The sequence below is a fragment of the Cucurbita pepo genome, chromosome LG12 (genome assembly GCF_002806865.2).
Source record: "Cucurbita pepo subsp. pepo cultivar mu-cu-16 chromosome LG12, ASM280686v2, whole genome shotgun sequence".
Lineage (NCBI taxonomy): Eukaryota > Viridiplantae > Streptophyta > Magnoliopsida > Cucurbitales > Cucurbitaceae > Cucurbita > Cucurbita pepo.
Window position 1 is genome coordinate 8,594,303 of NC_036649.1, and position 111,670 is coordinate 8,705,972.

The following is a 111,670-nucleotide window of genomic DNA, read 5'->3' on the forward strand; positions in this document are numbered from 1 at the left end:
TTCAAACTTCCCCATACGGATATAAATTCGAACACCAAAAGACTGAAGATCATATGGAAAATCGAGTTCGCTCAAGTAGCAAGGAGAAGTTAAAGTATTATTCATGGATGTTACATGAATGTGCATCAAAACGATCATTGAGTGTTGCAAAAGCCATTCATGGACTTATCGTGAAAGATGTAATTAATCCAGATTCCCATTTGTGGGTTTCGTTAGTGAACGTATATGCAAAGTGTAGATACTCCGCATACGCTCGGTTAGTACTTGCTAAAATGCCTAATCGTGACGTCGTTTCTTGGACGGCGTTAATTCAAGGTCTTGTAGCAGAAGGATTTGCTAATGATAGTATTTATTTATTTCAGGAGATGCAAAATGAAGGAATCATGCCTAATGAGTTCACTCTAGCTACTGGATTAAAAGCATGTTCTTTGTGTATGGCCTTAGATCTTGGAAAGCAAATGCATGCTCAAGCTTTTAAACTTGGATTATTACTAGATTTGTTTGTTGGATCTGCACTTGTTGACCTTTATGCTAAATGTGGAGATATAGAACTTGCATCTAGAATGTTCATTGGCATGCCCGAGCAAAACGACGTGACATGGAACGTGCTACTCAATGGTTACGCTCAAAGGGGCGACGGGATAGGAGTCTTGAAATTGTTTTGTGGTATGATGAAAATAGATATGAACTGTAGTAAGTTCACTTTAACTACTGTTCTTAAGGGTTGTGCAAACTCCAAGAACTTAAGACATGGGCAGGTAATCCATTCGTTGATTATCAAATTTGGATATGAAGGCGATGAATTCTTAGGCTGTGGTTTGGTTGATATGTACTCAAAGTGTGGGCTTGCCATTGATGCATTAGAAGTGTTTAAGAACATCAAAAAGCCTGATATGGTGGCTTGGAGTGCCATGATTACATGCCTTGATCAGCAAGGACAAAGCGAGGAATCGATTAAGTTGTTTCGGTTAATGAGATCGAGCGGTATTATCCCGAATCAGTACACGATTTGCAGCCTTATAAGCGCTGCTACGAACACGGGAGACTTGCAATATGGCCGAAGCATCCATGCTTGTGCTTGGAAATATGGATTTGAAACTGATGTCTCTGTTAGCAATGCATTGATCACAATGTACATGAAAAATGGATGTGTTCATGAGGGTGTTAGCCTGTTCGAATCTATGGTCGACCGAGATTTGGTTTCGTGGAATATGTATTTATCTGGGTTTCATGAGTTCGGAATGTACGATCGTTCGGTTACCATCTTTCGTGACATGTTAGAGGAAGGTTTTATCCCGAACATGTATACTTTCATTAGTGTTTTAAGATCATGTTCTTGTGTTTTAGATGCACACTTTGGGAGGCAAGTGCATACTCATATAATCAAAACTCGTCTGGTTGATAACGATTTTGTTCAAACGGCTTTGATCGATATGTATGCAAAGTGTATGCGTCTGGAAGACGCTGATATAGCTTTCAACAGGTTAGACGGTAGGGATCTTTTTACTTGGACGGTTATCATTACGAGTCATGCACAAGCGAACGAGGGAGAGAAGGCTCTTAATTACTTTAGACAAATGCAACGAGAAGGTGTAAAGCCGAACGAGTTCACGCTCGCTGGCTGTTTGAGCGGTTGCTCGTCTTTGGCGTCTTTAGAAGGTGGACAACAGCTTCATTCCATGGCTTTTAAGAGTGGACATTCAAGTGATATGTTTGTTGGCAGTGCCCTTGTTGATATGTACACAAAAGGTGGCTGTATGGAAGAAGCTGAGGCGCTATTTGAAGGTTTGGTTTGGCGAGACACAGTGTCATGGAACACCATTATATGTGGCTATGCACAAAATGGGCAAGGCTATAAAGCTCTCGAGGCCTTTAAGGTTATGTTAGATGAAGGCATATGGCCTGATGAGGTGACCTTCATAGGCATTCTTTCAGCTTGTAGTCACCAAGGATTAGTTCAAGAAGGGAAAGAACATTTTAACTCGATGTCCCGAGATTTCGGTATTTCTCCTACGGTCGACCATTGTGCTTGTATGGTCGATATTCTCGGGCGGGTCGGAAAATTCGACGAGCTTGAAGAGTTCATTCGAGAAATGAAACTATCACAACATGCACTTATTTGGGAGACTGTTCTTGGAGCTAGCAAAATGCACGGCCATTTAGAACTCGGTGAGAAAGCTGCTAACGAACTCTTTAAGCTTCAACCCGAGAAGGAGACGAATTATATATTACTCTCGAATATTTTTGCGATGAAAGGAAGGTGGGACGATGTCGAAAGAGTTCGAACTTTGATGGCTCGTAAAGGTATTAAAAAGGAGCCAGGGTGTAGCTGGGTTGAGGCTAATGGTCAAGCTCATACATTTGTGGCTCATGATTGTTCACATCCACAAATTCAGGAAATACATGTAAAGCTAGAGGAGCTTGATAGAGAATTGACCTCTATAGGTTATGTGCCCGAAACTCGATACGTGCTTCATAACGTTGGAGAAACCGAAAAAAGGGAAAATCTTCGATATCATAGCGAAAGATTGGCCGTTGCTTTTGCACTTATAAGTACCAGCACGATGAAAAAAATTCGTATATTGAAAAATCTACGTATTTGTGGAGATTGTCATGATGTCATGAAGCTTATATCGAGTATCACGAATCGGGAAATAGTTGTTCGTGATGTTCATAGATTTCACCATTTTAAGAATGGCGCTTGCTCGTGTAACGATTTTTGGTGATGTGACTTCCCCATGGACATTATTGTTGAATCGGTTTATTGTTTTGTGACAGACAAATCTGCTACTGAACAACTGTGAAGACAGTGTTGTCATGTCACTTACAGACACATAAAATTGTGCGGTCAACGCAACGACACGATAGGCTATTCGAGAGATGACTGCAAAATGTCGACATTGACTGTCGTAAAAGGTAAAATGAAGCATGTCTAATTGGGATGAGAAATGACCTTGTTCTTGAATCTCGGATGGACTTGAGTTCTCGTTATGACGAGGTCGCAAATTTTTCGGGCTATATGGGACTTCACTGCAGCATAACTGCCATCAGGCACGGACTCAACCTCTGCAGTTTAGTATGATGGTACTTGTTTCCCGTTGCTAGCCTCGGGAATCTTGTCGAACCACGAAGACTAATGGCCGATCCAAACGTCTAATCCTCGCAATCAATATACCTCGTGTAATGATCATCTTGTATTTTATAGCTATCTATGGTAGTTTCAAAAAAACTGTCTGCAACTAAACATAGTTGTTATTTGTTTATGTTCTTTTGAAAAAATTATTACGTATTAAAGTCTGGGATATCGCATATCAATGATGTCTGTCTGGAATATGGGTGCGTACTACTTGGATTAGTCTGTAAAGTCTCAGAACAGGTAGCTATTAGACTTCTATGTAACATTAGATGTAAGATTCCACATCGGTTGGAGAGGAGAACGAAATATTTTTTTTTTTTTGTAAGGGTGTAGAAACCGTGAGGCTAACGGCGATACATAACGGGTCAAAGCGGATATTTACTAATAGTGGGCTTGAGCTATTACATTAGACATAATTCTTGGATTCAAACTTTTGAACTTTTTGGTCTTTTCGAACGTTAAATCTTTTAGTTGAGAGTATGCCTTTTAATCAGTTAAGTTATGCTCTTTAGGACTTATACCCAGGATTCGAAATCCGGATTCGGCCTATGGTGGCCCCGACATTCTCCCTCTGTGACATGATCATGTTATTTACTCCTCGCTTCTGAGAGTAAAGACTGTCCCCACAAACCAACACGAGGCATTCCAACATGTTTTGTCTTCACTCACATGCATTCTAAGAAAAATTCCAGGATGTCATTCAATCTATAATTACTCCAAGCAAATCACGCTTAGCAATGGAGAGTTTCTATGATTGAGCCGTCATCGAAAATTTTTCACAAATATCTACAACGAATTATTATTAATATCTTTATTACTAAATATTCAAGTAAATGAGAATTATTTTAATGAATTGAAACCACAATTAGAAAAATCTCGACGATATCATGACTAAAAAATGCTTACAAAAATTAATAATTACTAAAATCCTAAACTATCAGATATTGTCGTCTCAAGCTTTCACTTTCAGGTCTGTAACAACTCAAGCTCACCACTAGCAGATATTATCCACTTTAGTCTGTTACATATCGCCATAAGCCTCACAATTTTTAAAACGCGTCTACTGATGAGAGGTTTCCACACTCTTATAAGGAATGCTTCATTCCTCTCTTTAACCGACGTAGGAACATGGCTTGAGGAGAGTCGAATAGCCTTATAAATAGAGTGGCCGGATGATTCAATACCATAAATTATGAAAAAAATTGCTCAAATATTTAAAACCCATCATTATTTTATAATTTTGACTTTTATAGTTTCCTTCTTTAATATATAATAACTTTTAAGATTTAGAGAATCTTTATTCCATTATTTGAAAAAAAGAAAATCTAATAATTTCAAACCATTATTCAAATAGTGTTTAATAAATATTAAATATATTAATTAATTAATTAATAATACATAATAAAAATACATAGACTTAAAATATTATTAATTTACATCAATTTGAACATAGCTCAACTATAATTTTAATAAAAAAATAATATTTTCATGAATAACCAGTCATATAATTATGGACTTTTTTTTATTATATTAAAAGTTTAGACTTTACCCTAAAAATTAATATCCATATAGAATGGTTTAGCCTTCTTTGAAAATTTGGGTCTTTTCATTAAATTGAAATAAATAAATTTTGAACTCTTCGATGTGAAGCTACATGCATATCCCACCTTAAGATTATTATTAAACTTTTAGTTCAAATTTCAAATCTTTTTTAACTTAAACCACAAGTAAAAGAAAAGTATGAGTAAAGAGCAACATATTGATCATATATTAAAAATAAAATATGTTCTTTTCTTTAATTTGATTGATGCAATTCCTATATTAGATCATTAATTACGAATGAAATATAACTACCCTAACGACTTTTTATTACCAAATATTTGGACGCCGATGTAAATATCAAACTCTAATTTTTATAAAAATATTTATAAAAAATATGTGAATTTTTTTTAGTTCAATAATTACAGTAAATTTTTTAAATGATAATAAATATTTGATTAATTGAGCCGTACAAATATATATTAAATGTTTGGTTTTTTTTAATACAAAATTGGGTTTAGAGAGAGAGATCCTTGATGAAGACAGAACACCAAAAATTATGCATGTTTTTCTTGCAAGAATGCATGTCATTGTCAGAAATAATTAGAAAGAAAAATAATATTTAGAGTACAAAATTGCAAGGGGTATTTTGGTAAAAGACTTCTTTATGCATCGTGTTGACTCGAACGTGAAACTCTAATGCTATTTTTACTAATTTTTTGATACCTAAAAGAGACGTTAGATTTTTGTTATAGGAACGTTTTTTTGGTAATATGTTTCGATTTCACGACCATTTTGTTTTAAGGTCATTTTCGTAATTTTATTTATTGAAGAAAAGTAACGAGAATATATGTTAATTATTATATATATATTTTATATTATTTCCTCTCTTGTTACTAAAGAAATGAGCTGGAATTGTTAATTCTCAAGATTTTTAAATAAATAAATAATTAAAGAGTCAAAGTTATATTTTTAGAAATAAAACATTCAAGATTGTCATGTCATATACTTTAATATTTTGATATATGATAATAAGATAAGAGTAGGCAAATTTTTACTGATGTTCTAGAAGATTAAGGAAACCATAAATTTTTTGGTCGCGAAATTTTTTTATTTATTTTTGTAGGAATTGAGGTGAAAATTACAAAATATATATAAATTATTAATTTGTGTTATTGAAAATTAGGCAAAAACAGGGAATCTCCATCTTTACGGGAGCACGGCCCCACGAATTAAATGGACATCTCTACTTGAAACAATTGTGTTACTAAAAAATTTAATTTCCTAAACCTTATTTATTTATTTTTATTTCAATTTAATATTACAAAAAAAAAAAAAAAAACTTATGACACATGTTAAATATAAAAATTCTTGACGTAGACACGCACCACCGTTCCAACTAGATCATGAATCTTACCACCAATATTAACTTTATAAACAATTTATGTAAGATAATTATTTTAATTAATATATACCATTTTAGTTGTTATAATTGCAATAATACACCATACACATTTAATATATGACCTAAATTATTGGTTCCATCCTCTCCCACTTCTTTCATGACGTGGTTGATTTTCCTACAACCATAAGAATCAATTTATAATATCGCTTATACAAAATGTTTTCAGAATTTAATTTATTATTTTTAATAGAATATTTATATACATTGATCTACTCGTGTCATAATTTATTCAATAATTTACATATTTGAGTAAAATTCAATTGTTTTTTTTCCTAATCCGTAAAATAGACCCATAAATAAAAAATAAAAATAAAAACTTATAATAAAATTTTAATTTTATTCAATATTTTAAAAAATATTCATAAATTTAATTTTTTTTGAATATGTTAAAAACCTGTTAAAGATTTATTAGAAATTTCAGAATAAAATATACTATAATTAACTCTATATATACACACACGTGAGTGTATATATATATATATATATATATATATATATATATATATATTATAATATTTTTTTACATTGATTTAAAATGTCACCATATTCAATTGAATAATCAAACTCGTGTGTATATATATATATATATATATATATATATATGTTTGATAAGAAGCAAACAAATTAAAGTTTTTAAGCCTCTCTAGCTTTTTCCTTCTTACCTTCTTCACCAACTAAGAACCAAACATTGGGAGGTTGATGATTTCACGGCCACTGTGGCATTAATAATTGCGCCAAATCTTGTTCGTTCAAATGGGATGGTTCAGATCGCTCCTCGTTTCGCCATTGAAGAAGCTCTGGGTTCGTCTGCACTCCCCTCATAGAAACCGTAACCATTCCATTCCATCATCATCATCATCTCTCTTTTGTTTGGTCGGAATTATCACCGGCCGACCGCCGTCTAACTCCGATGAAGTTTTGCTGTTTTTGGATGTAGGGAAAGGGATCTACATTTTGTATAAAGATGTCAAGTCTTGCCCTTGTGAAGATGTCCAGATGCTTTGGTCCATTCTCGTCGAGGCCGGTAGCTCCTCCTCTCACCCGCCATCGCCGCCGTGATCCCAGCTTTCCTCCGCTGTAAGGGATGGCGGTTCTTGTACAGCACCACCACCACGCCACCAGTTCGGCGCATTTTGTAAAATCCCCCTGGTTTAATTTTGTGGGAATATACTTAATTTTGTGATTTACAATAAAAACTATAATGGGTTTTTCTATAAACCAATAATTTTGACTCTAAAAAAATATTTAGTTATTTATTAAAATCAAACCCAAATTTTAAAAACAATGTATTTAATAAAATAAACAAATTCAAATGGTTATTTAATAATGTATTTTTTTTTCAATTTCAATTTTTTAAAAAAAAATAGTATAATAATAATAATAATAACGACAAGAACCCAAACAAAAAATTTTAAAATTAAAAATTAATAAAGTGAAGCGGTTGCGAAATGGATTGAAGTTAGTACTTGTAATGGGCGAAAGGCTGACGTAGTGCCACGTGAAGGTAAAAACTACGGGTTATGAACTTCTTTTTGTGAAGACAAAGCAACGACAATATCCGAGATCTAAAAATATATTGATTTTACTTGCTTTATTTTGACTTTATACGTTAAAAATTATTCACGCTTTTAGGGTATAGCCCTAATATTCCCACTTATCTACGAGCGGTTGAAAAACATAGTCCTAAAAACCCTTTATCAAAATATTCAAACCTTTAGCCTTATCGTAATTATGACTCTATACGATTAATATTCAATGGTAACATATACATCTTCGAGCTAGTTTTATACCACACTTTCGCAAATATAAAATCTCAATAATTATATATTTATTTTTATTAAAAAAAAAAGACACGAGCTAACGTTAAAAGGAACTAATAACCTTCGTTCATAATTTTATACTCTAAAAATAAATAAATAAATTTATTATATTGGTTGTTTAAGGTTGAAGGTTAATTTTTAAAAAAATGTTAAATCTTTTTTAAATTTATTTAAATTAATTTTGAAGTATATTTGTTGGTAGAAAAATACTATAAATTAAAATTAGAAGACATTAGCTAACATAAATTAAAAAATTAAAAAATTAAAAAATTAAAAAACCCTAATTGGATTCTCTTCCCCCAATTTGTTGGGTATACGTATAATTTTTAATATTGGAAATACTTTGTGGAGGGAAAATTAGAAATCGTAAATGGCAAAATGACGATTCTAGCCCTCTTTAGCTCAAGTAATTACGTACGAACCTACCCTCTATGAACTGATTTTAGTAGAAAGCCACCCAACGACTCTACCCTTCTTCTGTAGATTAAACCCGTCGTCTTTCTTTCTACTTTTAAACCAAAAATAACAAAATCAATTTTTTTCATTCCCAAATATGCAGAGTTTTGTCACCGAATCACGCTGCTGTTGACCTCAATAGCGTTGTTCAACTCCCACGATGCTGTAATTTCTCGGAATTTGCTGCATTGGAAGGATGTTCTTCGGTGTTGCCATGGCCGGGGTTTGATCTGGTTTTTTCTTTCTCAGCAATTTTTGTGTTTTTTCTTGTTTTTATGTGCTTCTTTGATTCAGCGTTGGATTATTTTGCTTTCTGCGGTTTTGGTTGCGGTGGGAGGAGGAGTGGAATTTGTGTTGTTCTTCGTTGTTTTGTTATGAGTGTCGTGTGGCGGGAATTTTGGTTAGGTTCCGGTTGTTCTGTTTGAGCATTTTGGAAATTTTGGGTGTTCGTGGGGATATGGAGGAGGACTTGAGTGCTGAGAAATTGGTGAGGAAGGCGAAGGAGGAAGATTTTGATTTTGATCTTGATCGAGTTCTGGATGGGGAGGGGAACGAAGTGTTGCAGAATCTTCATATAGATGGTGCGGAAAATCTGCATTCGGTTTCAATCAGCTGTGATTGTGAGAGAGAGTTGTTGGAGTTGGAAATCCAGAAGGGATATGAGGCGAGAGTGGAGGAAGTCATGGTGGATGTGTTTAAGGGTAGTGGGGAAAATGCTGAAGTGGAAATAAGGAGTAGCAAAAGGAGGAAGGTGGATGATGACCACATTGAAGGTGAAGATATAAAGGTAGTGGAGAAAGTGAAAATAAAACTTATGGCTGATAAACTGCGGGGTAGTGATCGAGTTTTGCGGTCGAGTTTTGCAGCAAAGATAGAGTGTGATAGTGTAGCTGATAGTGACGGGAATAATAGGACTATGGTGGTGCAGAATTGTAGGAGCAGTAGGTATGGCAAGAAATTAGAGAAGTTGGAGAAGGGAAGTGAAGATCAATTGCTCTCTGGAAATCAGGAGGTAAAAAGAAAGCGTGGGAGACCGCCGAAGGTGGAAAAGGAAGCTGAGGAAGTAGTTGTTAGCCCTATGATGACGTTGAAACGTAAGCCTGGAAGACCACCCAAGTTGGAGAGTGAAAACAACCATCGAGTTGTCTGCGAGTCGAGGAAGTTAAAAAAGAAGCGTGGAAGGCCACCCAAGACTGAAAAGGAAAATGACAATCCGTTGCTTCCACCAAAGTTGGAGAGTGAAAATAACCATCAACTTGTCTATGAGTCGAAGAAGTTAAAAAAGAAGCGTGGAAGACCACCCAAGATCGAAAAGGAAAATGAAAATCCATTGTTTCCACCCAATTTGGAGTGTAAAAACAACCATCAATTTGTCTGTGAGTCGAAGAAGTTAAAAAAGAAGCGGGGAAGGCCACCCAAGACTGAAAAGGAAACTGACCATCCATTGTTTGGTGAATTGAATAACTTAAAACCCAGGCGTGGAAGACCACCAAAGTTGCAACAAAGCAATGGAGCTCTGAAGGATGAACACACTAAGGGAAGAAAAGATAGGCTGGCAAGAAAATTAAGTATGAAGTTGAGATACGGAGTAAAGACTAATATTCCAACTTATTGTTTATCCTCATATAAGAGGCATATTAGGAAAGAAATACACATGAGAAAATCTATACCGGTTGGAAATGATTTATCTCAGGAAAATTTGATACCAGAAGTAGCACTGACAGCGAGTTCAAAGGTAAATGTAGATGAATACAAGAGGTCAGTAGCAAAGAATTTATTGAGAGAGAGGATTACTGAAATATTAAAAACTGCTGGTTGGACAGTTCAGTATAGGCCCCGATGCAAACGGGAGTACAAGGATGCAGTTTATGTAAGTCCAGAGGGACGAACTCACTGGTCAATCACCTTGGCTTATAATGTGCTTAAAAGGCACTATGAAATAGGTGACGGTGATTCCAAAGTTTATAGGACTGGTTTTACATTTACTCCAATACCGGAGGAAGAAATCATGACACTAACAAGGTTTACAAGAGCTAGGAAGATTGGAGAATTGAAGAATCGAAGGAGAAATGAAAAATTAAAAAAGCTCATTGAAAGGACGAAGTGTAAAGAGAAAGCAAAATCTTCAAGAAGTCCAGTTTCCAAGTCAATTAAGAAGAGGAAAAAAGATATGTCGCATCATGACCTTGATAATTCTGGCCATAACCTAGAAAAGGGGTTTCCTCGGACACAAAATAGTAAGCGATGTGCTTTATTGGTTCGAAATACAGAGGAAACTGCCAATTCTTGCAATGATGGGTATTTTCTATATAAAGGGAAGCGGACACTACTTGCGTGGATGATAGATTTGGGGGTTTTGTCACTTGATGAGAAGGTAAAGTACATGAACCAAAGAAAGACACGGGTGAAGCTTGAGGGTAGGCTTACAAGAGATGGAATTCTTTGCAACTGCTGTGATGAAGTTTTTACAATTTCAAAATTTGAAATGCATGCCGGAGGCAGAGTTGGTCAGCCACTTGAAAATATATATGTACATACTGGTTCTTCCCTCCTCCAATGCCTGTTGGAATCATGGAATAAACAAAATGAACCACAGTGTAAAGGGTACAATTTTGTTGATGTTGATGTCGAAGATCCTAATGATGATACTTGTGGAATTTGTGGAGATGGTGGAGACTTGATTTGTTGTGATAGTTGTCCATCTACATTTCATCAAAGTTGCTTGGATATTAAGGTAAGTGTTCATCATAATATTGGTATGTGTGAGTTACATTCAAATGCAATCAAGTGATCTTTCGGATCATGCCCTTCCTCCGGGCTACCCTAACTCTGTTTAAGTTAAAACTTTCATTTTGGTTGTACAACTAAACTATACATTCATGTGTAAGCCGTTAATATGTTGAGGTACTCCTGTCTAGTCTTTTCTACATAAAGAATTTGGATGTCTGGATGAGTTTTCAGTCTTGCATATTGCATCAATTACGAGTGATTGTTTAATGAAAGTCTTTTAAACTATTTGGGACGATTTTTTTTAACACATGTTGTCGAGGCATTGAGTTTCTAACTGTTTTGTTTAACTTTCAGAAGTTTCCTTCTGGTCCCTGGCACTGTTTGTATTGTTCATGCAAATCATGTGGACAAGTCACGATGGGGTTATGTCCAAGGGATGATCATCATGAGGCAGCTGCAGCTGTGTTATGTAAATGCCATCTCTGTGAGGAAAAGTGTAATGAATATTACATCTCTTTTTCTTGTAGATTCTTCGCTTTTATTCTTTTGCAACATTTATGTTGTTATATTACTTTTTTTGAAGCTTCATTTCTAGTTGTCAAAACCATATTATCACTGCCATAATTGCCATAGGAAGATAACATCAGAGCATCATCATTTTAGTCATTCATTGCAAATGTTATTTTCAGATCATCCCATATGTGTTCAGACAAACGATGCTTCTGGTGATGACGTGAATAACCCATTGTTTTGCGGGAAGAAATGTCAAATGGTAATATTTCAATTATTTGTTATAATAATCAGACTTGGAAATATCTAACTTTCTTATGAGTTCATAGTTTGGAATTGATGTTTATCCCTGATAATATGATACTGAAAAACCTCTGGTAATCTTAATTTGGTTGAAGTGGCTATGCAATTCTTTCCTTTCAAATAAATAACCCCCCCTTTCGTTTCCCCTGAGAATGTTTTTTTTAACCTGATGGCACTTTCACTTAGTTGGACCATATGATGTTGTTGTTCCAGCTACATGAAAGGCTTCAAATGCTTCTTGGGGTCAAGCAGGATATGGAAGAAGGATTTTCATGGACTCTTATTCGTAGAAGTGATGTTGGCTCAGATGTTAGTCTCTGCAGTGAAGTAGCTCAGAAGATTAAATGGAATTCCGAGCTTGCAGTTGCCTTGTTTGTAATGGATGAGTGCTTTTTACCTATCATTGACCACAGAAGTGGCATTAATTTGCTTCATAACATTCTCTATAATTGTGGGTAAGCACCTTTCGACACTGACTAGCTACTTGATTTTTTTGTCTGCATACAAAATATATGGTGAAATGAGGCAAAATGTCTGGCTTCAAAAGCATTAATAATGGGCTGTAAAATTTCCATATGTAAAATAAATTTAAGTCCAATCACTCTTGTTTTTGGACATGTATTTTAGCCTTTGACTACCTACAATTTTCTTCAACTTCTGTGCTTGCTGTACTAATTACTAAAGCAACACGTGTACTTAAAAGTGCTAATTCCTTTTCCAGGTCAAATTTTACTCGTCTAAATTTTAGTGGCTTTTACACTGCAATTCTTGAGAAGGATGATGAGATAATATGTGCCGCATCCTTAAGGTACGTGTCTTGTTTTTCATGGTGCTTAAATCCCATTTGAATTCATTGCAAACACTATTGAATTTATCTTATACTGTTGGAATATTCATTTGATTTTGGTAAAGAATTGACTATATTCAACAAAAATGACAATCTAGTGACTTGGTAGATTATTTCCGCTAGACAATAAATTGTAATCCGAAGAACAACCAAAGTAAGCCGGCAAATAAGGTTAGAAAATTGCTAACTTCTGAAAGAATGTTGTACTAAAAGTTTCCATTTACATCTGAACTTATTTATCATTAGTTACAATTGAGAAGATCATCACAAAAATTAAGAGAAATCGAGGCTTAGAAGGAAATATTAAAATGTGCAATGTTCAAATCTTTACTTCGTAGAACAATGCTTAAATGGCCTCTTATCTTGTTCCAAACTAATGCTTTAGTTCATATGTAGGGGGGGTTCCTTGCAGTTTAATGAACCTTTCTCCTGGTCCAAGCAAAAATTTAATAAGCATCTCCTCTAACAAATTCCCACTCTATTTGGCAGATAGCTAAGAACTCTGTAGGAAATGCTACGAAGATTGTTAGTGAACCAATATGTCGCGTCAGTCCATTGTGGCCTCCTTATAGAGGATGTATGTCTCATTGAGGATGAAGGCACTGGTAAATAAATAACCCTCTCTAATGCCACAAGCTAAATTATAAAAAATAAAAAATAAAACCATCTTACATTAAATTAAGACGTGATACGGTTTTATTAGCTGTTGCAGTATACCCCCCACAGATATCACCTATTGTCTTCCGTGTTTCTCTGTTCCTTAATTTTAATCCAGCCCTCATAAGAGGGCATTACCATGTCCCTTTTGGGCAGCTGTTGACTCCAAGGTGAACTTTAGATAGAAAAATCCATCCTTATGCCACACTTTGATTTTCTAGTCTATCCATTTCAGCTAGAACACCTTTCCTATATGTAGTTTTCTCAACCCAGATGGATTGTTTCTCCATCGAGACTCTTTGAAGTATTTCTGGTTTAATGGCACATGTTGAAGATCTGTTTGGTTTTGGGTGCTTTTCTACCCAAAGGCCTGGCTTTTTCCAGTGCCTTGGATAATCTGTATACAGAGCTTTCGCGGTCTAGAATTTTCTCAATCTGGTTTTATTATTTAATACATGCTACATTATCGGGTATTTTTTATTTACTCCCTTGAATTTATTAAACACTAACATTGAAATTCTTTCCTGATTGATGAAAATAGGATCCATGGAAATGAATTAGCAGAGATGCCATTCATTGGAACTCGTTATATGTTTAGGCGTCAGGGAATGTGCCGTCGCTTTCTTGGTGTGATTGAATCGGTAGGTCATAAATTGTGTCTTATTGTATCTTCCTGTTATTGTGTATTGTGTGTTGTCCAATAAATTACTACTGCTGATCAATCTTCTAGATTTCAGTTGGTTGTTCTGTGTTTTTCATATCATTGTGCTATTTGATTTACTGATACATGCCTGTTTTTCTTCTGTTACCCTATTCTCTGTCAGGCTTTGTCCTCTCTTAATGTGGAAAAGTTGGTCATTCCCGCAATATCTGAACTAAGAGATACATGGACTTCTGTCTTCGGTTTCAAGCCCCTTGAAGAGACTAGCAAGCGAAGGATGAGGAAAATGAGTTTGTTGGTCTTTCCTGGTGTAGAAATGCTGCAGAAACCGCTATTGAAGGATCATCTTCCAATGGAGTGTACACCTCTTGCAGAAGGTATCTATCTATTAGGGATTGTGCTCATTGTGCACTCATCACATTCATATGGATCAAATAATTTATTTTTCATTCATGTAGGTTCTAAGTCTCCTCAACTTGCAGAACCACAAACGCTGGAGGTCGTTGCAACCTGTCCTGAAGAGAGACATTTACCTGGTCCTTGTGTAAATTCATGCAGCGAGGGCACTGCAAGTGATGGATTTGGGATTTCTGGTGAACCTGCAGTTGTTGAATCCAGTGTTAAACAAAATGATAAAATTTTGAATGATGATATAGATGATACTTCTGAAGATGTCGAAGCCCATAATGCAGATGTTATCGACAGTACTTTGGGTGAAAGGAACCAAAAGTTTGAGAACTTAATGTGCTCTACATGCCTGACATGTGAGGAAGCTAAAGAGGCTGGCCAATACCAAACGTCTCTTGGTTCTACCATTTCAGACCCTGAAGACCGGACATCGGAACTAAATGGAGAATTGGATGGAAGCTCAGCAATTGATCCAAAGTCCTGCCTGGAATTTCCCAAAGGTACTGATAGTATTGATGGCCAGGCGACTGCAGAAATTTGTATTCCTAGTGACAAACTCGAGTCTACTCACGACGAGCATGTAAATCAGTCGGAGACAATCAGCTCTAGTAACCCGCAAAAGATTGCTTCAGTACATGATGGACAGACGGTTCTCTTTAACTCAGAAACTGCAAATGGTTGTGATGCCACTTTACATATGGACGAGAAAACTTGTTCTCCCTCTGATGGTGATAGGCTTAAAGTTTCTTCTAATTGCCATCCAATGGAGGACGTGATGTAGGCAGATGACCTGGGTCACTGGGATTTCAGTAATTACTTAGGAGAACAATTCTGAGCAGAAATAAGTGACGACCGGAGCTTAGTCTAATCTCCACCTCTGAAGCAGAATTAGTTCCTTAGAGAATTCAGATAAATAGTTTTCCGAATCAACAGGTGTTGGTGCACAGATTAACACATGCCACACTGTATAATAGATTACTAAAACTTTGCTTCTGCTTTGGCTTTTCTTCGCGCCATTGCACAGCTGAAGGTAGTTTTGTCGCGGTAACGCTCAGGTATGACTCTGTCGAACCAAGCTACTTATATCCTTTTAGTCTCAAACCGATGCATCTTCAGTGGCTATGGCTAGAGTGCTGCAGAACTCTTTTTTGTTGGTCTTACTAACCAATTGTGCCATTTTTTGGGATGGATGATGTCCCCCCCCCCCCCCCNTCATCTAACCTGGCGTAGAGGGGCCTGTACATCCCGTTTTTGTTTCTGGCATACAGTTCTGGAGAGCACTGTGAGTTCTCTTCTTACGTTACTAAAGTGTCCGAAAGGGCTGTGGATTTTGAAGCCTCCTTGTTTACTGTAATTAAAAGTTCAATTGGCTTACTATGAAAATGTTATTGCCTTTATACATACTTTCTTCTGTGTATTTATCTTTATGTCTTGTTGTGGCAAATAAGACATGGAATCTGTTTAAATTTACAAGATGGTTCTGGAAAATCTTATTTTGAAAAACTATTAATATCATTTTGTAGTCTTAAACAAACTGTTTTCTTAGTTATATATATTTGTAAGGTAGTGGCTGCAGCTTCAATCACCTCTTGCCAAAAGGGTTTTTCATGCAATTATCTAACTGCTTGACCAAGTTGTTCTTTGTATTACCTTCTCTTCAAGATTCCCATATTCAGGTGAGTAAGATTGAGCAGCATTCATCCCCAGACATCGTAGGACTCGAAAGGACAATACGGTAATTACCTCTATACAATCAATATATAAAATTAGATGAGCATATTGCTTTGGTAATCATACTAGTTTCACTCTCTGAACTATGAGCTCTCTATACTGACTTGCAGATTATAATTTTTAATGTCCTCGTTTGTTTCTCCAATCTTGCATCATATTTGTTGCTATTCTCTCTTTTGTTGTTTTTTTTTTTTCTTTTCCTATCAATAGTGTAACGAGCCAAGCCCACTAACTAGCAGATATTGTCCTGTTTGAGTTTTTCTTTCGAGCTTCTCTTCAAGGTTTTTAAAATGTATATGCTAGAAAGAGGTAATCACACCCTTATAAAAAATGTTTTGTTTTCCTCCCCAACTGATGTGGAATCTCACAATCCACCCCCTTCGGGGCCCAGCGTTCTCACTGGCACTCATTCCCTTCTCCAATCAATGTGGAACCCCTAATCCACCCTCTTCGGGGTCCAACGTCTTTGCTGGCACACTGCCACTTGTCCAATTCCCTTTTGGGACTTATCCTCTTCGCTAACACATCGTCCAGTGTCTAGCTCTGATACCATTTGTAATGGTTCAAGCTTACTGCTAGTAGATATTGTTTCTTTGGGTTTTTCCTTTTGAGCTTCCTCTCAAAGTTTTTAAAATGAGTTTGTTAGGGAAAAATTTTCACACACTTATAAAGAACGCTTCATTTTCCTCCCAATGGGATCTCACATACAAGCCTACTTTATAATAGCTTTGTTCCAAGTTTTATCTTTGCCTTGGATCAAATCTATTTGAATGATTAGGCTGCACATCATGGCATGAATATGCATGCCATATTCTACTTTGATTAATATACTCTCTTACACGAGTACTTAATTGAAATATCTTGATAACGCATACAATAAAATTTAAAATCTAGAAGAATAAGGCATACTTTATATGTAGCCTACAATTTAAAGCAATGACACTATAATATACCTAACCAGCTATGATTACAACTTCTATAAAAAACTAGGAATCCCAATAATTTCTAAAAAGACTATCTCAACAACTTCTACTTCAAATATATATCCACAACAACTGAACTACTGCAAAGTACAACAAATTAGATGAAATGGGTTCAACCAATTACAACTGAATTGCCCCTTGACATCATTTCCTTTCGGCAGAAGTCATTGAAATATCCCACTTGCTTAAAAAAAACCCCCAATTTTCACTATGATCAAGAAACCCACCACATGAAAAATGGTGGAAAATGGGTTTAAGAGCTGAAGTATCCCACTTGGTTACAACAAAATTCACTGAATCTTATGAGTGCATATGAATCCACACACCCTGTTTCTCCTCCCTTTCAAACCTAGAACAAAATAATCAAGATTCCCCAATTTGGCAGCATTAATCTATTAATTTTTTCCCATTTGGCCCAATGTAATGTTATTAGGACAGCCATCATTTGTCTCCACAGCATTGGACAGCCTATCTCTGAAAACCATTACTAAATTATTCTTGTTTTCTGTAATCTGTCCTTTAATGACTTGTTTGCTGTGTTTTTCATGGGGGTGAGAGGGACATTTGGAGGGGGACCCCACCCATTGAAATTAGGGTTCTTTCTTAGAAGATCAGCAGGCTATGGCTTTTCTGAGTACCCCCATGTGTACAAAATATATGGAAACTGGGTTTTGTTTGGTTGTGGTGGGAAAGTACAACTGTGAGAATTTGTGAGCAAAAAATAAGCCATCCTCTCTCTGTATTGCTTTATCTACTGTATGAAAGTGACGTTGAATATCGCTGGGAGAGGAGTCCTACGTCGGTTAATTAAGGGGTTGATCACGAGTTTATAAGTAAGGAATATTATCTCCACTGATATAAGACTTTTTTTTAGAAAACCAAAAGCTAAGTCGTAAGAGTTTATGCTCAAAGAGGACAATATAATACTATTGCTGAAGGTTCGAGATTCCTAACTAGTGAAGGTGCTTCTTTTCATGAGTTTTTTCCCCTCAATTCTTTTTGTTAGGTAGCTTTTCACCTATCTAAATAGTAATTCGATCAATATTTTAGTGTTCGTGTTCGTGTAGGTTCACACTTTCATATGCTAATTGGAATGAAGATAGGAAAGGTTGGATTAGATTAAATTTAGTCTCCTTTTAAATTATTTAACTCTACTCTTTCAACATTTTAATTTATTTTATTTACCTTTTACGGTATTTTTTTACGTAGTATTTAATTTAAGTTATACTTTTATATTTGTATTTATTTGGCCCCTAAACCGACTATATTTAATAAGTCTATAAACTTTCATATTTATTTATAGTGACAAAGGTACAATTTGTACAAATCTTTTTATTTCCAATTCGATTCGATCCATTCGTTCGTCGAGCTATTTACTCGATCCCTTATTTTTCTAAAACACTTCTAATAAAGGGAAAAATAGTCAATTTTAAAAGAAATTATCCAATTTTAAACTTTTGACGATTTTTAAAATTTACGAATCTATTAAACACGAATCAAAATTACTCTAAACCCCTCTTGGCATTGAACTATTTATTGTGGCAATAAAAATATACAAATGTAAATAAGAAGGGACAAAAATGTAAAAAAGAGAGAAAAAATTGTAAGATAAGGGTTTGATCTAATAATTAAGGTTACAAAAACCAATGTCTTGTGGGACCCACTTATTTTTTTCCCCCATATATTATATAAATATTTATAAACTCAAAATCATATCAAACTTATTTTCTAATCAATTTCTCATGCAACCCCACATTTAATAATTATATGCATCAATCTCTATCATTTTGTTGGACGGAGACCTCACACCCGCCGCCGCCGTCGGCAACTGACTCACCTTCCCGATCCCTGCTCCCGTCCGTCTCCGTCGCCTCCGGCGGCAATGGCGGTTTTGTTACCGTCGCAAGGTCGGCGAAGGCTTTAAGGATGTGTTTGTGAGTGGTTTTAGGATTAAGTGCGAGATAGCATAAAAGAAGCTCATGCAAGAATTCCCATCTTGACTTTTTCGTCGCCGTCGCGATTTCCTCACGCGCCTCCACCATCTCCTGCATTGACCGACGGAAGTCCACATACGGGTCCGGTGAGTACGTCGGGATTGCAAGGCTGTTATTGAAGATCATCAAGTCGTCGTCGCCTGCTGAGTCGTCGGAAGATAGTGAAGTGGTTGTGGATTCAGCGGCGGTGGTTGTGGTGGATTCTATGATGGAGTTGGAGCTGCCGGGGGAGGAGAAGAAGAAGCGGTGGGAGGTGAAGGCGGTGATGAAGTCGACAGCAACATAGGTTTCGGGATCGGCACCGTCGTTGGCGGGGGCAAAAAGGGGTTTGGAGGTGGAATTGGAGTCGGAGGTGGTGACTTCGTAGAGGGAGTTGTAGTTTGAGATGAAGGTGGCGGCTGTGGAGAATGAGCGGGGTTGACGGCGGTGGTCAGCCGTGTGGGTGGTGGCCGGAGAAGATTGAGGGGAGGGTTGGTTTTTGATCTTTGAAAAACATAGATTCAAATAGTTTCTTCCAAGTTTGGTCGGCATTTTTTTTGGTGTGAATTTGAAAAATGGGCAATGGGAAGATCTCCTCTCTTTATATGGAGAAGAGAACATATAAGAACGTATTCGTTAATTATTAAAAGCCTTAAAATATATTCGAGATGTATTAGATACAAAATTAAAAGTTGAAATTAGAGATCTTTGAAGTCTAATTATTAGTGATTATGATGATTGTTCGGTTCTCAATATGGGTAAGGAGAACTCACCTAACTTGCACGCACTTCAATGATGAATTTGTAATTTGGGAGAATGAGGTGACTAAAAAGTAGATGATCGATGACGACCGAAGTGAAAAGTTGCACATTGATGTTGTGCTTGACACATAGGCTCCAACGCTTAAAGATGGATAAGAATTTCAAGACTGTTTATAAGGGCGTGGAAACCTCTCTCTAATAGACGAATTATGAAAATTTATTGTGAGATCCCACATCGGTTGGAGAGGGAATGAAAACACGTTTTAAGATCTTTAGGGGAAGCCCCGAAGAGAAAAGCCAAAGATGATAATATCTACTAATAGCGAGCTTGTATTGTTACAAATGGTATTAGAGTCGGGCACTGGGTGGTGGGCCAACGAGGACACTGGGTTGGGGGTGGACTGTGAAATCTCACATCTATTGGAGTAGAGAATGAAACATTCCTTATAATGGTATGTAAGTCTCTCTCTAGTAAACACGTTTTAAAACTTTGAGGGAAAGTTGTCAAAATTGGACTTATCAAACTTATTTCAATTCATGGGTATAAAGTTTACACACATTCAACCAATAAAATGCACCGTGACCTAGTTGGTCATGGTTGAGGCGAGCGAGCCTACAAACTTTTCACCCGTGGCTCGCCTTATTCGAGCCTTGGGCTATGATTTGTAGCATGGGTCGAACCTTGGTCCAAATTATGTTAGCCATATGTATGCTCAAATTCACCTCTTAACAATATTAAAATTAGGGTTAACTTACATATGGAGTGAGTGAGTTCTTTTAAGTCCAAAATGTTGACCAAACAGCCTGTGCACGTCAAACCGGATCATTTAATGCCGTCCACAAACTTTGTCTCTTTAATTCCACGCGCACTCACAGCCACATCGCCACGTGCTTTCATTTCAATCTTCAAGCAATGAATGAAACAGTAATGCACTCGCTAATATGCGCGTGGGCTATAGTAAAGAGTTCAGTAACTCAGCTCTCTAGGTTTAGAATGGAAGCAAGGCGCACATGCAGAGACGGGTAGTTGGAGGCATTGTCTTTCTTTTCGGCCTCTCTCCACTCTAATTTATACAAAATATTTTAAATTCTAAATAAAAATTGAAACTTAAACATGGTCCAACGAGTCTCGATTACTGTTACACATCCTAACCGTCTTCTCTGTTCTACTGAGAGCCTAATCCGATCTTCCCTACAGCTTCAGTGGCTCGCTGTATTAGCTTACTTTTCGGGTAGTGCAGCTAAGCCAAAGTGGACTCTATAGTCGGCCTATATTTTCAGGCACACGCGTAAATGCATAATTAGTTCCACAAATTTCGCTGCATGGTAAACTCCTCGTTATATAAAAAATGGAGATCTGATTTAAACGACCCGGTACAACATCACACGAGGAAGTTTTAAATCTTATTTCTATTTGAAATTCTAAAAAGACACGTTATTTTCTATGCTCGAGATGAAAGTAGACAAACAATTTATATGTAGTTTTAAACGCATTAATCAAAATTTGTTTAGAGACACATAAATATCTTGTCTCGTATTTACTTAGTAATTAACATTATCTACTTTGGATCCAACACTTCATAAATTCCAAGGTATGGTCAACGGTGACCCTCAAAACAATCAATAATTTCTATATGGGTGAAAGAAAAGGGACCTTTAACATTGGCCATTCCTAGCACATGGGTGTGTGGAATGCTCGTATGAATACCCAGATTGTAGCATTTTAGTGTATACGGGTTGAGTTGGTGACTCGACTAGTCCGAACATAGTTCACAACCGAACCCAACTTAACCCTTTCTTTTCTAGGTTGAGTTGTTTTGTTGAATTATTTTAAAAAATTCTACGTATTCACAATACAAGTTCATTATAAGTTACAGCGCATCAATAATATCGGCTACAAACGTTAAATATTCTTAATTTTTTTAGGAGTAGAGTAAAGTTGGGTTGGGTTGTAACACTACATTCGGATTAGTCTTGTTGACCCGAACAAAAAATGTCAACTTGCAAATCAAACCGAATTTTTGACTTTACAAAAATTCAACCCAACCCAACCCAACCTTTATGACGTGCATTTTAGGTTGAATTTTTCGTGTTTTTTTTTTTTAATGAAATTTATCTGATTTTAAAATAATTGAATAATATTAAGACAAAAAATTGAAAAAGACAAAAACTATCATAAATAAATAAGAAATAAAAGAAAATGGAACAAATCTTATCTCTAAATTATACGAACTGATGCGTTTTTTTTTAATTAGAAAAAAAACCTTTACATTATCAAACAAAATCCACATATTATGAATTTCATATATATATATATATATATATATATATATATATTTATTTATTTATTTATTTATTTATTTATTTATTTATATTTATATTTATATATTAAAATCCAAATCTCTCATTTTATTTCCTTGAATAAATCATAACAATAATGAATTTCCTAGAAATCTCTTGAAATATAACTTCTCAATAAAAAAAGAATTGCAATCACATGTTCTAATTATAAAAAAGAAAATAAAAAAATTATTCATTTAAATATTCCATCTATTTAATTATAAATTTTTAAAACGTTTCAATTAAAATTAATTATTTGATGTCCAAAAAAAAGTATAAAATGGTTGTATATACTTTCGTGGGTGCATGCCGTTTATTTCTAAGTCCATTTCCTTATTCGGAATGACAAAATGCTAAGAATGTTGAACACGACTTATAAGCAATTTTATAGAGATACCGAGAGCCTCACATTTGACCGAAGTAAAGAGGATTTTCAGCTACATAAAGGGGACAGACAGAGTTGATCATGGATTGTTCTACTCTCCAAGTTGCAATCTTGTGTTGGCTGGTGCGAGGTCCGACATCGATTGGAGAGAGAAACAAAATATTTCTTATAAGACGTAGAACTTCCATAAGAGATATCTAAAAAGGACAATATCTATTAGCTGTGGGCTTGAACTGTTACAGTTGGTTTCAGCATAATGATCGGATCAGAATCTTCAAAAGAGTACAACTAGATTCGTATATTGGTTTGGGCGCTCGATGAAATCAAGTGGGGTAGGCTTAAAATCTCCATCCAACGTATAGCTTTAAAGCTCGGTCACTTCATACATCTTCACGCTCTCTCCCGTCTCTCCATAGAGATTCCTTTCGTTCGTCGAATCCTACTCGACTCACAATTATCCACATGTCACTATTAGAGGGTAAATAAACATGCAAATCTCATAATGTATTTGGGAAAATGAAATGATTAAGGTTTGATTAAGTCAGATTAATTAAATAATAATGGGATTATTATTTTTATTATTATTATTATTAGAGATCTAAGTTCTTAGCTGTACGCTTTTGTTGAATCTGAAAAAAAAAAACATATTTACACAAAGTTGTTTAAATATTATCTTAAACTAATCAAAATTATCAATAAATGAGTTTTAACCATTAATTAAAAAATGGGTAATATTTAACTAAAATTTTAAAAATGATATAATTTATATTTAAATTGGGTTGACTATCCAATATCCCCATTTGACCAAATTATGGGCCTCCAAAAATTAGGCCCACTGGACAACGGCCCATAATATATCCTCTAGCCACAATACCAACTATTTTTTATTCTATTAAAACTTGAAAAAAAAATACAAATTAACAATTTTGAAATAAATAAATAAACAAATATTTTTTCTAAATTAACTAATTTATTTATTTAACCAAACTCCAGAATCCAAGCTGATTATACAAAGACTCAAAACTTGATGACATGAGATGCGTAGAACAAGCAAAAACAAACTACGTGGATATGGTACACAGTACACACAAGAGCCAGATTTGGAAGCTAGCCCTGTTGTTGGTTGATCCTCGCCGCTGCCGCCACCGACGCCGCCACTCCTCCGGGCGTGGTGGTCATTGTCGGGTCGTTCCTTATCTCTGCGCTTATCACTCTCTCTGCATCTTCCTTCGTCACTGCCTTATCTTCCGGCAGCTTACGCGTGGCATCCTTTAAAAACCAACACGTGTCAATGGGTTAAGAGTTTTAAGAAAGAACCCAACTGAATTTTGATGCGAGAATTACGGTTAGAATGTCGCCCAGCGTTGTCTTGTCCTGGTCCCGCATGGCTCGTGTGTTGAGCGAGGCGGCAGACTGCGCCTCCGCCCCTATGCCACCGGGTGTTATCTCGTTGTTCCCTGTGGCTCTTACCTCGGCCGCTTGGATTGCGGCTGCGTCGCTTTGGTCGATGGGTTTGTCTCCTGCGCTTATTGCACTTGCTTCTAAGGCTTCCCCAATAGTTATTGAGTCCTTGTCGAGCGTTGCTCCGGGAGATCTCATTGGAACGTTAGGTTGAACGTATTTTCCCACCACCTAAGCCCCAAGCAAAATCACGAGAGTTTATGTTCAAAATATACAATGTCGTGGAGAGTCTGATTCTTAACATGATATCAAAGGCGTGTAGTCAAGAGTGACTCACGCGCGTGTAGTCAAGAGTGACTCACGCGCGTGTAGTCAAGAGTGAATTTTGTTCGAGGACTTAAAAAAGAAGTCAAACTTCGATTAAGGGGAAGGTTGTTCGAACGCTCTATAAACCTCATGGGAGGCTCTATGATGTACTTTGTTCGAGGGAAGATGATTGAGAGAGACCCACCTAGGTTAATTTATATAAGATAATTAAACCCTTTTCGAAAGAATGCAAAGCAAAATTATGAGAGCTTATATTCAAAGTGAGCGGAGACAGTTGTAATTCTCAAAGTTATTTCTCTCTGAATTAATGTGAGCGGAGGAGACAGTTGTAATTCTCAAAGTTATTTCTCTCTGAATTAATAAAAATATATTTTTAGCAAATTTTACCTGACCGCCAATGGACTCAAGGATGACTCGTTGGTCGTCAACGACAGTTTCAGTGACAGTGACGCCTTGGTCTCGAGCGACATCGGTCACGTCGGAGTGACCGACAAGGCCAGTGCGTTCGTTGATGTTGGCAGCGGACTGCATAACAGCAGCGGGGCCGCCGCGTGGAGTCTGGCCGAGGAGCATATTCTCGGCGGCCTGCATGGTGGCAGCATCACGAGGGGCAATGGGTTTGGAAGCCAAGTCGCCGGAGACGTCGAAAACGTCGCCATATTTGATGGGATCCTGATACTCCTCGGCGGGTCTTTGGGGCTGTGCTTGGCTCATGTTGACGGTCTTTGTGTTGTCTAGTTGGGTTGAAATTTGTTGTAATAAATGGGTAATGAATTTAAATACAAAAATTGGAGGGGCTTTACAGGTGTCGACAGGAGAATGAGGAGGTTTCAAAGAAAGGTTGGAAATACGTACACGTGGATATGAATGATGTAGGTATGGCAGCATGCCATATTGACGCTTGGAATTTATGAACAATAAACACGTGTATATCTTCTTTGACTCATTTCTTATCTTAAGTTGGACATGAAAACGAAGCATCTTTCATAAGAGTGAAAATCTCTCCCTAATAGATACATTTTAAAATTATGAGGCTAACGACGATATGTAACAGGCTAAAACGGACAATATCTGCTAACAGTGAGCTTGGACTATTACAAATGGTGTCAGAGCCCAGCACTGGGCTATGAAAGGGAAGAGGATTGTGAGGTCCCACATCAAGCTAGAGAGGGGAACAAAACATTCCGGTGTGCCAACGAGGACGTGGACCCTAAAGCGAGGTGGATTGTAACATCTTACCTCGATTAGAATGGAACAAAGCATTTCGGTATGCCAGCAAGGACACTGGCCTCGAAAGGAAGTGAATTGTGCGATCCCAAATAAAGCATTTTTCATAGAGTATGGAAATCTCTCTCTATTAGATACATTTTAAAATCGTGAGACTGACAACGATATGTAACAAGACAATATCATACTATTGTAGATGTCGGCGGTTCCTAAGAATAATCTCACCCAATTCATTAAAAATTATATTAATTTTTTTTAATTTTGTATTAATTTTTTTAAAAAGAGGAAAATTACAATATTGTCCTCAAATTTAAAGCTTCCTCACTTCTCATAATTTGATTTATGGTAATTTAATATTTATAGAATCATTTTGTGAATCCAAACAAAGTTGGAAATAAAATTATATTTAAAAAATAGTTTTAGAAATTAGGAAAAATAATTTTAAAAATATATTTTTTATTTTTAGAATTTAATTGAAAAAAAATAATTTATTTTAAAAAAAGATGCAATAAATCGCGCCTTTATTCTATAGTTGGATTCATTACAATATTTTTCCCTCTATTTCAAAGGACTTACCATTCAAATTTCAAATTTCCAACTGTAAATACAGAGGAAAAGACAAAGATACCCCTCAAATCCTGCCACCCACGATGAGGAAATTCAGTCAAACACAAGGACAAATACCGTAAACTTCATAAAAAGCCGAGCCCGGTCCTGCTTCTTAAAACCCGACTAGGATGGGAAAGATGAAGAACAAGCCGCCCGATTCATTCAAGTTCCGAGTTTAATCGCTCATAGAAAGAGCACTTGTTTTGATCTTCACTATCTTGCATTTGATCGTTCGCTGAGGATTTATTTCTTCTCCAAATTTCAGGTCAGTTCATGTTTCATCTCTTCCGTTTTCTTTTTTTCCGATTATAGCGAAGGATTTCTGTGTTCTGAATCGCATTTTGTCTCTTTCTTGTTTTTATTGTTTATTTAGATTGAGGATTCGCGTGTTCGTCGTTGAATTGATGTTCTTCGGTATTTTGTGGTTCTTTGAATCGATTTTACAATTGAATGTTGTTGGAATTTGATTCTGCGATGGAAACATTAGTGATTGTAGAACAGTACAGAGATGAGTTCTGCTATTTGGCCAAGACTCTAGAATCGGATCGATTAGGGAATTTGATGATTAAAGAAGGAAAACGGAAAAATCAATTTCGCCCTAATCCATTGAAGATTTCTTCGATTCCTGTTTATCTTTTTTCTTCCCCTAGAACACCGCCCCCCTCCGCCGATTATAACTGCACGCCGATTTCAACAATTTCGAGAAGTGCCCTAATTTCGATTAATAGGGAAATTTGTCGAAGAGAGAGCAATGAATTCGATGAACATTGCTGTTATGAGAGGTTATCCTTTCCTGAGCTTTGGGCTGGACCGACTTACTCAAATTCACCCCCGGCAAGTTCACTGCCGATGCCCAAATTTTCAATGCCAGGAAACAGAACTGTGTCACTCGATTTGCCCACCAATTCAGCTGCGGAATCAGTTGAAAAAATTCACCCAACTCGGGGCCGCTATACTCATCCTTCTACACGAGAGCCATTCCATGGTGCTGATTCTGCAACAAGAACACTTAGACGAATCCTTAACCTTGATATTGACTCCGAATGAATGAATGAATGAAGGAATGATGTTTGAGTGAGCATCAAGCTCACTAAATATAATGAAAGATCATGGGTAGGATATAGAAATTTGATTCTCTTTTAAGTGTTTGAGAAGTGGGATTTGTAGCTGATGGTAGATTTTCACAGCTTTATTCAATCTCAATCTTCTTGAACCTGCGAAGAGTTGCTTAGATATAGCTTGATTGAAGCACTGAACAGGGTAAAGCAGCAAGGAATCCAGCTACCTCAAACTTGTCAGAAAAGAAGATGTAAATTCTGAACTCTTATCTTCTTACTTAATCTTCTTGTTCATTATACACTTCGAGAGCTCAGATTTAGGCTTGTAAATGAAATCTAGCTTAGAGAAATTCGAGGTTTCTTTTCGATTCCTTCAAGATTCTCTATACACTACCCTGTTTGTTTATACTTTCTACTGATGGTTGATTCCATTGAGCCTTTTTTTTAAAGGTGAATTTCTTCTTGAATTCCAACTTTAGGGGCAATGCCAAATCCTTCCCTTTGAATTCTTGCATTTTTAAATGAACTTTCACACTATTGGATCGAAATAGTAAAGCTTTGAGTTAGATCTTTTTCAGTTTGGATAGGGTTGGATTTCAAGAGAATTGAAAATTTTGGATCGACCCAAATAGGCATTGGACTAGGTTCTTTGAGTTTAGAAATATGTGAATTGGAATGACTTAAATCTTTGGCCTCTGAATTAGAGACATATCTTGTAATAGTTTAGGCCCACCGTTAGTAGATATTGTCTTCTTTAGGCTTTTCTTATCGAGCTTTCCCTCCAAGTTTTAAAAACGCGTCTTCTAGGGAGAGGTTTTCAACCGATGAGAGATCTCACAATTGGACTTGGGTTCTTACAAATGGTATTAGAACCAAACACTAGGTGGTATGCCAGTGAAGATGCTAAGCCCCGAAGGGGAGTGGTTTGTGAGATCCCATAGATTGAAGAGAGGAACAAGTACAACGAGGATGCTGGCCCCAAAGGTAAAGAAACATCTCTCTAACAGACTCATTTTAAAAATCTTGAAACATCTCTCTAACAGACTCAATTTAAAAATCTTAAGGGATCTCGAAAAGCTAAATAGGACATTTAATATCAAACCCTCTAAATTTTAACTAAAACAAACAGTCATCTGATCATTTAATATGATCGCAAATATTGGACCGACCTAAATTTTTACTCTCTTTTCCTTCAATCTTCTTTTTAATGTATTACAACTCATCATATGAATAATTGAAGCATAATTGAAGGGTCCACCACACAAGTATACACATTCAAGCTTAATAAAATGCATTCAATTTGGAGTAAAATGCATTCAATTTAGATCAAGCTAGAATGAAGCAAAGTTGAGTAAGGGAAGCAGCTTGATCATTATAATTCTAAGAAACATACGTGACATTCATTCACTAGTTGAAGTCAATAATTTTCGAGACTACCACAATATGGGACGATTCATCTTCAATACTTAGTCGAGCTACTATTCAATGAAATTATACTGACCTCCCTACTTCGAGCTCTCTCACCTATTTCGTTCATTAAATTCAATGGATCATCTTCATTTACTCGGTTGAGCGAATTAGGTCAGAAATACTTAATATATCCGTATTACACCGAACAAGTTATACCTAAAAATGATAATTCTTACACAAAAAAAAAAAAAAAAAAAAAAAAAAAAAAAAAAAAAAAAAAAAAAAAAAAAAAANAAGAGACAAGAAATCGACAATTGATAGTGGGAGACTCCACAATCCCTCTTTTTCCCTTTTTACTCATTTCCAAACAGAATCCAAACCCATATTTCAATCATTTTTTTAATTTTTTTTTTTACTTTATTATAAATATATTAGATAATAATTGATTTTTTTAATCTATAAAAAGAAAAAAAAAATTAATATATAGGAATTAAATAGAAATTCTCGACTAAACTTATAATTTATTTACTTACTAATTTTAAATATAATTAAAAAAATATTAATATAGAGTTGATTCAAATCTCAAAACCTCACATTTATTGTAGCATGTGCACCAAAAATAAATATAGTAAAAATAAAACAAGTTAATGATTAATTAATATTTAACTTAATCAATTATTAATTTGTTTGTGATTTTAATTCATTTAAAATTAGTTAATACCATACAATAATAAATAGTTACATTTTCTATAAGATTTGTAAAGTTCATATTTATTTTTAAAAAAATTAAAAAATTTATTTTAAAAAAATAGTTTAATATTTATCATCTTATGAATAATTCATTAATTAGATATGGTTGATTTTAGCTAATTATAACGTAATAATTATATCAACCTAAATATTGATTTGTTATATTCATAGTAAATTTTATGCTAATTTTTATAATATTTTATCTCAATTTTTACTAGATATTATTTTTACAATATTTTCTTTTAACTATAGTAATTTCTAAAAAAAAAAATTAATAATAATAATTTAGAAACTATTTTATGATTTTAATATTTCCAATTGGTTGGTATATATTTTATAATTTAAATACATTCGAGTAAATGAAAAGTAAAAGAATTTACTAAACCCGGGAATAATCTCGATAATATAATAAATAAAATATACTTAAAAAAAAAGTTGACAATTGCTATCTGTCTCACTAAGATATGATCATGTTATAACAGATACAATAAAATGTCGGGATCATCAAATATCGAATTTATGCATAATTATTAAAGTGATACATACATACATATACATATATATGCATGCATGCATACATATATATATATATATATTATATTATAGTAAAAGCCAAAGCAGCAATGATATTAGTGAATATATATTTTTTTATGAAAATTTCTCTCTCTCTCTACAAACACTTCTCTCTCTTATCTCTATCTGCATGAGAGAAAAAAAAAAAAACAAAACAAAAAAAAGAGTAAAATTTTGCATGAATTTTATGAAAAACATGATGATCAACATGAATCCTCCTGTTGGATGTCCAACAGCATTTCTTGGTTGCGACAATCTTGGCTGCAAAAAGCTTTCTCTCCTCTGCAACCAACAATGGCGGATTATTATTTAAATTTAAAAAAAAAAAATGAAAAAAAACATATTTGCCTGTAATAAAAGGTCAAAGGTGAAATATATTACCTGTAAATATAGATATCATTGGTGAGGTGAAGAGGGTTGTTGCAAGTGAAACAAAAGCTAAGGAACTCGTTATTTTTCTTCTTCGGAGAATCATAATCAACGAAGCTTTTGACCACAAAGTTGTCAAAAATATGAGTGGTTTTTGCATTAGGCCCATGTCTTCTAACACATGTATACTCTTCACACACCTCCATCTCCTTCACCGTCATCAACCCAGAGCCGCCGCTTCCGCCGCCGTCCACGGTGGGAGGAGGGATTAGGACACGAAGTTTAGCGCTAAAAATGAGACTCTTAGTGGGTTTGGAGTCGTTTTTGTCCTCAATTAGAGCAAGCCCAATGGGGTTTGGGTGTGAAATTTTGTGTTTGGTTCCTGGGAAAATTGGTTTGGAATTTTGGAGAGAGAAAGATGGTTTGGAATCAAGAACAGAGGAGGGACTAATAAGAACAGAGGAGGGACTAATAAGAACAGAGGAGGGACTAATAAGAACAGAGTGATCAGCTGTTCTTGTTGAAAAAGCTCTGAATCTTGGGGAACCAAAGATGGGGTTTTTAAGTGGTTTTGTGAATGAAGAAGAAGAAGAAGAAGAAGGAGATTGAAAAGGGGGATCCGCCATTAAAGCTTGCTTCCCAGTTACAGCTCTGGATCTGTTCCTCAGCATGGTTTATGGGTTTGGATGGAAATTTGAGAAAAGGTTGTGAAAATGGAAGCTAAACTTCAGTGGCTTCCATGGCTGAGCTTAGAAGAAGAAGAAGAGGAAGAAGAGGAAGATGAAGAAGATGAGATCAGTGGGTTCCCAAAAATGGTTCCTTTTTTCACTCTAAAACTTGTCAAACAATTTGATAAACTTAGTGGAAATATATTATGACTAATTCAAATTACAACAAACCTTATCCCTTTATCCCTTCTTCCCAACTTCTTTTCACTTTCTCACCTGTATTTGATGCTATCCATCATTTTCAAAATCATGACCACTTCTCACAATCGTACTCTGGATGGTAGCGGACTTGTGATTATGCGGCACTCACTTTCCAACGATAAGTGAGTTAAGCCAATTCGTCCTTACGTCGCCTACAGCCAAGCGACGTATGCTCGAGCCTCTGGCCTCGGTTTAAGAAGAAGGTTTTAGAAAACGAGAATAGAGAGAGATTTTGTAAAGAGACGTTATATATGCAACAAGAGAATAATACGAGTAGAGGGTCTTTTATGAAAGACAAAAAGTAAGGACTACTAAAAATGAGAGGGTAAAACGGTAAATATTGAAATGTATATACCCAATCAAAACTAAACTCAAAATTCAAGAACAACTAAAGAAGTAAATAAATTTGAAAGAAAAAAAAAACTAAAACTAGGGGCCAACTCCACCTAGTCATATGGTAGGCGGGCCGTGGTTTAACATATAGAACTATATAGAAATGTGTGACGTGAATATATAACGAAGCTACATAAATTAACAATAATCATAATTGATTATGCATTACACGAAAATAGTATATTATTTTTTTTTATTTTTTTTGTTCGTCCCCTCACTCTTATCATAGTTAAGTATCTAACTCTTATCATAGTTAAGTATCTAACTCTTATCAGGGTTAAGTACCTAATTAATTAAATTATACTCGAGTAATGATATTTCTCAAATTTAATAGAATAACAAAAATATTTTCTCTTTTAATATTAGTTTTTTTTTTTTCCTTATCTTTTATGGTGGGGGTTTTTGTCGTGTAGTGTGTCAGTTCATTCTCATGCTTAGTTCACGTGAAGCCTTATCCTGACTCTCTCTCTCACTTTTGAATTAAATCTGATTGGGTTGGGACATATATACAAATTTAGTTAAATTACAAAAAGTACTTTTATTAACGTTTAGTTTACTTTTGTACTATAAATAATTTTTAATTTTTTTTTTATTTAAATTGAGATTTACAAACATTTATAAATACTAATTTAGATCGTAACTCACTACAACAATTAATAATTTAATAATCATTTATAAAAAATAAAAGAATATTGATGATTTTGTGTCGGTGGATTTTTATTTTTTATAATTTAGACTAAATTTATAATTAAAGTATGTTTATAAAAAATAAAATTAATTAAAGAAAATGAGAGGTTTTATTTTATAATAATAAAAATGAAAAATATTGGAATCTTTTGTGTTTTGTTCTGACACGGCTTGTGCAAAACACAGAGCCCTAGAAATGAACGAAAGGCACGCACTTATAGGTTTGGATGACTCAACTTTCTAATATTATATTTTTGGAATAAGATAACTCAACCAACCAATAACCCTCCTCCCTTAGTCTCGAACCTATAACAATCTACTAGATATTGTCCACTCTAGGCTGATGGTGCAATATACTAGTCAAAGTGAGACTAGACCTTCTTCACAACAGACAAGTTAATATACTAGTCAAAGTGGGACTAGACCTTCTTCACCGCAGACAAGTTAATATACTAGTCAAAGTGGGACTAGACCTTCACAGCAGACAAGTTAATATACTAGTCAAAGTGGGACTAGACCTTCTTCACAGCAGACAAGTTAATATACTAGTCAAGTGGGACTAGACCTTCACAGCAGACAAGTTTTAAACCTGTGAGACTAACGATAACACATAAAGTTAAAACGAATAATATCTGCTACCAATAAATTTGAACTGCTGGTATAGGATGAGATCAAATACTTGATTGAGTAGGGTAGTCGAGGTCTATGTGAAATTTCATTTCAAAACCAATCACTAAATAATACTTTTAAGAGTTCGCTAGCAAATATTGTCCTTTTTGAGCTCTCCGTGCCGAACTAGTAAGAGGTTTCCACACCCTTATAAAGAATGTTTTGTTCTCCTTCTCAACCGATGTGGGATCTCACAATGCTACTGTCAACAAACCCTTAACAACTATTCGACTCTAACTACATTCAGTTGTCTAGAAAATTTATAGGATATTAAAGGCTCGAAAACTTTTTCAAACACTTAAAATATCAGTCCAAACGAAGCTTACATTATCATGAATTAGACTCGTCTACTCTAGGTTCTCTGACTTTTGCTAATGGTCCAAATAATCCACCAAATCAAGTTAAAACATCAGTAATGTGGGGGAGCAGCAGAATTTAACAAGACTACGTAATTGTGGAGAGTAGTTTAGTTTCATGTGATGAAGCAAACGACGTGCTTGCTTATGACTCACTAGAAGGTATGGTATGAATGAATAAACAAATACAGGATGAAGATTGCTTGCTTGTCCTCTTCTCTTTCAACTGCACCCACCACCCTTCTATTTTAATATTCCCTCAATTATTGACATTTGATGCTGATGGATTTCAAATCCCACTAAATTCCAAGACAATTGCTCTAAATCATTACATAAATTTAAGCTAATTATTACATACCTGCCCCCCTTCAAATTGGTGTCCCTCCGGCTGCTGCTGAGCTTCAAGTGCACCTCCTGAAGACATATAACAAACAAATTTCAACTCATCTATCATCAAAATTCAATTTCCATTGATAAAAAAGGGAACCCTTAATCGATCCAGGGCCAGCTTTCTTCCATGAGAAAGAGAGGCCGACGACAATTGGGGCTATTTTGGCCATTGCCCATGTTCTTCGACAAAATAATTGAGGGGACCAACTTACCTTACCTTCCTAATTTCCTATTACTGATATGGCTTTGACCAAGAAAACTGCGGCTAATGCACGTCAAGTTTCTCTTGCAGAATAAACTAGAACATTATCACAATAATCTAAGAACTAAAAGCCTCTGTTAAACCAAAAAAGTTGAATAAAGAACTAATTTTACATGAAACGGGCTACTGTTGCTGCTGATGTGATACTCATCCTTGTTTAAGCTTCCTATCATTTCTTGTTCTCTTTCGGAAGTCCCGCTTCTCTGTTGAGTACTGTTTCTTAGTCAACAGATTGCTCATTGCAGTTTTAACAGCTTCGGAAGCTGCCAAGAACACTTTTTCGTCGAATGTTACTCCTCCCTGCAATTTTTCAAGCAGCTTCTCTCCCCCGGGTATTGCATCATCTTCCAGTATGGATAACTCGTTCTCAGTGGAATTCGGATTGTCCTTGTTGAAACCACTGATGACCTTGACACGGGCCAGAGAGGAGTGCCCCAAATTGTGCAAACCGGAGACACCGGTTACCATCCATAGGTATCGAGTCGAGCAACTGGATGATAGGCTAGTTGGGATGAATGTCTCCTCACTTATAGAAACCACCTGAAATATCAATAACAAATGAATTATAGCTTGAAACAAGGAAATAAATACACTCAGATTCTCACAAACAGAAGTTTATAAAGCATTAATCTGGAGAACCCAGTCACAATAACCATTGAGATTGCTCCAGTTGCCATGAGTCATTACCTTGACTACAGATAGAGTATGATTTGACAGGTCACAGTTTAGCAAAATTATTCCATGCAAGCTACAAAGAAAAATGATAACGTAAATTAGGTAAAAAATTCGATGGTAAGACTCCACCAAAGAAGAGAAAAGAGCATAGATGGGAAAATTGCCTCTGAATCGCCACTGCAACAAGGCCACCATCGGCAATCGTGCAGATACTTGTGACAGCTGAATGGCAGCCCTCTCTTTCTTTAGAGTCAAGGAGTTCTACCTTCAATAAGTTAGTGAGAGAAATCAAATTGTGAACAAGGAGATCAAGATCCATACCACAAAAGGGAAGGATGCACAGTTTACTTAACTATTCTAGTTACAGAAGAGAGAGACTTGAACAATCCAAAGATATTTTACATCAATCTTAATATGGGATACAATAAACTCTTGTCTAAGTTAACAAGTATCTTGTCCTAGCTTTAGTGTTCATTAATCAGGGTAATAATTCTGAGAGAGCTTAGTATTATTCAATGTAGAGTTCATCAGTTTCATTTTTTGAAAACTATCGACTGAAAGTTTTAGAGGTCCAAAATAAGCTCAGAACAGCGATAACACCTTATCTCCAATCTCGCAAGTGGCAAGGAGTGATCCAGATAGAATATCCCATAAACGTACCTGAAAAGGCCACAAAATATGATTGTGTTTCACATATTGCACCAAAAGCAAACTAGGAGTTCATATGAGACTGTCTTACAGTTGAATCGCCGCTTCCAGAGATGATAAATCCATGTGGGCATTCCAGCTTCGAAATGAAGGCTATGCAGGATACGAAACTAGAAAAGACACATGGAATAAATATATGAATCAAAATCGAAGGAAATATCGCTTAAAAATGCCACCACTACTGACCATCCACCTATATCTTGTCATATAATAGATTTAGATCATGGAAACTCACTCCGTATGGCCAAGACAAAAACTTTGAATCTCATGAGCTTCATTCACAGGTTTTGTGGGGAACGTAGTAACCTTCAACAAAAGCAACACCGTTTTAGAAAACATGAATTTCTATGAGTTACTCTCATAGCTAATGAGGAGAGCATGACTACCCGAATTTTAAAATCACGGTCTGCACTAACTAAGAACCGCCCATCCAATGAGAATTCCTGCGACCATAAAGATAATAGTTGTGTAATTAACTGCATGAAAACAGTAGAAACAGAAAAACAGCAGAAACATTTCCCACCATTATAAATATCTTATAGCATTATATGAATCAACCTCATCCAACATTAGTTCTTTTGGCTTTCGAATAGAAAAGAAAATTTCATGAGGAATATAAGTACAAAAATATCTGTTCCAAAACAAAATAGATAGGCAATCACGACAAACAAACTAAATGCATAAGCAAACCTCCGGATCCCCAAAACATCAATCATACAAAATCCTCCGGTTATGCTCAGACATATGTATCTTGCCTTGGTTCTCCACATAGAAGTCACTCGACGTTCAAATGTAAAATTTCAAAATAACTTCAAAACAATCCTCACCCCCATTGTTGGCCATGAATCTTTAAATACGGAAGCTAATTATATATCAAGAAAGGGTGATGTTCCTTTGAAGCCACTTTGCAGAAAACGCAATAATGTGAGAGAAAAGGATGGCTAAGAGAGAGTGCTTACTAAGCTAGTGATTATACTGCAATAATGTGAAAGCAATGACACTGCCTTCTTGTTGACCAGAGGTTGATTTCCATCAACCCCTCCATCAAGATCCACAACCCAGATAACCCCAAACTTGTCAGCAAAACAAACATGCATGCCATTAGGGCTAATGGCAGCTGCACTCACTCGTTTTTCAGAACCCCTGTCAGGAGAATTATGAAAACTTCAGTATACACAAAGAAAACCAATCAAGAAAGCATGCAGCTGGTTACAATTTTTCCTGATAATCCAGAAGCTACTATACGTATTATAACCACAAAAAGTAACCAAATTTGCGCAATATTTAAGCCACTGGTTTGCGTGTACCAACTCATAAAGCAAATATGCACGTGAAAACGCCTAAATACATCAATCAGTTCACAAATCCATGGCCAATGAACATCCTCGAAATAAATCACCTAGAAAAAAGGACAGGAGAGAAAGAAAAATAAAACTTACACATTATAAATACAGCGCCAAGACTCAGTCGACCAAATCTTAACAGTCTTATCATCACCAGCAGATACAAAGAGCTGCCCATTCGAACCGTAACAAATCGTTCTAATGGAGTCTTTATGATATGATCCCCCAGATTCATCAACCAAAGAAACCGGACAATTACCTCTGCAGTTAACTCAAAACAACTCATCAACATACGAGCAAGCAATTCAACAGGGCTACAAACGTGAGTACAGATGAGATTTTAATTTTAAACAAAATTAGTACAAAGAGAGTGAGTATAGTCGTATTGTAACATCAATCCAAGTTTATAAAAGATAAAAATTAATGGAGCCGAAAAAACTTACACGAGGTCGAATACACGTAGGTCGGACCCAACGGCGACGGCAACAGATTTCTCGGCTGGATGAACTGCAATTAAGGCCGGAGCAATCTCAACATCTTTGTTAGTATCTCCTTCTTCTACCGGCGTTTCTTCCATTCTTCCGGTGAACTGAAACTAAGAAGATTAGGGCGTTTAGGATAAATTTTAGGGTTCTCGTGAGAAAATTGGCGGAAAATTGCTGTATTTCAAACAACAAATTACGAAAATACCCTCCCATTATACCTCAAATTTATGCACGATCTTTCCTTCTCTCTCCAAAAATATATATATATATATATATATATATATATTTTTTTTTTTGTTTATTATTCAAATATTTGTCTCATATTTTCCTAATTGTTTATTTTTCAATTTTTATTTAGATTTCTTTTTGCGTGAGGAACCTAGTAAAAATAGTAATCAACTTCATATGTTTCAAAGGTATTCTCTAGTTAAAAAGTAGTGATCAACTCCCGAATAGTTCATATGTTCAAATTAGCATTTAAATCCTATATTCTCAACACCGTGCACCCAAGAACAGTCCCAGAGCATTGGCTCATAGGAGCAGCACAACACCAACTTGGCTTCTCATTCCTCACCTTAAGAACATGCACGTCAGATAGTTTTACAAGGTCACCATCGAAGCGTTCGGGGCGAACTACGCCTCCAATTACATACAATTCACCTCTAAACCCGACTATTGCCATACCGATCCTTTGGACAAACTGAGACGCGGAAACAACAGCCTGCACGTCTCGTTCCTCCTGCTTGAAGACAAGTCCTTGGCTCATGGTGTAGAGTGAACCTCCAACCACAGCCTTGTGGCCGGGAAGCCAGCCGTAATCCTCAACTCTCCATTTCAGCTCCAAACTGTCAAAAACTTGCACCGTGGAGACCCCCCCGTACATAATGTTCATTTTTCCTCCAATCATCAAGCCAATGCAGGTTGAATCATGGGTGTGAAGTAGATCGGGTAATGGAATCCAAACATCCTTCTCATTGTCATACATTTCTGCCTGAGAAGTTGATTTTGATATGCTGGTGAAGCCACCTGCTACTACAATTTTCCCATCCACAACACAGCAGGCAAACGTAGAACGTGGCACGAGCATTGGTGCTCGCAGGGACCACGTTCGAGTTACAGGGTCAAACGACCAGACCTCGTTGGTTGAAGAGTTGTCATCACGGTCACCGGTCACTGGATCAATAGCATCGCCACAGCCACCGAGCACAAACAGCTTTTGAGAAGTGGAGACCGCGCCAAAATTTGCAAGGTGCCTTATTTTAGAGGGAAGTTCAGGGATGGTCATCCAAAGGTTCTGAAGAGGGTCATAAAGCTGCCATGTATTATTTGGATCATAAGAACACACACATAGTAAATCCTCGGACGAACCAACTTCCTGTCGAGCTCTAAACAGTTCGGTGCTACGAATAGCTGCTTTCCAAGAGCGAGAAACGAGTTCCAACTTGGGGTGGAGATAATATGGAACAAAAGCAAGACATCTTATGGAAATTGCATCAGGTAGTCCTTCAATCAAACCAGACATGATCTTTCTTTCGTACTCGTTAGTCTTTACTCAGGAAGCAAGCTTGCTGAAACATCAAGAAATATATAAACTAAGATCATAGTTAAAAACATTAGATAGTTAACACTAAATCACAACCTTCCTCTAGTTTTAAAACATTGAAGAAGGAATGAAGGAGCTTAGATTACATACGATATTGATAAGAACTGAGGGGTCAGTCTGTGATTGTACAAAACTTAGAAAGAAACTAAATGGACTACGAGTACATCAAAGAGTACAAAACATTCTTTATAAGGGTGTAGAAACCTATTCCTAGAAGACGCGTTTTAAAAACTTTGAGGGGGAGCCCGAAAGGGAAAGCCCAAATAGGACAATATCTACTAGCGGTGGAGTTGAGCTGTTACAAATGGTATTAGAGCCAGTTACCGAACAGGTGTGCCCGCGAGGACGATGAGCCTCGAAGGGGGTGGATACAAGGCGGTGTGCCAGTAAGGACACTAGGTCCAAAGGGGTGGATTGAGGGTCCCACATCGATTAGAGAAGGGAACGAGTACCAACGAGGACGATGGGCCTAGAAGGGGGGTGGATTGTGAGATCACACATCGGTTGGGGAGGGGAACGAAACATTCTCTATAAGGGTGTGGAAACTTCTCCCTGGCATACGCGTTTTAAAAGCTTTGAGGGAGAGCTCGAAAGGGAAAACCCAAACAATACAATATTTGCTAGCGGTGAGCTTGGGCTATTACAAATAGTTATTCTGCGTGTCTCCAGGTGGTAGGAAACAAATTTCCCAAGTAGCAAAACTTAATTTGTATCTCAGAAAGAGAATCGAAGATTATATAAATGAAAGCCTCCGTTTCCCAAATCAACTCTGGGAACGTAGCCAACAAAACTATAAGCACAATCCCTTTCTTGAACCTGGGTATATGTTCATTATATGACAGTCAATTCAGGCAAATTCCAGTATATTTCAATATCAAACACAAGAACTAACGAAAGCCGCACAATCCATTCAAAGCTCAAATGAGTATTTCATACGAGATTAAAGGTAAACATGCATTACAAAATGGTTCAACAGCTCTAAATTAGGTCAAGAATAGAGAAGCAGAGCAATTTCGATTTCACCTGGGAACAAATCCAAGCAATATGAAACGACACTGGAGTCCAACGAGCTCGAGCTCGAGCTCTTTCAGAGAGATTGATACCTGAAATGGTGAGACTAGTTGCAGTATATTCACCCCCCGCGCGCGCCGAGAATGTGAGGCCATGGTTGTTCACTATAGATATTTATTAAGCTTAATATAATAATAATAAAAATTCTCCCTATTTTCTATTTACTTTTCTTACATTTTCCTCTCGTTGCAGAAGCAGTTTATTTTTTTATTTATTTGTTTTTTTTCTTTCTCTAAACCCTATTTAACTCACGGCTGGACCTCCACTCCCGCCCTAACGCCGTCTCCGACGGACGCTTCACTCTCAGCTATTGAACTATCATCCTTCCGGCGAAGTCGCTGCTGCTCCCTCCCTTTCACAGTCTCTCGCCTCTCCGAGCAAACGGAGATACTCAAGTTATTCATCTCTGTTTTTCTTTTTTCCTGAAAAGCACAGTGGTTCAGCCCCTGGCCTGTCCCGTTGGTGATATCGTACCGCCGCACATTTTCAGATTTTCAGGTTTTTATTTTTTTTATTATATATATATATATATATATATTTTTTGTATTTTGTTTGTTGGGTTAACATAAAACTAAGAGTGTATGCATCAAAGATTAGGAAAAAAATCCCGTAAATAAAAAGGATAAAAACATACTGTTCTTATCTTATATATAGAAGAGGAAGTTTAAGATGAACAAAGGAAAAAAGAAAACTCAGCTGCATTTTGATTGGCTATAAAAATTGTGAAATATTGTTTACGAAAATATTGAGATTATTATTGTGAGTTAAAAGAAAATAGCACAGTAACCAGTAAAGTGGAAACTAATATTGAGTTTGAATTTGATTGAATGGTGTTGAGTTTGCTTGAATTTAGAAGAAATATGTTGATGCAGATGAACTTTTGATTAGGCGTATGTTTGAATTTTGAATCCTGGCCTTTCTTTGTCTATTGCTTGTGATATTGCCTCATGTATTCTTCGGAAGAACATTTGTCTGAGTCATTCACTTGTGTTGACAGTGAAGGCCATTTGCACAAAGCCCTCGTCTTCTGAATCTTAAGGATGGTGAAGAGGAGCAAAAGTAAGTGGGTTCTATTTATAATTTTGGAACACACCCGGTTTTCTTCTCTAAAATGTGTTGTTTCTTGTAGAGAGTAAAAGCAAGAGGGTAACGTTAAAGAAGAAGTACAAGATCATTAGGAAGGTGAAGGAGCATCACAAGAAGAAGGCGAAGGAAGCGAAGAAGCTAAGCTTCAAGGGGAAGAGCAAAGTTGAGAAGGACCCAGGTATTCCCAATGATTGGCCCTTCAAGGAACAGGAGCTCAAAGCTCTTGAAGCTCGTCGTGCCCGTGCTCTTGATGAGATGGAACAAAAGAAAGCTGCTCGGAAGGAGAGGGTATTAAATTTATTACTTTCTATCATGGACGTTTTTAGATTTTGTATGCATATTTATATTTATGTGCCGGTGAATGCATGTATGCATGCATTTTGTTACTCCATTCATATTACATCGTTGTGTGGCAATTTACTTGTAATTTGACCGTTTAATCTTGTTCAGGCTCAAAAGAGGAAGTTGGGATTGCTAGATGATGATAATATGCCTTCTGCAGATCAAAGTTTAGTAGAGATAAAGGATGTAGACAAATCTGTAGGGTCTGCCCGGAATCGTGGTAGGCTGTTTTCTATGAAGATTTTTGGATAAAAAATGGAGTAAAAAAGTTGTGATACTCATGTCCATTGTCTTGCGTTGTGTTTCTGACTATAAATTTGCAGATAACTCAGACAGGGTTTTCTACAAGGAATTGGTCAAAGTTATTGAGGCATCAGATGTTATTTTAGAAGTTTTGGATGCACGTGATCCCCTTGGCACCCGTTGTATTGATATGGAGAAGATGGTGATGAAAGCGGGTCCTGATAAGCATCTTGTACTACTTCTGAACAAAATTGGTAAATTTTTCCCCTTGTGTAAAAATTCTACTGACTAATGAAGATGGATATAAACACAGAAAATAGATCTCATACGACACGGTTATCGCATACATTTTTTTTCAAAACTGATTTCAATGTTTTTCTTTAAAATTTCAATATTTGTTCCTAATATATGTGAATTTGCATTTCATGTTTGACTTGATGTGTCGAAAACCAGTGAAGGATGTAAGACTAAGTTTTGTGTAAAATGACTGCTTTTTTGTCACTTATAAGTTAAACTGGGTTAAGTGTTCGTGCATACTAGTTTTAACTTGCTCTTAATCAGATGAACTTAGTGACAAGCTATTAGATATCCTCTTAAAGCCGTGGATGGATTAGTCATGTGATGCTTAATAAGCTGTGTATTTATCTTCATCTGTCGCAATTATAATTTTAATGCGTATTTATATATATATTTTGTATCAGATCTTGTTCCTCGAGAGGCGGTGGAGAAGTGGCTTAATTATCTGAGAGAAGAATTGCCTGCCGTTGCTTTCAAGTGTAGCACGCAAGAACAAAGGTCCAACTTAGGTTGGAAATCTTCGAAGACATCCAAAACGAAAACGAGCAATTTGTTGCAGAGAAGTGACTGTCTTGGAGCTGAAACACTAATTAAATTGTTGAAGAATTATTCAAGAAGTTATGAGGTATTTCTACAGTTTCAACTTTCAAGAATTGAACATTCTGTTTTGTTTTATTTGGCGTTGCTTTTTGTGGATTTGAAAGCTTGATATGTTTGATCATCCCACTCTGATTTTGATGATTATTTTTTGATGTATTTGCACTGATTTGTTATATATCCTTGCTCCATGGGATTAGTTTTCTAGCATATATATTTGTTGTTCTTAAAGTCTCTCTGATCAATTACTGGAAATTTCCTTTTCAATTTTGGTTAATCGATGTGGTCCATTGTGTATTTGAATTTCGCAGATTAAAAAATCAATTACTGTGGGTGTTATTGGCTTGCCAAATGTTGGCAAAAGCAGTCTTATCAATAGTCTGAAGAGATCCCATGTTGTCAACGTTGGTGCTACGCCAGGATTAACTAGATCGATGCAAGAGGTCCATTTGGACAAGAATGTCAAATTGTTGGATTGCCCTGGTGTTGTGATGGTAAGGTCTAAGGAAAATGAGCCATCTATAGCTTTGCGGAATTGCAAAAGAATAGAGAAGTTGGAAGATCCCGTTGCTCCTGGTAAATTGATTTGCCATGTTTTTAACTCTTTTTTTTGTGGTCCTCGAGTTTTGTATTCCAAAGCTTATTTGCTACTTTTGGATATCTTAGTTAAGGAGATCTTGAAGCTTTGCCCATCCAAAACCTTGGTAACTCTGTATAAGCTTTCAAGCTTCGATACCGTCGACGATTTTCTGCAGAAGATAGCAGTTATTCGAGGCAAACTTAAGAAGGGGGGAATTGTGGATGTTGAAGCTGCTGCTAGAATTGTTCTACATGACTGGAACGAAGGTATTTCTGTTTTAAGAAAAAAAAGTCTAAACTTTCTATTGATAAATGAAAAGTGCAAAACTAGTTGCCTGCTTGCATTATTGAATGGAAGTCGTCATCAAACAAAACAAAAGAAAATGTTCCTTTTCTCTCTGTGATAAGAAATTAGCTTTGTTGCTTAGTTTAGGACAGAAGAAAATGGGTGCTTCCATACAAAGCATAAATAAGTTTTCCCGATGTTGGGCTCTTAGTATGCTGCTTGCTTGATGTCATAGGCAAAATTCCATATTACACAATGCCCCCAGTTAGGAGTCAGGTAGAACCTTCAGAGGCAAGGATTGTCTCAGAGCTTGGGAAAGAGTTCAACATTGACGAGGTTTATGGTGGCGAATCTTCATTCATTGGAAGCCTCAAATCCGTTGATGATTTCAGTTCTGTTGAAGTTCCCCCAAGTTGTCCACTGAATTTTGATGAGAATATTATGCAAGAGCCAAAGGTTCGAGATTTGCATCTTGTTCAAAGATCTGTCTTCTTATAGCCTGATCATTTTCTGTTATTTACATGTGGGGTTTAGGATTAGGACTTTATATGTTATCATTTTGCAATGTAGAATGGAAATGATCAACCATCTACACAAGACGACGAAGTCCTGGAGAATGCATCGGACAATAGCGACGACGAGTCAATGGAGCAGGAAGAAGACGATGACGAGGGCAAAACGAAAGGACAAGATGCAACTAGCAGGCAAAACGAGAAGCTGTATTCAGCAGAAGGTATTCTGAACACAAAAATGAGGAGAGCAGAGAAGAAGAGGAGAAAAAAAGCAAACAATAATAGTAAATCATCAATGTCTACAGACGCTATGGAAGATGATGATTATGACTTTAAAGTGGATTTCAAAAAGAATTAATCAATCTCCTAACAGAAAAACAACAATCATCGGTTGCCATGGAAATCAAAGCTATGAACACGGGGTGTAAATTCATAGTTTTGTGTTATGATCTTGATTTGAAGTTAAGTTTTTCATAGATTTTTCGCCCACTTAGATTTATCTTAGGAAATTTTGGCCTTTTATTCACCTGTACGTGATATAGAACCTTGGAATCAAATTATAGAATCTCATTTTTTGGCTTTGGCTGGCTCTTCCCTTCCTATTTCTTGTGTTGATTTGAAATTATAGTGAAAGGGCATGAAAAACCAAATATTATTAGAAACTTGGTGAGGACAAACGTGGAGAGTTGTGCAGATGCCACAAGGTGATGGAATCCAAATGAATCGTCCCCAGGTTTGAGTTATCCTTTTATGAATATCATGTTAGAATCACTGAAATGAAAATTAATATGAAGTTGAGCTACCTGTCTCCTCCATCCAAATCTCATTACCAAGCTTCAAGTTCCTCCATTAATGGACACGTAAACAGGACACCAGTCCTCATGCATGAGGCCACAACACCCTTCTTATAATCCCCAAACCCCCCTCCACTTTCCTTCACTTCTCAGCAACAATGGCTTCCAAAATCTACCTCCTCCTCCTACTGCTATCTGTCACCGTCGGCTGCCTCGCTTTCAAAGACCCTGAGCTGGAGCAGTGTAAGCACCAGTGCAGGGTCCAGCAGAAGTTCGGCGAGAAGCAGAAGCGCGATTGCGAGAAAATGTGCGATGAGTACCATAAGATGAAGAAGGAAAGGGAGAGAGAAGAAGGAAGGTATTACGAAAGCGAAGAAGAAAGAGAAGAAGAGTATGGAGAGAGTAATCCGTATGTGTTTGATGATGAGCATTTCGGAGAGAGGGTTGAAACAGGGGAGGGTAGAATTAGGGTTCTTCAGAGATTCACTCAGCGATCGGAGCTTCTTCGTGGGATCGATAATTATAGGGTTTCGTTGGTGGAGGCCAATCCTTCCACGTTCGTGAGTCCCTCCCATTTCGATGCTGAAATCATTCTGTTCGTCGCTGAGGGTACGCCAGTTTCTTATTTCCTTTCCTCACCACACTTTTTCATTGCTTAAACTTTTGAACCTTTTTTTTTTTATGGAGTTTGTGTTGGTTGGTTGCAGGACGAGGTACGATCACAGTGATCAAGGAAAAGAGACAAAGCTTTGATGTTGAATGTGGAGATGTTTTCAGAGTTCCATCTGGAGCTCCCTTTTACTTCATAAACAAGGACGAACATCAGAAGCTCAAGATTGTTAAGCTTCTTCAATCCACCTCTGTTCCTGGAAGTTTTGAGGTAATCCCCGAAGTCCTTTCTTTTTTCAACTCGTTTCATAAAAGAAGATAGATATCTTGATAGTTGATATAAGGAAAGTTTTGGAACGAATTATCTCAATGATCTTGACTAAGAGTATTGAACAACTCTTAGCATGCAAGTTATGAACACTATAAACACAAGAATTGCAAGCTAAAAGTCAAGATCATTGAACAACTCTTAGCATGCAAGTTATGAACACTATAAACACAAGAATTGCAAGCTAAAAGTTTAGCTTTCAACAAAGCTAAAATAGATCTAAATCATTATGGCATGATTTAGATACCTTATTTCGTATCAGGGGTCTTTTTATTTTGTTGAATTCGTCTGAGAATGAATATTTGGAGCAGATTTTCCAGCCAGGCGGTGAAAACCCAGAATCATTCTACACAGCTTTCAGCTGGGACTTGCTTGAAGCAGCCTTCAAGGTTATAAGCTGCCTAAACAGTGTGTTAGGTTTATATATACTTGTATTCCTTCTAACTTTCTTGGCTGCCAAACAGATTCCAAAAGATAAGTTGAAGAGATTTTTCGAGCAACAAAAAGAGGGGACCATAATCAAGGCTTCTAGAGAACAGATCCGATCTCTTAGCCGACCTGAAGAATTCATCCCAAGGATTTGGCCCTTCTCAGAAGGTGACACTGAGCGTCCATTCAATCTGCTCAAGCAAGATCCATGGCAGTCGAATAAGTTCGGTCGTCTCTTTGAAGCCGATCCTGGTGAGTTCCGCCAGCTTCGAGACCTCAATGTTGCTGTCGCCTTCGCCAACATGACCAAAGTATGATTTACTTCTACTTCGTAGGTTGATTCATTTGTAAGCTGCAGGTTGCTTGCTTATTTTTGCTGTGTTTTTCCATTGAAGGGTTCAATGATGACTCCTCACTATTACTCCAAAGCCACGAAGATAGCCGTGGTGGTGGACGGCGAAGGGGGGTTCCAAATGGCGTGTCCGCACCTTTCATCATCGTCTGGGGGAGGTGGCCGGTGGTCGGAGCGAGAGCATAAGCGGACGGGCGAGGGGACTTACCAAAAGATTAGAGGGCGGCTGAGACGTGGGGTGGTGTTCATAATTCCGGCAGGTCATCCTTTTTCAGTCTTTGCCTCTCCAAACCACAATCTTCAGATTGTTTGCTTTGAAGTCAATGCCTATGGCAACACCAAGTATCTTCTAGCAGGTATAAATCAATCAGATTAACAAGCTTTGAACTATATTGAAAACCTAGATGTTTACACTGTAATTGGATGTCAGATAACTAAGGTCGATTTTCGTCCCTGTTTGATGGTGGGGTCTGGCAGTCCAGCTCCCTCTCGCCTTTGCACTTGAGGGCGCAAGGAAACCTTTTGGGACAACTGAATTTGAATCCAAAATCATAGACAATTGTACATAAAATTTTGGATATTTCAGCTGGTATCATGTCAATGTCTACCCAATTCAATGTCGATCTCATACTTTCTTTCGAAGTTTCTGCTCAGCTAACATCTCACCAAGCCACATTCATTGCTAAAATCTTGAGCTGTCTATTTAAAAAATTGCAGGGAAAGATAACATAGTGAACAAGATGGAGAGCGTAGCAAGAGAGTTGGGATTCAACACACCTGGAAGAGAAGTTGAAAGAATGTTCAGACAGCAAGAAGAGGAGTTCTTCCTCCCAGGACCAAACCAACAAGAACATGAATGGACTGATGCCTGAAACTGAAGTACTGAAGAAAGAACCAAATGTAAAAATGGTGTATATATGCGGAACACTTAACTAGTTATGGCTAGGCTGTAGCGACTCAAGCTACTCCTTCCCTTGTACAGGCTTATCATAAATAAAATGAGCTTTCTTCTGCTATGGGCTTTAAGTTTACATAATACTTGTGCCGGCATTGACTGAGCCAGGAACTTAACTTTCCTAAGGGAATGGTCTCTTACCAAAGCTATTTCAAAGGCTACCACGTAGTGGAAGGGTAGGGATTTGGATGGATTCACTTCACAACGTGTGGGATTACAAATTTAGGACTATAATAATTAACACCCATATGTTTAGTTTTTAGAAGCTGACAAGACCAAGGATTTAGCTCAGTTTCTATCAGGATAGAGAGGGAAAGAGTCATCAGTATGTGAAGGAAGACAGAATCGGCCTTGGCTTCTAAGAAATGGGTTGGTTTGTATTGATGTACTTAAAATATGAATTTGTTCTATATGTTAATCTAGCTCCCCTTGTTTTGTAGGGCACCTTGGATCTTTGATGATTGATTCCATCGACCACAGTTTGGTACCATGCGGGAGCAACAAACACCATCCCAAGAAAAGAGAAAAGAAAAGGTAAAACATTGAGTCCCTGAACCAAATCGAGGACTTCCCTCGTTTGGCTCTTTATTACTCCATATGCTTAAGCTGGCAAACACAGACATGAAAACAAAGCCCCATTGATTATTTTTTTGCAGTGTTTAGGCAGGGAGTGAGGTCATTTACCCACAAAACCACATGGCCTTTTCTTTCCCAATTGGCTTCTCTGCCCTGGTTTCGTTGTTTTGACTCATAATTAGTCGTCCCCACAACCCCTCTCATCTTCTGACATCCCTTGTTTCTCAAGTTAAACCCCACTGATTGTGAATACTGATATCTACCTCTTGATATGGTTAAATTTAGCTACTCACCACCACGTCGCTGCTTAGAGGGTCGGGAGGAGGGGATGGCATTGATGATGATTGCCATTGGTGTAGTTTTGAAGCGTGCGTTAACAGTGTCAGAATTGTATCAGCAGCTGCTGCTGCTGCTGCAGCTCATTTCCATGTATACATATTGCTGCGTCTTCTGCTGTGATAAATGAGCTTTGGCTGAATCAAACTTAAGAGTAGTGAAGTGAATTCATTGGTTGTCCCAAAAAAATGTGCCTGCTGCTTTCAATGCAGCATGGCCAAAGCTAACCAACCTCCATTGTTGCCAAATTCAATAAGTTTGGAGGTGTAAGCGTTTCAGTTAGGACAGAGTTGTAGTACACTGACTGCTGTGCTTTCTCAGAATCAGACACACACACCACCCTTAACCATATAAGACTATTGCTATTTATTGGATATTTCACCCATCCCCACATTCCAATACTCTTTTAATGTGATGGGTCCTACCCGTTTTAATGTGATGGGTCCTACCCGTTAGATATTGTCCTGTTTGTGCTTTCCTTTCAAGCTATCATACGGTTCCCTTTTACCCTCTTCTAGAAGCTCTCAAGCTAAGGAATGTTTTGTTTTCCTCTCCAACTGATGTGAGACTCACATTCCGCCTCTAGAAGCCTTCGAAGTTACTTTGTTTCGTTTCCCTTTTTCAACTGATGTAAGATCTCACAATTCACCCCCTTGGGAGCCAGTGTCTTTGTTGGTGCACTATCAGGTGTCTGGCTTTGATACCATTTGTAACAATCTAAGCCTACCCTTAGCAGATATTGTTCTCTTTAGCCTTTCTCTTTTAGGCTTCCTCTTATAGTTTTAAAATGCATATGTTAGGGAGAGGTCTTTACACCCGCACAGAATGTTTCGTTTTTTTCTCCAGCCGATGTGGGATCTTACAGTATCATTGCTCTATTTATAAATTCATACCTATAACAAATGATGAAATTTGGCTTATCAAACTTTGAATGTTCTATCTATTTAGTTTTAAACTTTCCAAGCTAAACTCAACTCTTAAAAGTCGTTTTTGGTTTTTGGTTTTGAGAGAGCTCAAATATTTAAAGTTCTACAAATTTATAAATTAACTCGAAACTAAATCTTTCATTGGGATGTAAAATGACCTAAGACTTAAACTGTCGACGAAAATATAAAAATGTCGATGTTGACGATATTCACAATAATAATTTCTTTTGTTTCTTCCATTTTATGTTTCTTATCGATCGTTAATGTTAATTCATGAACACGTAGGACATGTCAAAATATAGATCATCTTTAAGTTAAAATATCATTTTTGTTCTGAACTTCAATTTAGTTTTGTTTTGTTTTTTGTTTTTGTTTTTTTTTTAGTGAAGAGTCTAATGAATAATAAAATATTTTTAAATCCAAGAGTTGAGGCATCTTACACATCGAATGACGTCATCACTTGCAGTGACAGAGTCAGCAAAATCCTTCTGACGTCATATACAGATAAATCATTTAAATATTTAATTTAATGCAGAATATTATTTATTTATTAACTCTCCATTTACACTAATAAACAATGATTAAACGTTACATAGGACATTAGGTTAGTACATACTTCTTCTATTCAAAATTTAAATGCCCATAAAATTCATGGGTTCCACACCATTCTTAATTTTTTTTTTTTTTTTTATGATAAGCACGGAATACACTTGGTACTAGATTCAGTAATAAAAAAAAGAAAAAAATTATCAAACGGAATATAAAGAACATTAGTCATATTTAATTACCTGAGTATTTTCTTTTCTTTTCTTTTTTTTAGATGACTATCTCAATATATCACTCAACGTGCACGTTTGAATACTCGTACATATCAAAATATTGGCATAACATAGTCAAAAGTTTAAAAAGAAAAAATGATTTTACATCATGGGATTCATCAAAAAGAAAAAAGAAGGTGGTGATTTGATGGATAGATGCTTTGAATTTTGGGGAATTGAACTTCTTCTTCTTCTTCATTTATCTGTTAGCTTTTGCAGCCCATTCCCTTTCTTTCTTTGCTTCATAAAATCTCGTGTTTTTGCAAACGACCTATGTTTAGAATTTATATTTAGTACGTAATTTACTAGTTACTTTTTTAAAAAAAATTACCACTATTTCTATACAGTAACCCGAGTTTTTTTAACATGTTTTGTTTTCATTTATATGCTTCTTAAAAAAATTTAATAAAAAGATTACGTAACTTTCTTATTTAAGATTTATGAAAACTATATTTTATCAATTGATTGCAAATCAAAATAATTATTCTTCAAAAATTTAAAATTATAAACGAGATTAATATAATAAGCGTTTTGAAATTCTGGATTGGTATCTGTCGCTGACGTGGAAATAATTAAAATAATAATAATATTATTAATATTTCTAAAAAAGAGTATCAGAAATCTTGGAGTAATCAGAACTTTACTGAACCAACTTCTCCAATGGGACCTCGCCACGTAATTATATTCCGTTGAAAATAGAGAAAGGTAAAAATATTTTATTTTTATGCGGAATTATTAATTATTATTATTTTCCTGGACGGTGTTTGGACGTTGGCTTTTATTAAACGGTCAACGGGCCATGAAAAACATAACACATCTCGAGGAATACGACGTTTCCAACGTTTAACGGAATATCATTTTTTTTTTAATAATTTCTCATTTAATTTGCGTTTTTTTTATCTTTTTTATTTTATTTTAATACTTTAATTTCATGTATATAAAAAAAAAACCCATTTTACAATTGAATTTTTATTTTGTTTGATATAATTATAATTAAGAATATATATTTTCTCCAAAAAAAAAAAATAATAATAAAAAGGGAAACTGAAGAATCTTTCAAAGGACAAAATAGGATTCAAACCAATTTCATTCTGAGTGAGACAAATTTAAGTTTGGTCAAATTGAATTAAAGATAAAGCATAAAATAAACAATAGAAAATAAAAGAAAATGTATGAACAAATATAAATATTATTAAACCATTTATAGAAATAATACAAAAGAATCATCACCAGCAATGAACAATTGAATTTGTTGTTTATTTTGTTGAACATATGAGTTTGAATCTTAGTGATGAACAGATTTGCAGTGTGTAGGCACCACCTGCACAGTGATGAGTGGAAAAAATGAAGCATTGATATCATAAAGTGGTGAAGAAGATGGTGGCATGCTTAGAGAATGAGAGAGAGAGAGCTCATAATGGACCTTGTTGTTGATGTTGCAGATACTCAGAGGGGTGCCATTGCTGTGTAAAAGAAGCAACTTATTCCTTTTCTTTCTCCATTTCTGCTGCACAGAGACAGAGAGAGAGCCTGCAAAAGTGGGGGAATAAGGCCAACCAATATATCTAAACCTTAACTTGTTCTTCAAACAATACAACTTTTGCTGCAGTGGGTTTCAGAGTAAATGCTTTGTAATTCTTGTTCTATCAGATTTTGAATTGGGTAGCTTGAAAATTAAAGTTACTACACCGTTTACCCCAGAATAGATGTAACAGTTACCTTTCTGGTTTCCCCTCAAAGTTTTTAAAACGCGTCTGTTAGGGGTGAACTTGGACCCATTACAAATGGTATTAGAGCCAGACACTAAACGATGTGTCAATGAGGAGGCTGAGCCCCGAAGGGGGTGGGCACGAGGCAGTGTGCCAACGAGGAGCCTGAGCCCTGAAGGGGGTGGACACGAGGCAGTGTGTCAACAAGGATGCTGGGCCCTGAAGAGAGGTGGATTAGGGGGTTCCACATCGATTGGAGAAGAGAATTGAGTGTCAGTGAGGACGTTGAGCCCTGAAGGGGGTGGATTATGAGATCGCACATCGGTTGGGGAGGAGTACGAAACCTTCTTTATATGGGTATGGAAACCTCTCCCTAACAGACGCGTTTTAAAAATCTTGAGAGGAAGCTCGAAAGGGAAAGCTTAAAGAGAACAATATCTACTAGCAGAGGACTTGGGCTATTACAATAGATATCAAACTTGATCACTAATGAGTGCATATTACGACGTGCTTTTTGAGTATGGGAGATAACGGGAATACCTTGAGAGAGTGAGTTTTAGTTGGATTTATGAGGAAATTGAGTACGATGGTCGAAAGCTGAAGGAGTCCGACCTGGTAACGGCCATGGAAGTATGATTATTATAAGGTAAGCTTGAAAGATATAGATATACTTAGGATTTGGCTAATTAATTACCTTATAGAGTATGAGATTAGATGATACGTTGTTGGTTGGCTTGGTAAATCAGGCTGTGGAAAGAATATCCCTCAGAAGTTCATTTCAGGGTGTCCATACATACAAGGCAACAGCTCTTCTACTTCGATTCGGGAACTCGAGTAGCTCATACTTTTCTTGATGCGGCTATGGTTTATAGATTCGACCTCGGCTAAGAACATGCAGTACACGGGTCTATGATCTGAGAATCTTGATTCTCCACGTACATACGACAGTTGGTGAAGGCCTCTTCCGTACCATAGTATGCGATCGCACCTTCATGTATAATCGAGGTTAAAACCAACATTTTCAGAGAGGGTACATGTCGTATCGTTTTGAATGTAAACACAATTTCATACCAAGCAGGAGTTCTTCTCTTCTCCTTCGGGTGCCTCGTATCTCCGGCATATCGGTCTGAATTATTTGAGTACTTGTACGTGGGAGGAAAGTATATCTTTCCTTCATTCCATCTCTCAAAGACATGGCCCCGTCTTTGCTCGAGTCGTAACTGAAAGAACAGGATATTACAATCTTAGATCAAGTGAGAACATGGCTCGAGTCGTACCTGAAAGAACAGGATGTTCTTGCTCTTAAAGGAGATTTGTAGCATCATGCCTGATCGTTCTCTAACAACGCCTTCCAATTTTGCATCTCCACGAGAGCCTTTGCCGATCGATACGACAATGCAATCCGATAATTCAAGTCCCCGAGCCAAATAATTCGACTGGCACAGGACAATCATAATGACAAAGTTTTAGATAAGGTTATTAACATTCAACCAACAACCAAAGTTCATACGTTTTACGCAACGTTTGTTCAATGATCAGAGTTCTTACTCGTGCTCTAAAATTGTCTGAGGAGAGTTCTCGTCTCCCATGCCGTGGACTCGAGGAAACCGTGTTTTTCTGATAATCTCCATGACGTCGGAGTTTCTCCGAAGTTCGTCACCCTCCTTTTGACCCGAGGTCAGATGAGTGCAGATGAAGCAGAAACTTGTTTGGTGCAAAGACATACTAATTGAAATGGATCCCTGCATATCCATAAAGAAATTTGGATTCAGTTTATATTATGGCTCCTCAAGTTTGATGCATAAACTAAGCAAATTTGTTACCTTATTTCCAAGATAACCCATTAATCCTCGACCGACGCAAGATACTTTCATGTTTCGAATGTCATCACGGAGATCGTTCTGCACCCATACGGTCAAAAATACGCCAACCATTTGTTTGCTAGCAACTAAACAGTACCTCGAATGACCGGAATGCCTAATATCTCGATCCTCCATGGGAAGAAAACCATTATAAGAGAAAGGTGAATAATGTGAGGCAATGGGCGAATCTCCATTCTCATCATCTGAGGATCCCCATCGGTAACTGGGATCACGATCACACGGTTGATGTCCAAGCATAACCCGATCACAGACACTGAACCGTCGATCGAGTCGTGGTTGTGGCACAGACATGTCATTGTCCATTCTCATGCTGCGGCTCAGTGATTGAAACGATCTTCGATGGAAAAACGACGAACCCTTCTGCCTCGTTGCTCCTTCGAAATCAGCTTCTAATTCCACAATTGGGTCGGGGATAGGAGATGGCGTGCGACAACTCCCACTCGTGCCAGGAAGACTGTTCAGAGTCTTCCTAATCAAAGCCAACCATTTCTTGGCTGGACCATTGTCTTCTGTGCCCAACACATTACCAGCATTCAAAGGAACAATTTCTTGAAACCTACAAAAGTTAACAACGTTAAGCTTCTCCTCGACTATCTCCAAACTTTCGAATAAAATGGCAACACAAAGAGATTGCATATCGAATTCGATATATACCCAAGAACATAGATATCTGCTGGAGGCGACGTATGAAGCCAGTCTTCGAGATTCAAACAATTAGGAGGAGACTTACCAGCCACATTCCAAGTAGAAACAAAAACCCTGTCCACACAAAACAGATAAGCAAACAAAGAACAAATCCAACAAACAGCAACAAAAAAGAGAGGCTACCTGTAATTTTGCACGTCAGTAACTTGTGTAGCATTGAGGTCAATCTTGCCTCTCCGGGTTCGATCTGGATACCGTTTGTTGGATCGGTCTGTAAACGAATTCGGGAGCAGATAACGAGGAACGATTAAGACATATTATTTGTCCATTTTTTGGAGTTTTTAAGGCTGTTGTGGTCCAAAAGAGAACAATTGAGAGATGTCTGAAATTGAACCAACCTGTTTTGCTTTTCTTGACAGTGCACGTCTCCCTGTTCCTCCACTCTTGATCGCCACCTGAAAAAGACACACCAACAACAAAAGAATGCTAAAGCTATGCTTTTATTTCCCAGTTCATCATCATCAAACGCACGCATTCAAATCCATCAACAACGAAAAAGAACTCGCCTTAGAAATTATACCAAACACAAGGAGTAATCACCTCTGTAAGCTATTTCATCTGAAACAAAATCCTCAGCCTTGTTCTTCATATTGAACCACTTCTTAACCAGTGTTTTAGGCCATGAAAACTTCATTAAGAACAGTAAGAACAGGAGCATATCAGAAAATTTCAGAGATACACACAAAAGCAACAAACAAAACGTTTATCTAACCTTGTTTTTCTTCGAATTCTCATCTCTCATTGTTGTACAAAGTTCATATAACCCCCAGATTCACAGCAATAAGTAGAAACCCACCACAAATTTCAGTTCTGAGTGAGGAAAAACACAAGCCCTTGTTCTATAATGATGAAGTAAAAAGAAATGAAAGCATATAATCAAATGGGCAATCCTCTGTTCTATCAAGGGAGCAAGAGAGAGAGAAGAAAAGGGGTGAACAAGGAAAATCTCTGTTTCTTGGCATTATGATTTTCCCAGCTACCAAACAGGAACACATAACCCAAAACCGCCCACAAAGGGAATCGCCCAACTGGGTCTTCTAATTTCACCAATGCTCAAACAAGTAATGGGAAAAACAGAGTCAAAAGAGCTTAGGAAGGAGATACGAAATGAGAACCCAATGGGGCAGCGATCAAAGGGTAGGTTGAGATTCCAAGTGAGGCAAGAACAAGCAATGAAGAACCCTTATGGGTTTCGAATTTGAACGCTTTAAAAGCTTTTGTGCTCAAAATTTAAGGAGAACCCCAATTTTGGGAGATGGGGAAGTTCTGTGGATCTATAGGGTACCCGTCCGAGCCAGCCATTGCCCGATGAACCCATATTTTGCCTCTTTCTCTCTCCTCTCTCTTTCTCTCTCTGAAAAGCTGCCCGCGGTCAGCATCTGGGGTTAGTGTAGAAGCATGCACATTCTCTGCCCCAAAAGACTTGAGTATTGTAAATCCACCATTCAACAAAACCAACGGAGTTGTGGAAAAGAGCAATTGAAAAAGAATGGCAAAGAAAAAGCGTTTGCTGCGTTTGCTTCCTTTTGAACATCTGGCCTTCCTCTTGTTTTAAACTCAATCCTATTCCCCAAAGTTTCAATCTTTTCAAATAAATATCCATAAAAATCCAAACTTTTTTATCTTTAGTACGAGTATAATAAATGTCGAGATTTAAGATCAAAATTTAAACGATAATACAAAACAAAAAGGAATACGAGCTTTTACATGAATTGACGAAAAATTCATATTGATATCTTATAACCTAGCTGATACTGATGTTCGATCAGGGTCAAAGCTAGAAATTTTTTATGAAAAAACGTTATAAATGGATGAATTCACCCCTACTTTCTTATAAGCCTCGAATCATAAATAGTTTTAGCATTTCTGTGATGGAACATAATATTATGTCTTGAAAGATACAATTCACTCTCGTGCATGTTGACTCAAATCCAAGACCTGTGTCCAATTAGACAAGTGCATTGAGTCCTAATTTAAGGGTCAACATTGACTATAAACAAGTTAGTGACTTGATAAACAAGGGAGATGGCGATTGAAGCTCCAGTGAACAGTGATTGTAACTATAATTGTCCTAAGGTAGTGAAATTCCTTGTCGAGTAAGTTCCTACCCGCACAAAAGGCGGTACAATCTTTAAACAAAAACCCATATGGGTAAAAGTGAAATATGGTCCGAGTAAACATACATGTAGGATCTTGTTTAGGGCACTAATTAGGGTTCCCTACCCTAAACACCATGAACACCCTTTTTCACTCTCCACCACAAAATACTTACTTCAAGGATTATTCACATTAAAAAACACCCAATTTCATTAGGGTTTGCAAAATGAGGTCCATTAAAAGCTTAATTTTAATTGACTAATCCAAGAACACACATGCTACATGTGGGAGAGTGTGTCTTGGTCCCTAACCTTAACCCTAGCCCTCATATTTGAAGGCTGTTTGGTAATCAATTAGTAGCCTTAATTGCCTTTTTAGTAGTGTAATTAACATTAAACAAATGGAAATGATTAAAGAAATGGGGTTGGCAGCAACAAATTGGGCCTTCAAAATTAAAAACCCTAATTTGATTGTTTATCCCCTAAGTGGGGGAATCACCCAACAAACTCATTTTTATATACTCTTTTTGAAGGTTCCACTATCATTTTATAGGCCATTCTCTCCCAAAGTATGGGCTGTCAAAGACTTTGTGTGGCTCTCCATTACCTTAACAGAGATTATGAGTTCACTTTACCTTTCATTTTGGCTAATTAAGTACCTAACTAAACACGTTGATATTAGGGTTAAAAATTTCGTGGGTATGGTTACTGTGAGATCCTACATCGGTTGGAGAGGGAAACAAAGCATTCTTTATAAGGATGTGACAACCTCTACTTAGTAGACGTGTTTTAAAACATTGAGGGGAAGCCCAAAAGGGAAAGCCCAAATAATACAATATTTAGTAATGGTGGGCTTGAGCTGTTACAAATGGTATTAGAGTCAGACACCGTCCGGTGTGCCAACGAGGATGCTGGGACCCGAAGGAGGTGGATTGTGAGATCCCACATCGATTGGGAAGGTAACAAATCATTCTTTATAAGGATAGTCAAACTAGAACGGAGTTTGTTAGCTTTAAGGAAACATGGGCCTCGAACGAGGTGGATTATGAGATCCCACGTCGATTGGAAAGGGAACGAATCATTCTTCATAAGGATAGTCAAACATATCGTGCATTCACAAGAGAGAAAAAAATATTTGAATATGTCTTTGGTACCACAGTAGCCCTTTGGTTAGGTAGGAAAGCTGACCTACCCTTTTGTTTGCTGAATCAGACCTTCGTCCATTTTTTTGCTAATAGAAGGAGGTATTCCTTTCACTCGAGTCTCTTCGCATCCATGGCTAAATGGTTATAGCACCCAACTTATACCGACTTAATAAAGGAAAAAATTCATTCTCTCATCAAATAAACGAACATGATGAAGTCGGGGTCAAGCTTTTTTTCTACAAGGGTCTTGTGCAATAAATCCCTTATGGTCGGTCAACCGCAAAATAGCCTCTCGAAGCTTTCGGAATCCTATAATACTTTATTTTTTATTTTTTATTTTTTTATTTTGTACTCATAACTTTCACGAACACAAATAGGTGAATTGGAATGAATCATTTTGGAAGGCAAATGTCCAAATCAATATGTCATATACATATATATATATATATATATTTATTTAATTATTATTTATTAAAATTATTTAAAAAGAATTGTACAAAAATAAAAAGTACACACAACTCTACTTTATTTATTATTTCATCCCCCACAAATATCTCCTCTAATTTTATACATTAAATTTAAGTTGTTAAATAACACTCGATGTTAAGTAACATACTCACGTATCAAATCCATTAAGCATGATGTGATTGCGAGACAAAACTCAATTATTTTCTCAATTGAATTTAATCAATTTTTTAGGTTTTTTTTTTTTGGGGAGTTTTGCTTTGTGAGTTTTTGTTTAAACGATTNGATAATTAAAATAAAAGCGGCTCAAATTCGACAATATTATATCAATGTAAATAATATCACGATCATCAGTTTAGGGTTTGGGGTTATTTAGGGTTTAGGGTCTAGGGTTTAAACCCCAAACCCTAAACCCTGAATAATATCATAATCATCAGTTTAGGGTTTAGGGTTTAGGGTTTAAACCCCAAACTCCAAACCCTAAACCCTAAACAATATCATAATCATCTCCAAACCCTAAACCCTAAACCCTAAACAATATCATAATCATTTCCGAACACCAAATTCTAAACCCTAAATAATATCATAATCATTAGTTTAGGGTTTGGGGTTATTTAGGGTTTAGGGTCTAGAGTTTAAACCCCAAACCCTAAACCCTGAATAATATCATAATCATCAGTTTAGGGTTTAAACCCCAAACTCCAAACCCTAAACCCTAAACAATATCATAATTATCTCCAAATCCTAAACCCTAAACCCTAAACAATATCATAATCATTTCCAAACACCAAATTCTAAACCCTAAATAATATCATAATCATAATCATTAGTTTAGGGTTTAGGGTTTAAACCCCAAACTCCAGACCCTGAACCCTAAATAATATCATAATCATCCGTCTAAGGTTTAGGGTTTTTACCTCAAACTCCAAACCCTAACCCTAAACAATATCATAATCCTTTCCAAACCCCAAATTCCCCCCTTCTAAATCCTAAATAATATCATAATCATAATCATCAGTTTAGGGTTAAAGGGTTTAAACCCCAAACTCCATACCCTAAACAATATCATAATCATCCCCAAACCTTAAATAATATCAAAATCATCCTTGTGAATAATTAATTAATAATCAAAATTGAGACGAAAAAAGAAAAAAAGAAAAAGAAAAAGAAAAAAAAGTGCGTGTATGGATGGCAATTGAATGTCATAAAAGGTGCATCACCACACACGTCCCCTATCAAATCAAAACAGGTGTTGTCCTTATTCTTTTTCATTTATTGTCCAAAACCATTCCTTCTTCATCATATTTTANCATAAAAGGTGCATCACCACACATGTCCCCTATCAAATCAAAACAGGTGTTGTCCTTATTCTTCTTCATTTATTGTCCAAAACCATTCCTTCTTCATCATATTTTAAGCTCATTAATTTATCTATTTAAATTCACCTTCCTTTGTTTTTATACTATTTTATGCCGGTACAACACCAACCATCGGTGGTGGATCAGACGTTAGACTTCGAAAAAGATAGATTGTAAGATCTCACATCAATTAGAGAGAGAAACACACTTTACAAAGATGTGAAAACTTCTCTCTAACAACATGTCTCCAGAACTTTAAAGCACAAAATACAAAGTTAAAACAAGACAATATCTGCTGGCGGTGGGTTAAATTAGATTCTAAATAAACAATTTAATAATTTTAGCTCACCCAATTTCAATATTTTATGGTCGAGTTGAGTTAGATTCATTATTTAATAAAAACGATTTGGATTAAAAAAATTGTGTATATATATATGTGTATGTATCTACATATTATGTGGCCCTATTTGTTCCAACAATTCCACAAATTTATGAGAAACCTAAATTTGTTGTGGGCCAAATGGGCTATAAAGTTGTTGTGGGCCAAATGGGCTATGTCAAAGGCTAGTTGGATCAGGCCCAATATGAAAAGGAGCCCAATCATTTCACTTATGCTTATACATGATTATATGCTACTCTCAAAATTTAAACTAATATCTTAATTATTAAACTAGGATGATTTTTTACTTAATTAATTATCTTAATCAACATTAACTCAATTGGATTAATCTTCATCAAAAACCCTAACCCACTGAACCTATCGGGGAAAAGAAGGGATTCATTTTCCTTTTCCAGGCTTTCACAAGCCCTAGCTTCCAATCAAAGCTCAATCGCCTGCCTTGGCCCTCCTGATTTCTACACGGTATGACTATCTCTTCCTTCTAATCTTTGATTCTAGAATGAATCTTGTAGTTAATACGAATTTCGAATTGGACGAAACATTTTCTCTTTCGCGGTNCAGGCTTTCACAAGCCCTAGCTTCCAATCAAAGCTCAATCGCCTGCCTTGGCCCTCCTGATTTCTACACGGTATGACTATCTCTTCCTTCTAATCTTTGATTCTAGAATGAATCTTGTAGTTAATACGAATTTCGAATTGGACGAAACATTTTCTCTTTCGCGGTTTATGCGTTTCGGCAAGTTTCGATTTGTTTGAGGAAGCAAGTCAGTGAGTTTTGTGTACTGTCTGATATGAAGTTGACTTGAAATGTAGCTCTTAAATTATTTTTCTTATTGTGATTGTGGGTGGGTCTCCCCTCCCCTCCCCTCGGGAGGGGAGGGGGGGTCTTTTTCAGTATTTCGATTATGGTTGATTGATTTGAACCCCGAAGATCTTTGTTGGATGATTTGCTTCAGATTCGTCTTGCTTTGACATGAAAAGAGCAATGCCATGGAGCGATGAAGAGGACAATTCGTCATCTAAAGAGTCGTCTTTATCACAGTCGGATTCAGACGCTGATGAAGATAGTGGCGATGCAAAAGCGATCTTTCGAGTTAAAGCTGGCCGGTCCTCTAAAGAAAAGGGCACTGAAGGTTATAATTGCTTTGCTGGGAATATTTCTAGTACTCCTGAATATGAAATTTTAACCTAATGCTTCATGGAATTCGTTTGATTGTTTCTCTCTCTGTTTTGCATTTTTAGTGAATAAAGTAAGCCGTATTGTGTCAGAAAGAAATGAAAAATTCTCACTGCTAGATATTCTCCCATACATGCTACATTTTGTTTGAAGTGCATAATTTGTTCCGAGTATGTTGCTTTCAGTTGTTGGGCTTGATATATATATATATGATGAACATAATTGGTTTATGCCTTACAGTTATGAGTATGTTATGTTATCCTGAGTTCATTTAGGTTGAATTACTAAGGTTAAACTAGCTCACTTAAACGAAGATGCAAATGCATAACATAGTTTGGTTAATCAAGAGTTATCTTGATTTATCTGTACATATTCGAAGAAACTTCAAATGTTAGGGTGAAAAAGGAGGAGTTGGGATCATAAATTAACCTCTGACATTTTGACTTTCCTGTAATGCTGGTAAAATTCTCTATCTTTAAGTCCTATGAGTGGTGGAGGTGGAAGATTTGGACGTGAGCGAAAGAAAACGACTCATGGATTATGTAGTTCAGTTCTAATAAATTGGGAAAATATGCTCTGTAATATTTGCAACATCTCTCTCTCTATAAGTCATTAGCTTCATCATTTCTCAGTGGTTGTGTATGTGTTGCTTCATGTTTGCAGTAAAATCTGGGAAGCGGAAGAGCATTGCTGTGGACTTCGATACATTGAAACGCCACGGCTACAAAGGTGGTCCATCAGTCTTGAAAGTACCACCACCAAAAGAGAATGAGAAGCAAGATTGGTCATGGTCTACTGGCAGGGAGACTCGGGAAAACAGAGAGACTGAAGAATCATACGAAGAGAGACAGAAAACAAGAGCTGCACTAGAAAATGGAGAGCAGCTGCTAACCGCGCTAACTCAGAAGGAGAAGAAGAACATTTCCTTCTCCCAGAAAGAAAAGAGGAAAAGAGAGCTTGGTCAAGCAAGCAGGGGGAAAAATTATGTCGAGGAAGAAAAGAGAACGTTGAGGGAGAGTGGAATCTACTCTGGTTTTGATACTTAACCTTCCATTGCAACTAAATTGTTAACAATGCATTGCATGTCAAAGCTCTGTTACAAGATTACATTTGCAGTGGACTATAGCATTTACCCAGGAAAGGCAGCTGACAGGAACCCAGCCCGACGCACTGCAAAATATCAACAATCCTCATGTCGTTCGGGTTTAACCCCCATAGTCGCTTTTATGGTACATATGAAGCAGGGGTATAGCTGATTGATTGTGTACCATTTTTACTGGTTGTTCAGTTGTATCAAGTTTAACGTTTTCATGGTCATATATAAAAGAGCTTCAGTAACAAACAGTTGTGTATATGATGGTGAAAGAAGCTATTTATCACCAAGAATTTGCGTATGAAATTCTCTTGGGGCTAATCAGGATGTTAATGGTTGAAGATGATTGCTTAAGAGGAGTAAGATCGTAATATTATTTAAATTTGAGGTGCAAGTTGATGTATGGTAAAAATTAATACAAGTTAAAAGAGTCAAAATTAAGAACGGTAGTAAGTAATGTGCTTCCAGAAAATACAATCCTTGCATTCATCAGCGAAGCCATTACGAGTCCAAGACACATCCTCAGAGAATCAGCTTACCTTGAGATGTTACTTCAGAGAATGGTTTTCTTATCTCTTTGAAAGGGTCCTGTAAATAGCTCTGATTGTATCTGGAGTGGTTCGGCAGCAACCTCCGACCAACGACGCCCCGATCTCACACCATTTGTTTACATATGATACAAAATCATCATCAGAGACCCCAGTATTTTGCTGCATCACGTACCAAAAAGCTTACATTTTAATAGACCAAAAGAAGTGTGTTCGTTGAGAAATATCATAGTTAAGGGCTAAGTGAAACAGCTCGTTCGTCTTATTTCATGAACTTAGCAATATCAAAGCTCTTTCGAACTGCAATACTATCACAATTGAACTTCAACATATATAATACATTTCAGAGATAATTGTAAATTTGGGAGTATATTCATTTCAACCAAAGAAATGTCTGAAAAGAAGTGAATCAAAGATGGTTATAAAATGAACTTACCACCCATTCCTTTAGATCAGCATCATAACTTTCACCGCTATTTGGATATATCACAATAGGCTTTGTAGAGACCTGAAAGAGTGATTCATTAGAAACAATTAGTTCTCCATAACCATCTTGTAAGGTAAGGAATTAAGGATGTATCCATTCAAAAAACTCAGAAAGAGAGAAGAAAAGACATTAACGCAATAAACAAATAATTAGAACAAAATGAAAATTTTCTTTCTGTTCTTTCGACTTTTAATTTTATAGCGATATTAATTGTAACTGCCCAAGCCCACAACTAGCAGATATTGTTCTCTTTAGGTTTTCCCTTTTGAGCTTCCCCTCAAAGTTTTTAAAACGATGTGTGATCTCACAATCCACCCCTTTCAGGACCCATCGTCCTCACTGGCACTCGTTCTCCACTCCAATCGATGTAGGACTCCCTAATCCCCCTCTTCGGGGCGCCAACGTTCTTGCTGGCACACCGCTTGGTGTCCACCTCTTTTCAGGGCTTAGCGTCCTCGCTGGTACACCGCCTAGTGTCTACCTCCTTTCCAGTGTCCACCCTCTTTCAGGATTCAGCGTCCTCGCTGGCATACCACCTGGTGTCTGGCTCTAGTACCATTTGTAACCATCCAGGCCTACAGCTAGCAGATATTGTCCTCTTTAGGCTTTTCTTCCGGACTTCCCCTCAAGATTTTTAAAAAGCGTATGCTAGGAGAGGTTTCCACACCCTTATAAAGAATGTTTCGTTCCCCCTTCAACCGACGTGGGATCTCACATTAATAGAAGAGGCAATAAAAAAGGTACATATATTCCTTGATATTTGACCTTGAAAAGACTCTAACATTCAACTCTCTAAAAAAAAAAGTTGACAGACAAAAGAAATATACATTAAACTCATATAATGTACTTCGATAGAAGTGCATTCTTTAATTGAGATTTTTCAACAAAAAAAAATAAAAATAAAAACGAGATATCTTACCTTCTTAATGGAAGATATTAGACCATGAATAAACCTAGGCGGTGTACAGTTGATTCCCACTGCCACAATATTTCTGCACGATTCTGCAATCGACACACATTCAGAGTAAGAATCACCACTAACTACATGGATACCATCCTTCGAGTTGAAAGCAAACCATGCAGGAACACTTATATTTTCTTCCTCCAAGAGTTCTGCATATGCCTGTGCACATAGCATACACGATCAAAAAAATTGTCAATGAGCACTTTATACAGCATGCAACGGTGAAACACCGGTAAGGTGATCATTTTATCAGAAACCAGTGAGCCCAAAAAACCAAAAGCAATCATAGGGAAACTTCATGTTGTACTATAAAATTTCAATTAAAGGAGCTGGTCACAGATATGGCAACTATAAGACCAAAAAATGATATGCACGTTAATTTCATTGCATTAGGATCAAATACCTTAGCTTCAAGTTTATTGGGAATGGTTTCAAATGCAATCAGGTCAGGCCCTGACTCTGCAAGCACTTTTACCCTTCTCCTATGGAATTCTTTCAGAGCCTCAAGTGTAATACTGTCACCATAATTACCACTAAGAAGGCACAGAAACAAAAAGAACATCGAATCACTTCAGAGTTGAAACTGGACAGAAATTTCTGCATTGGTAATAGTTGGTAAAGAAAATTGATAAATAAAAGGTTGCATTTACTGTTGGAACATCCAAATCAAAGTTCATATATGGATGTAAAAGCCCCCTGGAAGTAGTATCGACTCACCTGTACTCAGACCCATCAGCCAAATATGCTCCATAGCTCCCCACTGAAGCTGCTACAAGTATCTGACGTTTTTTGAAAATTTTACCATCTGGAGTCTCATCAGGAATGCTTGTATTACACCTATCAATATAATTATCCCGTGCTGAACAGGCGATCTCCACACTCTTTCTTAACAATGATTCACTTTCATCTGTTGAAAGTCCTTTGGACTCAAATCCCTGGATGGTGGCCTGTGGAGATAAAATGACACTTGGTTTGACTTTTTTATGACATTAACATCATTAGAAATTCAGACTGGAGAATTACTTGATAAGATGCCGTGATAATAATATCTGCCCCTGCTTCAAGGTAATCCATGTGTACCTGCACCTCACAATACCAAAGAAATAATTGAAAAGAATCAAAGCAATAATGACGCATAAAATTCCAAAGAGCTATGGAACCAAATATCAAAGTTATTAACGGTTGATCATTGTTGGGAGAAGAGTCCCACATTGGCTAATTAAGGAGTTGATCATGGGTTTAATACATCTCCATTGGTACGAGGCCTTTTAGGGAAATAAAAAACAAACCTTCGAGAGCTAATGCTCAAAGTGGACAATCATACTACTGTGGAGGTCTGTGATTTCTAACATGGTATCAGAGCCACGCCCTTAACTTAGCTATGTCAATAGAATCCTCAAATATTGAACAAAAAAATTGTGAACCTCGAAGGTGTAGTTAAAAGTGACTCAAGGGTCGAATAAAAGGGGTACTTTATTCGAGAGCTCCAAAGAAGGAGTCGAGCCTCAATTAAGGGGAGGTTGTTCGTGGGCTCTATAGGCCTCAGGGGAAACCAAAAGCAAAGTCATGAAAGCTAATGCTCAAAGTGGACAATATCATACAATTGCAGAGGTTTGTGATTCCTAACATTAACAACTTTTATGGTAAGAAAAAGAACTTTTTAGCACTCTCAAACAGACCTAAAAGTGGGCTGATAATTGATAAATTCAAAAGCCAATGGGGGAATGCAACTTTCTAAATTCAACATCCACGAAACTGAAAACAGAATTTAATTCGTTTCAAAGTAGAGCTAATTGCATGAAAGAAGTAAGATATCAGCACAAAAAGGCTTCATCCACCTGCATTACGAACGATGAATCTGTAATTAAGTAAAAGCGAAATCCTAAGTGAGGCTAACAGATAAGCCAAACCAACTTTATAATAACAATTATTATAATTATCCTTTCAAAACAACATAGATGGCCACTAGAATTTGAGATTAAACAAATTGCGAAAGCAATCATCCGGTTTCTGATTACACTAATTACGAAAACAAACAAAAAAACCAAAAGCTGAAGATAAAGTGGAAGAACAAATACTTTGTGAATCAGGTGAGGGGAAGTGAGGAGACATGTAGCGCTCCAAAGAGGATCGTTGAGGTCGGCGCCTTGCCGTTCCAGCTCCGTGGCCAAACCACCATCAATAATGGCGGTGCCACCGGCATTTCTCAGAAACTCTGCCATGAACGCCGATGACAATTTGTCGGAAGTAGTTTCCGCCATTGTAGACATCCAACTACTCAAAGATTCAATGATTCAGGAATGGGAAATTTCGATAATGAATGTGTTTATCAGCCGTCTAAGCTTTTCTTGAGCCAATCAAGATTCAAGAAGAGGGAGTTCGAAGGGCATTTATACTGTTCCTCCTAATTTTTCATTCAGCCTTTTATATTATTATTATTAATCAATTTATAATTTTTCTTTTTATTATTTTTAAATTTATTTTACTAAACTAATGAATTTATGAAAATATCCCTTCTTTATTTAATTTTATATGAAAATTAATCGAGAAATTACAAAGTTTTTTTTCCACAAAATTATCGGATAACATATAAAAAAATATTTATTACCTCTCATAATTAGACAATTTATTGTTTTTTTTTTTTTTACAATTATTTTTTTGTTACATTTTATGTTTATGTAATAAAATTGACGGATTAAATATAAAAATAAATTAGTTGCCAATTTCAATATACAAATATAATTTTAAAAAATTAGTAGCTATTTTCAATTTGGATATTTAATATAAAATTTTCATTTATATACATCTGGCTTCCATTATTTAATATTCAAAAATGTATTTGATATAATATATTTAAATTTATGAATATGTTTATGTTAAAAAAAAATACTATATTATTAGACTTCGTTTTTTTTTTTTTTTTTTTTTTTTTTTTTTTTTTTNATCAATATAATTATCCCGTGCTGAACAGGCGATCTCCACACTCTTTCTTAACAATGATTCACTTTCATCTGTTGAAAGTCCTTTGGACTCAAATCCCTGGATGGTGGCCTGTGGAGATAAAATGACACTTGGTTTGACTTTTTTATGACATTAACATCATTAGAAATTCAGACTGGAGAATTACTTGATAAGATGCCGTGATAATAATATCTGCCCCTGCTTCAAGGTAATCCATGTGTACCTGCACCTCACAATACCAAAGAAATAATTGAAAAGAATCAAAGCAATAATGACGCATAAAATTCCAAAGAGCTATGGAACCAAATATCAAAGTTATTAACGGTTGATCATTGTTGGGAGAAGAGTCCCACATTGGCTAATTAAGGAGTTGATCATGGGTTTAATACATCTCCATTGGTACGAGGCCTTTTAGGGAAATAAAAAACAAACCTTCGAGAGCTAATGCTCAAAGTGGACAATCATACTACTGTGGAGGTCTGTGATTTCTAACATGGTATCAGAGCCACGCCCTTAACTTAGCTATGTCAATAGAATCCTCAAATATTGAACAAAAAAATTGTGAACCTCGAAGGTGTAGTTAAAAGTGACTCAAGGGTCGAATAAAAGGGGTACTTTATTCGAGAGCTCCAAAGAAGGAGTCGAGCCTCAATTAAGGGGAGGTTGTTCGTGGGCTCTATAGGCCTCAGGGGAAACCAAAAGCAAAGTCATGAAAGCTAATGCTCAAAGTGGACAATATCATACAATTGCAGAGGTTTGTGATTCCTAACATTAACAACTTTTATGGTAAGAAAAAGAACTTTTTAGCACTCTCAAACAGACCTAAAAGTGGGCTGATAATTGATAAATTCAAAAGCCAATGGGGGAATGCAACTTTCTAAATTCAACATCCACGAAACTGAAAACAGAATTTAATTCGTTTCAAAGTAGAGCTAATTGCATGAAAGAAGTAAGATATCAGCACAAAAAGGCTTCATCCACCTGCATTACGAACGATGAATCTGTAATTAAGTAAAAGCGAAATCCTAAGTGAGGCTAACAGATAAGCCAAACCAACTTTATAATAACAATTATTATAATTATCCTTTCAAAACAACATAGATGGCCACTAGAATTTGAGATTAAACAAATTGCGAAAGCAATCATCCGGTTTCTGATTACACTAATTACGAAAACAAACAAAAAAACCAAAAGCTGAAGATAAAGTGGAAGAACAAATACTTTGTGAATCAGGTGAGGGGAAGTGAGGAGACATGTAGCGCTCCAAAGAGGATCGTTGTAAAAAAAAAAAAAAAAAAAAAAAAAAAAAAAAAAAAAAAAAAAACAAAAAAAAAAAAAAAAAAAAACTAATATCTCTAACTATTTCTCTCAAAGCTTAAGCTTACCCCTAGGTGATATTGTCCGTTTTGGCCCATTACGTATCACCGTCAACCTTATAGTTTTAAAATGCGTCTACTCAATAAGGATTTCCACACCCTTATAAGAAATGTTTCGTTCCCCTCTTCAACCGAGGTGGGATCTCACATTCTACCCCACCCTTGGGACCCAACATCCTAGCTAGTACACCTCTTGGTGTCTGGCTTTAATACCATTTGTAACAACCCAAGCTCTCCGCTAACAGATCTTGACATCTGGCTTTGATACCATTTGTAACAACCTAAGCCCTCCGTTAACAGATGTCCACTTTGGCCTGTTACGTATCACTGTCGGCCACACGGTTTTAAAACGCGTCGACTAGGGAGAAGTTTCCACACCCTTATNAACTTTCTAAATTCAACATCCACGAAACTGAAAACAGAATTTAATTCGTTTCAAAGTAGAGCTAATTGCATGAAAGAAGTAAGATATCAGCACAAAAAGGCTTCATCCACCTGCATTACGAACGATGAATCTGTAATTAAGTAAAAGCGAAATCCTAAGTGAGGCTAACAGATAAGCCAAACCAACTTTATAATAACAATTATTATAATTATCCTTTCAAAACAACATAGATGGCCACTAGAATTTGAGATTAAACAAATTGCGAAAGCAATCATCCGGTTTCTGATTACACTAATTACGAAAACAAACAAAAAAACCAAAAGCTGAAGATAAAGTGGAAGAACAAATACTTTGTGAATCAGGTGAGGGGAAGTGAGGAGACATGTAGCGCTCCAAAGAGGATCGTTGTCGGCCACACGGTTTTAAAACGCGTCGACTAGGGAGAAGTTTCCACACCCTTATAAGGAATGTTTCGTTCCCCTCTTCAACCGATGTGGGATCTCACATTCCACCCCACCCTTGAGACCCAACATCTTAGCTGGCACACCTCTTAGTGTGTGACTCTAATACCACTTGTAACAATTCAAGCCCACCGCTAGCAGATATTGTCCGCGTTGGCCTGTTACGTATCGCCGTCAGCCTCATAGTTTTTAAAACGCATCTGCTATGGAGAAATTTCCACGTCTTTATAAGGGATTTCACAATTTCTATGATTAGTTGTCAAATGCAAGTTCTTAGAAAGACAATGTTCCCTAAATAGTTCATGAAACTACTTCACAAACTTGACGAAAAACAATCGATTATAGAAGTCGATGCAAGGAAAGCCTCTTTCTTTCTCCGATTCAGGGTTGGATGTTTTAGGGGTTATTAGCTGTGTATATTACACACAAAAAGTTCATTTCTCCCTTAAAAAAATCTTTAAAACAGAACTGAATCCTTTTTAAACCGGGATGTTTTATATCCTGATTTAACGAGGATCCAGCTTGTTTATATGGTGTGTTTGTGGACGTAATAAGGTGGGGGTTTGTGTACGGTTCTAGCTTGACGAAATAAGCTTATTCCTTACTCGCCCTGCACCAGCAGTTACCAAAGGAAATGCCACTACGCCCATTGGATTTTTTCTACTTAAAGACTATTACACACAAAACATCTTACCCTGCATCGGAGAAAGAAAGAGGCTTTCCCCATATTTTCATTGCAATAATTAGTATGGTCTTGCAAGGAAAGCCTCTTTCTTTCTCCGATTCAGGGTAAGATGTTTTGTGTGTAATAGTCTTTAAGTAGAAAAAATCCAATGGAAAGACATCGCTCAATAAAAGAAGAATCTAGTTAGAATTCTCTGGAATAATGACAGAGAGCAAAATNTGGCCAATTCGGACCTGGCTGAGCTACATCGTCTCCACCCACCCGAAAAAAGAAAACAATACTCTTACAATGACGGTAGATTAAGAAGAACGTTCTCGAAGTTAAAGCATACCATTTCGTATTTGTAATGTCAATAATTGTGTAGTTAATGAAATAAACATACCTGGCGTACAACTGCAGATGAAATTTCAGCAAAACTGAGATCTGGGTAAGGCATATCGCAGCAATATGTTTCCCACAAACATATACCAAAACTGTAGACATCACATTTTCGATTATAAGGCTTACCATCAAGGACCTGTAGAAAAAGGATCTGTTGAATGAACTGTATTGAAATGAAAAGCAAATTATCATCAGCCATAAGATCTTAGAGAAAAAAATGAAGGAACCTCGGGAGCCATGTAACCGAGCGTGCCAGTTTCTCCAGTCATATCCCGTGGATTCTGCGCTTCGACTCGAGCAACGCCAAAATCAACAATTTTGAGAGTCTTCTGAGCATCAAACAGCACGTTCTCCGTCTTAATATCACGGTGTACAATCTTTTTGGAGTGTAGATAACTCAAACTGCAAGATCAAAATAATCAACTGCCTCAAAACTCAGCATATTGGAATGATTTGTAGAATCTAACGTTTCCTTACCCTCTAGAAAGATCCAAAGCAAGTTGAATCACAACCTTAAATGCAAGTTTCTTTTTCCTGTTTTTGATTAAAAAGCCCTTTAGCGTTCCACCTGGAAGATACTCAACAACAACGCAGCAAGCCCTTGAAGGAAAAGATTGGTTACTGTCAAGTGATGGGCTTTTGGGAGGGATTTTAAGGTTGGAGGTCCCCATTGAAGCTCCATAAAACTGTATCATAAAGTTCTTATCATTTGATCTTCACATATGAACACAAGAGCCCCATCGAACAGGAAAACAAAATAGTTAGACATTTCAGCAGGAGAATATGAACATGAAGAACAGTGGAAGTACCAAATGTAAAGAATCAAAGCCTTCCCTATTAGAATAATCACAGTAAAAATGAATGGTTTGACCTGTTTGAGATACTGTAATACCATACACTACATGTAAAAGATACTTGACCTTGGCAACATTGGGATGGTCAAGCTTATGCCATACAGCAACTTCCTGGCGAAAAGATGCTCTAAGAGCAGCAATTTCAGCAACGGAGGAAACACCGTCCTCCCCCCAATCAAGCACTTTCACTACAATATTCAGAACATCGTCATAAAAGCGAAAATACAAACAAAAACTCGACTATGTCGTCCAGTAATCATCTAATGCATGGAGCTAAAGTACTTCCAAAACGTTATCAACTCTATAATTGTCAGAGAAATTCTCTTATAGGAAGACTACCAACATAGGAACCACATTCAACATCTTTTGATCACATTAAACTTAATTAGCTATGTCAGCTTCAATAAGGAAAAAGGCATCATTATCAAATTACTCAAAACAAAGATGGACTGGCTTAATCATTTGAAAACTGATCCATATCGAATCAAGAACACATGGTCGATCATTACGATGATTGTCTAGACTGCGAAAAATACTCGAAAACGAGGTGCAAATTACCTGCAGCATCTTTGCCATCATAGTTTCCTCTGTAAATAGTACCATAAGTGCCATGAGCTTTAACATATCTGATATCAAGTTTAGACAAGTTAATCTCCCATTCTTCCTTTTTGGCAGGCACTTCCCTGTCCCTTGACCATGCCCTGCTCAAGTGTCTATCCAGCTGAATATCCCAGCTCTTGAAATCAATCTTATCAGCACGAAATACCATATCCTTGTTGCTTTTGCTTCCTATCCCCAACTTTGATCCCAAATCATTCTCTTGGGGATTGCTAGACTTACCAGAAACAATATCAGCTACTTCGGTACCGGAATTATTCGCTATCGGAGCTTTGCCGGCCCTGCCCCCATTTGTTAAATCCATGTTCCAATAAAGCTTTGACAGATAGATTGAAAGTAAAGAGGAAAAAGGAAAACAAAGGAATTCAAAAAAAACACAGGGACATTTTTACAAACACATGGAAGACAATAAAAACTAGACCTAGAAATTGGTTCAAAAAACTTAACGAAAATGACAAGAAGACGACAAGCAATACGTTACCAGTTCAACGAAACAACCATAATTCTAATCTAAAAACACAAACAAACAAACAACCAGAAACCTCTCAACACATCTTTTGTTTCTTTTATATATATAAAAAAAACAATAACCAAGGAACTCAAACGACAAATAAAATATTATGGTATTGGAAGATTAAAAACTCGATAAGCAGCCAGTGTTCGAACCACCCCACAAATCTAGCAGCTTAGAACCGTGAAATTTTACTATCTTCGATCAGTTTCTGCAAGTTTGGGCGACAAAGAAGCCCAGAGAAAACCGACCCACATGCAGAATCGCCAAGAATCGTAGAAAAACAACAAGAACAGGATGAAGAACCCAAAAACCTTCACCGAAATCGGAAGGGGATATCCCAAATAAAAGAAATAGTGAACAAAGAGGAGATGGGTATCGTTGAATTGGTGGGAGAAAGCGAAAGAGAGGGGTGGGTTTTGTGGACAACAACTTATAGAGGAAAAAATTGGCAAATTCAGAGAGGGAATCGGAAAAAAGGAAGATACATGGAGAATAACAAAATCGATTAAATGGAGATTTTTTTTTTATTATTATTATTAAAAAAAAAATTATGCAAAATGAATGAATTTTCGGGGGAGAATTTTCTTTTCGGGATTTTGAATGCCAAATCAAAAAACATCGAAGAATCGGGCCCTCTGATACGCCACGCTTTGCCTTCAACGGATTTAACGGTATTTTATTTTTATTTTATTTATTAGTTTTCTTCCTCCTTGGATGTTCCGTACAAATTTTGGTTTCTTTCGTGAAATTCCTGAAATGACCCTATTGGTTTTATTCTCTTTTTATTAGGTTTTTTTTTTTTCGTCTTGTCGTATTGCCCTATCGTAATGCAATTACAGCCAAGGATTGTTTCTGAGTCTTTATTATATAAATATCAAATAATTTAAATTATATGTTTTTCTAAAAAAATAAATAAATACTACGTGGAGCGGAATGATTTAAAACTCTAACATTTACATACAACTAATTTGTCAACTATATATTGAAATGTATATGTTTTTAATTTGTTACATTATAAGTTTAGTGCACAAACATTTACAATCATGTTGGTTCGGTCTTAGAAAACTAAAAAATATTAACAACTACCAGGTCTTTGAAATTTTGATGTCGTCTAATAAATTCACGAACTTAAGAAATGTAAAGTCCAAAGTGAGTGTTTTTAACATGTTTTGTCATTACTCATTGTTTCCAAAAAAAAAAATTGTTACATCACTTAATTTCGAAGTTCCTATCACCAAGTCACCAAAAAGTGATATAGTGGTAACTACCAATTTTGTAAACTTTCTTACCCATACTTTTATATTCTCATAGTGCTCTCATTCAGATATAAACTCAGTTCATTTATATATCGTTAAACATACATAATAGAGGACAAGAAGAATGAAAAAATCACTCATAATTAAAGAAATCCACTACTATTCATTCATGACCTCGACATTTATAAATTGATTTTTTTCATTAAAAAAATAATAAAAATAAAAAAGCAAATATAAAGAGGCACACAAAGCAAACTCACCCACTACCACTAGTAGCAGTTCAAAAAGTCATCCATAGTATTGTTGAAAGCATTTGCAAAGTAATGGATGAAAATGAAATTCATTACTTTCAAAAACTTGGATCAATCCAACTTAGATCTAGCTAGGGTAGGTATGATATATTTTTTTCTACAAAATAAAATTCAATGTTCTAAGATCAATTTAATTCTTACAAAATTTTGAACGAGCTCGAACGAACTCTATCCACAATTGGATAGACTTGTAATTTGAATAACTGGCATTGTCGAACGAATTGCAAAACAACCAACACTAACTTAACTCAATTTCAATTGGGCAAATTTACGTAAGAACGGTTGAGCTTATTAAACAAAGGATCAGAACAGCTTAGCTTAAACTAACACAACTCGATCTAAGTTAGCAAAGAAAGATATGAATGCATTCTTATCAACTTTTTGAATATTCCCTCCTTATAGTTCAGGGAAAGAACAGAGAAGACACCGATAGCTGAATCACTTAAATCAGTTGAAGGAGAAAGAATCAATCAATAATGGGTTACGGAGAGAAAGAAGGAATCAAGGCAAGGAGCAAAGCAACGAGACCGTAAACATAGTGAAAGAATAAGACAATAACAGATGGTAATAAGGAGAAGGATCAGTTTAATCTGGTTCAGGTGTAGTTAAGTAGGAATCAGGTTCAGTAGCTAAGTAGAATGAATCGATAGTGTTTACAGTTCAAAGATCAAGCAAGATCAGTTAAAGAATAAGAATACATAGGGGAAGGCGAGAAGCAATGAGACAGTATAGGCTCAGGAGCGAAAGTGTCAACCACTGCACTGACCTCTTTTTCTGACTTCAAAGGTTACGGAGTTCACTCTCAGTAATTGAATAAGGAGTGTATGTTGAGGTACAGAAATTTGGTGTGCTTTTTAGTCAGCTTAAAAAAGCGACAATTTTTCTATGCTACTTTCATTCATTGTTCGTCATAAAATAAGAAATTAGGAATAGCGTGGAATCCAATAAGACTGTACTATCTATGATATGTCAAATAATTGATGTATGGTATGCACTATTGATGATATAAGAAGCTTTCCCGACCCTTCACGCAACTCTCTAAGAATCAATTAGACCTCTCACCATAATTTCCTTCGTACAATACATTGTACCAAAGAAAAATGAATGTCTCAACTCATAAAATCGAAAAGGAAAATCCTATTTATGAACATGTTTCATTTTCATTTATAAGCTTTTACTGCTTCAGTTTCTAAAACTTTGCTTTGAAACAATAGCTACAATAAGAACTAAACTATGAACAACTTTCTTAGATTAGGTAACAAACAAAGCTTTTTTTGTTTGTCACCTCCTCCTCTCTCCAGGGGGTAAATCGGGCATTGTTAGATTGTTTTTTTCTAAGGTCGATGTAACAACAGTTCTTCTAGCATTGGACCTTTTCGGTTTCTTTTTGTCTTTTGAGTCTAATATTTGGGGTTGGGAGATTCGAATCTGATCTTTTGATCGAAAGTATGTGTCTAAACCAATTTTGTCTCCTAGCATTGCAATTTAGGACATACAAAACAAGACTCGAGAAAGGTGTAATTCCTTTCAAATAAGGTTTCACATCCCCTCGTTGCATTAAACCAGACTATTCTTCCATGAGCACAAACAAGAGATCGAAAAAGAATTTACATTTCCTAGGAATGGGGGACTTCCAAAGGTTCTTACAAAAGGATAGTCTAGTAAGAGAGTCTAAATCCTTCGTGGAGCAACAATTTCATTTGACAGTGTAAGTTATGAAATCGTCAGGGGGGGAAAATCTGTCCATATTGTGTAAAGTGATTGTGCAATACTTGCTCGTTCCCTAGAGCAAGTCGGCCAACTTGAATTTGGAACGGTGGTGGCATAACTTGCCTACCTCTCAGCTTCTACCCCGTTTCTGAGAAAAGAATTTTAGAAAATGGGGTTGAGAGAAAGGTTTTAAAAACATTTGTTGTAGGCTAGAAAGCAGGTAAGATTAACCGCTTTGATAGAATACGACCAAGGTCGAAAGGATTGACAACCAATCTTACCCTCTATAGTACATTTTGATTAGGCATAATCAATGTGTCGTCAGCTTTAGAGGATTCCAAACCTTGGACCCTTAACAAAGATGTTCCATTTTCGGTCAATTCCTTAACTTCTCAGTTACGCATTCACTGGGTTCCTATTGATATTAATCGGTCAAAGGTGATTTGGAGGGCTAAAATTCCTAAGAAAGTGAAATTCTTCCCATGGATCTTTGTAAAGGAGAAGATAAATACAGGGGATATTATTCAAATAAGAAATCAAAAACCAAGACTTCAATTGAATGGCTAATTGAGTGTGCCTCTAAAAGGAATACAGTACCTCAATTAAAAAGGCCCCATCATGCTGGTAGGTGATTTTGTAAGTGCAAACGGCTTGGAGACACTGCTATCATATTGATTCTCCCACTCAAACTCCAGTGTGCGCCTAGCACAATGAGGACTCTATACTGAATATAAATCATTCCCTGATAAGATATAGAATTTTCAATTTAAGAAGTGCTTTCTAAAACAATTAAGGTCAGAGAAATAGATAAGAGCTTGCAATACCAGAAGAATTTCAGTGAGTTTAGAATGTTCCAAACTGACGATACAAGCAGCAGCTAGACGGGCATCAAGTCCAGCAGCTTCATATCCTTCTTCTGCCATCAAAAGATTAGAAGGATCGACAAAGAGGTCATCTTTATAGCGCTCAATAAAATGAGTTTCCACGTCCCTACGTTCAAATGCATAATGATTTTGCAAGTTTTAATAGAAAGTTTATGTGAGATCCCACATCAATTAGAGAGAGGAACAAGTGCCAACGAGAATGCTGGCCAAGGAGGTGAATTGTGAGATCCCACATCGGTTGAAGAAAGGAACGAAACATTCTTTATAAAGGTGTAGAAACCTCTCCCTAGTAGACGTGTTTTAAAAACCTTGAAGGGAAGCCTGAAAGAGAAAGTCCAAAGAGGACAATATCTGCTAGCGGTGGGGTTGGGTGTTGGTTGGGACACCTAAAACCTTACGTAAGAGAAATCGCCTCAATGATTCTGGATGAATTTGAATTTTTGAAGGGTTGAAAATTAGCTACAAAATGTTTACACAATTTTAGCAGACTGTCAATTAAAAAGGCTAAGCCGAAGTCAGAAACCTCCTGAACATAAACCTACAAGCAATGTGATATTGAATCATTAGACTCTCACCTAAGATAACTGCCATAAACTAAATGAAAAGGTCAAGTAAATTTGGCCATCAAGGCAACTTGATCAATAGCAGCTATAAAATAACTATATTAGCCATTGAAGCAACCAAGTCTACCACCTTCACTACTTCAAATTCCAAATCATTCTTATTTTCAATGAAAACTTTAGTTTCTTGTCCAAAAAGAAAATCATGTTGAACAGTAAATTCCGCAACGCAAACTAATTCTGACTAGATTTACCTCAAACAACACGATTTTCTCCCCAAACAAGCTTAGCAATCATAGGATCATAATGCACACTAACGGCATCTCCTTGTTCAACTCCAGTTGCAGAAACTGAAAATTTCAAGAAAAAAAACATGGAAATAAAATCGAACAAGAAAATTCCAAGTAAAAGGTAGTAAGCAATCAGACATAACTAAAAAATCATCTAAGATATTTCAACAAAATTCATTTCTAGTTGCAGAAACTGACGATTGAATTGCTACACTAGTGAAGTAAAATATCGTACTGGACTTGAAACACGAACGGAGGACTTCTAGTAGCCGGAACGAAACCTGCATATCGATGATCGGTAGACTATTCTTATCGAATGAGATTTGGAAACCCGCGCCATTTTTGGGCCGGCCCATTTAATTTTTGTCCTTTTTATTATTATTTCCTAATTTCCTAAATTTTTTTTTTGTTTTTAAAATCAATTTAATCATTTTAAAATTACTCTCAAACATTCCCTTAATTACGATCAAATATTCTTAATTATAATCATTCTAATATTTAGAACTGTACGTGTCATTAAATATTTGGATATGATCGTAACGTTCTCATATATATTTTTGAATATTTATATTTATTTAAATTTAAAATATTGTCGACTTCTTTAAATAAATACTTTATTTTAGTCAGTAGGCTCTTCTGCTTACTATATGTGCCACGTAACATTCTCCTGAACTTAGCTCTATTTTAAATCATACAAACTCCATTATTTAAATAGCAACGTCTCTTTTTCTAATACGACAAATGTGGAGTACAAAAATATGAACATTCGACCTTAACGAAAAAGATACATATTAATTACTGAGTTGTTCATGTTAACACAACTAGTAATATGATATCCCACGTCGGTCGGAGAGAGAAACAAAACATTCCTTATAAGAGTGTAGAAATATGCTCATAGTAAACGCGTTTGAAAACCGTGAAGCTGACATCAGTATGTAATTCATCAAAGCGAACAATATCTACTAACAGAGAGTTTAGGCTGTTACGAGTAGCTAAATTATGCTTGTTTTAATTTGATTCCATTCAATCTTGCTTCTTAACCCCTCACCCGCCTTTCTATTTCAATCATCTCTTATTCCTTTTCCACGAAATAAAACAAAATGCCTCTCATTTTCATGTTGTTCTTGTATAAGGTGTTCGGTACGCAATAATGGAAGAGAGAAAACAAAATTCAAATTCGAAAGTGAATGATATTACTTTTTGTAAAATCTCACCTCGAGTTGGAGAGGGGTAATGAAGCATTTCTTGTAAGGGTGTGGAGATTTCTCCTTAGCATACATGTTTTAAAGCCGCGAGACTAATAGTGATATGTAATTGGCAAAATAGACAATATCTACTAGCGGTGGGTTTGAGCTGTTATAAATGGTATCTTGGAACTAGACACTGGGTGGTTTGCCAACGTGATATGAATCCAACCACTCATCAATTGCATATATCCAAAGTCGCAATTACAATAAGCAATGCAGAGAAAATTTAAGTATTAAATCAAGAAAAAAAAATAGAGTGAGAATAAATATCACTTGATATTGGAAAGACTTTTTATCTTGAAGTACATTTAAAATTATTTATTTTATCTTATTTTCTTCATTTTTATTTAATAGCTTATATTGCTAGTTTGTAGTTGGCCGTTGAACTTTTGAATTATCTTTTTTGCTTATTTAAAGACATGTTGTAGTTGGCAGCTATATTATGTTTAAATTATTTGTTGACATGTAATATTCAATTTTGAAATCAGAATGGAGTTCAAAAACTTTGTATTTGAAACTCTTTGGGTGTTATATTTCTTTCGAACTTTGATTGAGTTTTGACGTTAAAATCGATTCATTGAATTAGTCATGATCAAGCTAATTGTGGAGTGAGTCGTCTTGATATCTAAGAGTGACCATTATAGATTCCAAGTTCGATCTAAGAGTTATTAATCTTTCTGACCTGCTCTTGGTTGGAATCATTCAAGTTAGCTTTATTTGTGAAAGTTTGAAATGTGCTAAAATGATCTATAGCATTATAAAATCCAGCATGTTGGCGCTTATCACAACCAGACACTAGGCACTAAAAGAGGTGAATTGTGACATCTCATCCCAACTAAAAATCTGTTCGTAACAGACATGTTTCATTGTTAATGGTCGCTACCTTCCCAGCCCAACAGACATCATGATTGACACAGCTCCCACCATCCCACCTTTTTCTCCTACCACACCACCTTCCTCTTATGCCTCTCTTTTTTTTTTTAATTAATTAATTATTATTATTATTATTATTTTATTGTGTACTTATATTTTAAAATTTTAAAAATAGTAATTTTTATTTTTGAAAAATGGTTAAAAATTAAAATATTTTATTTAAATTAAAAACATCCTATTTTACATATTTTGAATAAAAGTCCCATTTTGTTGGATGGACTGAATGGTCCAACAAAGAAGCCTTGTGGCTCATAAAAGGGAAGCCTTTAATAGCTCTATACTTCACGCCATGGTTTACCTCATACTCCTATTCCTTAAGGGGTAAGCCTTTATACATGATGACTCAAATAAAACAAAAAGCGTTTTCTTTGGGACCAAGTCTCGAAACAACCCTTTCTTATAAAGATTCGATCTACCGCTATCGATAAAAATATCAACGTCTCAAATTTATAAAGCTCGCAGTATAAATTTAAATTGGTGTTATTTCTTTTTTATATTTAGTCGATGTCGATAATTATTTAATTCATTCATATTCTGACAAAATCCGACTATTATAACATTAGTTCTCTTTCCAAAAAGACAAAATATTTGAGTTTTTAATTCCAATCGACTATAGACTATAATTCATTATGAAGCTTACGAGAATAAAAAGTCAAGAGAATTTAAAGTCAACCAAATGATGATAGCATATATTATGTCATTTATTTATAAAATAATTTATTTGTTACATAATAATAATAGGTTTATTAGTTAGTCAAAGAGAATAAAAAGATTTTCCCGATCAACATTAAAAATAAAAAAAAGATAAAAAAAAAGTTGATCGAGCTGTAATTAAATATAAAACACGTGGAGGGCGGGAAGGGAAGGGAAATGATTAGTGGTGGTGAGGAATGAGGAGCGGCCGCGCCTGCGCCTGCGCCCACACCCACGCCCACGCCCACGCGCACCTCATCCACGCCCACCGTCCCTGACTCTGAATCTCGTCAGCTTTTGAACCAAAGGAAATGACCGTTTCGCATTTTGCCAGCTATTATTTTATTTATAAACCCTAAATCTCCCCTTTTCATCGTCATCCTTTCTCACTTTCCCCTTACTCTTTCTTTTATAAATATGCACATTTTCCAAAATCAGGCAAAGAATCTTCACGTGCTTCAACCGTACCATTTGCATTCGGGTGAGCGGATTCCCGTAGATAAAATGAACATCTCTAAGTGAGACACGTTAAAAGCTCTAAGCTTTTGTGCCTTTAGCTTACTCTCTTTCTTCTTCCTCGTGGTTCGAGTGGGTCTTGAGTTAACTTCTAGGGCCAGTGTGCTCGTTGCCATTGGGCCAATTTCGCCTTGGTTGTATCTTTGGCTTTTGTCTTCTTTTTTGGGTTTGTCTCGATAGGTCAAAAATTACACACAACCCATATATGTTGTATTATACTAGAAAATAAAACGTTCAATTCTCTGCTTCTACCATTGTTATCGGTTCGTTGAATAGACATGAGTTCGTGTAAATTATTTTAATGATATTTTTATTTAAGAAAAGTTCAGTAAAGTGTTAATAACCACCTCACCGTTTTGTTTGAACTAGAAAATAATGGATTAAAAATATTATTGAAAAATGAAGATGAAATTATTAATTATTTTCTTAAAGTAGAAATGAAATTATTATTTTTATTTATGCAGAAGCAATATTAAAATAGTTTACTTATTTCAGACACGTAGGATATGTAATAAATAACATTAAAATTACCAAATAATTCCACTACCATCATTATAAAAATGAGATTTCTTTTTATTTTTATTTACATTTATTTCTCATACCAATATTGCCATATTAGGCAACCAAGTTCATTTATTTATTTTTTAAATTAAAAGATTGTGGGGGTAAGAAATTAAAATTGTAATTTTAGATAAAAATATGTTTAATTTAATTTGTTGTTTTCTTCCATTTTTAATGAATATTATATCATAGAGAGACGACGAGACCACGATACACAATTTTTTAATTTAATTTTAATTTTGACCGAGTATAAATTATTTTATTGAATTCAATTAAATTAATAGTAAAAAAGTAAATTTTCTTTTTAATAAAAAAAATAAAAAAATTAAAACACGTGAATTTGAGGCAACAGGGAATCGTCATAGAGAACGCCGATTTTTGGAACCCTAGTAAGCAAGTCAAACTTTTGGAAGCACAAGGAAAGAACATTTTTGATGCCCTAACCAAAAGGGTAATTTGGTCAAATCAACTTCTTTATAATTACCAATTTTTTTTTTCAAAAAAAAAAAAAAAAAAAAAGCTTTGTTTTACCGACTCTCACAATATTCTCCAACACAACAAGAAAATTAAAGGAAACAAAGAAATTTAGAATTTTGTCACATTTATTCATTAATCAAACCCTACGAAAGACAGATTATACAGGGAGAAGCCTTACATTGATCCGTTTATTTTTGCTTGGTCGGATTTTTGTTTTGCTCTGCTTTAAGCCCAGTGTTCGTCCTCCCTCTCTGGCAGCTTCTTTATTTTTTTTTTAGCAAAAGCTGCGATAGTACACCAATAAGGCAATAATATCAACACCGAATCAAAAAGCAGACCAGAATTTGAGAAACAGGAAGAAGAAGGAGGAGGAGGAAGAGGGTTACAGAGATCTGTGAGTATCAACCATGGGGTGAGAGCGATGCGATGGCAGCTGAAGCTGATTTTTAGTCACAGCTGCTGATTCAAGACCCATATGCCAGATTTCTGGTAAATTTTAGCTTCTTCCCTCTGTTCTTCTATGTGGGCTTCTTTTTGTTGTTCTTGAATGGATGAAACTGTAGAACCCATCTCTGTTTTTGATCGTGATGTTCTTGATCTGGGTGTTCTTGTTTGAGATTCTTCGTTTCTTCATCATCTTCAATCTTGTCACTTATCTGGGTGCTCTTTGTTGGTTTCTATCAGCTACTAGGTTCAAATTCAGCTCTGGAGCTTGGTTTGTTGATCAGGTACTTTTTTCAACCTAAAATTGGGATCTATTTTTCAGTTCACAAGAAAATTTGTATCTAATTTTGATTGTGTTGGGTTAGGAAGGTTGATTAGGTAGAAGAAGAGACCAAAGTGAAAGCCAAAGAATCTTGAGACTTGGAGTTATTTTGAAAGTGTTTGTTCTGTTTGGCTGAAGTCATGACGACTACCTCGCGGACAAATTCTAGGCGCATGTATTCATGGTGGTGGGATAGTCACATTAGCCCAAAAAATTCTAAATGGCTTCAAGAAAATCTTACAGGTCTTGGTTTGTGCCCTTTGAAGTTATTAGTCTCTTGAAGCTATTGATTTGTGCTCCATGAATGAAAATGGCTGACTAACTTGTACTTGGTTATGCTGCTTGAAAACAGATATGGATACCAAAGTGAAACAGATGATCAAGCTTCTTGAAGAGGATGCCGATTCGTTTGCGAGGAGGGCTGAGATGTACTACAAGAAGCGCCCGGAACTTATGAAATTGGTTGAAGAATTCTACCGGGCGTATCGAGCATTGGCAGAAAGATATGATAATGCAACTGGGGTGCTTCGTCAGGCTCATCATACCATGGCTGAGGCATTTCCTAACCAGGTACCATTTGATGATTTGCCTGCAGGTTCAGGTAATGAGGGTGATCCACGGACGCCATCACCTATACGTGCTCTTTTTGACCCAGATGAGTTGCAAAAAGATGGCTTGGGGCTTTCACCTCAATCAGGTGGTGGCAGAAGAAATGGAGCATTTACAGAAGAATCGAACTTGGTTACGAGTCGGAGGGGTTTGAAGCAGTTTAATGATATTTTTGGTTCTGGGGAAGGAAGGGCAAAGAAAGGCCTGAATTTCCACGATCTCGAGGAGAATGAGCGAAATGGGAGGAATAATCTCAAGGTTTCAGCTACTGAGGCGGAGATTGTGGCCTTAAAGGAGGCTCTGGCTAAATTAGAAGCTGAAAAGGAAGCTGATCTACTTCAATATCAACAGAGTCTTGATAAGCTTTCTAATCTCCAGATAGAAGTCTCTCGTGCACAAGAGGATTCCGAAAGACTAAATGATCGAGCCTCGAAAGCTGAAACCGAAGCCCAGAATTTGAGGGAAGCCCTCAGAAAACTAGAGACTGAACAGGAAGCTAGTCTTCTAAAGTATCAACAGTGTCTGGACAAAGTATCCCTTTTGGAGAGTAATATCTTTGACATTCAAAGAGGAGCTGAAGACCTTACTGAAAGTCTGAAGCAAGGCCTTGCTGAAGTAGGAGCTGAAAAGGAAGCTGTACTTGTTCAATATCGAGAGAGTTTAGAAATCATAGTGAAACTAGAGGAGAAGCTTCTTCATGCAGAGGAAAGTTCAAGAAGATACAATGAACTAGCTGAAAAAGCTGAAAGTGAATTGATTATCCTTAAGCAAACAATCGAAAAACTAACCGAAGAAAAGGAAACTGCAGCTGTCCAGTACCTGCAGTGCTTGGAGAAGATTTCTAATCTTGAATATCGACTTTCATGTGCTGAAGAAGAGGCGGAAAGGCTGCATCGTGAAATCAATGACGGAGTTTTAAAGTTAAGAACTGCTGAAGAGAAGTGTCTTTCATTGGAGACATCAAATCTGGCTCTGCAATCTGAGTTAGAATCATTGGTACTGAAAATGGGGTCTCAAAATGAAGAACTCACCGAGAACAAAAATGAACTGGGAAGACTTTGGAATTGCGTACAGGACGAGCATTTGCGGTTTGTTGAGGCCGAGACTGCTTTCCAAACGTTGCAAGATTTGCATTCTCAGACGGAAGAGGAGCTGCTATCTCTTGCTGCTGAGATTCAGAATAGGACACAAGTTTTAAGGAACCTAGAAATTCAAAACCAAAGCTTGATTGCTGAAGTTCAGGAGGTGAAGAATGAAAACAGGAAGCTTGGTGAACTTAATATGTCGTCAGCTCTGTCGATAAAAGATTTGCAAGATGAGCTGTCAAGCTTGAGGGAGAAGATAAGTAAACTTGAAGCGGAGGTAGAACATCGAACGAATGAACGTAATGCCCTTCAGCAAGAAATCTACTGTCTGAAAGAAGAGATTAATGAGTTGAATAAGAAAAATGGGGCCATAATGGAGCAGGTGGAGTCTACAGGCTATAGTTTAGACAGCTTTGGAGCATCTGTTAAGGAACTGCAAGATGAGTATTCAAGGATGAGGGAAACCTGTGAGACAGAGAAAAGTGAGAAAGCTGCTCTCTTGGAGAAGTTGATTGTTCTTGAGAAACTTGTTGAGAAAAACTCCTTTTTAGAAAATTCCATTTCTGATATGAGTGTCGACTTGGAAGAGACCAAGGAGAGAGTAAAGATGTTAGAAGATTCTTGTCAATCTCTGTTGGGAGAGAAATCAGCTCTTTCTTCTGAGAAGGTTGCCCTGACTTCTCAGCTACTAATTACAACTAAGAATCTGGAGGAACTCTCAGAAAAAAATATACTTCTCGAGAACTCCCTTTCTGATGCCATTGCTGAACTCGAAGCATTACGGATGAAATCGAAGGATCTAGAAGACTCCTGCGAATTACATGTTCAACAGAAGTCTGGCCTCATTACAGAGAGAGAGAGCTTACTATGTCAGCTGGAGACCTCCCATAACTCACTGGAAGATCTGGATAAACGATTACGAGAATTGGTAGAGAAACATTCGGTGCTCGCCAACGAAAGAGAATCTGCATTTTGTGAAATAGAAAAGCTGAAGGCTTATTTGGATGCAGAAAAACAAGCTCATTCTAGTTTTACTGAAATCAGTAAGAAACGGGTAGCTCATATGGAGTCGCAAATGCATCTATTACAAGAAGAACGCGATCACTGGAAGAAGGAATATGAGGAAGAGACAGACAAAGATATAAATTCCCAGTTTGTGATCTTCATCTTACAGAATTGCATACAAGATATGAAGAATAATAATCTCTCTTTACTTGTAGAGTCTCAAAAACTTTTAGAGGCATCCGAGAGATCAAAAGAAGCCATCTCTGAATTAGAGCTCGAAAATATTAAAAGACAGGGGCAGGTTCAATCCTTCATGGAGAAAAATAAATTCCTGAGGACAGGGCTTCAACGGGTATTGAGTATTCTTGACATCGATGCATACCCTGGATTCGATCACGAGACTGAGCAAGATCAAACACTTCTGAACCATATTTTTGTCAAGATTCAGGAGAAAGAAAACTCTATAAATGAAATTTATGATGAATACTATCAGTTAGTGATCGAGAAATCTATTAATGAGAAGTTCCTTCTGCAACTGAAAGATGAAGGTGCTAACATTTTGATGGAAAGGGATGCACTTTGTCAGGAGAACAGAGTCCAATCTGAAGAGATCTTGATTCTCCAGAGTAGGATTGTGGAGTTGAATGAAGAACTGAGGTTGAAAGTAATGGAGGGTAGCTATAAAGAACAAACGCTCATGACAGAAATGGAAAATGTCCGCAGGAATTTGCATAATGTGGAGGAAGCTTACCAGATTTTAAAAGTAGAGAATTCCAATGCTCTTAAACAGAGGTATCAACTAGAAGAAGAGAACAGTAATATGTTCAATGAAACAATATTTCAGAGTCAACTTTTCCTCATTTGTAAAGATATCATCTCTGAAATTCTTGAAGAACTGAGAAAGCTTACTGAGTGTAGGGATAAACTCCAGTTTACAAATAATGACCTTGAAGAGAGAGTGAAAGATGAACAAACGATGAACTTAGAACTCACAATGCTTTTGGAGAGGTCACGTAGTGAAGCTGAAAAGTATTTGACAGAGAAGAACACGCTTGATCAGGAGCATAGGAACCAATCTGAACGATTATCGACGCTCCGGGCCGAGATGGAGAAACTTCTAGAGCTGAATGAGGAATTGAAGTTGAAAATAGTGGAAGGAATTCACAAAGAAGAAGGCCTAATGACTGAAATGAAGAATTTATGTAAGAAGCTGCAGGATTTGGAAGGGGCTTACCAGATTCTTCATGATGAGAGTTGCAAGGCGAACAAAGAGAAACAAGATTTAGAAGAAGAAAACATTAATTTGTTCACTGAAAACATATTTCAAAGTGAACTCTCCTTTATTTACAAGGATGCTATCTCAGAAAATCTTGCAGAATTGAGAAAGCTTACTGAATGCATGGACGAACTCCGCTGCAGAGAAAATGACCTTGAAGAGAGAATGAAATTAATGTTAGCAAAGTTGGGAGATGAACAAACAAAGAACTTAGAACTCAGGAATTCCTTGGAAAAGTCACAGAGTGAGGCTGAAAATTACCTGATGGAAAGGAACATGCTTGACCAGGAGCTCAGCAATCAATCTGAAATGAATTCAATACTACAGGGTAAGATGGAGAAACTTCTGGAGTTGAATGAAGATATTAGCTCAAAATTAATAGATAGCAAGCACAAAGAAGAATTACTTATGACTGAAAAGGAGAATGTAAGCAAGAAGCTGCAAAATTTGGAAGGGGCTTATCAGATATTACATGCTGAGAAAATCAAGGCACTTGAGGAGGAAAAATCCTTGAGAAAAGAAATCTTAGGCTTGAGGGAAGATAAACATGAATTAGAAGACGCAAACATCGATATGTTCGGTGAAACGATATTTCAAAGCCAACTTTCCTTTGTTTACAAGGATATTGTATCTGAAAATCTACGAGAACTGAGGAAGCTCGTTGAGTGTATGGATAATCTCCAATCCACAAATAAAGACCTTGAAGAGAGAGTAAAACTAATGGAAAGAAAGTTGGGAGATGAACAGACGAAGAATCTTGAACTCGTTGAGTCCTTGGAGAGGTCAAAATGTGAGATCATGGAAGTAGAAACAATGATAAGCTTGAAGGAAAATGAAAAGTTGGAGCTCCGTGAAATGGTGGAGCGGCTATCGACGAAGTGTAACGAGTTGGAGGGGATAAACGACGAACAAAAGAAGCAGATGGACAAAATCTCTTCAGATAAAGATTTCCTGGCAATGGAAACTGAATTTCTTCACGAAGAGAATCAAAAAATGGATTCGAAGCTAAAGGAGATGCAAAAGGAAGCTGAAAAGAATATATTCAGAGAGAAAAGTTTAATATCTGAACTTGACATGAAGAACAATGAAGTTCAATCATGGGAAACTCAAGCTGCCATTTTCTTTGGTGAGCTGCAGATTTCTGCTATTTATCAATCAATTTTTGAAGCCAAGAGTCATGAGCTAACAGAAGCATGCCAGAACCTTCAAGACAGAAATACCTCTAAAGATGTAGAGATCGAATTGCTGAAGGACAAAATTAGTAGTTCAGAAGGAGAAAATGGAAGAATGAAAACTCAGTTGGCCGCATATGTTCTAGCTATTCAATCCTTGAAGGATTCTATAAATTCTCTTGAAAGGCATGCTATTTCTTTGACAAAAACGCAAAAAGTTGACGACCAAGAACTGAAGGTAATAACAATATCGCTTTTTCTGTATATCAATTTTTATTTTCGCTTACAGTCTTTGTCGTGTTCATATCCATATAGTTCAGAACTCGTTTACTGTTTAAAGCATCTTATTGCAAGTAGAGGAAACTTATAAATCCAAGTTTATTTAGCTTTCCAACAGGCTCAATCAATAAAGGGGTGTCTGAGTTTTGGTTGCATAATCTGAGGGCCTTTTAACTTTCCTTTCTGCAGGAATCTGGTTCTGCAAATTCCCAGCATGATGAAAGCATCCAGCAGCCACGTGGTGATCAAGTTCACCATGATGGTTCAGTTGAGCTGCAAGATTTGAATAGGAGGATTCAAGCAATTGAATTAGCATTTCAAGAATTTGCACTAGAAAAGTGTAACGCCAATGCCAAGCTAAAGAAAGTAATGAAGGAGATGGAACAGCTAAAAACTGGCCGAGATCGTAGTCGTGTGACCAAGGACAAATCAATACTCCATGGACAAGAGCGTTATAATCGATCACATTCAAAGTCTGAAATTTATGAAGCAGGAAATGAAGTTCTGACAAAAGACATCCTACTTGATCGGATTGCTGACCATTCATCCTATGGAACCAGTCAAAGAGAAACTGCAGCAGCTGGTGATCGGATGCTTCAGCTGTGGGAATCAACTGATCAAGATGGCAGCTACAACCGGGCCATTGGCAAGGCTCCTATGCTAGCAAGCTCATCTACCGAATATCACCGGGTTGGATCGACCAGGAGACGAAGTAGCAAGCACCTTTCAAATGAATCATTGATCGAGAAGGAACTGGGTGTGGATAAACTAGAGATCTCCAAGAGACTTTCTGAACTCCCACAAGAAGGAAACAAGAGAAGGATTCTAGAAAGACTAGACTCTGATGCTCAGAAATTGGCAAATCTTCAGATAACTGTACAAGAATTGAAGAAGAAGATGGAGATTACAGAGAAGAGCAAGATAGAAAAAGGTACTGAATATGATACAGTGAAGGGGCAAGTAGTAGAAGCTGAAGACGCCATCACCAAGTTGTATGAGATGAACCTTAAACTCACAAAGAATGTTCAAGATAGTTTTCAGGCTGCTGATGGAGGAGGCTCATCCACACTGGGGCCAGAGGAAAATGAGAATATCCAAAGTAGGCGAATTTCAGAACAAGCACGGAGGGGATCAGAGAAGATCGGGCGGTTGCAGTTGGAGTTAAAGAGGCTACAGTTTCTAATATTGAAACTTGATGCTCAAAAGGAGGCCAAGGGAAGAACTAAAGTATCCGAGCGGAGTCCGAGAGTTCTTCTACGAGACTATCTTTATGGCGGGACGAGAACCAAGCAGAAGCAAAAGAAGAAGGCTCCTTTTTGTGCTTGTATGAGACCTCCAACAAGGGGTGATTGAGGCATTGATTTTTATCTGTGAAATAATCAATTCTAGTTTAGTGAAAAGGAAATATCACTTGGCTCATCATCTATCAATCTTTCTTTGTTTGTATAGAGAGGTTTTTATGTTACCTTAGCTTTGAGATTATGCTGTACATGAAAGGCTGCATCTAATCAGAGAAAGCTACTCTTTTTAGAGGCTCTTCATTATCTATAGAATTTTGCAGAACATTTTTAATAATTTTGATTTTTTATTATGCCAAAATTTAATCTTTCAAATCTCATATAAAAAAAATGTCTCGACAGTTGAATTATGTTCGTTTTGATTTAGGCTCAAGTTTGACGAATTGTTGAATTATGTTCGTTTTGATTTAGGCTCAAGTTTGACGAATTGTTGAATTATGTTCGTTTTGATTTAGGCTCAAGTTTGACGAATTGTTGAATTATGTTCGTTTTGATTTAGGCTCAAGTTTGACGAATTGTTGAATTATGTTCGTTTTGATTTAGGCTCAAGTTTGACGAATTGTTGAATTATGTTCGTTTTGATTTAGGCTCAAGTTTGACGAATTGTTGAATTATGTTCGTTTTGATTTAGGCTCAAGTTTGACGAATTGTTGAATTATGTTCGTTTTGATTTAGGCTCAAGTTTGACGAATTGTTGAATTATGTTCGTTTTGATTTAGGCTCAAGTTTGACGAATTGTTCGCAACTCAACCCTAGTTTCTTGTAGTTTTGTTATTCAAATGCATTTCTAACAGACTTACCCAATAGAGAAAAAGATGAAAAGATTCCAGAGGAAAATAGGCTTGGCATTATTTTCAGATACTTTACAATTATTAATTCGATCGAGAAGAAAGGGGATACATTACAGGCATTTCCTTACTTTCATCATTTCTCTCTCTTTTTTCAGTATAAATTCCATATATTTGATATATATATATATATATAAATACTATTTTGGCCTACAAGTGATACTATCGAGAGGGGGAGGAAAAATTACCCCGGAGGTTAACTTCAGCTTGAGACATTGTTCCATGGCTCTACTTGCTTTCCTTGATTCAATGTTTTAGACATTGTTCCATGGCTCTGCTTTCTCATCAGTTACAAGGTTTGGTTTGCAAGAGTGAAGCCTATAGTTGCAGGCTGCTACAGCTTCAGCGACAGTAAGATAGATCCATTCGTGTCCAAGGCTTTCGATGAACTTGCCCTTGTCCAGCTTCTTCATCACCTCAGCTCCAGGGTTGGCCAAAACTATCTGCATACATGGGAAAAGAAAAGGAACTTTGAGTGGATAGCAAATTCAAGGGTAAAAAGATTTGGACTGGAAATGTTTTCTAAACTTCATCATAACTTCAGCAGCTTTAAGAGTATGAAGCTGAAAATGGAAGTTTCGAAAGTGGCATACTGTACCTTCAATCCCCTTCTAGTTAAAATGTTCTTGATCTCTTCAAACATGCTTATTCCACTCGTATCAATGTTGCCAACAGCTGAAAAACAGATTAATTCTCAGACTAGTGTATCAAAAACAAAACATGTTTGCCCATTTTTCAGCAGTTGAAGATCCAACACTTACCACTCATGTCCAGAACTACATATTGTAAGGTACTTTCGCCGGAAGCTTTTATCCTGTCTTCCTCTTCATCAACCCACCTTATAATCCTAAAGCATAACAGTTTCGACTTTCAGAGAAAACTTCCAAAAAAAATCCATCCAAATAATGAATCACTCGGTATTCAAATGTACTTGAAAGAAGTCAACAGTGCAATGCTTGTCAATGAGGTGTGCCACTGTGATAGTTGGGATACCTTTCTCTCAAGTAGCTGGAATTAGCAAAGTAAATGGGAGCGTCGATCTCAAGTATGAGAATGCCGGGAACATTATCGGCATTCGGGTATTGCTCAACGTTCCTGTAAACCGTGGAATTGGGAAGGTTTCCAAGCACGAGTGTCCTCGGCCTTGCAACGAACAAAAGTAGTCTTAGCAGAGATATCACCACCTGCAATGAGTTGGCCACAATGTTGTGAATATTATTTACAAAAGTTTAAATATACAGAAATGTGGCTAAGATCAGTGATAATAGGTTCTAGGACCCTAAAAATGGCGTAACACAGGAAGAAACTCAGCTAGACATTTTGACAAACACCTTACGGGCACATCAAAAGCCACAAAAGAAGAAGTCAGAACATACCGCAATGACCAAGCCAATTTCAACACTAGCAAAGACAACACCAGCATAAGCGGCAATGCAGACAAGGAAATCGAACTTATCGACCTTCCACAAGTGAATAGCGGCGTCGTAATCGATGAGGCCAAGCATGGCGGAAATGATGATAGAAGAAAGCACAACAATAGGAGTATAGTAGAACAGAGGAGTCAAGAACAGCAGCGTCAGCATCACTGCAATCGCCATTACCACGTTCGATACCGCCGTTTTGCATCCTGCATTGTAGTTCACTGCCGATCGCGAAAACGGGCCTGCAAATGTGGCGATTTCGATATCAAAATGAACTGGTTCTCCTCAGAAATGGAAGATAAATTGATTGTGAACGGAGGAATATTTCTGGAACCTGTGGTGAGATAGCAGGAGAAGCAAGAGCCGACCATGTTCATGGTGCCAATAGCCACCATTTCCTTGTTGCCATCGATGTTGTAATGCTTGAACATCGCAAAGCTTCTTCCTACTGCTATTCCTTCCTGCACATTCATCAATTCTTCATCCCAAAATTTCTTTGATTTAATCAACTCTCAAAATCATAGTCTCACAAATTATTATTATTTTTATTTATAAACAATCAATTTAAAATTAAATAATTACGAAACCAAAATAATTTTTCTTGAGATTAACTAAAAACGTTGATATTAGTTGTGTAAATATTTTTATAATTATTTAATAAAATGGTTAAAAACTCAACAATTATCTTGCAATTAATTTTTTTTATCACCTATTTTTTTATAATAAGAACATAAACGTAAATCAATTAGTTAAGACATATATTCTCGGCCTGATACAAAAAAAAAAAAAAAATCAAATTTTATACAACAAATAAAGAATGAGATGAATACCGCAAGAGCTATGACGCCAGTAATAATGCCAGTTTTAATAGCTATGGAAAAATAAGGCGACCCCAACCCCAAATCTGTAATAGACACTGGATTTAGCCCTTTCTTCAATTCTCCAATCTGTTTTGGAAATAAATATTGAGTAAAAAAAAAAATCACAATATTATTTGGAAAGAATATAAATCATGAATTAAATTTTAATTTTAATTATATATATTTTTTAACATATTAAAAAAATTTAAAACTAATTATTTGGTTAACTATAAAATTATAAAAATTTTACTTTTATGTCAAATAATTCATAAATAAATAAATTAAAGACAGAGTTTCTATTATTGGTGGGGCCCATTCACTTTGTACATAGAATGGACAAAACAGGTTTTTTTTTTTTTGTTTTTTTGTTTTTTTTAATGATTATCTTTATAATTGACAATAAGCAAATTGTAGGTAAATTGAGGACTAAAACAAAATTTATGTAAAAAATAAGGGCCAAAATAAAAGAATAATACTAATTGAAGGACTAGAATTTTAACCAAAATTAATTTCAAGAAAATATGTGGTGTAATTTAAATATTCCAAAATTGGTAGTCGGCCAAGCCTGATTTTTCTTTTTTAAGCTCTATCCTGTCTATGTATGGCGGTTTAAAGAAAGCCATATTACCAAATTGGCCTCTATTATTTCCACCCAAAAAATAATAATTTAATTATTATTATAAAAAAATAATAATTTAAATTTATCTATTTAAACTCACCACTTCGACGCCGTGCTTTTCCGCATGAGTGAGAAACACTAAAAGGCTTCCTAAAATCACGGACGTTAAAGGCGCCATTGCTGATATCCAAAAGAATTTCGGTTTTTTCTTACTCTGAAATAATAATTTAACATAAATCAAATTAATTAATTAATTAATTAATTTTTTTTTTTTTATAAATTATTAAAAAGCTATATTTTATTTATACTCACAAAGTATCTGGTGACGAGGAGGAAGAGTAGAAAACCGCATCCCAATACTCCACTTTGCCATCTCCACTGTAATATTTTAAAATTTTAAATTAGAGACTAAATTGAAATTTTTAAATATAAAAATGAATATTTAACCTCGTGAGTTTGGGAAAAAACAGAGCGGAGAACGGAAACAAGATCGGTGGCGTGAGTGAAATGGGTGAGACCAAGGATGCCTTTGAGCTGTTGTAAGCACACCACGGTGGCAGCGCCGCCCATGAATCCGACGATGGTTGCGTGTGACAAAAAATCCACGATGAACCCTAACCTATATTAATTCATATCCATGCAAATACTTTTTATTCAATTGAGAATTAAAATATAAATGTTGAATTTTCAAAGGTGAAGGGAATTGCCTTAAGAGGCCTAAGGAGGCCTGGAATACTCCGGCGAAGAAAGTGGCGGTGAAAGCAAGGTGGAGATAAAGAGTGGGATTTTGAACGGCGTTAACCTCCGCCCCTAACATTGCGCCCATTAGAAGCGACGCCACCGCCACCGTTCCGACAGCCAAATCCTTCGAGCTTCCCATCATTGCATATATCAGCGGCGGAATAAAACTCGAATCTACATTACATTAATACGTGCTTGTGTAAGCCAAAATAAAACCACGAGAACATATGTTCAAAATAGATAATATGTTAAAGAATAAGAAATAAAATTGATATTCATAAACTTTAAACAGTATACCAGCTACCCCTAATACCTATAAATAAAGAAAATATAAACTAATTAAATATTAAAAATAAAATAAAATATATTAAGATATAATATTTAATATATATTTCATAAATAATATATTTTATAAATGTCGAAAAAAGAATGGTGAGGAAAGTGTACTCAAAAGTGACTGAAGTGTCGAACAAAGGGTGGTTCGAGGGGTCGAGCCTCATTTGAGGTGAGGCTATTCGAAGGCTATATAGGGTCGAGAGAATACTCTATAATATAGTTTGTTTGAAGGAGGATAGCGGAGAGGGGACCAGGCTAATTTAAGAAATATTCATATACACGTTTTAGAGAAGTTCAAAGCAAAATTATGAGAGCTTATGTTTCAAGTAGATATACGGTAACGTTGTATAGAATCGTGATTCCTTATAATTTACTTACAGAGGCCGAGGATAGGTGGCAAGTTAGCGAGCTTGGCGTAGCTAATGCCCTGAGGAATGGCGAGGCTAGCAATGGTGATACCGGAGATGAGATCCGATTTCAGGAGCCCGAGATTATAACGAGGCCCCCATTCCACTACAGGGAAAAAGTACTGCAAACCCAGAACAACCTTCCTCCTCGCCGATTGGTTCTTGAACTGCCGGAGCGGGTCGTCGGGGAAAAACGTCTCCTTAAGAGAATTCTTCAGTGACTTGACGAACGGCTGCGGCGGCGGAATCGCCGCCCTATGCAAGCTCCCGCCGCCTTCCGCCGCCGATGGGTACACGTAGTCGGCGTTACCCATTGGAAATCAAATTCTTTTTTGTCTGGGATTTTGGGAGTGTGTTCGAGCGTGGAATGGAGGGAAATGGTCACGCAGAGAGGGCTTTATATATACGTATACATATACATATACATAACTAAAAACAAAGGAGATTTTATTTTTATTTTTATTTAATTTTATTTCGAGTGGTATGTGGGCCCCACAGGCGACACGTGCCCTTTGCTCTTTCACTGTCTCTTTCCTCTTTATTTTTTCGTGCGTATCCTATTTTGATTTTGTAAGTTTACCCATATATTTTATTTATTTGTATGTTTATAATTATTAAAAATCAATTTCTTTTTAAGTTAAATTAAAATAATAACGAGAGATATATGAATAAACCGAGACCACGATAATGAGAATAAGATGATTAATACTAACTTAAAAATAATTGAAAGCCGCTGATTATACATGTTTTGCTTTGAATAATTCTGTGTTGAATGACCTTTTGAAAACATGGCTCGTGTTAATTTGTAGAGATAGTCTTATGTGTTATATCTTCCTATTACGAAATTAGTTAAGAAAAGAGAATAGTTTGGACCATACTACATCCGAATTTTTGACTCATAATTTAATATTGATAATGAAAGTTATTAAATTTTAATAAATTCATTTATTGATAAGTTTTCTAATATCGATTAATAATTATTTAATTTAACAAAATAATTATTTAATTTTAGGCTCAAAATAAAGGGAATAGATTTATAATTATTATGTGTAGTAATGTTGCCGTCAATTAAATAGTTAATATTTAAAAGCTGTCGAAGAAATTAATGTCGAGGGAATGAATTTGGTTGGTGTATCTCTGAGGCCACGCTGACCACAAATCAAAGGGTGATGTGTCCGTTAATAAATGAATCAGCAAGTCTCTTTGCCACGTGTATTGGAAGCAACTGGACACGTCGGCTATCCCTCGCAATTGGGTTACTGACAGAGAGGATAGGTTTCAGTAATTAATTCTTACCCAAATCACTTTTTTGAAGCCTTAAGAACTCCGAAGCCTAATGGGACCGTATTTTAAATTAAAATTTATATGTATTAAATGTATTTATCCACATGTGATGATTAATTTCAGTGAATGGGGTTTGAAAATATGAAATTTGCCACGTGGATTTTTACGATTTTATTTCTCTTTTTATGTTCTTTGAATTATAAATAACAAGTCACGATCATACATAACCAGTCAAAACGAACAATATCTACTAGCAATTGACTTAGACTGTTACAAATAGTATTAAAGTCAGACACTGCAGTATACGGACGCTGTCCCTAAGAAAGTGGATTGTAAGATAAAGATGTAAACATTTCTCTTTGTGAGATCCCACATTGGTACGAGTGGCAAACGAAACATTTCTTATAAGAGTGTAGAAACCTCTCCCTAGTAACCACGTTTTAAAATTGTGAGGCTGACGAGCCAAAGTGGACAATATCTACTAATGATGAGTTTGGACTGTTACAGTCTTGCACAATAGATAATGAGATTGTTCGAGAGACATGGTCTAAGTCGAGTCTGAGTCTTCGTTTTCAGGTTGGATTGCTAGATACAGGATCCTCATGGTCTTGTTTATTTTTTTTCGTTGAAGATCGACACACTTTTCTTTCTTCCACGGTAGTGTAATTTTTTTTTTTTAATTTTAATTTAAAAAGAAAATATTAAAAAAGTCTATATGGTTGAAGGGACAACTTGCACGCTTTGGTATATATTTAAAATTATGTATCGATATTAGCTAACCTAATCAATTAATTTATTAATTAATAAAGATTGGAGGAAAGAAGAAAAAATAATATTTTAAATTTTGTATTATTTGATAAACTTTTAAAATTCTAATTTTTAAAATTATTTTTGAATTTTTAGACGATAATTCAAAATTTAAGATTTTATTAGACATAAAATTATATTTTATACGCAATAAATCAAATATTTTTTTTTTCTTAATTAAATTGGTCAAAATTTTATAAGACATAGACATAAATAAAATAATATTATTTTTATTTTATATTCAAATTATTGTATTAAAAAATTAAGAATGTATTCTTCTTTTATTTCTAAAATTGATTAAAAAAAAATTATGCTCACTCTAAAATTTATTTTTTAAAAAAGACAAAATAATACTAATAAGAATTATGCTCACTCTACAAGTTTCCGTTATTATAAATGTTTTATCGAAGCATTAACACACCTTAATACAGTTACTATTAAAGAAAACGTCACGTGTGGACCTTCAGAAAAGTCATTTGTGGTGCTAATACCACACCTCTGACTACAAGAGTTTTATGTGGAGGTTTAATTATGTTTAATATTTAAGGCTCCGTGCTTTTTATCGAGAATTTTTTAGGAGCTTTAGCTCGAATATCAATATCAGCTCTCTTGCATTATAAAAAGAAAAAACTTTTTATTTGAAGTGACAAAAAAAGCGAGAAACCACACCACATCCCTCCACCACTCTTTATACCCTTAGCCATCTTCACACTATTCATTCACACGTTCTCGTTATCTAAACCTTTGCCTTTTCCCCATAATGGATGGAGCTATCAACCCCATACCCATGGTGTGGATGATTTGATCGCATCAGGCAACAAAACATACACACCTCCATAGGTATAATCAAGTTCCGTTCTCGAATTCAACCACATGCTCATACCTCTAAAAGTGCTCTTGTACGTGTTTTAGTCAACAACCAAATACCTATTTGGAACGACTTTTTTCAACTGCTTACAAAAATTATTCCAAATAGATTAATAAAAACAACGATGAAATAGTTCAAAGTCGTGTTAATTGTTTAATTGTTTGAGTGGTCCTAAAAGCGGAAGCTAGTAGTGACAAATCCTTATGGTGGTGGTGGGCAAGGGTCGTATTCGTCTCTTCAAGCAGTCCTCTTGCAATGACTTATGGCAGTCTCATTCATTGCGTTGCTCAATAATAGTCTCATTCATACGTCATGAAAATGATTATAAAATTCTATATATTATATTACAACTTTATTTTTTGTTTTACACGAAAAATTAAAAATTTATATATCATAAACCTCTTCATTCATATATCATATATCTCATAAATTTTGTGTTTCGAGTGCTATATATTATATAATATAAATTATTTTAAAGTTATTAAACACTAAAATTATATATTACATATATATATATAAATCAATAGATACATATAATTAATAAAAATTTTGAGCTAGTAAAAAAAAAAAAAAAAAAAAAAAAAAANAAAAAAAAAAGAAATTGTTTCATTCAGGATCCGTCTCCTTGGAGCCCAAATTAAAATAAGGGTTCTTCTTCGGCCCACGGCCCAATAATAATTTCACGTTTTTTTTTTCTTTTCTTTTGTAAATTTTTAATATACAAAATTAATAATGTGTAAAATACTTTCACTTATAAATATTATTTTACTATTTGGAGTGGTAATTTTTTTTTTTCAGTTTTCTTTCCATATAATATTCAAATTTTATTAGAGATAAAATTAAAAGTTTAGGGACTTATTAAATACAAAATTTAATATTTAGAAATTTATTAAAATTTGTGTAAATTTCACGAGGCATCTATAATGTTATACAAGAATTTTAACTCGTCGTCTTAATATTTAGTTTAAGTATTTGAATGATTTTCGTGAACATTTGAAGAACAAAGAATCGAGAAGGAGATGCTCTTGTGACTGGAACAGTATAGCTTGTGTTTTTTTTGTATGATATATCATATATGAAAACGAGGGATACTTCTCGAGTCGATGATCAGATGATGAAGATAATAGTCGAAACAAGGATGTCGGGTTTATAAGGATGATGCTTTGCTTGGACTTTACTCCTCATAGAAGAAGATGATATTAGGGAAAATGTGACAAACTATCCTTTTCTAAATTCAAATTTCAAATAAAATAATTTATTTGAATTTTGAGGCCCTTACTTTTCTCTCTATTTTTCAAATTAAAAAAAAATTAAATTAATTAGATTAAAAAAAAGAATTAAAAGTTTATTGACGTATTTGATATTTAAAATTCTATATTAAACACAAAATTATAAATATATTGTTGAAGATAAATATTTAAAAAAATAAGGAGTAAAGTTGTTATTTAATATTAAAAAAAAAAAATAGAAGGGGTGTAACGGCGTCGTTTCAGTGACGGCAGAAGAACACCGTAAGATTTCGTACACAGCGGGGTACAGAATCGAATCCCTTTGTGGCCCTCCGTCCGGCAATGGATTTCACACACGCAACGTCCCTTTCAAGAATCCCCACAAAATGCCACAAAATCAAAATTCATATATATAATATATATTGCTTAAATTGTAAAAAATACCTTATAACTTTATCATTTTATTTTTAAAAAATAAAAAAAATAATTAAAAAAAACCTTTTTAGCAATATATTATTCTTCACTTTTCATTAAAAAATTGAACGTAATTAAAACATAGAATTGTGTGAAGGCGATCGCACTCAAGTCACTGTTTATTATTTCTATTTAATAATTTAAAAATATTTATAAAAAATCACTTTTGGAAATATATTAATACTTTTTTAAGTAAATAACAGAATTTAGACACATTTTTATAATTGATTTTTCAAAATTTAAAATTATTAAAAAATATATTATTTTAGGACTAAAATTAAAAAAAAAAAGGAAAAAGGAAAAAGGAAATTTCCTCTCTCTCTCTCTCTCTCTCTCTACATTTGTTTCTCTCACTACAAATTTGAAACTTTGAATTTCTCTGTCTCTTTTGCTTTTTCTCTCCAAATCTCTGTTTCTCTCTCATTACAATAATGGATTTTACAATAAAGAATGGTTGAAGAGTTTCCATCCGCCCCCTTCTCTCCATCTCCCTCCTCCGCCATTTTCCCCACTCTCCGCTTACACCAATCTAAATTCATTTTCGCTTCTTCATTTCTTCTTCTTCTTCCGTCCGGGAGAGCTCGCCGGAGAATCGCCTCTTCTGCCTCCAGGTTGCAACTCTCTCTGTACTTCATTTTTAGTTTCTTTCGCATTACGAAACTTGTCGCCGAAAATTTGATGCTAGATGTCGCTGTTTTTGCCCTAGACAGTTGCCATTCTTCTTGTTTCTACTTGCATTTGGTTTTTCTTTAATGTTTTTGTCTGTTTTTGGTGAAGAAACTCTCTCGTCGGTCGTCGTGCTTTTTTTTTGCTTTCTGTTACTGATTTGCTGCTTGTGTTTGATTAATCTGGTGCGGTGTATGGTTTATTTTTGTACTTGCTTGTAAACGTTGAGTACTTCAGTTCTTATGGCTTTCGAAACCTTTAATGTTGAGTGAATGGCGAGGATGAGTGGGCGGAGATGAATGTTACTTCCTTGTGGCTTTGAGTTTAATGCTTTTGAGTAAGAGTAAAGGCTACATAACGTTCACGTGATTTGATGCCGTTTGTTTTTGTGTTTGAATTCAAAACCATGGTTCTTTACGCGCACTGTCTCCGTCTTTGTCAGTGTGGGTTGAATTTTTTTGATTCGATGGCGCGGGATTTTCTCCGTAACCCTAGCGTGCTTGTTTCCTAGTTAATGGGTATATACGTAGTTATTATTTGCACTTTGACTCTTCCTTTCTAGTCTCTGTCTCTAATTTATCAACCATTTGACAATTGGGATTTGCATAATTTTATTGCGACGCTTTTTAATTTTTGACTTTCGAAAACTTTGAATCATGTCATTCACATTGTGGGTGGCAAACGACGCGAGTCGTATCTTATTTTCTTATACCACATAAAGTAATAAGCGTTTCAGTTGGAAATTTATTAATATTTATAACTCAGAGTATAAGTAATGGAGATTCTATGCATGTCTAATTTTAAATTTTTGATGAACGTCAATCAGTAGCCTTGGCCTGGGTGCTCCCCTCTTTCGTTTATCAAAGGACAACAGTTTGACGGAATTTAAATGGAGCAGTATGAAATTCTAGAGCAGATTGGCAAGGGTTCTTTCGGCTCTGCTCTTCTTGTAAGACATAAACTTGAAAAGAAAAGGTATTATAGTTTCCTGGTTATATGCAGTTTATGCATTGTGTGGCTTTAGTTGAAATGTAATTTAGGATGAAAGAAATGGTTAAGTGACTATAGTAATTGTAATTTTACCTTTGCAATTTCTTAGGTATGTCCTCAAGAAGATTCGTCTTGCTCGCCAGACTGATAGAACAAGAAGGTCAGCTCATCAGGAGGTTAGTGGCAACTCTGCTGAAGGGAATATTATTTTTGCTGTCTTATTAACATGTGACGTACTAAGGAATTTACTCTAATTTTGGGAACCTAGGTTTGAAAATGTCACCTTATTGATGTGACTTGCATTTGAAAGATAGCAGGTTGCAGTCACTTATCAAATCTTTTAATGCCACCTACTTCTTTTTGTGAGCAAAAATAGGCCGTTAACATTATGACTTATATTATTGGATTGGTTGGTGCAAGTAACAAATGAATCTAATTATGTCTAGGTTTGTTTTAGTAGTCTTTAAATTGCTTGAAATTGTACGTTCTAAGACGTGATACGGGAAATACTATTTAAAGGCTGTGTCTGCTAGTTGATGTTTGCATGATTAGTCTTGTAAAAAACGCTATCAAATATCACATAATTAGTTGCTTTCTTCTATTATTTTTTTTTCAGATGGAGCTTATATCTAAAGCACGCAACCCCTTTATTGTGGAGTATAAAGATTCTTGGGTAGAAAAGGTTGGCATATTTTGAAATTTCTGTATGTTTCTTAAACTACATTATTATGTTGCTCAAGGGTGATTGATTTTGAAATATTCTCTTCCAGGGCTGTTTCGTGTGTATTGTGATAGGATATTGTGAAGGAGGGGACATGTAAGTTCTGCTGAAATTTGTTCCATAATAGCTCATTTTTGTGGTAAGAAGCATCAATTTCGTTATTATAAAAAAGAAATGTAGGTGAGATGTCCTCCAAGGCTGACCAGAATGAATACAGAAAACCTTTCTGTAGGCAGCTCTTGGGCAGGGGAATAATTACAGAAAAGTGTTCTAAATTCTATAGAACACCAAGAAGAAGCTATCTAAATAGAATTTACTCACCAACTGCAAGATATCTCATTCAATTTCATCTTCAGTTTTATTTATCTATGGTTTCTCTATAACTTTCCTGTATTCCTTATTTTCCACAGGGCTGAGGCTATAAAAAGAGTCAATGGTGTTCATTTTCCTGAAGAGGTGCCCTTTGTCTCTGACCGCTGATAATACTATTGTTTTAACTGTTCTGCTGATCAACCTGGTTTGTTTGACTGTACTGTGCAGAAACTTTGTAGGTGGCTTGTTCAACTTCTTATGGCTCTTGATTACCTTCATTGCAACCATATTCTTCACCGTGATGTCAAGGTCAGTACCTTACTGCGCATCCCCTTGTTAGATAACATTACATGACCCTTTGAGCTACTATACTCTTAAAAGTTTTTATTTATTTATTTATTTTTAATAGTAAAAATTATATTATATTAAATTCATTTTTTAATGGTTGATACAGTGTTCAAATATATTCTTGACAAGAGATCAAGACATACGCCTAGGTAACCCATCTGCCTTGGCCACTGTTTCTCTCTATATAGTTTTTTTCTTGAACTTTCATAAAATATTTTATTTCTAGTTTTTTGAAAAATAACTGAATATATGCCTTGTAGGTGATTTTGGCCTTGCTAAAATGTTGACCTCGGGTGACCTTGCTTCCTCTGTGAGTAGTATGGCAAAGAGTCTGGATAAATTTATAATGTGTTTTTTCTCAGAAATCATGTATATCTATTCCGTGTTTGGTGGTGTTGGTGGTTGTGAACCAGAAAGGGATTGCTAGGGTCAGAATTGTAATATTTCTGATGCACTGCAGGTTGTGGGTACTCCAAGTTACATGTGCCCTGAGCTTCTTGCCGACATACCTTATGGTTCAAAGTCAGATATATGGTCTCTTGGTAAACCACCTATTACTGATTCCTATATCCCTATCTTATATCAGTTGTGATTTTTTGAATGTCTATATGGGCCAACTTTCTGTTCAGGATGTTGCATACATGAAATGGCTGCTCACAAACCAGCGTTTAAAGCCTTCGTAAGTCGCTTGTAGTTGCTTTGCTTATCAATAGTCATATTTATATCCAGAAAAACTGATGGGCCATTTTACCTGCATCATGTAGTTAAATTAGATTAAGCAGCAATGTGTTCCTGTTTTCTTGGGCAAGACTAATTTGATATTTTTCCCAAGCAGGATATGCAATCCTTGATCAATAAAATTAACAAATCCATCGTGGCTCCACTTCCAACCATGTATTCGGGTGCATTGTGAGTCCCATTTTAGTCTGTACATTTGATCAACTAGCTGAAATCTAAACTATATTCTGACTTTATTTTGTCTGATTCAAAACGTTTGATGTTATTTCTCTCCTTCCTGCATTTCCATTAACCATTATTTGTAAATTGTCAACCTATCCTATAATTGATCATCAATTATCTTTATCCGTACTCTTCTACTTATATGGTCATTGAGTAATGACATCAAGTTTTCTGAAATATTTGTTTGATCACTCATTCAGTCGAGGGCTTGTCAAAAGCATGCTGAGGAAAAATCCGGAGCTCCGACCAAGTGTATGTCTTTTCTTCCTTTTTTNGCTTGCGTAATTGATTTTCTCTCAAGAAATACACGTACATTGGGGAATGAACTATAAGCTGAAGTTAATTATATTTGCATGTCTAATGAAAAGTCATATCTGCTTGGGCTCTATCTTTATTGTATAATTGGCTCAGTTTTTTCTTTCTAACAGTTGTCGGCACGTTATTTTTGTTCTTGTTCAATATTGTTGTCATGATGGACAGAATTTATTTTAGAATACTATCGATGTTTACTCTCAGTATGTTCTTGCTGATGTTTTGGGAAGTGTGATAGTTAGCCAAGTTTAGACTGCATCTTCACACCCGAGTTTCTAAGACCATTTGTAGGGAAGAAAGTAGTTGAATTGGTCTTTATAGAATCGAACAATTTGTGTGCATTGGTAATGAAGTCTTCATTTCTTTATATTCTGATACTATGCATGGAGTTCTATGGAGCATTGACATAACTTTTTATCTTTTTGGTGGACTTTTCTTGACGTCGTTCTTTCGCTTTTACTTTCTAGGCCGCTGAATTACTCAATCATCCACATCTCCAGCCCTACGTTCTTAAGGTTCACCTTAAGTTGAATAGCCCAAGGCGAAGTACTTTTCCTCTTCAACGGTCTGATACAAACTACATCAAGAAAACAAGATTTGTAGAGCCAGGATCTGGTGGCTTAAAAACTTTCAGAGAGAAGAGACTGTCTTTTAGCAATGACAGGGCATTGAATCCCAGCGTCTCCACGATGGACGAAGAGTCACAATGTTCCTCTCGAAGATCACAGCAGTTGCCCAGCTATTTGAATAAAAAGTTTGAGGAATTATCTGTTGGTAGTTGTGCTGACAAAGAAAGTGATGTTGATCAATCAAGAACCTCAAAGTTTCCAACAACTTCGAAAACCCCAAGGTTGACTAATGCTAAGCCTTCTGCTACACCCAAAAAGCAGACAATCTCATCAAAGTTTTCACCTGCAAACTTCAATCCTGTAAGTTTACTATAAATTTGTATGTAGTGTTGTTGATCTACATTAGGTTTTAGCTTAGTTGACCTGTAGGGGTGTTTTCTAATATGTCTGGTTTTTTTGTAATGTTTGAAATTCATGCTTTTAATCTTAAGGACATGTTAAACACCAACAATTGAAATTATTAATTTTCGGTCTGTTGGTTTGCAGATTCCAGCATCCCATACTCCAGCTAGAAGATCTTCACATTCAACTCGCAGGGCATCTCTTCCACTGTCAACAAAAGCTGCAGGCTTTGGCACCCCTTATAGATCGAACACTGGGCTGCTTCACGGCATGAACTCCCAAGATATCTCTGTCAATGCCCCTAGAATCGATAAGATTGCAGAATTCCCCTTGGTTTCTTCCGAGGATCCTCTCCTATACATCCGTGGCACATCATCTACATCAGCACAGTGCTCTGCCAACTCACAAGATTTCACCAACTGCTCGATTACAAAGGACAAGTGCACTGTCCAGGTCGTGGACAAAACCACCACAACGCCATCCAGCTATAGAGTTCCTGGGAATGGAAGTGATTACTTCGACCACAATCCAGCAGTCGCCTCTTCAAGCCGTTTATCCTTCGAGTCACGGCAACGACGGTTCGACACCTCGTCGTACCAGCAACGAGCGGAGGCACTGGAAGGGCTCCTCGAGTTCAGTGCTAAATTACTCCAACAAGAGAGGTTTGAAGAGCTTGGGGTGTTGCTGAAACCCTTCGGACCTGAGAAAGTTTCTCCCAGGGAAACTGCCATATGGTTGGCCAAGAGCTTTAAGGAGGCAACAGTATAAGTTGAACACGACCGACCGTTACCACTTGTATATATTGCCTCAACTGTCACTCAACTTACTAGGAGCTTAGCCTTTTTCTGTTTCTGTTTTTGCTTCTCTTGTACCCTTTTAACATTTTCTGCGAATTTCGAGAAAAATGTTCTTCACCTCTTGAAATTTTAGGTTCATGTAATTGAGCAAAATGGGCTTGTATGGAAACCTTAAAAGCTTAGGGTTTTGTAGCTTGTCTTACTAATTTTGATACTTGCACTAATCTTAAGATCATTTTAATTGGTAACTTTATAGTTAGTCTTGAAATATCCATGTTCCACGTGACATAGTTTTATACTAGATTCTTTATTAATGGGTCTTTTTTTGTATCTGAAAATGTTTGCTATGGTGGCGAGAGTTCTCTTCTTTATAATCATTTACATAATACAAATCATATGAAAATGACAGTAAAAAGGAAAAGAATAATAAATAAATATAATATATTTATCTTTAACAAAATGGCAAATATGATAAGCCGTAATGTCAACTATCCTTAACAATATTAATGGATGAAAGTTATTTATCAACGAGTATTTTTTATCCTACGGTAGATAGGATAAGTTAAATTTCTTATTTCCTTTTCTATTTTATTTAATTTATTTAAACTTTTAATAGTTAATAGTTAGATTTTTTTTTTCGGAAAAAAAGCAACAAAAAATAGAATTTACGAAGTTTCTCATTTTATTATTTAAATTTTAGAACATTATCTAAAGAAGAGTCTAGAAAGAGCTAAGAAGTTGTGCTCAAAATTTTAAAATAATATTTACAATTTAAATAAAATAATACATGTCAGTGCAAAAATAATAATTTAAACAATATTTGGAATTAAAATATTCACCAACTTGCACAAGTGGCTAACCTAAACGCCGAAATTGAGGTCAGAGATAGAGCACAAGTATTACGTGGCGGATCAAAAAGCCACCACGTGTAAAATATGCCACGTAAGCCAACTTTGATATTTTCAATTTTCGCTGCTTTTTATGAGAAGTAGCCACGACGACTAATCCATTTTATTGTTCTGTTTTGAATTTTTGAGAATCCTTCAATTATCCGTTTGATATTTAATAATTAAATCCCAAAACACAAATAAAAATAGTAAAAAAAAAAAAAAAACAAAAAACAAAAAACAAAAAATACCTCCTATGAAATATCATCCACAAAGTTAATATTTTTTATTATTATTAAAATTTGTAAAAAATAAAATTAAAAATCAGCAATATTAAAAAAAAAGTTTATTAATTTAGAATGGACAGTCTCCCATGTCTCCGGGCCATTCGTGGTCACTATTTCATAAGACTACGTGCAAACCCCATCCCCACCCTCACACCATTTCTTCCATTTCCATATTTCTTGAACCTTCCAGAACCTTCCTCCAAACTCACACTCCTAAAGTCAACTCATCTCATTTTGACTTTACATTATTTTTTTTATTATTTAAATTTTAAGAAATAAAATTTATTTCCATTTTAAAATTATAAATCAACAATCTTTAAATAATTCTGATTTATTTACAAAACATCATTTAAAAAAAAAAACAAAATTATTAATTCTGATACTAAGGTTATATTAATATAAATAATAATATCATAACATTATCCGACGGAAGAGTCTAGAAACATGAAACATTAAAATAATAATATTATTATTATTTATTTTTTGTTTTTTTTTTTTGTTAGTGCATCAATATTAAAATAATATTTCGAATTAAAATATTTGCAACTTGCACGAGTGTTGCCTTGCTATTTGAAGTGATTGAAGTTGGGGTCATACGCCGAGTTGGAAGAATCATTACGTGTAGGCTTTTTAAGCAGCCACGTGGCGATTTTCACTGTTCCTTTGGTGATGCCACGTAAGCGTTCTTCTATTTTTACGAATTTTTGCTTAAATTGAAGGAAAATAAAATAAAATAAAATAAAATAAAATATTCGAAATTCGAACCAATAGAAATTTATTATTATATATTAAGGGACCCGCTGGCGTCTCCTAAGGTCATTTGTGGTCACCAATTTATAAGACTGCGAGCCCTGAGCTCCACCTCATCGTTGAGCTTCCATTTCCATTCGACCTTCCAGAACCTTCATTTCTCTCTTTCTCTCTCTACTTTCTCTCTCCTCCAACTTCCCCAAGAAACTTCTCTGCGATTTTTCATTTCTTTATGCTACAAGGTCTAGAACTTTCCAACTATCTCCTTCCGTTTCGTATTTAAGCATTTGGATGCTGTTTTTGATGCTTTTCAATGGAATTCTTGTACTCTGCTTTTCTTCCCTCTCATTGATTTTTCTCTCGTTTCTGTAATTGATTTTGAACTCTTTTTCTATTTTTGATTTGTTGTTGTTCTTCTTCTTCTTCTTCTGTTGTTGTTGTTGTTGTTGTTGTTGATTGTAAGATGATTGAAGGTGAATGAATCTTTTATTCGAACATCGGGGGGGAATTTGTATGGTTGATTTATACGCGATTGTTGCAGAGATGAATCCTCTGTTTTCGGTTAAGGAAGAGTTTCCTGGATCGAATTCGTTGGGGACCGACAGAGAGCGATTGGCTATGGCTCCTCCGATTCCGATGGAGGGCCTTCACGATGCCGGTCCACCGCCGTTTCTGACGAAGACGTTTGAAATCGTTGATGATTTTAATACCGATCATGTGATTTCTTGGAGCTTTGGGGGAAATAGCTTCGTCGTTTGGGATCCCCATTGCTTCTCCACTGAATTGCTTCCCAGATTCTTTAAGCATAATAACTTTTCCAGTTTCGTTCGGCAGCTTAATACTTACGTAAGTCATTTTCTATCGCTCCGTTTTGAATTTGGAATTTGGAATTTGGAATTTGGAATTTGGTTTTCTTTTACATCAATTCGTTGTGTTTTCCGTTTCTGGAGACCCTTGAAAATATCGTAGTCTGAAATACCGTTTTTGCCATTCTTTTGGCTCGTTGTTGCTTCGTAGCTCGAATGGGTAGAAATGTAATTTCGCCAATTTTATATTGCATTATTCTGGAATCTTCGATTGGAAAGCTCTGCTGCTTTACCTTCCAGGCCTTTCTTGCCATGTCTCCAGAATCTTCCTAAATTGGGAAATTCAATTGGAAATGTCGCGATCAGAAGAGCAGATATCTGGCCATTTGATCTTCACCTGTACGGTCATCTAGTATCTTTTTCATGGAACAATTTGATGTAAGGGAAAGGTTCTTGAGAAATTTGTCCAGGCGAAAGGAAATCTCGGAGGTTGGGTTCTAGGTTTTATTTTTTTAATTGTTTCTTGTAAATTCTTGCAGGGCTTTAGAAAGATAGATCCAGATAGATGGGAGTTCGCAAATGAGGGATTTCTCAGAGGCCAAAAGCATCTTCTTAAGAACATAAAGAGGAGGAGGGCAACTTATCACCACCACCAAACTCCCCAATCACAAGCAGCTAGTGGAGCTTGTGTAGAGGTCGGTCAATTTGGTGTAGATGCAGAAATGGATCGTTTAAAACGTGACAAGCAAGTGCTAATGATGGAGTTAGTGAAGCTAAGGCAAGAGCAACAGAACACGAGAGCTTATCTTCAAGCAATGGAGCAAAGGCTTAGAGGAACTGAAATTAAGCAGAGACAAATGATGAATTTCTTAGCAAGAGCTATGCAAAACCCATCGTTCATTCAGCAATTACTCCAGCAGAAGGAGAAGAGGAAGGTGCTTGAAGAAGCCATAACTAGGAAAAGAAGAAGGCCTATTCAACAAGGTGGGAAACAGAGCGGAGGTGGTAGTGGGAGATTCTTGGGTGAAGGTTCAAGCACCATCAAGATTGAGCCTCTTGAACCTGAAGAATATGGGTTTGGGATTACAGAGCTAGAAGCACTTGCCTTGGAGATGCAGGGGCTTGGCAGGGCAAGACATGAAGAGGAGGAGGAAGAAGAAGAAGAAGATGAAGAAGAAGAAGAAGAAGAAGAAGAAGAGGAAGAAGATCATTTACCTCCACCAGCGGATGGAGATAAAGTACTTGATGAAGGGTTTTGGGAAGAATTGTTCAGCGAAAGGTTGGAGGTAGCCAGTGGTGACGATGAAGATGTGAAAGTTCTGGCTGATCGGTTGGGCTATTTGGGCTCAAACCCACGATAGAGCCATCCCGCTGAGCATCATATGGGGAATTCACAAACGACCCATTTGATCTGGAAGTCCAGAAAAGGCTGCTCCATGTAGGCCTTTGGGGCAATGTTCTAAGCCCCTTTATAACTCTCTTTTGATTTGTTCTTTGGCAGGACAAGAAGATGAAAAGAAAGATCGGTGCTATCAGGGACACAGCTTTTTCTGTTTTGGCATTATCTTCCTAACACAAAAATAATCGTTGATGCTTTCCCTTCCCCCTTCTGCAGCCACTTCCTCATATATATTTCTCTACTGTGGCTTTTGTTAGGTTTGCAGGAACCTAATCTGGTTGGACTCAAATTCTGTGTTTGTCCTGTTAGTGAAGCCTCAAGGTTTTGGTTTCTGTTTTATGTACATTTCCTTCCATTTCCACGTTCATGTTTTTGTAATACTTCATTCCGGTACACACAAATGTAGATCGCTCATTCCAAAAGCTATCAAATTGGAAAAGAGAAAAGATGTGTTGCTGAATCCTTGAAGAATCAATCACATGCTGTTCCGTGGTTAGCAAAACTCTCTCTTTTATCATTCATTCATCCAAACTAAGAACTTGATAGGACTATGAACACCATCTAATTTATATGTTCAATCAGCCCGCTGTTCATCTGCTGCCAGCTTTCTACTTCCCCTGTGTCAAACTGATCTGATATACTGTCATAGATTGAGATCTGTTTGGATCTGAAAAAAAAAAAAAAAATGTTGGGAATTAGTGTTAGTGTATAACATTGGCGGATGCTGATGTTTCATGATTAATCCTTAAATTATCCACTAATTTGGCGGCTGGACGTAGTAAAAAGGTCGAAACAATTATAGTTTGACAAAATCAAGATTTTATGCATACATGTACAAATTTGTCCCATTCTTTTACTAGGTAGCTATCTTATGGTGGTGAATTGATTAATATTTGTCCAATGGTATGTCACTATCAGACAATGATTAATTCATCATCTTCATGCCTAAGATCATGATTATTGAAGTTCTGTATTGTGTATGATTATTAAAGTTCTGTTTTGAAGGTCGTGTAGAGTATGTATGACTATCAAAGTTCTGTTTAGAAGGTCGTGTAGATTATGTTTTATAGATTTTCAAAAGTTTAAGGAATATAGATTTGTTATTAATACATTTTTTTTTCTTGTTATAGTTTCTAAATCATTCTTAGGTATCAGTTTGAGCTTGGGAGCAGTTGGAGGTGAGTTTAGACAAATTTATTTGTCTTTTAAGCACTCTTCTTTGTTACTTTAATATTAAAAATTCATTTTTGACAACCATGTGCTATTAAATGTAATTTCAAAGAAATTAACAAAAATTCAAATTTTAAGTCCACGAATAACAAAGAGCATAAACTTAGTTCATAAATCCAATTGTATAAATGATGTAGGTACCATCGTTATTTGGGCCCTTTTGGGCTTTTATAATGTGGGCTTACAAACTTTGCGAGCCTTTTCCAGTCAACCGGTTTATTATGTAAACTAGTGTCCTCATGCGAAAGGCAGGAGTTGGAGCCTGCAGGTTCATAGTATATGGAATTACGCAACTTAATTGTGGAAAAATATAATAATTATCGTATTCTTATATTTAAAATTGCGGATTAGTTTTAACATTTTTTTTTCCCATATTTTATTTGAGTTTTGTATATGCCTTAAGAAAGTATAAAATAATTTACTAATATCTGTCAAAATTTTGCCCATTCCTTTTTTTTTTAAGAATTTTTCTCGATATTTTATTTGAAAGGTATAAAACAATTTACCAGTAGAATTCCGTGGCAATTTCTCATATTTGAAATCCAGGTTCAAATCCTAACTGTGTATTGATTTTTTCTCGAGTTTGGGACATTCTGAGATTGTTAAAATTACATAAATGTGGAGGACTAATATATAATAATGGAAAATGTTGGGGGTGATGAAAAAAGAAAAAGGAGTGGAAAATTGTTAAATAGGGTTAAATATAAGGGCTTAAAAGAAAAAAGAGGAAAAAACTTAGATGGCAGAATCTGGTGATACAAGAACCCGTGAATATTCATATTCATCAACATCATTAAAATAATAATAATAATAAATTAAAAAATTAAATGTTATTTTGCAAATCAGTACCTGTAAAAAGCTAAAATTAGGAAGTCAACCCAATTTTCTGTGTCTCCAAAAAGGAAACTGTCAAAAGAGTGTGGCAGAGAATCTAGGGTTCGTTTTTGTAAATATTTCTATTTTCTTTACCATTCACTAACAATAATTTGGATAATCTATTAATTCCCTAATGTATACTATTAAGCACCGACTAAGCCGTGAACTCGTTGAGTACGACTTTCTTATTTCTTGTGATCATGAAAG

General features: G+C 36.0%; 17 protein-coding genes and 1 long non-coding RNA gene across 36 annotated transcripts in view; 10 read left to right on the forward strand and 8 right to left on the reverse strand.

Annotated features, from left to right (window-relative positions):
* Positions 1 to 3,297, forward strand: part of LOC111807741 (pentatricopeptide repeat-containing protein At2g03880, mitochondrial-like) — a 5,572-nt gene extending 2,275 nt beyond the window's left edge. For both annotated transcript variants that reach the window (XM_023693614.1, XM_023693613.1), the window contains exon 3: positions 1 to 3,297. This exon is cut by the window's left edge and continues 271 nt beyond it. In XM_023693614.1, coding sequence (XP_023549382.1) covers positions 1 to 2,726 — 2,726 coding nt within the window. In that variant the 3' untranslated portion in view covers positions 2,727 to 3,297.
* Positions 3,298 to 6,777: 3,480 nt separating this feature from the next.
* On the forward strand, positions 6,778 to 7,358 carry LOC111807691. Its single transcript, XR_002816976.1, has 2 exons — positions 6,778 to 6,969; positions 7,078 to 7,358. It is a non-coding gene; the product is annotated as an uncharacterized LOC111807691 (long non-coding RNA).
* A 1,098-nt stretch (positions 7,359 to 8,456) lies between these two features.
* LOC111807292 lies at positions 8,457 to 15,734 on the forward strand. 3 transcript variants are annotated; one of them, XM_023692953.1, is made up of 8 exons: positions 8,457 to 11,150; positions 11,501 to 11,642; positions 11,836 to 11,918; positions 12,173 to 12,414; positions 12,681 to 12,767; positions 14,005 to 14,104; positions 14,288 to 14,501; positions 14,583 to 15,734. In XM_023692953.1, the coding sequence occupies exons 1-8, from the start codon at positions 8,874 to 8,876 to the stop codon at positions 15,311 to 15,313; spliced, it is 3,876 nt and encodes a 1,291-aa protein (XP_023548721.1). In that variant the 5' UTR covers positions 8,457 to 8,873; the 3' UTR covers positions 15,314 to 15,734. The 3 variants fall into 3 exon arrangements, with proteins under 3 accessions (XP_023548721.1, XP_023548723.1, XP_023548722.1); XM_023692955.1 differs by having other exon boundaries at positions 14,607 to 15,734; XM_023692954.1 differs by having other exon boundaries at positions 11,504 to 11,642.
* A 3,132-nt stretch (positions 15,735 to 18,866) lies between these two features.
* LOC111807293 (transcription repressor OFP12-like) lies at positions 18,867 to 19,771 on the reverse strand. Its single transcript, XM_023692956.1, has one exon. It carries the CDS (start codon positions 19,769 to 19,771, stop codon positions 19,019 to 19,021), a length of 753 nt encoding a protein of 250 aa, XP_023548724.1. The 3' UTR covers positions 18,867 to 19,018.
* Positions 19,772 to 23,660: 3,889 nt separating this feature from the next.
* LOC111807450 (late embryogenesis abundant protein D-34-like) lies at positions 23,661 to 25,170 on the reverse strand. Its single transcript, XM_023693183.1, has 3 exons — positions 24,821 to 25,170; positions 24,050 to 24,337; positions 23,661 to 23,974 (listed from the first exon to the last, which is right to left on the reverse strand). Exons 1-3 carry the CDS (start codon positions 25,145 to 25,147, stop codon positions 23,813 to 23,815), a joined length of 777 nt encoding a protein of 258 aa, XP_023548951.1. The 5' UTR covers positions 25,148 to 25,170; the 3' UTR covers positions 23,661 to 23,812.
* A 1,102-nt stretch (positions 25,171 to 26,272) lies between these two features.
* On the forward strand, positions 26,273 to 27,800 carry LOC111807302. Its single transcript, XM_023692968.1, has 2 exons — positions 26,273 to 26,534; positions 26,643 to 27,800. Exon 2 carries the CDS (start codon positions 26,720 to 26,722, stop codon positions 27,314 to 27,316), a length of 597 nt encoding a protein of 198 aa, XP_023548736.1. The 5' UTR covers positions 26,273 to 26,534; positions 26,643 to 26,719; the 3' UTR covers positions 27,317 to 27,800.
* Positions 27,801 to 30,102: 2,302 nt separating this feature from the next.
* LOC111807813 (protein MARD1-like) lies at positions 30,103 to 31,337 on the reverse strand. The gene is made up of 2 exons (XM_023693690.1): positions 30,442 to 31,337; positions 30,103 to 30,342 (listed from the first exon to the last, which is right to left on the reverse strand). The coding sequence occupies exons 1-2, from the start codon at positions 31,098 to 31,100 to the stop codon at positions 30,264 to 30,266; spliced, it is 738 nt and encodes a 245-aa protein (XP_023549458.1). The 5' UTR covers positions 31,101 to 31,337; the 3' UTR covers positions 30,103 to 30,263.
* A 1,329-nt stretch (positions 31,338 to 32,666) lies between these two features.
* Positions 32,667 to 37,522, reverse strand: LOC111807536 (tRNA (guanine-N(7)-)-methyltransferase non-catalytic subunit wdr4). 4 transcript variants are annotated; one of them, XR_002816952.1, is made up of 12 exons: positions 37,285 to 37,522; positions 36,938 to 37,102; positions 36,458 to 36,641; positions 35,885 to 35,941; positions 35,734 to 35,804; positions 35,530 to 35,608; positions 35,391 to 35,450; positions 34,955 to 35,055; positions 34,803 to 34,863; positions 34,229 to 34,655; positions 33,822 to 33,877; positions 32,667 to 33,027 (listed from the first exon to the last, which is right to left on the reverse strand). XR_002816952.1 is itself a non-coding variant. In XM_023693295.1 (11 exons), the coding sequence occupies exons 1-10, from the start codon at positions 37,416 to 37,418 to the stop codon at positions 34,263 to 34,265; spliced, it is 1,305 nt and encodes a 434-aa protein (XP_023549063.1). In that variant the 5' UTR covers positions 37,419 to 37,522; the 3' UTR covers positions 33,509 to 33,877; positions 34,229 to 34,262. The 4 variants fall into 4 exon arrangements, 2 of the variants coding, with proteins under 2 accessions (XP_023549063.1, XP_023549061.1); XR_002816951.1 differs by having other exon boundaries at positions 32,667 to 33,035; XM_023693295.1 differs by lacking the exon at positions 32,667 to 33,027 and having other exon boundaries at positions 33,509 to 33,877.
* A 247-nt stretch (positions 37,523 to 37,769) lies between these two features.
* LOC111806712 (F-box/kelch-repeat protein SKIP30-like) lies at positions 37,770 to 40,104 on the reverse strand. Of its 2 annotated transcripts, none has more exons than XM_023692138.1 (2): positions 40,033 to 40,104; positions 37,770 to 38,894 (listed from the first exon to the last, which is right to left on the reverse strand). In XM_023692138.1, the coding sequence occupies exon 2, from the start codon at positions 38,846 to 38,848 to the stop codon at positions 37,811 to 37,813; it is 1,038 nt and encodes a 345-aa protein (XP_023547906.1). In that variant the 5' UTR covers positions 38,849 to 38,894; positions 40,033 to 40,104; the 3' UTR covers positions 37,770 to 37,810. The 2 variants fall into 2 exon arrangements, with proteins under 2 accessions (XP_023547906.1, XP_023547905.1); XM_023692137.1 differs by having other exon boundaries at positions 39,953 to 40,039.
* An 84-nt stretch (positions 40,105 to 40,188) lies between these two features.
* Positions 40,189 to 44,522, forward strand: LOC111806710 (guanine nucleotide-binding protein-like NSN1). Its single transcript, XM_023692135.1, has 10 exons — positions 40,189 to 40,498; positions 40,998 to 41,059; positions 41,130 to 41,374; positions 41,537 to 41,648; positions 41,752 to 41,925; positions 42,373 to 42,593; positions 42,877 to 43,141; positions 43,232 to 43,411; positions 43,666 to 43,886; positions 44,001 to 44,522. Exons 2-10 carry the CDS (start codon positions 41,041 to 41,043, stop codon positions 44,298 to 44,300), a joined length of 1,737 nt encoding a protein of 578 aa, XP_023547903.1. The 5' UTR covers positions 40,189 to 40,498; positions 40,998 to 41,040; the 3' UTR covers positions 44,301 to 44,522.
* A 118-nt stretch (positions 44,523 to 44,640) lies between these two features.
* LOC111806711 (sucrose-binding protein-like) lies at positions 44,641 to 47,468 on the forward strand. Its single transcript, XM_023692136.1, has 6 exons — positions 44,641 to 45,345; positions 45,444 to 45,616; positions 45,985 to 46,062; positions 46,138 to 46,413; positions 46,498 to 46,810; positions 47,172 to 47,468. The coding sequence occupies exons 1-6, from the start codon at positions 44,895 to 44,897 to the stop codon at positions 47,324 to 47,326; spliced, it is 1,446 nt and encodes a 481-aa protein (XP_023547904.1). The 5' UTR covers positions 44,641 to 44,894; the 3' UTR covers positions 47,327 to 47,468.
* A 3,773-nt stretch (positions 47,469 to 51,241) lies between these two features.
* LOC111806411 (type I inositol polyphosphate 5-phosphatase 4-like) lies at positions 51,242 to 77,632 on the reverse strand. Of its 5 annotated transcripts, none has more exons than XM_023691714.1 (15): positions 77,576 to 77,632; positions 77,305 to 77,400; positions 76,431 to 76,596; positions 76,204 to 76,348; positions 71,756 to 72,096; positions 71,264 to 71,385; positions 70,821 to 71,029; positions 70,571 to 70,745; positions 70,345 to 70,479; positions 68,580 to 68,582; positions 52,846 to 52,994; positions 52,469 to 52,762; positions 52,315 to 52,386; positions 51,489 to 51,595; positions 51,276 to 51,386 (listed from the first exon to the last, which is right to left on the reverse strand). In XM_023691714.1, exons 5-12 carry the CDS (start codon positions 71,964 to 71,966, stop codon positions 52,540 to 52,542), a joined length of 1,227 nt encoding a protein of 408 aa, XP_023547482.1. In that variant the 5' UTR covers positions 71,967 to 72,096; positions 76,204 to 76,348; positions 76,431 to 76,596; positions 77,305 to 77,400; positions 77,576 to 77,632; the 3' UTR covers positions 51,276 to 51,386; positions 51,489 to 51,595; positions 52,315 to 52,386; positions 52,469 to 52,539. The 5 variants fall into 5 exon arrangements, with proteins under 5 accessions (XP_023547479.1, XP_023547482.1, XP_023547480.1 ...); XM_023691712.1 differs by having other exon boundaries at positions 71,756 to 72,131; XM_023691713.1 differs by having other exon boundaries at positions 74,595 to 76,348.
* On the forward strand, positions 60,393 to 62,354 carry LOC111806413 (UPF0690 protein C1orf52 homolog). 2 transcript variants are annotated; one of them, XM_023691717.1, is made up of 3 exons: positions 60,393 to 60,454; positions 60,782 to 60,958; positions 61,666 to 62,351. In XM_023691717.1, exons 2-3 carry the CDS (start codon positions 60,799 to 60,801, stop codon positions 62,046 to 62,048), a joined length of 543 nt encoding a protein of 180 aa, XP_023547485.1. In that variant the 5' UTR covers positions 60,393 to 60,454; positions 60,782 to 60,798; the 3' UTR covers positions 62,049 to 62,351. The 2 variants fall into 2 exon arrangements, with proteins under 2 accessions (XP_023547485.1, XP_023547486.1); XM_023691718.1 differs by lacking the exon at positions 60,393 to 60,454 and having other exon boundaries at positions 61,666 to 62,354.
* Positions 62,446 to 66,467, reverse strand: LOC111806412 (homocysteine S-methyltransferase 2-like). The gene is made up of 7 exons (XM_023691716.1): positions 66,173 to 66,467; positions 65,118 to 65,174; positions 64,812 to 65,041; positions 64,498 to 64,627; positions 64,050 to 64,253; positions 63,080 to 63,151; positions 62,446 to 62,805 (listed from the first exon to the last, which is right to left on the reverse strand). The coding sequence occupies exons 1-7, from the start codon at positions 66,362 to 66,364 to the stop codon at positions 62,665 to 62,667; spliced, it is 1,026 nt and encodes a 341-aa protein (XP_023547484.1). The 5' UTR covers positions 66,365 to 66,467; the 3' UTR covers positions 62,446 to 62,664.
* Positions 77,633 to 81,829: 4,197 nt separating the features above from the next.
* On the forward strand, positions 81,830 to 89,534 carry LOC111807284 (protein NETWORKED 1D-like). Of its 2 annotated transcripts, none has more exons than XM_023692943.1 (5): positions 81,830 to 82,256; positions 82,452 to 82,495; positions 82,577 to 82,776; positions 82,886 to 87,918; positions 88,149 to 89,534. In XM_023692943.1, the coding sequence occupies exons 3-5, from the start codon at positions 82,674 to 82,676 to the stop codon at positions 89,310 to 89,312; spliced, it is 6,300 nt and encodes a 2,099-aa protein (XP_023548711.1). In that variant the 5' UTR covers positions 81,830 to 82,256; positions 82,452 to 82,495; positions 82,577 to 82,673; the 3' UTR covers positions 89,313 to 89,534. The 2 variants fall into 2 exon arrangements, with proteins under 2 accessions (XP_023548711.1, XP_023548710.1); XM_023692942.1 differs by having other exon boundaries at positions 82,581 to 82,776.
* A 547-nt stretch (positions 89,535 to 90,081) lies between these two features.
* On the reverse strand, positions 90,082 to 94,838 carry LOC111806574 (sulfate transporter 3.1-like). Of its 2 annotated transcripts, XM_023691943.1 has the most exons (12): positions 94,461 to 94,838; positions 93,713 to 93,920; positions 93,453 to 93,624; positions 93,318 to 93,383; positions 93,106 to 93,219; positions 92,357 to 92,473; positions 91,861 to 91,987; positions 91,482 to 91,768; positions 91,099 to 91,289; positions 90,867 to 90,952; positions 90,704 to 90,780; positions 90,082 to 90,548 (listed from the first exon to the last, which is right to left on the reverse strand). In XM_023691943.1, the coding sequence occupies exons 1-12, from the start codon at positions 94,801 to 94,803 to the stop codon at positions 90,360 to 90,362; spliced, it is 1,977 nt and encodes a 658-aa protein (XP_023547711.1). In that variant the 5' UTR covers positions 94,804 to 94,838; the 3' UTR covers positions 90,082 to 90,359. The 2 variants fall into 2 exon arrangements, with proteins under 2 accessions (XP_023547711.1, XP_023547712.1); XM_023691944.1 differs by lacking the exon at positions 92,357 to 92,473.
* Positions 94,839 to 99,530: 4,692 nt separating this feature from the next.
* LOC111807643 (serine/threonine-protein kinase Nek4) lies at positions 99,531 to 105,477 on the forward strand. Of its 2 annotated transcripts, none has more exons than XM_023693446.1 (15): positions 99,531 to 99,762; positions 100,644 to 100,792; positions 100,917 to 100,983; positions 101,424 to 101,489; positions 101,578 to 101,624; positions 101,939 to 101,984; positions 102,069 to 102,149; positions 102,295 to 102,337; positions 102,449 to 102,498; positions 102,649 to 102,730; positions 102,818 to 102,867; positions 103,024 to 103,097; positions 103,349 to 103,400; positions 103,928 to 104,389; positions 104,576 to 105,477. In XM_023693446.1, exons 2-15 carry the CDS (start codon positions 100,707 to 100,709, stop codon positions 105,197 to 105,199), a joined length of 1,830 nt encoding a protein of 609 aa, XP_023549214.1. In that variant the 5' UTR covers positions 99,531 to 99,762; positions 100,644 to 100,706; the 3' UTR covers positions 105,200 to 105,477. The 2 variants fall into 2 exon arrangements, with proteins under 2 accessions (XP_023549214.1, XP_023549215.1); XM_023693447.1 differs by having other exon boundaries at positions 100,647 to 100,792.
* A 1,776-nt stretch (positions 105,478 to 107,253) lies between these two features.
* On the forward strand, positions 107,254 to 110,927 carry LOC111807540 (heat stress transcription factor A-6b-like). Of its 4 annotated transcripts, none has more exons than XM_023693300.1 (5): positions 107,254 to 107,998; positions 108,498 to 109,678; positions 109,764 to 109,849; positions 110,488 to 110,535; positions 110,725 to 110,927. In XM_023693300.1, the coding sequence occupies exons 1-2, from the start codon at positions 107,630 to 107,632 to the stop codon at positions 109,317 to 109,319; spliced, it is 1,191 nt and encodes a 396-aa protein (XP_023549068.1). In that variant the 5' UTR covers positions 107,254 to 107,629; the 3' UTR covers positions 109,320 to 109,678; positions 109,764 to 109,849; positions 110,488 to 110,535; positions 110,725 to 110,927. The 4 variants fall into 4 exon arrangements, with proteins under 4 accessions (XP_023549068.1, XP_023549071.1, XP_023549067.1 ...); XM_023693303.1 differs by having other exon boundaries at positions 107,254 to 107,394; positions 107,694 to 107,998; positions 110,488 to 110,927; XM_023693299.1 differs by having other exon boundaries at positions 110,488 to 110,927.
* The last annotated feature ends 743 nt before the right edge of the window (positions 110,928 to 111,670 follow it).

Coding starts and splice junctions, on each gene's coding strand:
- LOC111806710 (XM_023692135.1), top strand. Junction 41,649..41,751: donor AGGGTCTGCCCGGAATCGTG/GTAGGCTGTTTT, acceptor ATAAATTTGCAG/ATAACTCAGACAGGGTTTTC. Junction 43,142..43,231: donor GGAAGATCCCGTTGCTCCTG/GTAAATTGATTT, acceptor TGGATATCTTAG/TTAAGGAGATCTTGAAGCTT.
- LOC111807540 (XM_023693299.1), top strand. CDS start 107,630: ATGAATCTTTTATTCGAACATCGGGGGGGAATTTGTATGGTTGATTTA. Junction 107,999..108,497: donor TTCGGCAGCTTAATACTTAC/GTAAGTCATTTT, acceptor AAATTCTTGCAG/GGCTTTAGAAAGATAGATCC.
- LOC111806411 (XM_023691711.1), bottom strand. CDS start 55,104: ATGAGAGATGAGAATTCGAAGAAAAACAAG. Junction 54,574..54,700: donor TGTCAAGAAAAGCAAAACAG/GTTGGTTCAATT, acceptor ATTCGTTTACAG/ACCGATCCAACAAACGGTAT. Junction 54,214..54,311: donor GCAGATATCTATGTTCTTGG/GTATATATCGAA, acceptor TAACTTTTGTAG/GTTTCAAGAAATTGTTCCTT.
- LOC111806712 (XM_023692138.1), bottom strand. CDS start 38,848: ATGTCTGGTTTGATTGAAGGACTACCTGATGCAATTTCCATAAGATGT.
- LOC111806574 (XM_023691943.1), bottom strand. CDS start 94,803: ATGGGTAACGCCGACTACGTGTACCCATCGGCGGCGGAAGGCGGCGGG. Junction 92,474..93,105: donor AAAAGCACGGCGTCGAAGTG/GTGAGTTTAAAT, acceptor TTTCCAAAACAG/ATTGGAGAATTGAAGAAAGG. Junction 90,953..91,098: donor TCCAGCTACTTGAGAGAAAG/GTATCCCAACTA, acceptor GTTATGCTTTAG/GATTATAAGGTGGGTTGATG.
- LOC111806711 (XM_023692136.1), top strand. CDS start 44,895: ATGGCTTCCAAAATCTACCTCCTCCTCCTACTGCTATCTGTCACCGTC. Junction 45,346..45,443: donor CATTCTGTTCGTCGCTGAGG/GTACGCCAGTTT, acceptor GGTTGGTTGCAG/GACGAGGTACGATCACAGTG. Junction 46,811..47,171: donor CACCAAGTATCTTCTAGCAG/GTATAAATCAAT, acceptor AAAAAATTGCAG/GGAAAGATAACATAGTGAAC.
- LOC111807813 (XM_023693690.1), bottom strand. CDS start 31,100: ATGCTGAGGAACAGATCCAGAGCTGTAACTGGGAAGCAAGCTTTAATG. Junction 30,343..30,441: donor AATGATATCTATATTTACAG/GTAATATATTTC, acceptor TGTTGGTTGCAG/AGGAGAGAAAGCTTTTTGCA.
- LOC111807293 (XM_023692956.1), bottom strand. CDS start 19,771: ATGCCGACCAAACTTGGAAGAAACTATTTGAATCTATGTTTTTCAAAG.
- LOC111807536 (XM_023693295.1), bottom strand. CDS start 37,418: ATGGAAGAAACGCCGGTAGAAGAAGGAGATACTAACAAAGATGTTGAG. Junction 35,805..35,884: donor ACCGTGATTTTAAAATTCGG/GTAGTCATGCTC, acceptor CTTTTGTTGAAG/GTTACTACGTTCCCCACAAA. Junction 34,864..34,954: donor GTTGCAGTGGCGATTCAGAG/GCAATTTTCCCA, acceptor TTTTCTTTGTAG/CTTGCATGGAATAATTTTGC.
- LOC111807284 (XM_023692943.1), top strand. CDS start 82,674: ATGACGACTACCTCGCGGACAAATTCTAGGCGCATGTATTCATGGTGG. Junction 82,777..82,885: donor GCTTCAAGAAAATCTTACAG/GTCTTGGTTTGT, acceptor GCTTGAAAACAG/ATATGGATACCAAAGTGAAA. Junction 87,919..88,148: donor TTGACGACCAAGAACTGAAG/GTAATAACAATA, acceptor TCCTTTCTGCAG/GAATCTGGTTCTGCAAATTC.
- LOC111807292 (XM_023692953.1), top strand. CDS start 8,874: ATGGAGGAGGACTTGAGTGCTGAGAAATTGGTGAGGAAGGCGAAGGAG. Junction 12,415..12,680: donor AACATTCTCTATAATTGTGG/GTAAGCACCTTT, acceptor TTCCTTTTCCAG/GTCAAATTTTACTCGTCTAA. Junction 14,502..14,582: donor GTGTACACCTCTTGCAGAAG/GTATCTATCTAT, acceptor TCATTCATGTAG/GTTCTAAGTCTCCTCAACTT.
- LOC111806413 (XM_023691717.1), top strand. CDS start 60,799: ATGAAAAGAGCAATGCCATGGAGCGATGAAGAGGACAATTCGTCATCT. Junction 60,959..61,665: donor TAAAGAAAAGGGCACTGAAG/GTTATAATTGCT, acceptor TCATGTTTGCAG/TAAAATCTGGGAAGCGGAAG.
- LOC111806412 (XM_023691716.1), bottom strand. CDS start 66,364: ATGTCTACAATGGCGGAAACTACTTCCGACAAATTGTCATCGGCGTTC. Junction 65,175..66,172: donor CCCCTCACCTGATTCACAAA/GTATTTGTTCTT, acceptor TGTGAGGTGCAG/GTACACATGGATTACCTTGA. Junction 64,254..64,497: donor CCAATAAACTTGAAGCTAAG/GTATTTGATCCT, acceptor CTATGTGCACAG/GCATATGCAGAACTCTTGGA.
- LOC111807643 (XM_023693446.1), top strand. CDS start 100,707: ATGGAGCAGTATGAAATTCTAGAGCAGATTGGCAAGGGTTCTTTCGGC. Junction 101,625..101,938: donor TATTGTGAAGGAGGGGACAT/GTAAGTTCTGCT, acceptor TATTTTCCACAG/GGCTGAGGCTATAAAAAGAG. Junction 102,868..103,023: donor AACCAGCGTTTAAAGCCTTC/GTAAGTCGCTTG, acceptor TTTCCCAAGCAG/GATATGCAATCCTTGATCAA.
- LOC111807450 (XM_023693183.1), bottom strand. CDS start 25,147: ATGAGCCAAGCACAGCCCCAAAGACCCGCCGAGGAGTATCAGGATCCC. Junction 24,338..24,820: donor TTGAGTCCATTGGCGGTCAG/GTAAAATTTGCT, acceptor CTTGGGGCTTAG/GTGGTGGGAAAATACGTTCA. Junction 23,975..24,049: donor CGCTGGGCGACATTCTAACC/GTAATTCTCGCA, acceptor TGGTTTTTAAAG/GATGCCACGCGTAAGCTGCC.
- LOC111807302 (XM_023692968.1), top strand. CDS start 26,720: ATGTTGTTGGAATTTGATTCTGCGATGGAAACATTAGTGATTGTAGAA.